Source organism: Gigantopelta aegis, chromosome 3, assembly GCF_016097555.1.
Source record: "Gigantopelta aegis isolate Gae_Host chromosome 3, Gae_host_genome, whole genome shotgun sequence".
NCBI classification, from domain to species: domain Eukaryota; kingdom Metazoa; phylum Mollusca; class Gastropoda; order Neomphalida; family Peltospiridae; genus Gigantopelta; species Gigantopelta aegis.
In genome coordinates, this window is record NC_054701.1 from 76,568,290 (window position 1) to 76,712,468 (window position 144,179).

Sequence of the window (144,179 nt, forward strand, 5' to 3'; positions counted from 1 at the left end):
GTGTCGTTAAACATTCATTCATTCATTTTTATACAGGGCGATCACGTACATAGCCTCGGCTAACGAGGGCTGCCAATCTACACGGTGGTCTTATTTTGAGGGGTGGGGGCAGTACAGTGTAAGGTCTTCACACACGTCACCTAAACTTTACCTTGCGTGGTACAAGTCCACTGCCTGCTTAAGAATTTCAAATGTCAGCCAGTATTCAGAACTGTACCCTCTGGGGAAGAGTAGCAACTGTCAGCCAGTATTCAGAACTGTACCCTCTGGGGAAGAGTAGCAACTGTCAGCCAGTATTCAGAACTGTACCCTCTGGGGAAGAGTAGCAACTGTCAGCCAGTATTCAGAACTGTACCCTCTGGGGAAGAGTAGCAACTGTCCCCATCCCCACCCAGTGTCAAAAACATATTTTTTATTATTATCGTCTTCTTCTTCTTCTTCTTCTTGTCGTTCCTTCTTGTAATGATATCACAGGGAGATGTTTGCTGCCAGGATGAATCTCACAGTGACACGGAGGGATTTCTGGTCTCCATACAGTTTTTCTTCGGTGTTTTTCGGTGTTGGCCAGTGAGCATCTCTGAGCTGGCTGTGTTGTTGGTAGTCTTGTAGGATGTGTTCAACAGTTTCTGCAGCTTGTTCACAGGGACAGATTGGAGAGGGGACAAGCTTAATCCTAGCAAGGTGGGAACCACAGTCTTATTATTAGCCTAGAAAATAGAATGACACACGCTTATGTAATAATCAATATAGGCTATATAACATGTTGTAAGTCCACACGTGACGGCCAAAGTGCCACCGCACTAAAATTATAACCGGAATGTTTAACGATACATTTTTACACCGTTACAGACATTTTGGCCTGGACGCGAACCTTTTAGTATTATAAGAATATTATATATTCTTATACACAGAATGAATAATATCACTAGTTACGTTTCCATAGCAATGTACGCCTTCCCTCTAGTAACCTTGATACTATTCGTGCAGTATTTAGTTCTAATTAGGTCTGATTTATCTGTTCTGTTGTCGACTTCACCCTACTCGGTAGTCGACTCATTAACGTTAAGATGATACTTCATGTTTCACGTATTTAATTTCATTATTACTATTTTAAACTGTGTCTGGGTGTCTGCGAGCGCTGAATGTCGTACGATATTTTGTCTGTTAGAGTTATTAAAAACTAATATTATATCCTTCTAATACACCAGAAACAAATGTTTAGGTATTAAATAAAGTTTGTTTTGTTTAACGACATCACTAGAGCACACCGGTATATTAATCATCGGCTATTGGATGTCAAACATTTGGTAATTTTGACATATAGTCTTAAAGAGGAAACCCGTTACATTTTTCCACTAGTAGCAAGGGATCTTTTATATACACCATCCCACAGATAGGATAGCACATACCACGGCCTTTAATATACCAGTCGTCTGGAACGAGAAATAGCCCAATGAGGCCACCGACGGGGATCGATACTAAACCGACCACACATCAAGCGAGCGCTTTACCACTGGGCTACGTCCCGTCCCAGGTATTAAACAATTCATAGTGATAAAATAATTGAATGTTTAAATATTTATTCATTCACGAACTGTTTGAAACTACAATCATATTATGTCGTCAAATATGACATACACGTATGTATTTGTTTAGTTATTAAATAGAGAAATAATTGAATGTTGAAATAATAAATCATTCACCAAATCTTTTTTAAAAGAAGATTTTCTTCATACATGTTGCCAAATATACCATATACAAATGTTTAGATATTAAATAATTGTATGAAAAATGTATGCCTGTCTATTGTTTCTCTCTCTCTCTCTCTCTCTCTCTCTCTCTCTCTCTCTCTCTCTCTCTCTCTCTCTCTCTCTCTCTCTCTCTCTCTCTCTCTCTCTCTCTCTCTCTCTCTCTCTCGATCTGTGTGTGTGTGTGCATGTGCGAGCCACATCCATCTAATATACTATACAAGAATATTTAGATATTAATAATTCACGAAATCTTTTAAAAGGTTTTGGTTTTCTTCCTCTATACCAAAATGACTTCTTAATGGTCACATTTTGGACATGACGCTGTGTGGAACTGCATTAATACGGAGAAAACGGCTTTGATACATTAACAATCGAGACATTTGCGAATACACTTCCTTGAGTGGCAGTCTGATGCGGTTACTCCGTTTTAAATCTGGCGAAGACGTCGGAATTTTAAAATATGACAGCTAATACGCCGTTTGAGGGTTAGCACGTCACACGAGTGTCAGTCTCCAAATCCATTTAGCTGGACTTGAAAGACTGCAACAATATCCGCTGTAGCTTCTTCTGAAAACATCGAGATATAGAAGGCAATACTTTATGATCTAATGATTTTGTTTTCATTTTTCAATGGTCAAGGTTACTTATTGCTGTGGTTCTGTGAGGGATGTCAGACAGTTCCAACCAGAGGTATGCGATATTATGTATAAAACATGTCGGCTGCTGTTGTTGAAGCCAACATGTCCCATATATATACAGTGGACTCTGTCTAAACCGGACTCACTTCGTACCGTCGAAATAGTCCGGTTTACGTAGAGGACCGGTTTAGACAGTGTTCATCCAGAGTTATGGTTCATGAATGATCGACAACTCGCGATCAATAATGACATTTGAACCCAATGATGGTTGGGAAACACAGTAATACAAGCCAGACTTGCAATCGATTATTTCACAGACATATAAAATATACCTAAAGGGACATTCCTGAGTTTGCTGCAATTTTTAAGATGTTATCCACTAACAGACACTTTTTAACGATTGTAATTACATATCAAATATATTTTTCTGCATTAAATATTAGTGGCTACATATTAAACGTGTTTCTGGTCGTTCTAATATTTGTACTAGGTTAAATTTCATTTTATTTCCTAAAACATCATTTATTCGTACGTACGAAATTATTTGAATACAAAATCCAGATCTAATGGCCTACCGCAATAAGAGTAAACTTCACACGAGTGTGATTACATTTTGTATTTGATCTAGCGACGGCGTCCTGATTACTCGGCAAGTGACGATCATATATATATATATACAGAGAGAGAGAGAGAGAGAGAGAGAGAGAGAGAGAGAGAGAGAGAGAGAGAGAGAGAGAGAGAGAGAGAGAGAGAGAGAGAGAGAGAGAGAGAGAGAGAGAGAGAGAGAGAGAGAGAGAGAGAGAGAACATTAATTTATTGCCAAAACTGGGACATAGCCAAATATTCATGCATGCATTCATCCATCCATCCGCCCATCCATACATCTATCTATCCATCCAACCATCCGTGTCAGGACGTAGCCCAGTGGTAAATAGCTCGACTGATGCGCGGTCGGTCTAGGATCGATCCCCGTCGGTGGACCCATTGGACTATTTATCGTTCCAGCCAGTGCGGTAAAATTATGTAAAAATTACCATATGTTTGGCATCCAATAGCCGCTGATTAATAAATCAATCAATGTGTTCTACTGGTGTCGTTAAACAAAACTAACTTTAAACCATCCACTGATCCATCCATGTCTACCATACCTACGTACCAACCCACCCACCTACCTATCTACATACCTACATCCATCCATGTCTACCATATCTACGTACCAACCAACCTACCTACCTATCTACATACCTACACCCATACATGTCTACCATACCTAAATACCAACCAACCCACCTACCCATCTACATACCTACATCCATCCATATCTACCATACCTACGTACCAACCAACCCACCTACCTATCTACATACCTACACCCATACATGCATACATATATACGTACATATACGCGCAAGCGCACGCACGCACGCACGCACGCACGCACGCACACACACACACATATACATACGAAGTATGTACATATTTACATAGCATATTTCATACTATTTTCTATGATATGCCACTCATGAATCACTGGTTGGAATAGAAAACTCAATAGCTTCACCGAGAGGGTTGACCCTTCATAGTCCATTTCAAACGAACGGATTACAGCCGAGCGAAAAGCCCACTCGTTTGGGCACGCACAGTTTCAAAATATCCATATGCCTTTAAATGGTTTAACTAGAGCCCTACGACTGGTATATCAAAGGCTTTTGTATGTGCCGTCCTTTCTGTGGGAAAGTGCATATAAAAGACCATTTGCTGCTAATGGAAAAATACGACAAGTTTCCTATCAAAACTACGTGTCAGAATCCAATAGCCGAGTATTAATCAATTAATGTGCTCTAGAGGTGTCGTTTAAAAATAATTTTGAACGATTTAAGCAAATGTAACAGAGTAACGTTTAATATATTTATTTTATATGGCATATATGGCATCTATTGGCCCAATATGTCTTAATCGGGGCATCTTTGGACATTTTGGGCAATTGGGACACTTTGGGCTTCAACAGCTACGCTATAATTTCCTCAAGTCAAACTAGTCCGATTTTCAAAGTTAGCCAAAAATTAAAATTTTGGCGGCCATTTTGGATTTGACCCAAAATGGGTGCCTTCGCAGGGTCAAATTTTGGTGCAGCATCCTGATAACAGCAATGATTTGCACGTTATAAAACACCCAGAAATTAAAGGAGCCAAGTGGTGTAGGGTAAAGTTGTTGGGGTTTTTTTTACCTCCTACAGAATTTGGAGCTCAGTCTAAACATAATGGGTTCAGACTATTTCTGCAATTCTAACATTAGCGCTGGTTTTACATTAATAGTAAACATTATGGAGTACCAATGTCAAATGGCGATGTTTCAAAGCATACCTGTTATCAATGATATGGAGGATACTAAGTGAGTGGCCGTTTTATACCATCCATTAATGAATTTTTAAAAACGTATCTAACGAGCAAAGGCGATTTAGATACGTTTTTAAACAACGAGTTGTAAGATAAATGGTGTCAAATGATCACGAATATAGTATTCTGTATGTCATCAACCTGTAATTACCGTGGTATTTCTCGGAATGTAATAAAAATGTATACATTTACGACAGCATTACCTAATTCAACATATCGGAAGTCTACTTCCGCAAAATGAAAAATAACCCAGTATAGGCTAGAAAAGCTCTAACTGTAACAAAAAATAAAATAAAATAAAAATATTTTTGTGTACGAAATCGCGTGTCATAATGTATTTCTAAAATATTCAAAACGTATCAATAGATGTAAAGAAAGTTATAATAGAAACGATGTCAATTAACAAGGAATGTATTCGACAGCAGCATCGTGAGTAGTGTTATAGTAGTGGTTGTGTTTTCGAGCGGTGAAATGTCACTTTGGAATGTTGGCCGAACTATTATCTGTGTTATAAATAGCTATGTTTAGAGTGCTTCCACAATATTATATTGGTGTAATATAGTGGCATAAATAACTTTTGGTCAAGTTTCCACTGCAGAAGTCTCCGACATTCGATAAAATTGAGCAATTGATTTTGACTGTTGTTGTTTTTTCATTGGATGGTATGGTAGTAGAGCCCTGGTCATCACCTAGGAGCAGCCAGTCGTATGTCTTTAAATTGTTAACACACATATATGTGTTAACAGTATGTGTTCTCGCAAACGCGTGTGAAAGAATAATATTTATCTTGCGGGTAAAATTCCGTTATCGTCGTTTAACTAAACTGATATAATTAAACCAGTTTAAAATGTAAGTGTGAACACGATCTTTTCACAAAACCGGTACCGGTATAGCTAAAACGCTTCGGTATGTGGTTTAGTCAAACTGGTATTACTAAAAACAGTTTAAATGCAAGTGTGAACGCAAACTGGTTTAGTTAAGCTGGTATAAGACGGAAGTGACAGTGACGTCACAGTTAGAATAAGCAGTACATTTAAATGCGTTATATTACATAACAAGACTATTTGCAAACGTTAACTACGCTCGTAATTTCTAACTACAAGTGTTAGTTAAAACCGGTATAGTTAAACCAATTTAACTTGTGTTACAGTGAACACAGTTTATACAACAAACATGGATATTATTCTGCACGGCAGGGACTATACACATAATTATTTATTAATATTTAATTATTCCGATTCATAATGGTAATTGACCATATCTGTCACATATACGATCGAACCGCTAAAAGTCATTAGGAAAGTAAAACTAATGTAGACAAATGGCATCCAGCTGATAATGAAATGTCACAAAACTATCTCTGTATGATCCATTCCACTAATAGGTTTTTCATAAAATGGAGACATTCTCGCTTGGTGACTCATAAAATATAAATACCATACTTCAATAAAATCTGGAGAATGTTACGTCCTGACAGCAGGATATCGCGTCACAAGCCAATCACATTTCTAACGGGTATTGTCAATTAGTCCGCAATTAGCATTAAGTATTCATGCTCGTCGGTTATCCGTTTAAGTGATGAAATAATTAATAGTATAATTGCATCTAGGCGGCGGAAGATGACAGCTAATGTGGGAGGTTGGGCAAGTTATTAACTAATTATTCGCCTTTCAAACGAGGCTTGTTTATGTTAAGTACTTGTTGACCGCCTGAGAAGCAGGGGTGGATCCAAGTGGGTGGGGTGGGACTAGTATATGCAATGCCTTGGTATATGTTACCTTGTGTGTATTTTAAAACCGTACACAATATGTACATTATAATCAATACTCATTAATTCAGTAGGCGGTGTGGATTTGTGTAATTTTGTGCATGCTTCCATCAGAGAACTGTTCAAGCAGGCCTGTCGTGGGCACAACTTCTGACTTTGCCAGAAAGTTCTGTCCATGATAGGTGTAGGCGGTAGCGTTCTTCCTCTTACGTCAGTTAGGAATGAGCTAGGCATATTCGGGGGGGGGGGGGGGGGGGGGGGGTCGAGCGAGCGGTTGAAATGAGAGTAGTTCACTATTTGACTTTTATCTCTTGGTTTTAAGAAAAGGAATGCTGTATTTAACGACGCACTCAGTTCATTTTAATTAGTCTACGGCTATATGGCATTGGACATATTATAGCTACGGACCACACAGATAATGAGAGAGGAAACACACTGCTGCCACGCAATAGGCTACTCTTTCCGATTATCAGCAAGTATCTTTATATGTAGCATCTCACAGTCAGAATAGTACATACCACGGTCTTTGTTGCACCAGTTGTGGAGCACTGGCTGGAATGAAACAAAATAGCCAAATGGGCCCACCGACGGCTAAATGGTGAGATGCAGAACTTACAACACTGTAGTCTCTTCTTATTGTCATGCTTTTAAAAAAAACAATGTTACATTAAAACTTATTGGGTTTGGGGGGGGGGGTTGGAGGGGGTCTTTGTTGGGGGGCGGGGGTATTTTTTTTTTTTTTATTGTTTTGCCGTTGGACATGGCCAGTTCTGGTTATCAACACTCGATAATATAATGTTCAAAATAAGTAGGGGATATTCAAATATAACACAATATAACAGATAATAAAAATGAATGGTAAAATACAAGCACTCGTGTAACAAGGGATTGGAATTAACGATTATAGCCAAGATAGTGATGCAGGTCCGAAGGAGACACAGATAGGCAACAGGGGTGGTGCTTGTCAATTTGACGTTATCAATATTTGCACTAGTTACGGGTACAACCTCCGCGGTTCGCCAAGCATGCGTGAATCCGACGTGGAGTGCTCCTGATTGAACGTCCAAAAATATTTTTGGGGATCCTGTCCCATTCCTCTTGGAGAACGACGCCTAATTCATCCAAGTTGGTTGGCTGACGTTGACGTTCTCGGAGACGTCGTCCGATGATGTCCAATATGTGTTCAATGGGTGAAAGGTCTGGGCTTAGGGCTGGGTAGGATAGTGTGGTGATGTTCTGCTGCTGCAGATACGCAGTGACCGTAGACTCCGGTGAGCACGGGCGTTGTCGTCCTGAAAAATAAAATGGCGTCCAGCCGGACGTGCGAAGGGCAAAACGATCGGTGCAAGGATGTCACGGTAGTACTGTCCAGTGACCCTCCCATGAACAATATAGAGCTGTGTTCTGGCAGTTATGGTGATGCCACCCCACACCATAACGGACCCCCTCCAAATCGGTCGCTGTTGTCGATCATGGAAGTCTAGAGTGAATCTGAACTCATCTGAAAACATTACCCGAACATAACGCCCGTCTGCCCAATGTCTACGACGTGTACACCAGTGACATCTGGAAGCAGTGTGTCTCGCAGTCAAATATGGGATAACGTAGGGTCGAAATGCATGGATTCTTACTTCTATGCAGTCCGTTACGAATAATCTGAACACACAATGTAACGTCAGTTATAACACGGAGTTGTCTTGTGATTCGATTGGCTGATTGACCTCGATTCCTCAACTTGTAAGTCCTAATGAAGCGGTCCTGAACCGGAGTTCTGGCCCTTGACCGTCCTGAACGGGGACGATCATCCACATTTCTGGTTTGTCTATATCGAGCCCACAATCGACTAATGACTGACTGTGACACATTAAGTCTACGGGCCACAATTCGCTGGGTGGTGCCAACTTGGAGCATGGTTACAGCCCTGCGACATTCCTGATGTTGGAGACGTCGCATTGTTCAAAAGTTACTCAATGTTGTAAAGAATGTGACAGTAAGGTTATGATTTAGTGTTCCAGTAACAACAAGAAAGAATATTACCACAGTGTGCACACAACGTACACACAAACTAAGTGTTCAATTTCAAATCACATTCTTCGCACGTGCAACATCACGTCACGTGCTCCGAGATCAAAACAATATGTGCGTTTTTTCATGCTCTTTGCGTGGGAACATTAACTCACATTATGCCCTCATTTTAAGTTTTATACTTCATTTCATTCTATAAGTATTAATATTTGAAATGGAATATCCCCGACTCATTTTTAACAGCATATTACATCTCATTGTATCTCATTAATTTAATTAATCCTTATTCTGCCATTGTAGGGAGGTGAGCTGCGTGTGCGGAGCAGCATATAGTTAGCTTCAAACACGTAAACAAGACTCGTTATTAACGTTTGTGGCTTATAACAATAGGTTCTCGTGGTTTAGCGCGTCACTGGGCACAACTAATTGACCGAAACATTGTAAGAAATTAATTTCCTTATTTCGCCACTGTTTCATAAGCAGACGGTAGTAGCTTGTGCACAATTAGTGACGTAGACAGCCACATCGACGTCGTTTCCGGTTAAAACCGACCTTCCAGGAAGTTGGTGCGGATCGATAATTCTGACTCTTACCTCTTTATGACTTTAGTATTAGAAAGAAACACGCTGCGGTCATCACGCGTGAGACTCAAATTATTAAAGGGACAGACCCTACTTTCAACCCGTGGAAATTAACACGAAGTTTAGTTAATCTACAAACCTGTAACACATTTGGATAAAGTTACAATTGAGTGAAACATGAGTCTGTGACTTTGAAATGGTGAAATACCCTCTAAAAATAGACTAAATCTCGACTCCATAAATGTTACTTCTCGGACGTACGTGCGTTTTTAAAAATATGAGAAATGCATTCTGTGATATTAAAAACACCAGGATGACCAAAAACATTTCGAATGTACGGAAATGGATAATCTAAACATTAAAATCTAAATAGTGTCTGATTTCAGTTATCAAAAACGGCTCTAATAGTTTTTTAAAACATGCCTTAGTGTTTAAAAACAAGGGTCTGTCCCTTTAAGGGTATGCATTGACATATTTACGTTATGTACAGGAGCAGGATTGAACCACATTGATGGATCCATTCATCTGATTAGGTTTTTCTCCGTTCCAACCTGTGCACCACAACTGGTCAAAGGCATTGGTATGTGCTTTCCAGTGCATATAATGGATCCCTTGCTGCTAATGGAAAAATGTAGCGGGTTTTATCCTCTGATGACTAAGTGTCAGAATTACCAAATGTTTCACATCCAATAGCCGATAATTAATAAATCAATGTGCTCTAATGGAATGAATGAATGAATGTTTACCGACACCCCAGCACGAAAAATACATCGGCTATTTGGTGTCAAACTATGGTAATGCAAACAAACAAAGTGATGATCAACATCAATATAAAAATTCAAGATTTAAACAAAACCACAGTGTAAAGAACTGTGCAAAAATACAAATATCACAGATATATACTGACTTTTACTCAAAATTTAAATTTTGTGCTGTATTGGCCATTCTCAAAGAGAATGTTACACCCCTGCACCACGGTGAGGTTACAGCACGCGCAGGGGTGTGCTCTAATGGTGTCGTTAAAAAACATTAACTCATTAATGGTATGCATTGATACCTTTACGTTATGTGTAGGAAGCTCAGTGGATTGCCCTGTGGATTAAATGCCCATGACAGCGTTTTTTAACCTTAGGTTGTTGGTTCAATGCCTGAACATGCAAACAAGATATATTGATTATCATCAAACCATAGGCAAAGGACGTTTTCTAACTCTAGAGCATTCTAGTACTGATTAATTAAAGGGTCATACCCTAGTTTTTAAACACTGAGGCATATTTTTGACTATTAGAGCCGTTTTTGACAACTGAAATCAGACATTATTTAGATTTTATTGTTTAGATTATCAATTTCCGTACATTCGAAGTGCTTTTGGTCATCCTGGTATTTTTAATATCACATAATGCATTTCTCATATGTTTTTATCATAGTTTGACACCAAATAGCCGATGTATTTTTCGTGCAGGAGTGTCGTTAAACAACTATTCTATTCCTATTCTCATATTGTTTTTAAAACTGAGAAGTAACAGTTATGGTGTCGAGTATTAGTCTATTTTAGAGGGTATTTCAAAGTCACAGACTCATGTTTCACCCAATTGTAACTTTATCCAAATGTATTTCAACCCGTAAAAATGGACACTAAGTTTGGTTAATTTACAAACCTGAAACAAATTTGGATACAACAGAGTGAAACAAGAGTCTGTGTCGTTGAAATACCCTTAAAAATAGACTAAAACGCGACTCCATAATGATTATTTCTCAGAGGCACATGCGTTTTAAAAAAATATTTTAAAAAAGCATTTTGTGATATAAGAAACACCAGGATGACCAGCAACACTTCGGTTCTACGGAAATGAATAATCTAAAGAATAAAACATAAGTAATGTTTGATTTCAGTGATCATAAACGGCTCTAATAGTGACAAATATGTCTTAGTGTTTAAAAACTAGGGTCTGTCCCTTTAAAACCCCAGGAGAATTAAAATAATAAATTACCAGTTTATAACACCTGCTGATGTTACAAGTGGCAATAACACAGACACCAATGTGCCTGATGGTAACATATTTTCCCTGTTACGTGTGTGCAAGTTTAAATTTGATTCAATAAAATCAAAACAACATTCTTGGTTATACTAACACTAAATACTTACTGTTTTTCCTTCTATATATTTTACTTCATACAAAATTATAAACAAATAAATACACTTCTGCTTTAAATCGGTAATGCAAATTATAAAAGATCACGTTACACTCCCGAAGGTGGCCGAATGCTTGGTTCCAAGTAGTTGATGAGCTGAACAAAAACGGTATTCGACCCAATGAGATTCTACTGTATATTTTTGCTCTCAACAGGAAATAATACTTAAAATAACTCTAGTTGCGGCAGAAGTGGCTTGCATGTGGAAGTAGCTTATTTCTCCTCTTAGATAACGTGTTAAATAATCTTCTGTAAGGTCCAAACACACTGAACCGGCCTCTGTGGCGTCGTGGTTAAGCCATCGGACTTCCTACTACAAGCTGGTAGGTACAGGGTTCGCAGCCCGGAACAGGGTTCGCAGCCCGGTACAGGTTTCGCAGCCAGGTACCGGCTCCAACCCAGAGCGAGTTCTTAAGGGCTCCGTGGGTAGGTGTAAGGCCACTACAGCCTCTTCTCTCTCACTAACAACTAACCAACTAAAAACTAACCCACTGTCCTGGACAGACAGCCCAGATAGCTGAAATGTGTGCCCAGGACAGCATGCTTGAACCTTAATTGGATATAAGCACGAAAATAAGTTGAAATGAAATAAAATGAAACACACCGAAGCTGGGTCTGGTGAGTCTGGAGATGTCAAACTGTAACCATTTTCAGGTCTGTAATTCGCGCCAGCATAGATGCTGTGTGTTTTGTAACATTCGATTCAGTGCACTTTTTTTTTCTCTTTTTTTTTTCTTTTAACAAGTAACCATGTTCGCCAGACCGTAACCCTAACCCCGACCAGGGGCGTAGCGTGATCTGGACCTGAGTGGGGTTCAAATATGAACCAAGTGGACCTTGTTCTATTTTCTTTTTGCACCACCAGAAACTCCATATGTATAACTCTGTATGTTTTAGTTCTGAAAGCAGACCATTTGGTTCAGCGGGGGGGGGGGGGGGATTCGTCCGAACCCACCGAAACCCCTAGCCTACGCCCCTGCCGACTCGTCTCCGTTGTGTTTTGGGCTTTAAACAACTATTAGCTGCAATCTGAAGTTTGCCGTTGGACAAGAAATATTCCAGTCCATTCCATGGTAAATTTAATTAAATAAAACAAAATGAACAATTCAAGTTTGTATCTCAATTAAGAAATGTGTGTCATATTTGGAAACCAGATTAAGTAGTTTGCAAGCTATTCTTGTAAAAACAGATAGATTCCAAACTAAATAAAGACTTAAATCCGTGACTTTGTTCAAATCTGAAACACCGAATCGAGTTGTCTGGTGTATCATTTCCTGTTGACGGATACTGTGGTTTCTGGAAGCGATTTATCAGTTGAATGATGGTTTTATTTCTAAAACCAATACATGGATGATTTAGTTTTTATAATGTATAGTTATGTGAATATCAAGAAATCAGTTTATTTTCTATTATTTATTTCTTTATTGGGCTGCAAGTAGTTGAGTGGGAGAACCTTATGCATATATACAATATCCTGTTTTTTGGTGCTTTTCAATATTATTTTAGGGGTTTTAAAAGGTTGGGTTTTTGGGGTGGTTGGGGGGTGTTGTGTTTGTTTGTTTTTTGTTTTTGTTTTTTTAATACAAGACGTAGAACATCTGTTAAGAAACTACATGATTTTTTCCCTCTCATAAATGGTCGGGTGTTATATGGTTTCCGATAAGGCACATTTTCGGTTAACCTTTTGTATTACGAAATGAAACCTGTCATATATTGCTAATATTAACTACTTGTTAGTCGTGGCGGACGTAGCCCAGTGGTAAAGCGCTTGCTTGATCGGTCTAGGATTGACTTCCATCGGTGGGCCCATTGGGCTATTTTCCACGACTGGTTTATTAAAGTCCGTGGTATGTACCATCCTGTCTGTGGGATGGTGCATATAAAATATCCCTTACTTCTAATGTCAAAATTCCTGTCCTGGATAGAGGAGCCGACCAAGGCCGGCACCTGCGCCCATGACAGGCGTGCGCGACAACAGCATGCTCTGAATGTGCAAGTAAAACCTTATGACCTGACCTGACCGGACCTAAGTAAAACCGTATGACCTGACCTGACCGGACCTAAGTAAAACCTTATGACCTGACCGGACCGGACCTAAGTAAAACCGTATGACCTGACCGGACCGGACCTAAGTAAAACCGTATGACCTGACCGGACCGGACCTAAGTAAAACCGTATGACCTGACCGGACCGGACCTAAGTAAAACCGTATGACCTGACCGGACCGGACCTAAGTAAAACCGTATGACCTGACCGGACCGGACCTAATGAGAAAATGTAGCGGGTTTCCTCTCTAATACTGTATGTCAGAATTGCCAAATGTTTGATATTCAACAGCCGATGATTTAAAAATCAATGTGATCTAGCGGTGTCATGAAACAAAACAAAGTAATTAACAATAAAAATTGCAAGTAGTGTACTGGCCAAACCGGTGATAAAATATAGAGATGTAAACTATTCAAAAATTATATTTCACAAGGTACCTAGCACTGAACTGTTGCCAACAACGTGGTTGTTTGCAAAGTCCCAGCAGTGGCGTAGCTGGGGGGGGGGGGGGGGGGGGGGGGGGTCATGGGGGCCATGACCCCCTTCTCAATCAAATATTTTTTTAATTTTTTTTACTGTTAAATTTTATATAATCATACATACATACATACATACATACGTACGTACGTATGTACGTACGTACGTACGTACGTACATACGTACATACATACATACATGTACATACATACATACATAGTGTGGCTTGATCCCACCCCCCAATATAAAAACCTGGCTACGCCAGTGCTTCTCAAGGCCAGTTCCACGAAGCGATGTTGCTATGTCCTGAAAGGGCGTGGTAAGTGTTTATTATTTGGTTATGACTGCCAAAACCAACAATTGCAGTTTCAGCTGTAATTAGGAGAAAGGAATGTTTAATGACACCCCAGCACGTTTTATTCCACAGGTGTTGTTTGGGGGTTGGGGTGGAGTTTGTTTGTTTTAAAATAAAACTTGCAAAATAGAAAGAAAAGAGAGAAAAAAAAAATGTAGTTAAGAAAACACCAAAGTATGTTGTCTTGTAGCTGTGCGTCTATTTTAATATAAATTGCCATGCCTACATGTATATTCAATTACGGTTCTAGCACCATGTCATGGACACATCTCGGTTAAAGGGACATTCCCGAATTTGCTGCATTGTAAGATGTTTCCGACTAATAAAATATTTCTACGATTAAACTTACATATTAAATATATTTTCTTGTTTAGAATATCAGTGTCTGTATAGTCAATGTGTTTCTGGTCGTCTTAATATTTGTAAGAAGCCCAAACTGGATTTTGTCTTCAAATAATTTCGTACGTACGAAACATTCTTTTTTAGGAAATAAAATGAAATTTAACCTAGTACAAATATTAGAACGAACACAAACACGTTTAATATGCAGCGACTAATAACTCAAAACTGTAATTACAGTCGTCAAAAAGTCTCTGTTAGTCGATAACATCTGAAACATTGCAGGAAACTCAGGAATGTCACTTTAATTAGGTTGTCTATCTATGATTGTGAGTTTATGATTACGTGTCAGTACTGAGTGAGAGAGAATGAATGAATGAACGGACGAATGAACGAACGAACGAACGAACGAACGAACGGCTGAATGACACTCCAGCATGAAACAATGATGTCGGTGTAGTGGCCTTGCCCTTCCCCCAATAAGCCGTTACAGGCAGTAGTGTACCAAATTTAACCGGGTCAAAGTTCTAAGTGCACACAACTTTTAATGTCACAGTTAACGATACCAGTCCTGCTGTAGTTGTTTGTTTTGTTTAACTACATCACAAGAGCAAATTTATTTATTAATCATCGGTTATTGGATATATCAAACATTTCGTAATTTTGAAATATAGTCTTAGAGAGGAAACCAGCTACATGTTTTCATTAGTAGCAAGGGATATTTTATATACACCATCCCACAGACAGGATAGCACATACCACGGTATTTGGTAGACCAGTCGTGGTGCACTGGCTGGAACGTGAAATAGCCCAATCGGCCCACCGACCAGTAAATTCCTGTAATTTGATTTGAACTAGCATCAATGACGCATGTGCGGGTTCCCACTAAAATAGGATGATGGTTTTTAAACGGGACTAGGGTAGTCAAAGATGCTTCCCGATACGTCTGAAACTAACGGCTTAGCGCCTATTTTCATGGCCGTACCCTCAGCCCCCCCCCCCCCCCCCCCCCACCCCCCGCCCCGAGAATCTCACTTTTTTATTTATGTTTTACTCCAGAACATAGCATACACATCTCAGGGTTTAATTTGTATAGTGTTTCATTTGTTTATAAAAAGTAGTGCCCTCCCCCCCCCCCCTAGGATTTTGATGGGGGGTACGGCCCTGATTTCTCTTATTTACTTTAAAGGGTGATGGGTGATATTAATTATATCCATGGTGTACATGTTCATTGAAACGCTGCTTATAGCACTTGTAGACACGTTACTATTGTCGTGTATCGAGTTTTAATTTGGTGGCATACACTCCAACTCGCTCTCTACCCTGGTTTGAGCCGGTACCGAGATGCGAACTCAGCACCTACCAGCCTTAAAGAGTCTACCCCAAGTTTGTTGCCATTGTAGCATATTTTTAGAGAATAGGGCCCTTTTAAACGACTAAAATTGCATATTAAAGGAACAGTCTTGAGTTTGCTTTCATTGTAAAATGTTTCCGAAAATGACATTTTAAATATATTTTCTTGTGTTAGAATGTCAGCGACTGTATAAATAAGGTGTTTGTTGTCGTCCTAATGTTTTCAGCAGCCCAGACCGGATTTTACCTCCAAATAATTTCGTACATACGCAAAACATATATATATATTACCATATACATGTAAAATGAAAAATAACTGCTACAAATATTAACACTCGACCACGTCAGAAATATCTTACAACAAATGCAAATTTAGTACAGTAGGGCCTACTGTATAGTCCCTTTAAGTGAAATAATGTGTTTTTACGACGAATGTGAATTAGTAAGAAAATTCTATGACATTGTGTCTTTAAACAAAACAAGGGGCGGGACGTAGCCCAGTGGTAAAGCGTTCGCTATTTCTCGCTCCAGCCAGTACACGACGACTGGTATATCAAAGGCCGTGGTATGTGTTATCCTGTCTGTGTGATGGTGCATATAAAATATCCCTTGCTGCTAATCGAAAAGAGTAGCCCATGAAGTGGCGACAGCGGGTTTCCTCCCTCAATATCTGTGTGGTCTTTAACCATATTATGTCCGACGTCATATAACCGTAATGAATGAATGAATGTTTAACGACACCCCAGCACGAACCATAAATAAAATGTGTTGAGTGCGTTCTTAAATAAACCAGTTCCTTCCTTTAAAAAACCGATGTAGCAAACAAGAAAGTCTTACATTTACAAAAGGTCGGATAAACATGCTATTGCTCAATGTAATTATAGTTTTAAAATGGCGCCGTCTATTATTAGAAAATAAATGAACGCGTTCGGTAATAGTTCTACTCAGTAATAGTATTTCATTAACTAAAAATATTTAGACACGAAATGTGGGAGTACTCAGTTATAACGGAAATTGATTATTTGAAGAGACCTGTTCCGCTTTCTATTCAGATCTATTTCTAAATTTGGTTTGGAAACCAAGGAAAACTTATCATGTAATACAGTTCACTAAGGTCGTGCATAAATATAGAATACAACACTCGTTTTCGTCAGATAGCACTTACGAATTGACACTTTTATGAGACGAGCCAATTTTCCCGGTATGACCGAACGAATGTGAAGTCAGATACATGAATAATTCGCGAGTTTCGTACAAATTATATCTAATGAAAACGAGTATGTTATTTTATTTATTACCCACGATCAAAAACACGGATTCTGGATTATTTTTTTCAGACGAGTGTTCAAAACTATTTATACATTAGAACAAATATATAAATAAAGAATTATAAATAAAAAATAAAATAAAATTGCGCTTACGTATTTGGACTTTAAAATGTTGGGGGGGGGGGGGGGGGGGGGTAGAGTTTAGGAAGTAGACAGGGGTCAAAACCTCTATAATATTGTCATAATATAGGTAAATTGAACATCTGAGATTAAACTCCATTAACTATGTTGTGAATCTAGACTGATTTTGATTTTTTAGAGAGGGCAGGCTGGGTTTTGCCCGAATTAAACAAAAATGTCCGAATCAGGAATGAATGAATGTTTAACGACACCCCAGCACGAAAAATACATCGGCTATTGGGTGTCAAACTATGGTAAAATGCAACAACAGTGTGGTGATGATCATCATCAATAGAAAAAAAATCAACAATTAAATAAAAACAGTGTAAAGGACTGTGTAAAAATACAAATATCACAGATATATATAATTAAAATTTTGAATAAAATTCAGTATCACGTAAAAATTGTAAAATAAGTTCTGGATGGAATCGAAAGGATTCCATCACAGTGCGTAGTCCAAATATATCTTTTCGAATTGCTTTCAGATGGGTACACTCCACCAAAATATGGCGTACTGTCAGAGTACACTGACAGTGCTCACACTGAGGTGGAGGATCCTTCTTCAAAATAAATGAATGGGTCAAATAGGTATGACCGATGCGGGCACGACACAAGACTACCTCATCCTTCCTGCACTGTCTATAGGAGGACTGCCACTCTCCCAAGACTGGCTTGATAGCATGAAGCTTGTTCGCAACCTCACCGTCCCAATCACGTTGCCAAGTCGAAAAGATAAACCCCTGATGCTAACATGGCTGGGCACCCAACAAAATACATCTTTTTTGGCAATAGATAAAGACACACTTTCGTATCACCATCCCAATTAAGGGATGGTCCAGCTTCATATTGCGCAAAGCTTGGAGACACGAAAGTGAATCAGTAAAAATAATAAACTTGGATGCTATGGAAGCTTTGATTTCTTCTAAGGCTTTAATGACTGCCCAAACTTCAGCACTAAAAATTGATGCCGAGTCAGGCAGTCTCATGGAAATGATAGTGTCTGATGGAAAACCGTAGCACAAGCCACAGAATACCCATCCCGTGATCCATCTGTATACACAGGAATGTAATCACGGTACTTGTCCTGAATTTCCATGAAAAACTGTTTATACACAACAGCATCTGTACGATCTTTCTTCAGATGCGAAAGATCAAACACAATTTTAAGTGGTGTAATACACCAGGGTGGTAAAACAAAATATGAAGGAGTTTCCAAAGTGTCTGATAAATCAATGTTGGAAAGCGACAAAAAGCGCTTAATGCGAAGACCAAATGTACGAATAGCATTTGGCCTTGCATCAAACAACCTCATATATTTGTTGTCAAACACCGCACCATGTGTAGGATGTGTTGGTAATGAGTTAATCTTGGTGGCATACTGCAGAGAAAGCTTTGCACGTCTAGCACCCAAACAAGGTTTGTGTGCATCAACGTACAAGCTCTCTACAGGTGATGTTCTAAACGCACCAAGACAAAGCCTAAGTCCCTGATTGTGTATAGGATCTAACATCTGCAAGTAAGACTTGCGTGTCGACCCATACACAATGCATCCATAATCAAGTTTAGACCTCACAAGAGATCTATATAGACGGAGCATAACCTTTCGGTCTGCTCCCCATTCTGCATTACCAATAACTTTTAAAATATTGAGAGTTTTCAAGCCCTTCTTTTTAACATATTTAAGATGGGGCACAAAAGATAGCTTCCTGTCAAATATAACCCCCAGAAATTTAGTCTCCTCCACAACTGGAATTGGATTTTTGTCCAAAAACAACTGTGGATCTAAATGAAGACCTCTTTTCTGGCAGATATGCATACAAACCGTTTTTGCCTTTGAGAATCGAAAGCCATTGTCAGTTGCCCATTGATGAAGTTTATTCAAACAAAGCTGCAACTTACGTTCAATGATACTCATATTGGACGATCTGTAACAAATCTGAAAATCATCGACATATAAAGAGCAATCCACACCAGGTGTTAAACACTGGGTGATGCTGTTAATTTTCACAGAAAATAGAGTTGCAGACAGGATACTACCTTGAGGCACATCCATCTCCTGTGGGTGAATGTCGGACAAAGTCGACCCCACCCGGACTTTAAAAGATCTATCTCTTAAATATTGAGATATAAAAACAGGAAGGCGACCTCTAAGGCCATGGAGGTCGTTTGAAATCCCATACTTCCACGTGGTATCATAAGCTTTCTCCAAATCAAAAATCACTGAAACCAAGTGCTGATTATGGATGAAAGCCTCCCTACAAAACGTTTCAAATCTAACAAGATGACCAACCGTGCTACGTCTAGATCTGAACCCACATCGCACGTTAGTAAGCAATTTGTGGGATTCAAGATACCAGACAAGTCTACGATTGATCAGTCATGTCAAAGCGATAGGGCAATAGCTAGTAGGTTTGGTTGGATCCTTACCAGGCTTGGGAATAGGAATGATAATAGCTTTCCTCCAATCAGAAGGAAAGTCTCCAGAAATCCAGATGTTATTAAAAATATTCAAAAGAACCATGAAAGATGATTCAGATAAATGCTTTAATAACTGATAATGAATTTCATCTGGCCCTACTGAAGTATCATGGGCTCTACGAAGAGCATCCTGCAATTCCTCCATAGAGAAACGCCTGTTGTACACTTCCAACATTTTCAGATGAAAAATTAATGGACTGCTTTTCAGCTTTAGTTCTGACAGATGTAAAAGCATCTGTACTGAAAGCAGAAGATGAATTATGAGAAAAGTTGTCTGCCAATGCATTGGCAATGTCACGATGAGACGTGACATCCGTATCATTGACAGACAAATGATGAACTGTATTACTGGATTCTTTACCTTTGATTTTACGGATCCTATTCCAGACACATTTTACGGATGTTTGTGAATTCAACTTGGAGACAAAAGTTCTCCAAGATGAGTTCTTACTCTGTCTAATCTCTCTTCGAGCCTTAGCCCTAGCAATACGAAATGCATCCAGGTTGTCTGCTGTAGGTTCACGTTTGAACCGCTCAAGCAACCTGTTTCGCTCTTTGAATGCATCTATGCACTTATCATTAAACCATGGTTTATTGAAACGCTTTGGTATTGCCGAAGTCTTAGGAATAGTTTCATCTGCAATGTCCTTCAAGATGGAAGTGAACAAAAACATGGGATCAGCAGCATCCGTAATGGCAAATTGTTGCAGTCGAGTGCTGCTTAGATGCTGAAACCCAATTTGCCTTCGCCAACTTCCATCTCTGAACCCTTTCAAGTGATGGTGGTCCATCATTCTCCAAAATAATGGGAAAGTGGTCACTACCACAAGGGTCTGAACCAACTTTCCAGGAGAAATCAAGAAAAAGTGAAGGACTACAAAGGGTTAAATCTATATAAGTGAAAGAACCACTTGCAGAATGAAAATATGTATGACTTTTATCACTGAATAAAAGTAAGTCAATTTTGTGCAACGTTTGATTGCTTCCATGCGTCGTCGTTGTCAAGCTGTCACCAGGGTTCGTAGTGATCATAACCGATACTGACATTTTGCCACTCCTATGTCACACATACGCCCGTGTACATGTTTCAGGTGTATTCCCAGAGATACTGTTTCGGACATGTACAGAGTAATCCAATTCCCATGGCGTCTTGGTCTTTGGTTGCTTGTATCATGTCTACCAGGGGTTTTTAATTTTAATTTTGAAAATCAATGTCAAGTTCCTTTTTTTTTTGGAAGAGTATATTTTATATTTTATTTGATTTATTTGTATCACAGTGACCTAGTAATTGTGACACACCACCATCCCAAGTTGTTCCTACATGTGAGGTTTGATGGTCCTGTATGCAAGGTATGGTCTGGACAAGGATTTACTGTTATGTGCAGTAGATCGTGAAAAGTAAGTCACAGTGACCTAGTAATAGTATGCAACACACCGTCATCCCAAGTAGTTCCTACATGCAAGGTTTGATGGTCCTGTGTGTATCTGTATACAAGATATGGTCCAGAGAAGAAAAAGTTAACAGACTGATGTACATAAGTACGTACGGACAACGCCATACCATAATATGACCCATCATAGAGGGACCTATAAAAAGCGATTCCATGATTATCAATAGCAGTGTTTCCATATGAGCAGCTTGGTTTTTGGCAACCAATCTCCAAACACCCCTCCCCCATTCACACAAGAATGGTACCCCCTAGTAAAAAAGAAAGAAAAACAGAAGAAAGAAAGAAGAAGAAAAAGAAGAAAAAAAGATAATTAATTGCCTTTTGACCGGCTCAAATATAAACCCTACATTATCGTGTTCCAATCTTTCTCATGTTTTATCACCCACCCCACCCCTCCTTTATTTTAAGCTAGATATGGTCCTGGAATGACAACTCGGGAATGAACCAGTCGACAAAGATAACAAACTAAAGCGCTCTTCAATCAAGGCCCTGCTTTTGTACATTTCAATAAAAACACAAACCACTCCAAACATTCGGACATTGTATTTTGATAGCATATTCTGCACAAACACAATTTTTTAACAAAGTTGATGCATTTTCAGAACAGTATACAAAACAAATATTATACTCAGATATATGAGGGGGGTGGGGGGGGAATGATGGAGTTACTCGACAAAAACTGCAATGAGCACATCCATGATATATACCAGTATATTCATAAAAACAATTTCCCTGTGCACCATATAAAATTATCTCAAACCAACTGCAAATTATGTAAATGGTTGAAATTTGACAAAGAGGATGACATCAACATTATTGTGCAAATCATCTGTTTAAAGCTGATGGATGACATAATATTATAACATTTTGATTTAACAAACTCCACACCAAACAATATCTGTTGAACATCCATCTAGTATTTATGTATATGATGATATATTCTGTACATAAAATATTCAGAGTAGCAGAAATACCATGTCTCAAATATTTGTTCAATTTGAATATTTCAATATAGGGTTATGGTTACAGTGTTAGTTTTAGGCTTAGAATAAATATTCTGGAGTGTCTTTAAGATTTACATTTTTTAATATAACGTGTGGTGGAATATATTATGTCCAGGTGGACCCAAATAACAGAACATGCCATGCCATACCATACGACTTCCTCATACAATAATAACTGATTGCGACAAGACAACATAATAAATAAAAAAGTTACATTATGATTTCATTGGTTGCTATGCTATTGGCTATTTTCGTACAGGGCACTCCAAACGTGTGACATCGCTGTTACTCTTTCCTTGATACATTTTGGTTTATAGTTAATTCAGGTTTTTCTTTTTATTATAATCCAGTACAATAATATATACAAATCAATTAAATTAATTAAGGACCAGTAGATATGGTCGTCATTTTTGTTTAAATATGGTAAACAGTTTCTTCTGTGGTAAGGTGTCAACATTGTGACATGTTCTCAAACGTAATGATCTAAATGGAAAATAACTAGTTAATGACGTACAACATCAGCTTTATCCTGTGAAGGTAAGTATGGGAAATTCTGCGAGGATAAAGCCGATATCCTAAGTCATTAACCAGTTATTATTTTTATCCTGAAGTCCATAAAAATTATGGGGAAAAGCTTTTATTTCTGTTATTTCAGCTACATTGCACGATGACCAAGAGGTTAAATGAGAAATTTCGTAATGTATGTATGCATGTGCCTTAATCGGTCGTCATAATCTGTCAATAAAAACAGTGATTGCAGAATAAAAAATAATTCAGAGGAAGCAAAATTACAAATATCATTATGAACCAATGTGTAAGAAATCCAAGCCAAAGATATATTTCGGTAGTTTTTATAAATGCATTAAAAAAAATAAAAAAATAAAAAAATTTGCAAACTTTGTAGTGTATGTGTAACATATGTCAGATTTTACTGAAACAATGTTTACAAGTGATCTGTAATAATATGACTATCAAAGGTTTACTAAAAAGACTACTGGTCCTTAATTAATTTTGCTGAGTATATACATACATGTAGAAACCTGATGTGAATTCACAATCCGTTTGTCATTCTTCATGTCCTTCAGTGCAAGTTATACAACCACTGCCGCTAATTTGCGGAATAAAATAGGACATATTATTTACTGAGAAGAATAGAAATGTTTAATAAGTTAAAGTTATATAATACAAGTAATTTACTGCCTCTAACTAGGAACACCTTTTTGTTGACAGAAATGTATTTTAGTAAATAAGGCAGCACTTTTCTATCAAGTCTTTGTTAAAAACTGACACTTAATACATAATTCAACACAACTACAGTTGTCGTAAACAGAAAACTAATGACATTTGGAAGAGTGTGGGAGTGTTACTTCATTTGGTAACAGCATTGTTAAGCTGTGGAATGTTTTTATTTCTTAAGGTTAGCATTTCAGGAAGATTTTTCTTTGCTTTTATTTCAATGCTTATATTAATAAAATACTAAAATTCATACATTTTGTACCCAATTATCAATTTACTACATACAGCCTTTTGCTTTAGCATTGCAGTATTACAACAAAGTATTATTTTTGTTAAAAGATGGGATAAATAAACAAATGTTCAAAATATTTGTTTTAAATATGGAACTTAAATTCCTAAATCTGGAAGACATAATTACTAATTTCATAACGTACTCACAAAAAGAAAAGTATATAAACAATGACAATAATAAACTGATTATGTTCGCAACATGCTGCGGGTAAAATAAATATTATAAATTTTAAAACCATTCTTCTATACACACACAATGACACATGATGTTTTTTATACTTTAAAAATAAATAGGAGACAAAATATAGTATCACTAGAAAATATTTTGACCTGCATATGTATAACCATTAAAATTTATAAAAGGTAATGTGACAATCGTCAAAACAGTAACAACAACAAAAGACAAGCATACAGAACATTTTTCAAATTGCTAGGATTTGTTCAATATTTAAGCATTTTAAGTGGATAATTTATCTGCTTTTGATTCTTCTGGACGGGGGCGAGACGTAGCCCAGCTGTAAAGCGCTCGCTTGATGCACGGTCAGCCTGGGATTGATCCCCGTCAGTGGGCCCATTGGGCTATTTCTCGCTCCAGCCTGTGCACCACAACTGGTATATCAAAAGCTGTGGCATGTGCCATCCTGTCTATGGGATGGTGCATATAAAAGATCCTTTGCTGCTAATCGAAAAGAGTAGCCCATGAAGTGGCGACAGCAGGTTTCCTCCCTCAATATCTGTGGTGCTCAACCATATGTCTGACGCCATATAAACGTAAATAAAATGTGTTGAGTGTGTCGTTAAATAAAACATTTCCTTCCTTCTTCTGGAAAGTGATGTGCTGTTCTATGGTTTCTGCTACCTATAATCTCTAAGCAAGGCTATGTAGGAAAGCCGTATTTACCAAAACGATGGGATACTTCTTAAAAACCAAGTACAGTGAAACCTCTTAAAACCAGACCCTTTGTAAACCGGAATTCCCTCAAAACAGGACATTTTTCAGAGTCCCCTTTTAAAAAACAATACCTACATGTAACTTAACCTCTCAGAATCGGATACCTCTTATAACCAGACATTTTACTTAGTGCCTAGGGTGTCCACTTTACAGGAGTTTCACTGTATTAAAAATTGAGACATGTTGAGCCAAATTTAGAAAGCCTGTTTTAGTCCTATGTGCGTATCACTACGTATATCATGCAAAACACTCAACTGGCAGAGTTACATTTTGTGTAAATCCAACCCTAGTCTATGATGAAGAGATGGGATGCAGTTCAGGGCCCAATTTCACGAAACATCAAAGCCTAGTTTTGCACATAAACGCAGGGCTTCTAGAATTTTTATAAAATCAACTAGACATGGGATCAGTGATTTAAAACATTTACCAGCCAGAATTAAAAATTCACTAGTCCTACTTTACTTTAAGTTAATACAATTTTACTAAATTATAGTAATGATCAGATATGTCACCTAAAGAGGGAGATAGAGCTTAAAAACACTAACTTTGGGGGTTGGGGTGGGGCCAGAATATGCATAATTACAAAATAGACTTAACTGCAACATTTGAAAATTTTATTTTCATTAACCATTTGGCATGGCAATTGTAGTTATTTACTAGCCATGAGACTAGGGCTACCATAATCTAGAAGCCCTGGTAAACATAAATCTATGACTAAAACACAATTCTTATTACTATCATAGTACAACAAATATAGTTTTAAGTACACATATTTCTTCTTTTTTTTGGTCATTAAAATGCTCCATCTTCCGTAATGATGTAATTTTCCATATGCGCGATATAACTGCAGACGTAAACTTACGATGATTAGTGAAATTGACCCCAGAATTCCAAACAAGACACAAGAGACACACAATAGTTTTATATAAAACTGAGCCTTGAGACAATGTCCAGTATATTCCAATCAGTAATGCTGCACAATTCTTTGCAACGGAATGTATGTTATAACAATAAATACATATATCTATTAAATATAACATGGTAAATGACTATATTTGCTAGCAGTAATATGATGTAATCAACTGATGTATTGACAAAAATAATACTGCTTTTTATGACATGGTGTAATAATATTTCTATACATCACAATGTGATGAATGATTAAATAAATGACATCATTTTGGTAAGCCAAGTTCATTTTTAATGTCGTAATGTTGTGAATTCCTGTTTTGCAAAAGAAAGTGTAACAAAATGCACAAAAACAATTGTATCACATTGTAATAACTAGAATACTATACTCATTGACATCACTGTTTATATCATAACATGTGTGTCTTCCATTGTAGATCACTCGCTATATATAACATGCGTGTCTTCCATTGTAGATCACTCGCTATATATAACATGTGTGTCTTCCATTGTAGATCACTCGCTATATATAACATGCGTGTCTTCCATTGTAGATCACTCGCTATATATGACACAATCATCTTTAGTACTGGGGGCGCGATGTAGCCCAGTGGTAAAGAGTTCGCTTCATGCGCGGTCGGTCTAGGGTCGATCCTCATTGGTGGACCCATTGGGCTGTTTCTCGTTCCAGCCAGTGCTCCACAAATGGTGTAACAAAGGTCGTGATATGTACTATCCTATCTGTGGGATGGTGCATGTAAAAGATACCTTGCTGCTAATCGAAAAAGAGTAGCCCATGAATTGGTGGCAGCTTTCTCAGTATCTGTGTGATCCGTAACCATATGTCTGATGCCATATAACTGTAACTACAGGTAAAATGTGTTGAGTGCATCGTTAAATAAAACATTTCTTTCCTTCCTTCTTTAGTACTGCTCCATACTGACACAAATATAATTAAATATATATTAGTGTACAATTGTAATTTTGTAAAAACTTTCAAGCCCAGGGCTCACCCCGTCCATTATCAAATTAGCCAATTGCTAATTTTTATACAACATGGCTGTACAACATTTATTTAGTCTTTGGCTAATAAAATATTTCTTAAATTAACTACATTTTAATGATATTCAAAAAGATATTCTATATATATGAAAACTGGCTAAACTAGAAGTTGTTCTCGTGAGAGCCCTGCATGTCTTTTCACTAGACTCACTAGGTGTAATATATAGAGAATAACTTACGAGTTACGAGGAATTACGGATTATCTGTCCCGAGTGAAATTAATGTTGTCAATTACAAGCTTTAGCGAGTAACTGACATTAATTTCATGAGGGATAGATAATCCGTAATTCCGAGTATCAAGTGGGATATTGTATTTATTACCCATAGTGTAAATAATTTAGAAACTTAAACTATAAACTTCTTACATGATACAAACTATATAATATACAAGACGTGAAAGTCTGAGGAAACTGATGACATCACGAAAGAAAAGCAAAGTTTGTAAAATCTCATCAACGAGAGACTTGACAGTCAAGGAAACCGATGATATCACCAAACTAACGTCATGACATCAGCGGGGAAAGATAGCTTCTACCTTTCCCTAGAGAAAGATAGAAAATATATTCACCTGCATCTCACTGCCCATATGTGTAATAAGATATAATGATCCAGTGTAGTGACACAAGTCACAAATACTGCTCTATACTAATAAATATAAATATAACTGCAGTATCACACGGCTGTAAATTATTAACTTTAATAAAATCATCACAAGAGACTAGATTGGAGAGATGTGATTCTTCTTCAGGCCAGTCACCAGAGACGGTTTGTGTTGGTAATACTCGGTGGCTGATCCAGTGTAGTGACACAAGTCACAAATACTGCTCTATACTAATAAATATAAATATAACTGCAGTATCACACGGCTGTAAATTATTAACTTTAATAAAATCATCACAAGAGACTAGATTGGAGAGATGTGATTCTTCTTCAGGCCAGTCACCAGAGACGGTTTGTGTTGGTAATACTCGGTGGCTGATCCAGTGTAGTGACACAAGTCACAAATACTGCTCTATACTAATAAATATAAATATAACTGCAGTACCACACGGCTGTAAATTATTAACTTTAATAAAATCATCACAAGAGACTAGATTGGAGAGATGAGATTCTTCTTCAGGCCAGTCACCAGAGACGGTTTGTGTTGGTAATACTCGGTGGCTGAGCCCACCAGAAACACATTGAGGCCATGATAGAAAAACCTGCAAAACAAATGAATGAGTTTTAATTTAATTGCTAGAGGGAAATTGCAGAGGGTGTTCTGGTAGAAACCATTTTGATACCCTAAATTTTATTTAAGACATATTATGCGTAACAGGTGCCCGTTGAGAGTATTTGAAAGTGTGAGGAGAGGCACAGTCAGTTTGATGTTTTTGAGGATGAAAATACATGTATTTGAGTGCCTGAACATGTGATGGAGGATTCAGAGGCATGTTTCCCCTTGAAAATGTTAATTTCAGGTGATATTTTAATTTAATGGCATCTCTAGCCTTCTGAACACAGTATCAGGAAAAAGTGGGAGGGCATGACACCGCTGACACCCACCCACTATTCTGCAGCCCCTGTTAGACAAAAACATAACCACAGTCATAAAATAATAAATATGGTGCCACCTATGTGGACAATCTTGGAACAGTTCTGAGGTTCACTTTATATACATGTATATATAAGCTGAGATATTTCTATCTGATTTGATCACACAAACAATGTACCTTAGTAATCCGTTGTGAAGATTCTTTGGTTTGTGGTTTTTAACAGAGAACAAGCCAAAACAATGACAGAGTTTCCTCAGTAATTCGTAGTCTTCTGGGTTCTCCTGTTCGTAGTACACGACAAACACATGCCTGTCAAAACACAAAACATAACTTTATAACATGCATATTTTACATTGGAAAAACTGCAACTACATATTATATAAAACCAGAAAGTCAATAACTTACTCTTAAAGGGACATACCCTAGTTTTTAAACACTAAGGCATATTTTTCACCTAGACCCTAGTTTCAACCCATAAAAATGGACACTTACTTTGGTTAATTTACAAACCTGTAACAAATTTGTATACAACAGACTGAAATAAGAGTCTGTGACGTTGAAATACCCTTAAAAATAGACTAAAATGCGACTACATAACCGTTACTTATCAGACGCACATGCGTTTTTAAAAATATGAAAAATGCATTTTGTGGTATTAGAAACATCAGGATGACCAGAAACAATTCGGATGTAGAGAAATGGATAATCTAAACAATGAAATATAAGTAATCTTGATTTCAGTGATCATAAACTGCTCTAATAGTGAAAAATATGCCTTCGTGTTTAAAAACTAGGGTATGACCAGGATTAAGCTGATATTTTATTCGATTATTTTTAGCCTGCAATTTACCTAAAATCAAGAGAGAAAACCTATAGTATCATTCGTGTTCATTTTAGCTACATTGTACAATTAGCTAGGTCAAGTAAACAGTTTTGTGACAAATCTGTGGATGAGACATCCATGTGTACCTTACTTCACGAGTTCTATCTTGCTAGTAGTAGGGTATGACTTAGAGACTACTCGGCAATACTGTTTATCTTGTACTAGTGGACTGATGTTGGTGAGGGAAGGACAAAAATACACGGTATTGCCAAGTAGTGAGATGGATATTCTATTTATTACCCATTATCAATCTTTATCATTTTATAAAGATTTTCAAACCATACTGTTGAAAATATGTTTGCAAGTTGAAAACAAGAGACAGCATAGCATCATAGCTGTGACGTATGTATCTCTGATAACGTAAGTTAGTTGTTGACATGACTGCCACCATGGAAACGTTTCTTGCACTTTATTAACCGCCTATAGTGAAGTACTTATTATGACGTCAAACCATTTCCAGGAAAAGAAATGTTTTTCTTTCCCCACTTCTGTCTGCCAATATGGGTAATAATTTGCTTTACTCAGTTATTATAATCTGTTAAACAAACAGTGGTTGAAGTATAAATATAGTCACAGGCGTACGGGCTCCCATTATTGTAAGGGGGCAGGCTGGCTTTTACCCAAATTAAATGAAAATGCCCTAAATCTGGATAACAACACTTATTCATATTAACATTACCACCAAACAGCTACATACATTGTAGGGTTGCAAAAACCAAATCACTACGCATTTTTACACAGATTACAACTCATTTTGAGGGTAGAATGATGAAAATAATTGGTAAAAAGGTCTCAGGTTAGCACATTTTGCTTGAAGATTTCTATATTTTTTGACCGAATTTTAGGTTTTCCTCCAGCACTGGGGGGGGGGCGGGGGGGGGGGGCAGTTGCCTCCCTTCCCTCCTACCAGTGTATCATACAATTATGACTATAGTTAATGGTGGTGTGGTGTGTTGCTATATTATTACCTGGATTCGTTGGGAAGCTCTGGTTTGAAGGCTTTGTTGTATTGCAAGCACTGCCTCAGGTCACTGGTGGGGAAGCTGACACTGTTAGCCAGAGCCAGGTTTAAGTATTCCTCGTAAAGTTCTGCTGTCAGGTTGTTCAGGCCTTCTAGCTTTACTGACGGCTCACTGTTAGATTCAGAAAAATATTCATACATGAGTACACAAACAGGGCTCGAACTTAGCGGCGGCAAGGTGACATATAAACTTCCGTCGGTCGGGGGCATCGCCAATGGCACTTTTGTGCCGCTGGATAAAAATTACTGCTGTCAGTAAAGCTCAATCACCGACGGCAAAATGTATAAACGCGTATGAACCTTATCTGCCAGTATTTAACACGGACGTTTGGGTCATTGTTGGAGTTAATGGACGTTTAGTTAGTACCACGCGATGGAACTATATTTAGTCATGCGTGTGTCCTGTGTTGTATAATATATGTTCTCACTGCATTTTGTCTCCTCGCTTTTGCATTATGCCGCCCCTTTTCACGTTTGGCAGTCCATTTGGTTTTCTACGCCCCTCTTTATTTTTCAGCATCCTGTTATAATTTACAGCACTCAGCTCCGCTATTTCAAAATGCACTTTTTTTTTCACACTGAAAAACATCGACCAGTCTGCACACTGGACATCAAAGGAAACAAGCCACATCATGTACAAAAGCACAATTGACAACAAAAATTTCAGTAGCTTACGGCAGTTATGGTAACGTAACTTAACACTATTTTTTAACAGCCTCTAGCTGTTGTATCCCATACTAGTATCCATTTGTATGTTTGATACACACAATAATAGTTATATTTTATATTAGCAATGAAAACATTTTTATTTTTATCGTTTTGGCAATCTCCGACTGAAAAAAATCGACTTATTTGGCGCCAAATTAATTATTTGTCACATGATCAGAACGGTAATTCTGTCTTTTGTGTCCACTAACTCGTGTCTGATATGTTACCCTCAATTGCTGATTTAATTGGTCATAACTGATGATTTTTACTTACTGTCATTTGTTTATTCAGCAATTCCTGATAAAATTGTAGAAATGTTTAAAAAAAATTAATTGGGTTTTTCTTTGGGGGGGGGGGGGGGGTTGGATATCACCACTTATAAAAAACATAAGTGGTCGTGTGCATTATTAAAATCATTTATCTTGGGTGCTAAATAGTATATACACCGCCTTTTGTCAGCTGGCAATATCAATGCAATCGATTCACTCGATGAAGATGGGAAAGAAAAAGAACAGAAAAATTTTCTTTATTATTTTTCAGGTATCTTAAAATCTTTATTAAAATAATAATATTAAAACTTTTATCAGTTTAGCGAAACGAATACCTGTGAATGTCAGATGGACACTCCATTTTAACTGAACTACGTTTTAAAGAAAAAAAAATAAGGCAGATTGTACATCGTACCAACTTTTCAGTACTAGATACTGAGGGGCAAAATAAGGGATAGGTATTTGCACAAAGTCGACCAACATACAACGATATATGGTAACCAAACGTGCCTTTTTTTGCTTTTCATTTTTTTTTTTTTTTTTTTTTAAATGGTGGGGTGGGGTGATCATCCTCCTTTAATTTTCACCCAGCGAAAACACTGTATACAATTTAATGTCATCCATAGAACAATTTTTATGTCGTATTCACCGAAAACTTGGGCAACTTGTCTCAGAAACACCAGGTTAAGTGTTAGCTTATGCTAGTAGTCCATGATTCCATTTATAATAAATTCTTATTTATTGAAGTTTATTGACATAAACTGAAGAAATCTGACTACATGTATATACAGAAAAATAACCTTTCAGTTAAGTTTAATTGCTGCAAAAGTCAGTTTAAAAACATTGCCATCGGCATACTCAAAATTGCCATCGGTTACTTGCGCATTCAATATTTCACCGATGGCAATTTGGTTTTTTAATTGCCGTGGGTGATAAATTCTTAAGTTCGAGCTCTATTTTTATAGAACAGATGAAACGTTTTTATTTCCACACATGAATTTTTTTTTTTTTTTTTTTTTTTGTAATGAAAAAGATAAACATACAGTGTTTCACTGTCATACATTTTCATACATCATTTACGAATCCTGTTTTTTTAAAACACAAGTGTTAGTACAAAAACTTTACCTATACTGACGTCCAAAAGAAAGTATACCCAAAAAAAGGTATTTCAATTCCTTTATAATTTGGATTATGGAAATGTCGCCCAAGTACAACCAAATGTATCCAATTACCTAAAGCCGGTGAAAGTGTCAATTTTCATAAAAAACGTGCATATTGCTATAACGACATCTGCACCCATATAACAAAATACACGTGCTAAACTGGTATAAAAATCTCTTGAAACTGCATGTTAGTAACACAGTACCCGAAAGCACACAAGAAATACCTCGTTTGTCAGCAGCAAAAAGAGAGAGAGAGCCATTGGTATGGCCCAGCTGGGAGCCACGTATGACCACATTGCAAGAACATTCGCTTGTACCCGTGCTACCATAACCAGGTTGATGGAACATTTTTGGCAGACAGGGCAGACAATGGACAGGGCTAGGAGTGAAAGACCGCATGACCACGCCCATTCAAGACCGTTACTTGCGCATTCTTCATTTCCGAAATCGCTTCCTCCCCGTGACTACATCGGCATCAACAGCATTAGGACATTGTGTTAGTCGACAGACAGTGTCAAGACGATTACGGGAACATGGTATTCGAGCACGTCGACCCTACTGTGGAGTTACATTAACGCAACAACACCGACATTACAGATTGATATGGGTCAGGAGGCATCAAGTGCGAGACTGGCGACAAGTTGTATTCAGTGATGAGAGCAGGTTTTGCCTGTTTAGAGCTGATGGTCGACAGCGTGTATACAGACATCATGGAGAACGTGTAGTGCAGAACTGTGTCCAGGAAGTTCAAGCGTTTGAGGAATCTGTGGGGACTTGAAAATGAGGCTTGTTATTATTCAAGGTAACCTTAATGCATAGAGGTATCGAGATGAAGTTTTTTCGACCCGTTCTGTTGCCATTTATTCAACAGCAGCCACGCGGTATACTCTTCCAGCATGACAACGCTAGACCCCATACTGCAAGGATAACACAGGACTTACTCAACAACATGAACATTCATCTTTTGCCATGGCCTGCATGTTCTCCTGATATGAACCCCATCGAACATTTGTGGAATCATCTTGACAGACAAATCAGAAGAAGACCAGTACCACCAGCCAACCGTCAGGACATAGAAAGAGCTTTAATTGACGAATGGCAACGGATTCCCGCTAACGTCATCCAGTGCTTGACGTCATCAATGCAGCGACGTGTTGTGGCATGCATTGATGCACAAGGTGGACATACTCGCTATTAATCCAATGTTTAGTGACTTTGCAGACACTTAACATACTGTTGTTGAAAAGCTGTTGTGTTTGTGAATCATCTCAGTTTGACCCCATGTGTCTTTGTAGCACAGTTTCTTGAACATTTTAAGCTTTTATTGAATGAAATTTTGTTCACAACATGCCAAAACACCACTCTCATGAATATATATCTTGAACATGCAACATGTTTTGATTTTTCTTCAGTAGTCTCTCAGAGTCTTGGTATAGTTTCTTTTGGACGTCAGTATATATTTATAGAACAGACGAAACATTTTTATTTCCACAAATTAATTATTTTTTCTCTTTTTTTTTTAATGAAAAAGAGAAACGTACAGTATCTCACTGTCATACATGCTCATACATCATTTACGAAGTCTGTTTTTTTAAAAACAAGTGTTTAAGCATTGTAAATTTTTCCAACACACCACAGATATGTTTGATACACATAACATATTCAAGTGGATATATTTTTAAAAAGGCAGATGGTACATCAAGTGCATGTGTAGATTAAGCAAAACTGTAATGCAATTTTTTTTATATGCTGGTAGCTATCTAATATAAGTTGACAAATGATTTTAATTGCATTATTTTCAATAATTTAATTGCCATATTTAAATAAGGAAATTTTTATTAAAAACAATTATTAGATCTTGTACAACTTCCTGCTGTCAAACTGCAATGTTTGTTGATGTCATTTCTTTATTGTGCGTGTGACAAATTGTGTATAAAATTGATGTTTGAAAGCATATGTTTTTGTGTGTAAAGTTCTACATACAATGCTATTTATACAGCTGTCCAAGTATTCGAAAACATGATATTTTAAAGCAAATTAAAGAACACGAAGAACAAATTAAGTTAACATTTTTACTGTTATGTAATTATTTTAACTTTAAATTAAGCTTACTCTTACTGTAAACAGTATGTAGCCAATAGTTTGTAAAAAAACTCTCGTAACATTATTACATTATCACTAATTTAACTTCTAATTAACCTTATATCTACTATAAATAGTATCGTACACACTGATAATTTGTAAGAAAACAAACACTAACATACATGTAACTCTGTTATTGTTGCTTTATTACATCAAATTCAGCTTGTTCTGTAGTAAACAGTATCTTACATATTGGTGCCCAGTGAGATTTATGAAACTAATAAAATTCAGCTAGTTCTATAGTAAAGAGGATCTTACAGATTGGTGGTCCATAGTTTGTGAATTTAATCAAATTCAGCTATTTCTATAGTAAACAGTATCTTACAGATTGGTGGCCTTTGGTTAGTGAAATTAGTCAAATTCAGCTAGTTCTATAGAAAACAGTATCTTACAGATTGGTGGCCTTTGGTTAGTGAAATTACTAAAATGCTGCTAGTTCTATAGCAAACAAAATCTTACAGATTGGTGGCATTTGGTTAGTGAAATTACTAAAATGCTGCTAGTTCCATAGCAAACAAAATGTTACAGATTGATGGCCCGTGGTTTGTGAAATTAATCAAATTCAGCTAGTTCTACAGTAAACAGTATCTTACAGAATGGTGGTCTTTGGTTAGTGAAATGACTCAAATTCAGCTAGTTCTATAGAAAACAGTATCTTACAGATTGGTGGCCTTTGGTTAGTTAAATCAGTCAAATTCAGCTAGTTCTATAGAAAACAGTATCTTACAGATTGGTGGCCTTTGGTTAGTTAAATCAGTCAAATTCAGCTAGTTCTATAGCAAACAGTATCTTACAGATTGGTGGCATTTGGTTAGTGAAATTACTCAAATTCAGCTAGTTCTATAGAAAACAGTATCTTACAGATTGGTGGCCTTTGGTTAGTGAAATTACTCAAATTCAGTTAGTTCTATAGAAAACAGTATCTTACAGATTGGTGGCCTTTGGTTTGTAAAATTACTCAAATTCAGCTAGTTCTATAGAAAATAGTATCTTACAGATTGGTGGCCTTTGGTTAGTGAAATTAGTCAAATTCAGCTAGTTTTATAGAAAACAGTATCTTACAGATTGGTGGCCCGTGGTTTGTGAAAGAGCTGCTGAATTAAGTCCTCATCACCGTCAGTTCCCTGGTAGCGCTGTCGGAACACTCTAGAGATATCAGGAATAAGGATCTCAGCCTTCATCTGGTCACCTAGGTCCCAGCCATGCCACGATCTGCAGGATATCAATAACACTGTATGATCATCAACAACTCTTTATGTACAGTCTGTCATTTCATGGTATCAAAAACTCTCAATGTTCTTTTGCAAAAACTCTATATATTATTATAAAAACTCAAGCATCAAAAACTCTAAATTTTCCTTTGAAAAACCTCTTTACAGTATATTCTTATAAAAACTCAAGTATCAAAAACACTCAAGTTTCCTTTGAAAAACCTGTAAATGGTGTAACAACAAGTCTGACATCTATCAGACAGATTATGCCATTAAGATATTGAATTCCTTGCCACATTAATTAAAGTACACCTAAAACCATTATACTTCAGGCAAACAATACAAACTCCAGCAAAAAATACACACTGTTAAAGTCCTATAGTGACAATGCACATCAGAAGTATAGGAAATGAATACAGGACATTACAGTTCTTTTCTTCTCTCTTATTGTTTGGTTTTATTAGTCATTTATCTGCCTTGGCAAAAAATCCATTATTTCACAATACATGGAAGTGAAACTTTAAACAGCCCATGCAAAAGCAAACGTGAGAGAAATTAATTTGTATTTTAAGTTACTTAGTACGCTGTTGTATTGTTATATCTCTAATGAAAATAATCAGTGTAAAACAACTGTCAGGTGATATTTCAAGAATTCACTTGATTCTTTCACCTGATATGCAGACAAAAAAATATTAAGTCACACAAAAATTGTTAATCACTTAGATAAAAAGCTAATAATATACATAAAAAGAACAGTCTAGAAAGCACACAAAAACAACTTGATGAAAAAATAATATCATGAAGATTATGATTAACTGATTTTATTTCTTTTTTAAAGTTATTTTTTTTTATTGTTTCTCAAATTCAATGTCAAAGCTAATGTTACAGATAATCAACATTAAACTTTTTGTATACCTAAAATATAATAAATATCACATCAGCAAAAAAACCGGATACTGTAAATCATTAAATAAATGCTAACAAGTTATTAATGCGAAAAAAATGTGACCGAGTTATCAATGCAATAATTATGTAACTTGATGCAACCAATAAAACCACTAAGAATAAAACATTAAAAAAAAAGTACAAATAACATTGAAACAAATGCCAACACACACAGTAAAACATCTGTCAGAATGAAAGTACTATTTTAAAATATACTTTTGTTTTGTTTAACGACACCACTAGAGCACATTGATTTATTAATCATCGGCTATTGGATGTCAAACATTTGGTAATTTTGACATATAGGCTTAGAGAGGAAACCTGCTATATTTTTTAAATTAATAACAAGGGATCTTTTATATGCACCATCCCACAGACAGGATAGCACATACACATGTACCATGGTCTTTGTTATACCAGTTATGGTGCACTGGCTGCAACGAGAAATAGCCCAATGGTCTCACATACTATTATATGTCTATAGAAAATAATTATGTCATGAACAAGAAATAACAAAGTTAAAGAGACTGTCCGGAGTTTGTTGCCATTGTAAGATGTTTATGACTCATAAAATATTCTAATGACTAAAATTGCATACTGAATATGAATGACAAAACTGCTGTCCGTGATCAAGAACATACCTATGAACATTGCAGAGTCGAATGGGCATTATTTTATTTTATTTATTTATTTATTTATTTTACTTATTTATGTAATTAATTAATTAATTAATTAAATTAATTTATTATTAATTAATTTAATTTATTAATTTATTAGGCCGAAACATCTACCCTGTCAATATATGTTGGCCGAAATGTCAGCGGCCGATACATCCGGGCCAAAAAGTCCACGGTCGAATTGTCCGTCCATCTTTGGGAACATAGTATTTGATGCCATGAATCTCTATCTAGTGCCCTGTCTATAGTAACTGTAGGAGGACAGCCAATCCCAAAGAGCTTCTTTACTGGACAATACACCTTTCCCGCACTGCTCAAGAGGACTGCCACTACCAGACTAATTGACTAAATCAGAATTTGGTTTCTTGTTTAGGACATCAGTATCTGTATATTCATTGTGTTTCTGGTCAACCTAATATTTGTAAGTAGTCCAATATGATTTCATCTCCCAATAATTTTATACATACAAAAATATAATTATTATATATTAGATAATAAATTGAAGTTTAACCTAGTACAGGGTTTCTAGATTATGGTAGCCCCACTCCCATGGCTAGTGATATTCAATGTTGGGCTAGTAAATAACTACTATTGCCATGCCCGACGGCTAGTGAAATTTTTTGGTCAAATGTTGCAGTTAAGTCTATTTCAGGCCGTCAAGTGAGGCGGTGGGTCAAAAAAATAGGAAAACAGGAATTTTTATTGCCTGAAAATAGGGTTAAAATAGGAATTTTGCCCACAAAATAGGAAGAAAATAGGAACCTATACATGTTTAAAACAAGAAATGATTAGTATGTAGCTCAATACATAGTTAACCATCATACAAGGTAACACAACTATCCACCTGAGCATTTATCAGGCTTCACTGGAGCAACTGCATGCAAGCTAACTCGAAAGCACCATTACCTGCAGATAATGAACTAAAGAAATAATTAGTATGTAGCTCAAAGTGACTATGTCACAGATATCACAATATGCCTCATAGCAAGTCATCTGGAGCAAATGGTGTGAAGAGAAAAAATATGGTGTCGCTAAAGAAAAAGAAAAAGGAAAAAAAGAAAAAGATATGAAACTGGTCAAAAGTGCCAAAAAAAAGGGAAAAAATAGGAATTTTCATCAAAAAGAGGGGTAAATAGGAACTCATCAAAAAAATAGGAATAAATAGGAAAAAGTAGGAGACTTGACGGCCTGCTATTTTGTAAATATGAATATCCTGCCCCCACCCCAAATCCCCAATGTTAGTGTTTTTAAGGTCTATCTCCCTCTTTAGGTGACATATCTGATTATTACTATTATTTAGTAAAATTGTATAAACTTAAAGTAAAGTAGGGCTAGTGAATTTCTAATCGTGGCTAGTATATTTGTAAAATCACTGACCCCATGGCTAGTGGATTTTATAACCATTCTAGAAGCCCTACTAGGACAAACACTAGGATAATTAGAAACACACTTAATATTACGAAATAAGCAGTCACTGATATTTTTATGCAGGAAAATGTATTTATTAAAAACTTTTAGTCATTAAAATGTTTTTGTTAGTTGGCAATATCTTAACAATGGCAACACACTCAGGACTGTATCTTTAAAACAAAATATGAAGCATTCTTAACAACTGAAACCAACATTGTAAACTGACTGGAGTGCGTTCTGTATTGTGATTGGTTAATTACATTCTTTTTCCAGGATCAAATGAAAGTAACACCTGGAAAGCTAATGACATCATTAGAAAGTGACGTCATTAGCAACTGGAACAGGCGAAGTTGATGATTCAAGGGTCTACAGTTAGATTGTAGCCAGATATTTTGTTCAAGAAATGCCAAATATACAGTTAGATTTGTAGAAAAACGATTCAGTTTACAATGGACATAACCATATGGAGTTTTTAGATTTGTGAGCGTTACTGTCTATTTGATGCCCACAAATGTTTTATTTTTTACCTCAGGCTAACGCCTTCAGTCACAAATGACATTTCCAGGATCAAATAGACAGTAACACCCGCAAATCTAAAAACTCCATATGGTTATCTCCTAAGTGTTTGAGTTGTTTCTGTTCACACATGCTAGGAATACAGTGTTAGCACCTTGTTCTGTAGTGCCTTGCACAAATGTGGGGGACATTAGCACATTTAACTAAGCATTGATAGCTTTCACTGGGGTATGACAGTCAAAATAAATAAAAACTTCTTTTGTTTAATCAGTGCATGAGAAAAACTAATTTAAAAATAAATCAGCATTTTTGTATGCAGTGTGATCTTTTAAATTTGTGTTTATCAAATGTATTACTAAAATATGCCTTTTAGTGAACCAAGTTTTGCTGAAACACAGAAATAATGTTAAAATCTGCATTCAGGAGTGAATTTTTATCATTTGTGACTTGTTCTCATGAAATGAGTTTTAACTTGAATTTTGGCACTTTTGTGATATTTTACATTTCTAAAATCTGCAGATTTTGTTCTTTATTTTGACACTTAAATGATTTTCTACTCTTAAAAAAGTGGAAGTTATGAGCTTTTGAAGGCTGGATGTGGGATGGCAGCCATCTTGAGAAAATAACATTTGATTTTCATTAAGCATAAAGTAGGTTTTCTTTATAATGGGTAGTTTAAATGTACCAATCTTTAACAAATCTGGTAAACATGTACATGTAGGAAAATATCAAACACTGGGGCACCGGGAGAGACTTTGCATTTCAATACTACTAAACTTTTACCACTCGATTATGCCTTAGCTCAGCCCAGGAATCGAGAAGCATTCACACAGTGATATCTGGACTGACTGCATCAATATTTTTGGTAGGACCAAACTCATCATCATCATCATCATCATTTCCTGTCATGCCTAGTGGCATTTAGGCCAGCGACGAAGTTCCTCCATGCCGGTCTATCCCTTGCCAATCTCTCGATGGTGCCCCAACTGTGTCCTGTCTCCTTCATCTCTATTTCCAGTTTGGCGCCATGTTGTTTTCAGACGTCCTCTTTTTCTTTTCCCTTCAGGGGTCCAGCGCACTGCAGTTCTGGTGATAAATGTGTCTTCTTTTCGGAGCACGTGGCCAATCCACTTCCACCATCTTCTGGTGATGATGGTTCTCATGCTTTCCTGATTGGTCTCTTCCAGTACTTGCTCACAGGAGATTTTTCTGGGCCAGAATATCCTTAGGATTCTCCAGAGACTGGTTGTGTGGAAGGAAGATAGCCTAGACATGTCTTTCTCTGTCATACACCAGCACTCTGATCCATAGATCTGGTAGACTGTTAGCTTCATACATGTACTATATTGTGCTGATTTCCATACTGCTTTCAAGCTCATGAAAACATCTCTGGCCTTATTCAATCTGCTCTGAATGTTTATGCTTGCACCTTCATCCTGGCTAATGACGCTACTGCTAATGGACTTGGGATGCTCACAGTCATCACTTTTGTTTTGTTTTGGCTAATTTTTAGTCCAACTTGTTGGCTGAAAGTGTTGAGCCTTGTTATCTTTTCTTGTATATGACAATGAGAGTGCGACAAGAGAGCAAGGTCATCTGCAAAATCAAGGTCCTCTAGAGTGGAGAAGAGCATCCATCTGCTACCTCTTGGTTTGTCTTCTGTTGTACGTCGTAGTACCCAGTCAATGATAATGTTGAAGAGGATGGCCGACATTACACACCCCTGTCTGACTCCGGTTTTCACACAAAAAAACTTGTCACTAAGGTCAAAGCTGTATGTGAAATTTGAATAGAAGTTTCAAATGATATTAACAATCTCAATTGGAATCCCGTATGCTCTCAATATTTGCCATAGACTTTCCCTGTGTATGCTATCAAATTCCTTTTCAAAGTCAATAAACTGGTCTGGGCTAAATGGGCCCATGCTAGTTTAGACCATGAAAATTGTCAGTGTGAATGCTTGAAGAGAGCGAAATTTTGTCCTGGAATACATTTAGCCCCAGTTAAAAATGCTTGTGTGAATGCAGCTTTTGTTCTACAAAAAAAGCAGCTGACAATTCCCATTGATAGCAAATAACACACACATTTATAAAAGCAGTAGTTCTGTTTTAATTTTGTTTTAGTAATATGTAATAATGTTAAAATATGGTGATTCAAGACTGCAGTCTTAAAGTTATTCACGAAGAGCCGTACCTTGTATTGCAGCATTTGTCAAGCGAGGAAGCCAGGACAGATTTCAAGTATTTCAGACTGAGCAGAAACCCAAGACCAGGAAACTCTTCAACTCTGTAGACTGCATGCCTGTTGCCAGCTAGCACCTCGTAACCTAGTCAACACAGAAACATTGTTAGCATACAACTGTGAAAAAAACATGTAAAGTCAGATAGAACTGTATGAATGTAAGAAGAATTTGAATTATCAGAACCATGCACCTATTGTCAAACTTATTGGGATAGATCCTTAAAAATTAATAAGTTTACTTTTAGTACCCACTGAATATCTGGGGTTTTATTAGTCCAAAAAAGCACAAACCCCAGCATATTTACAGTATATCAATTCCACCAATGAAACATTTTCAATACAATCAATTATGGATTTATATAATCGCTCATCACATTAGTAGAACTCAACCAATCAATTTTTGATTATAATTTATCTTAAGAATATTATTACTCTGGGCTAGCTCTGGCCAATAGCGATTTTTTTTTAATTTGGCTAAATAATTCCATGTAATAGTTGACATTTTATTAAAAAATAACTGAGTTTCTGCAATTTTTTGAAGTTCAATACATAATTTGGCAAAATGTTCTGCTCACCCAGAGAGCTAGCCCTATTACTTCTCACAACAAACACTTTCAAATCATTAATTGGTTTTACTTTGAACAGCTTCTACATTAGCTTTGTTGAACTCTGATGTCAACTGCAATGGCTGGCATAATCATATCTCTGCACAAGGCAGAGTCTAAATGATGTTTTAACAAAGACTGCCACATGCATATTAGATCTTTAAAATGATAAGATATGCACACACTATTGTAGTTCCATGCCGACACGCCCAGTAGTGATGAATCGGAGTTTAGGACGTCGAGGAACTGAGCCATGAAGTGCAGGAAATCTGGTGCCAGAAGCAGTTCTTCCTCCAACACAATCACATACTCCTGCAATCAATATCAATTTTAGTCTTTAAGCACATCTTGGACAAAAAATCATAGGATTCTGAATCAAAGTAAATATTATTAAAGGCAAATTTAAAAGAAATGTTTAACAACAGTTCAGCACATTAATTAATCAATGGCAATTACATGTAGGAAAAGAAAGGAACATTTGTTTAACAGGCCTTCAGATTTCACGGAAACGATCGTTTTCGGTAACGTGTTGGTAAAATAACGGAACAGAAATTTAATTTCCAATGATTATTATATCGAGCACAACTATTCAACTAAAATAATATTTATAAAATTATTTTTTTTAAACTGGGGGCGAGACGTAGCTCAGTGGTACAGCGCTCACTTGATGCACAGTCGGTTTGGGATCAATCCCCATCAGTGGTCCCATTGGGCTATTTCTTATTCCAGCCAGTGCACCATGACCAGTATAACAAAGACTGTGGTATGTGCTATCCTGTCTTTGGGATGGTGCATACAAAAGATCCCTTGCTACTAATAGAAAAGAGTAGCCCATAAAGTGGTGACAGCTAGTTTCCTCTCAATATCTGTGTGATCCTTAACATATGTCCGACACCATATAACCGTAAATAAAATGTGTTGAGTGCATTATTAAATAAAACATTTCCTTTAAAAGACAGTTTGCAATGGGTTCCCATGATCACAAGGCATGGAACTGATAAAGTGTTTCCCATGAAATTTGAAATCCTATAGCCCGTTTAATAATTCTTCAACACATTTTCAAACTATTTATCTGTTAAATACTCGATTTTGGTGACACTTTGTTGAGGGGTGAACAATCCACCACCCTCCTCATGTATCCTATTTGCACCTTATGCTAAATGGACTGTCCTGAATATGCTGTTATTGTAACATGTTTCAGGCTGATACATATACCGGGTAGTCTTTTTAATGACCAGTATTACACATTAAATTTTTTTTTTTTTTTTTTTTTTTAAATATAAATTAAGTGTTTGCATGTAAAAATACTTATACAAACTGTTCTGGTTGGCCTAAATTGAATTTTACCTCCCAGTAAATTCATACATATCAAGAAAACAAAATGTACTAGTATATTAGCATGGCTCGAATTTAAGAATTTGTTTCCCACAGCAATTTTTTAAGAATTGCCATAGGTAGAACGGCCCAACATTAGCTTTTTCTTTTTAAAGTGACATTTGCAGCAAATAAACATGACTGAAAGGTTATTTTACTGTATGTAGACATATTTTAAATGTGAAAATGTTAAGTACTGGTAGATAATGGACACTTGGTGTATACATTTTGCCACAGTTGAGGAGATTTACCGACAGCACTTCTGTGCCGTCAGATGTTCTCTACCTATGGCAATTTATATCTCAACACCATCGGTGCTGTCTTTAAGTTTGAGCACTGTATTAGAAAGTAAAATGACTAAGTAGAATGTGACTGATTTTAAAAAGAAAAATTATAATAAAGGAAAGGAAATGTTTTATTTAATGACGCACTCAACACATTTTATTTACGGTTATATGGTGTCGGACATATGGTTAAGGACCACACAGATATTAAGACAGGAAACCCGCTGTCGCCACTTCATGGCCTACTCTTTCGATTAGCAGCAAGGGATCGTTTATATGCACCATCCCACAGACAGGATAACACATACCACGGCCTTTGATATATACCAGTTGTGGTGCACTGGCTGGAAAATTATAATAAATGCATTTAATACATGTGTCTGTATGTAATATTAATGGTTAAAAAGTCTCTGTTAGTCAAAAACATCTTACTATGGCTGCAAATTCAGGGCAGTCCATTTAATACATGTGTCTGTATGTAATATTAATGGTTAAAAAGTCTCTGTTAGTCAAAAACATCTTACTATGGCTGCAAATTCAGGGCAGTCCATTTAATACATGTGTCTGTATGTAATATTAATGGTTAAAAAGTCTCTGTTAGTCAAAAACATCTTACTATGGCTGCAAATTCAGGGCAGTCCATTTAATAGATGTCCATTAAAGATTACAGAAGGAGACTTACTTATAGTCCGTCTCATGGGGAATGCCTTTTTCATGCTATGGAATTTACTACAAGTTATTTATTTCTGAGCCAATTGTTTTCTAAATTGGACACAAAATTTTAATTTAATTTTTTTAATTTCCAAAATACTTTTTTTTCTTCTTACGTCAAACAAAACTGAAATTATTTACAAAAAACTTTTTTGTAGGAGGCTGGGACAGACTATGGGTTGATGGATTTTGTGGGGGTTTTCGGTTTTGTGTAGGGTTTTCCCCCACTGTTTTTAGAGCTGGTGTTTGGTGGGGTTTTTTTTTTTTACTGTTTTTATGGTACAGTCAGTTTAATGACTAGCATATTGCTCTGCTGCTCAGATGACACAAACTAATCACCTACGATAGTGTGCAGCAAACCACCTGTACTCTGTAAATTTCGCAAACCACGACAAAAAAACAACAATGTAGAATCTTGTAGATGGAAAAATAATTAAATAATCAAATGTCTTGCCTAACACACATTGATTTCATTGCACTTATAGATGTTCTCTGCCAGTGTATTGTCCAAAAAAAACCCAACAAATTAAATTAAGTTTTTGAAATTAATTTATTAAAAGAAATTTGTGTCATACTATTTTTTATTTATACAGTTCTATATAAAAAGTGTACCCAAAAAAAAAAAAAAAAAATTAAATTGAATTTTTGAACTTAATTTGTGATGTACTATTTTTTATTTATACAGTTCTATCGAAAAAGTGTAAAACGAAAAAAACAAAGAGATTTTATTCGATCTAGGACTTAGTTTGTGAGAAATAGAGAAATATAACACTGAGCTAAACATCCATTAAAAAAGTAACACTACATCTCATAATTCAACTCCCTAAAGATGAGACAAAAATTTACTACTCGATGTATACTGATGGAAAAATATAAGGGAACACATGGTATTTGCGACAAATTTTAATACACCCATCTGTGATGGGTTGTATTATGGTATATGTTGTCTGTCCATCCGTAGGCCTGTCAGATCCGTACGTCCGTCTGTTAACTTTTTCTTGTCCGGACTATATCTTGCATACAGATGCATACAGGACCATCAAACCTCAAACATAGGAACAACTTGGGATGGTGGTGTGTCACATACTATTTATTACTAGTCACTGTGACCTACTTTTCATGGCCTATTGTACATAGCAGTAAATCCTTGTCCGGACCATATCTTGCATACAGATGCATATAGGACCATCAAATCTCACATGTAGGAACAACTTGAGATGGTGGTTGGTCCAAAACAAACTGTTCATCCATTACATTGCAAAAATTTCACATAAATAGACTTGAATCATATCCGTAACATATTCATTAATATAGATATGGTTTTCCATAAAACTCCTGATGAGCTTATCATGTACCTCACCGGTACTCTTGTTATTCATTATCAGTCTAAGAGTAGTTATGTATGCATAACAATACAGGAAGGAAGGAAATGTTTTATTTACCGATGCACTCAACATATTTTATTTACGGTAATATGGCGTCGGACATACATGTATGGTTAAGGACCACACAAATATTGAGAGAGGAAACCTGCTGTTGCCATTTCATGGGCTACTCTTTTCGATTAGCAGCAAGGGATCTTTTATATGCACCATCCCATAGACAGGATAGCACATACCATGGCCTTTGATATACCAGTCATGGTGCACTGGCTGGAGTGAGAAATAGCCCAATGGGCCCCACTGATGGGGACTGATCCCAAACCGACTGAACGTCAGTACCGAGGTGTCGACAGACAGCAAGGCTTTAGATCTCATTAATTTGAACACAACAGACACTTTTGTCTTTTCTGAGCACCTCATTCCAGCCAGTGCACAACAACTGGCATATCAAAGGCTGTGGTACGTGCTATCCTGTCTGTGGGATGGTGCATATAAAAAATCCCTTGCTACCAATGGAAAAATGTAGCGGGTTTCCTCTCTAAGACTATATATCAAAATTACCAAAGGTTTGACATCCAATAGCCGATGATTAACAAATCAATGTGCTCTAGTGGTGTCATTAAACAAAACAAACTTTCACTTTCTGAGCACAGGAAGGTCGTTTTAGTTCAGTACAGTCATTAAAACCTGCTGGAGAGCAGCCAATATTTACAAATGCATTTCAAGTTATTATAATATAATTAAACTTAACATTTCAGTGCTTTTGAGGTGAAATATTTTGAGGTCAGCATATTCGTAGTTAATTTGGGCGTGACTATTTTGGACACCTGTATTTTGGCTACGATCTTTATCGCCTCAATTTTGATGCAATCGAAAGCCCTGGGCCCAACTTCACAAAACACCGTAAACCGAGTTTTGCACGTAAACATAAATCTACGACTAAACCACAATTCTTATTACTATTATAGTTCAACAAATATATTTAGAAGAAGACATATTTCATTTTCTTTTGTCTTTAAAATACTCCAGCTTCCGTAATGATGTAATTTTCTGCGTGAAATTAATGCCAAACATGTGTAAATGCACAATGGGTATAACTGCTAGTAGCAGACATAAACTTACGATGTTTAGTGAAATGGGCCCATAGCCAGTAACACAGTTAACTTCCTGATACTGTGAATGAGAGGTTTTTGGTTACGGTCAATATTTATTGTGGCTATTTATGTCTTCCCTTATTTTTTTCAATCAGTATACTATTTCTCCAATAAAGTTCATATAATTTTAAAATGCCAGATTTAAAAAAACAAATAATTAAAAATTAAGGAAGTAATAAAAGAAAAAAATACACACTGAATTATTCATGTGTTTGAGATGTCAACAACTGATCCCATGGTAATTTAAAACAGGTGAAAATAATATGTGCTGAAACTTGGTAAAAGGCAAACCCACTCATGTGGTAGCCTCTTATTAAGCAGTCACCTAAAGTAAGACATCTTTTTATGGTCCTGGGGCCTAATTCACAAAGCTCTCTTAGGTTCTGCTAGACAACAAAGCATCCTCTTTGCGAGTCTTTTAGCATTGCACTGCGAGATCGCAAAGTTGTGAGAGTTTAGTGAATTAGGCCCCTGAATCATATTATTAAATTATTGACCCACATGAAGCAGCCACCTGTCTAAATAGACCACTATTTTATGATCCCAAATCACCTTATAAACAAACCTGCATTAAGCAGCTACATGTCTTAAAGAGTTCCTCTTATAATTATTATCCCAAATCATCTACAGTGGGGTCAACAGAATCACACGATGGCTAAAAGGATATTACAGCTAATTGAATAGTTTACTGAACCGTGGAACAAATCCTATTTTTATGTCAAAATTATTTTTAAAACTAAGAGGCCGGGATAAAGAAATATTCTGATTCAAGAAGTAACATGCAGTGACTAATACATGACATATTATCCTGTTAAGATAAGAATGGGAAATTTTCTCCATTCATCCTGAAAAGGATAAAGCCAATATCCTACAGCATCAACTTATTTTACCATGCAATTCATCAACATGAATGAAGAAACAATATTTTTTCTCAATCATTAGATGATTAGTGGCTTACAGAATCTGGATGCAAATCTTCAATTTTTCTTAATGCTTTGACCATTTGCTCTAAAAAAAAAAGAAAAAGAAAGAACATCTTACAAAATACCTAGACTAAATATTCCAAACTTTATTTGAAACAAGGATGACATCATGATTCATTAAGTGACATCACTTGTGATAATTGTCAGTACGTCATTACACAGTTGCAATCTGGATAAATCTTCAACAAATATATCACTGCCATTATTCTGGAGTTGTTTTTCCTTTTATATTAGCCCAAAAAAACAATTTTAATGTAGGATTTTCAATAATTTTTACAACACAGAAATAGCCTTTATTGGAAACGAAAGCATACATGATGCCATCTCCTGATATTTGACTACAACTTGGCAAAACAGGTTTTTGTCTGGTTTTGACTTTACTTTGTTATAAAGTTAACCTTTAACATTACACACCATCCTTACTTCCTCAATGCAGTTTAATACAATTTCTATGTCAGAATATATTCTGTGAAAAATACAACACTACTGTGAGGGTCATGTGACTACTAATTTTAGGGAGTGCTCTCAACTAACAAGTACCATGTAAAACATCAATATAGGTCCATTACAAAATTGTTCAGTTAACAGCCCTCATGCCTGAGCACTGCCTCGTGTTGCTATTATACAAGTGGTACTTTACCTCTTGCACAGTTGTTATCAGTTAGTACTACTCATGCCTGAGCACCGCCTCGTGTTGCTATTATACAAGTGGTACTTTACCTCTTGCACAGTTGTTATCAGTTAGTACTACTCATGCCTGAGCACCGCCTCGTGTTGCTGTTATACAAGTGGTACTTTACCTCTTGCACAGTTGTTATCAGTTAGTACTACTCATGCCTGAGCACCGCCTCGTGTTGCTATTATACAAGTGGTACTTTACCTCTTGCACAGTTGTTATCAGTTAGTACTACTCATGCCTGAGCACCACCTCGTGTTGCTATTATACAAGTGGTACTTTACCTCTTGTACAGTTGTTATCAGTTAGTACTACTCATGCCTGAGCACCGCCTCGTGTTGCTATTATACAAGTGGTACTTTACCTCTTGTACAGTTGTTATCAGTTAGTACTACTCATGCCTGAGCACCGCCTCGTGTTGCTGTTATACAAGTGGTACTTTACCTCTTGTACAGTTGTTATCAGTTAGTACTACTCATGCCTGAGCACCGCCTCGTGTTGCTGTTATACAAGTGGTACTTTACCTCTTGTACAGTTGTTATCAGTTAGTACTACTCATGCCTGAGCACCGCCTCGTGTTGCTATTATACGTGTTGCTATTATAAGTGGTACTTTACCTCTTGTACAGTTGTTATCAGTTAGTACTACTCATGCCTGAGCACCGCCTCGTGTTGCTATTATACAAGTGGTACTTTACCTCTTGTACAGTTGTTATCAGTTAGTACTACTCATGCCTGAGCACCGCCTCGTGTTGCTATTATACAAGTGGTACTTTACCTCTTGTACAGTTGTTATCAGTTAGTACTACTCATGCCTGAGCACCGCCTCGTGTTGCTATTATACAAGTGGTACTTTACCTCTTGCACAGTTGTTATCAGTTAGTACTACTCATGCCTGAGCACCGCCTCGTGTTGCTGTTATACAAGTGGTACTTTACCTCTTGTACAGTTGTTATCAGTTAGTACTACTCATGCCTGAGCACCGCCTCGTGTTGCTGTTATACAAGTGGTACTTTACCTCTTGTATAGTTGTTATCAGTTAGTACTACTCATGCCTGAGCACCGCCTCGTGTTGCTGTTATACAAGTGGTACTTTACCTCTTGTATAGTTGTTATCAGTTAGTACTACTCATGCCTGAGCACCGCCTCGTGTTGCTGTTATACAAGTGGTACTTTACCTCTTGTACAGTTGTTATCAGTTAGTACTACTCATGCCTGAGCACCGCCTCGTGTTGCTATTATACAAGTGGTACTTTACCTCTTGTACAGTTGTTATCAGTTAGTACTACTCATGCCTGAGCACCGCCTCGTGTTGCTATTATACAAGTGGTACTTTACCTCTTGTACAGTTGTTATCAGTTAGTACTACTCATGCCTGAGCACCGCCTCGTGTTGCTATTATACAAGTGGTACTTTACCTCTTGTACAGTTGTTATCAGTTAGTACTACTCATGCCTGAGCACCGCCTCGTGTTGCTATTATACAAGTGGTACTTTACCTCTTGCACAGTTGTTATCAGTTAGTACTACTCATGCCTGAGCACCGCCTCGTGTTGCTATTATACAAGTGGTACTTTACCTCTTGTACAGTTGTTATCAGTTAGTACTACTCATGCCTGAGCACCGCCTCGTGTTGCTATTATACAAGTGGTACTTTACCTCTTGCACAGTTGTTATCAGTTAGTACTACTCATGCCTGAGCACCGCCTCGTGTTGCTATTATACAAGTGGTACTTTACCTCTTGTACAGTTGTTATCAGTTAGTACTACTCATGCCTGAGCACCGCCTCGTGTTGCTATTATACAAGTGGTACTTTACCTCTTGTACAGTTGTTATCAGTTAGTACTACTCATGCCTGAGCACCGTCTCGTGTTGCTATTATACAAGTGGTACTTTACATCTTGTACAGTTGTTATCAGTTAGTACTACTCATGCCTGAGCACCGCCTCGTGTTGCTATTATACAAGTGGTACTTTACCTCTTGCACAGTTGTTATCAGTTAGTACTATACATATAACAAGTAGCTTCAAACCAATGGGTTATTCAAATACTACAGAGGTCAACCTACATGTATGTGTAATCATCCAAAAAAGATTTCAAAAAGTACATCAGAATTTTGGAGGTTTTTTTTTATGAGGTACTATTTCCTAAAACGGATTATATTAAGCTGCTACAGCAACTAACGACACAACAAATGGTGGCGTGTTGCATTAAGACTCAAACATTTCAATGACAGTTATCAGCAACATACATTTAGTTGAAGAATATTCAAATAAAAAAAGTCATCATCAATCAGAATCTTCCCCCCGAAGGTGCCGTTTACCTGAGTATTTGGTACTGCTTGGAAGACTAAAGTTGCTGAAGCCATATAAGAAAGCTAATTCACCATGTTCTGGAAACTTTTCATCCCACAACACCTTAAAGTAAGAAACATTGGAACATTTGTTCTATCACTGTTCTGAAGTCTTAGTTATATGGAATGAAACTGAATGGTGGTACCAGGACCAAGGTGAACATATATATTTTTACAGCAACAAAAGCATAATGGTATTTGCTAATTGGCTCTTTATTAATGTTAAATATTATGTATACTGATGGAAAGAAATAAAAGATCACACAGATAGCAACAAGAAATAATGACTGCATCAAAAATCAATTTGTATTATCAGAAGTTGACTGGGAACATATAGGCAGCACATTCAACACTACAGACATTCAATCCCAAATTACAACTTGGTTAGAAATACAGATATTACTACGCTAGTAGTGAATTAAATTTGGACTACAAATTGATGTATTCCCTTATTTCTTTTCATCAGTATATATATATACAAAAAATTTCAGTTTAAAGAATATGAAGAATATTGGGCACCTTGGTTAATATTCCTGGAAACAAGACATAGCAATATATTGTTCTAGAGGTATTTATTACAAGACAAAATTTAATATTTTCTATTTCAAAATCTTATCTTAACATTCATTCTTTCTTTCCTTCCTTCCTTTCTTCTTTCTTTTTTCACTCAAAACCTTTTCTTCCTTTACTTCTAACTTCACTGTTAATCCCATATATTACTTAACTTTTTTTATTAATCCATGTTTAATTATTTCTGGTGCTAATAAACTATTCGAAAAAAATAAAATAAAATAAAAAAATAAAATAAAATAAAACATTCCAATTAAAGTTTGTTTTTAAAACAAAGACACACACTGAAAAACAAAATATACAATATATGAACATGGGCTGTCACATAGGAAAACTTACAAACTGACAAAATAATAGGAAAAACTTCTTCTTTCAGTTAAAATGAAGCCATCTTAACCTGATCAATGACAATGCAAAAAAACCCACAACTATTTCTTCTGTGTTTACATGATCTGCATTCGTTCAATTTTTAACATCAATGTCATGTTGTAGGGTTTTGATCAAGCTAAGATGACAATGGTGTTTTTCAAATGTCTTCTTTTCTTTTTTAACAGGCCACAATGTCAAAACATTTCAGAAACAAAACTGAACTCTTGTTGTCAGATTTTCATTAAAAAAAATTCCACATTTCATTTATATACAGGGCTATATGTAAAACAAAGGAATATTGGTCAATTCAATCAGACTAATAAAAGTCAAATTTCTTTTCGTTACCTTGGCTTTTTTTCTTTCAATTATAGACAAGTGATACACTACAAAAACAGAGACTGTGGCCTTTGATGATGTATTGTAAACTGGATAAATATAGCGACCTGATTTTTTTCACAAATAGACACCTTAGCTCATGTTCATACATCTAAATTTTGTGAATAACCAACATCCAATCTGGAAAATAATGCAACATCAGGTTGTGCATGATTGACAATAAATTTTAAAGTGTATTTTTTTTTAATCAATCACTTGAATGGATCCCCCGAGGTGGCTCGATCCTGCAATGCAAATACCTCAAGCGAGCACGCAATCAACTGAGCTAAATAGCCACACATATTTCACCCCTGGTTTACTGTATCAGATCATTATTAAGGATTGTCTGTTATTTCGTTTACATTCATCAGGGTACAAAAAAAATCATCTGCAAACTGTGTGATTCGGCAAAGCCGTTCTCACATAAGTTTGTGGATTTTTTTTTTTGTTCACACCCAGATGAACATCAAAGAAATAACAGACAATACTTATAATATTAAATTTGAAACATATTTACTAATAATAACATTAAAATTACATATTTTATTTTGAATAATTTTTTTGGTTAAAACAATAATGCTCAGTAAGACAAATTACCGATATAAAATGACGTTATCAGGTATGACATTCCTTGACAACGTAATTTTTATATTCATCGAGAAATTAACAAACTCCCGTTGCTAGGTCTGGACCAATGGGATATGTTATATTGTAATGAATGTAAGGGAAATTTAATTATTGAAAATTGGTTGCTCTCAACATTTACTGGTTCGGTCTGCAGTGGGATACTTCTGTGTTTCCCTGGTTATACTTACAAGCATTTAGTAAACAAATATAATCATCAAGGAAGGAACGAATGAATGAACAAATGAACAAATGAACAAATTAATGAATGAATGAACGAATGAATGAATAAATGAATGAATGAATGTTTAATGACACCCCAGCACAAAAATACACATCGGCTACTGGGTTTCACAAAAGGTAAGTACATGAAAATTATTAAGGAAGACTGACTTGTATTCTGAATATAAGTTAGAAACAGTAAATTAGAAACATATTAACTTACGCAAACCAAGTTAGGTTGAATGCCTGGTTGCATCAGTGTTGTTTCCAGCGAACGAACAAGTGCATTGTGGTTGAGGCCTGCAAGTAGACACAATCACAATCCAACAGAAACTACAAAGGATCTGAAGATCTGTACCTATAAATATTTTTTTAATCTAAACTCTTTGAAGTTTATAATCAGAGAAATTAAGAGTTGAGCATCAAAGATCAGACTGTGGTGTGATATGTGGATTTAAAATGCTTTCAGCTCAAACCTCTATCTCTGTAAGTTTTTTTCTTTTTTCCTTTTTTTTTTTCATATTTGGTTAAATGTAAAATCTAAACTGAAAATGTATATGTGGAAAAACATTTGAAATAATGACACAGAAAAGGTCATCATTGGATTTACATATAACTATGATTTATAAATATACGAGAATGGCACAGTAAATATTACACAATTAAGTAAAAAACAACAAGAAAAAAACCAAGAAAGAAAAAAGAAAATGAAAAAAAAACAACCCTGCATTTGTTTTCAAATTGAGATCAATTTCTTATATGAGTATAAATAACATTTATTCTGCATTCACTGACACAAATGTAAGAAACAATTAGAGAAATCAGAGAAATATTAATTTAAAAACAAAGTACCTGGAACCACCACAATGGGAACAGAGAAGATGGGATGTTCACTAAAAGCCTGGTCAATCACTCGCACCGTCTTGGGGAATTCATCAACATGTGAGGCTGAATAATACAACATATACACAATTAAAGGTACTTATAACGTTATACAGAATTAAAGGTACCTGTACTTAATAGTTATGAGGAAATACAAAATTAAAGGTACTTAATAGTTATGAGGAAATACAAAATTAAAGGTACTTAATAGTTATGAGGAAATACAAAATTAAAGGTATTTAATAGCTGAGGAAATACAAAATTAAAGGTACTTATAACAGTATAGAGAATTAAAGATACCTATAACAGTATACAGAATTAACAGTGCATATAACAGTATACAAAATTAAAGGTACGTATTTCTCTAAAACATATGTCCTGTATTTATGGTTGAAATTTAGTTTTCTACTTAGAGTATTCATATTTATATACCTGGTGTTCTTGCTCATCCTAATAAAAATGTCAGTTGTATAAGAAAGCATGCTCATTTGACTGTTATTGCCAATGTATTTAAACAGGATTTAAAAACAATTCATCATATCAATGATATTCAAACAGCTTGATTGGCCACACATTTCCAGAAATCTTATACACATGAAATTCAAACAAACAATTCAAATAATATAAAAATATGCTTAAAGACATTATGACAAAAGTAGGTTATATCCAAAAGTCAAAAGCAACACTTTAGTACTTACGATCACAGTATTCAAAATATCCATCGTATTTCTTACAGAAATTACGTCGGGCGTCATTTCGTATTACATCCGGGTCAGGAACTATTGCTTGGCCAATAACTGAAAAAAAGAAATTAAATTAATGTTTAAAATGTTATATCTGTTAATTTTATGCCAATATATATTATGAATAGAGATTATTATATTTGCTTGCGTGTCAATCTGATTTTACGAAACGAGTGTCAGGATTATTGCATTGCCTGAGCGAGAGTGAAGTTAATACATAAATTCTGACATACACGCGAGCGTAATAATTTCTTTATTATCCATATTATCATTGGTATTTTTTCATGAATAACAAGGGCCGTCTCAAAATATTTCAACGACAACTAGGAGATGATGAAATGATGTCATATTTCACATGCAATGTCCGAGCTAGGACTGGGGAAGCAACATCATGTTATGACATCGCTTCCTAAAATTACTTCATTACACTTGTTATTACATGTGTGCTTCATATGATTTTTATTAACTCGGTTATGTTGAACCATGTGGATAATAATACAGGCTTGTGTCCAGGGTGTACCTGTAGGTGTTAGAGATGCACACTTCACCCCCATATTCTGAAGGGCCCAGAAAATTCAGTGTTATATAATCAATTAGGGCATGTGATACTAGTCAGGTGCATGTGCAGAGGGGAGGGTTTGGGGGTCGAAACTCCTCCTGCTCCAAGAATTGTTTTTAAACCATATTTTAGGGGGATCATAATGCGACCCCAGCCCCACTACAAACTTCAAACAACACCCTCTTGCATGTTTTCTGGTTAGTAACTTGGTCAGCTCAGTATTTCCGAGGATGTTTGTCATAATATAAAACATGTTAGTGTACTTTTGAAACACAGTAGGTAATTGTAACCATTACCAAAAAAATAATCCTACAAAATACTGATAAAAATATAGACTTTTATTCAATTCAAGAGCACTCAGTCTGTGGTGTAATTTGCTTTATCTAATATTTGTTAAACACATAAAGTTACTGCAGTTCAAAGTTAAAAAGTTTGTTTTTGTTAAACACCACCACTAGAGCACAATGATTTATTAATCACTGGCTGTTGGATGTCAAATATTTGGTAATTTTGACATAGTCTTAGCAAGGAAACCAGCTACATTTTTCCATTAGTAGTAATATATGCACTACCCCATAGACAAGAGAGCACATTCCATGTCCTTTGATATACCAGTCATGGTGCACTGACTGGAATGAGATATAGCCCAGTGTGCCCAACAAATGGAATTGATTCCAGGCCAACTGTACACCATGTGATTGCTTTATCACTGGGCTACATCCCTCCCCTTACTGCAATTCAAACAGAAAAGATCACTAGCTGCTAATTTGGATTAACCTATGTTATAGCGGTTTCTAGAAAAGATCACTAGCTGCTAATTTGGATTAACCTATGTTATAGCGGTTTCTAGAAAAGATCACTAGCTGCTAATTTGGATTAACCTATGTTATAGCGGTTTCTAGAAAAGATCACTTGCTGCTAATTTGGATTAACCTATGTTATAGCGGTTTCTTACTTTTCGTTGGTACACAAAATGCAGCTTTCAGTGCTTTAGGCCATTCTCCTTCAAAGCCAGCATAACTGATCTGTAATATAAAAACAGACTAGGTCAGGTCAGGTCAGGTCAGGTCAGGTCAGGTCAGGTCAGGTCAGGTCATAGGGTTTAACATGCACATTCAGAGCAAGCTGTTGTAGCACAGGCCTGTCAGAGGCGCAGGCGACTAGGTCATAAATTCATAATTATAGAAGAATTTTATCTTCATCTCTGGGAGGTACGATAGTGAGATGTAATCAAGACAGGTTATCTGCCCATGCTGGATGCTGACTGTCAAAACTTGTTCTGTTAACCTGTATAGTAAGAATCTGTTATCCATCAAATATTACAATAAAGTCAAATAAATCATTTAACTTTTTGTTTGAGAAGGATATAGCTGATTACATGTCTGTCTCCTTCAACTAACTCATGTCTAACATTGTTAGCAAAATATTTTCAATAACGTATTATTATTACAAAATATGTACGCAAATGACTAAAATATGTCATAGAGATTATTGGCAAAGGTAAAGAACTCATGCATTCTGCAATTTTTGAAGATAGTGAAACCCAAAATGACAAGCCCAGAACATTAGATTTGGATTATATTAAATATTAATTTTAAAGGTAATCCAACTTTGATTATTACAATATAAAATACACACATCCAACTTCCTAGCTTCTGTAGCTTCTGAAAAACCTTGGACTGGTACTGAAATCATTATCAGGGTGTGACATAGACCAGTGGTAAAGAGCTTGTCTGAGACTAGTACATGTTTTATAAAAAGTTTGTTTAACGACACCACCAGGGCACACTGATTTATACCATCATCGGCTATTGGATGTCAAACACATGGTCATTTTGACAGTCATAGAGAGGAAACCTGCTACATTTTTTTTCATTAGTAGCAAGGGATCTTTTATATGCACAATCCCACAGACAGGAGAGCACATACCACAGCCTTTGATATACCAGTCATGGTGCACTGGCTGGAGCGAGAAATAACCTAATGGGCCCATCGACGAGGATCGATCCTAGACTGACCGAGCATCAAACAAGTGAGTTACAACTGGACTATGTCACACCCTGGTACATGTATTATTACTCCATACTCATTGTTAAACACTGGTATGACACACACGTATGCAATGGCTCTATGTATTACCATTTCCATCTTTGTGAAGCCCTGTATGCCTTTCTGCCCCACGAAGTACCAGACGTCTCTGAAGCGGAGGTTCTGAATGAGACCGCTACCCAGCTTGTTCAGCAGTTCCTGTGCCATGTAGCTCAGTCTGAAACAAAGATACAAACATTCAGACAATTTATAATGAGATCATTTGTTTTGTAGTTGTTTGCATCCTCATTGGTATAGCCAGGTTTTTATATTGGATGAATCAATGTTTAAATTTGTTTTGGCCATTTATTTTTTTCTCTTCAATATTGTAAAAACAATTTAAATACAACTGTAAACTGATGGCGAGTGTGTTCTGTATTGTGATTGGTTAATTACATTCTTTTTCTGGGATCAAATGAAAATAACACCCGGAAACCTAATGACGTCATTAGAAAGTGACGTCATTAGCAATTGGAACAGGCGAAGTTGACGATTCAAGGGTCTACAGTTAGATTGTAGCCAGGTATTTTTTCAGGAAATACAAAATATACAGTTAGCTCCGCAGAAAAACGATTCAGTTTACAATGGACATAACCATATTGAGTTTTTACATTTGTGGGTGCTATTGTCTATTTGTTGCCCGCAAATGTTTCATGTTTTTTACCTCAGGCTAACACCTTCAGTCAAAAATTACATTTGCGGGATCAAATAACACCCGCAAATCCAAAACCTCCATATGATTATTTCCTAAATACCAGTCAAAAACAATATGATCAACTGTTATTTTTACCATATTCTAGCATACACAGAATCAAGCCACACAACTCCAGGACATACATGCCAGTCACAACCCAACTATAGTTGAGAACGAATGGGATACAACTAATTGTACAACTCTGAAATGTGTAACATTAACTATTTTTGAAAGAAACAAATGGGTTAAATGGATTAAAAAAAGTACATGTAATAGGTTAACAACCAGGGTTTCTGCCAGCGGGTAAAATGGGTATGGCGCCATACCTAAACTGTTTTGCAGATTATATTTTTTTAAGTTAACTTTTTGAAAAAATGTATTACTGTATGATTTTCTTAACCCTAACCCTAAACATAACCCATTTTCTTTCTGGGGGAGCCCCCCCCCCCCCCCCTACCTGCTTGACTGTGGTTGTATTCAATTCCATATCACCATTTCCAAATATTTCTTTCTGGCAGAAACACTGGTTGTCAACATAATTAACAGGCATCAGTTTCATTACAAATAGATCCAATTTGTACAAGATTTCAGTTATTAGACGACAATAAGATTTGGACATTTAGTTTACACTAATGGTTCACTAAGTGACAGTCTGTCAATGAACTATGAAAATAGAAATAAAACAAATATTTACTTCTTGGCCCCATCATCAGCAACAACAGCAATAACAATATTTCCATCAGCCAGTGATTCCAGAAATATTTCCAGATCGGTACTGTCTGAAACATACAAACAGATGGACGGATATCTGAGTAATATTGCATAGGAGTTTCATATTTATCGTAAAAATAAATAAACATGTGCATAAAAATACTGATATTATTGTTGATAATTATGAAAGTGTTAGTTTTACCATTACGCTTGTGAGGAATCCCAGAATTTCTGATACGTTAATGCTGGTTTTAATCCCGCAAATGGATTTGATTAGCCAATACATTTTGTGTTTTGTGCAGTTTGGAAGTATAAAAGTTAATTCAGTTACTTTGAGAAGACATATAAATGCTCTTTTGGTTTTTTCTGGGTTTTTACAGAATAGAAGTATGGCAGTTAAATTTATGTATAAATTCATACACATCTAGTACTTTATTTTGAAAAATCATTTTTAGTTAATTTGTGTGGGATTTTCTGGTGAAATAGATGGGGAGACAATTGCTAGATGATCTTAAAAAAAATATGTAAAAAGTTCCAGTCATCCAGTTACATTTTACATATTCTAACTACTTTTTCACTTTGTGATGAAAATAACTCAATTTGCATTAGTAAAATGAGGATTAATGTCTGTAAATGGTGAAATACAACATAGCTATCCCCAACCCCTATGTGCCAACAGTCTTAACAGTATTGTCTATCAACATACCATATGTATATGTGTCCACTCTAGTGAGCATTGTGGCTCTCCCAGTCTTGTGATCAACCACAACCACGTTAAACCCTCGTCCTGCATCATTTACTGTTTCAGACATCACGCTGTAACAGATTTAAATTAAAGTTTGATAATTTATCAAGTAAATTTCAGTTATTTAAAAATTATTTACATTCCTGATCATAATGATAAATATTGTTTGAAATTGGTACCGTAATCAAATACAGGGCCGAATTTATGATGCTTGATTCTTAAATGAAGGTTTCAAGCATTACAAATATAAAAATTATGTAGTTAAATGTATTTTGTAAATCAGCCCATTATGTTAATTACCGTACTTAACAGTTTAAAGTGATTTTTTTCAAACGATTTTTATTTATTTGAATTACCGCTCTGAAAAAGGTCCTTGTACCTGAAACAATTTTTTCTTTTTTAAGTATCTACACATATATATTTTTTACTGTTAATTAAACCTACTGCTCAAGTAACCAAATTATTGTCAAAAATTTTCTCTAAATGTTTTTTGGCTCATAAATTTAGTCAATTTAAAATGTAATAATAATTTTTTAATAAAATAGTAAAATTACAACAATAGAAGTTGTATTCAATAAACAAGAATAAAAAAAGAGAGAGAGAAAAGATTGTGAAAGGCTACTGGAATGTTCAGAATAATCTATTAAAAAGTGTGTGTGTGTGTGTGTGAATGTCACAGGTTATAAGTCAAGTTAATTTATTAAAAGAAATGGAATCTTAACAAGACACACTCTGCTGCTATCTTTAAATAAATACTTACATTTTCCCACTGACACAGATTTCCGGCTGTTTCTCGTTGCCGTGTCCAGTGAACACACTGACGGGAAACATGCGAGGACCACATGACTCCTGGACTCCACAGTTCGGGACTACCTGTCCCATCATGAGATTGGACCCTCGGATTATCTTGGGCAACATCACCTGTAGACTTCTTTTCGATCCCACTGTAATACAGCAGTTATAAGAGGATTCATCACAAGTGTTTTTCAATATGGAAAGTATCAACCAAATCTACGTTAATTGGTATTTGTCAATGTTGATATTTTACATATTAAAGACACAAGTAGTGAATTCTATTTATCCTATAACACTTTTAAAATAATATTTTAATTTAATATTTAGTCAATCACAGTTCTAAAGTTGCTTCCATCAGTAATATGAAAAAAAGAAAGAAATGTTTTATTTAACGACACACTCAACACATTTTTATTTACGGTTATATGGCATCAGATATATGGTTAAGGACCACACAGATATTGAGAGAGGAAACCCGCTGTCATCACTCATGGGCTACTCTTTCCAATTAGCAGCAAGGGATCTTTTATATGCACCTCCCCAGACAGGGTAGTACATACCACGGCCTTTGATAAACAAGTCGTGGTGCACTGGCTGGAATGAGAAATAGCCCAATGGGCCCACCGATGAGGATCAATCCCACACCGACCACACATCGAGCGAGCGCTGTACCACTGGGCTACGTTCCGCCCCCCCCATCAGTAATATGACATCATCACGATAATCTGTCATTAACTACATGTTATCAAAACATTATGCTCATGTATACAGGTCTCGTTGGCTTGTAAACAACTCACTGACAGCAAAAAAAAACCTAATTGGGTCAATAACGGTAAATATCAAATGGGTTTATGAATATGCTTAATGAAAAAAACTATTGCGAGGATACAAGCAAATCATTTAGCACCAACATCAGTTCCAATACTGATACTGTTTTAACAAGGAATAAACACTTTTCATATTTTAACTTACTTGGCACAGAAAAGCAACCAGCCTTTTCAACAACATTTGCAAAATCCTGTCCATTCTCCCTCTTGCTTAACTGAAACAAAAACAAAGGATTATAAAATACATTTTATATCTTGTTATTATACATTATAAGAAAACAAACACATCACTAGCTATCACAGGACACACTGATCATATCTACCCTACTAAATACTTCAGTCAAATGGGGATGGGGCTGGGGATGGGGATGGGGATGGGATGGGATGGATGGACAGACGGACGGTGTGATGGTTGGTTGGTGCGATGGATGGATGCATGCATGCATTGGATGGATGGATGGATGGATGGATGGATGGATGGATGGATGGATGGATGGATGGATGGATGGATGGATGGATGGATGGATGGATGGATGGATGGACGGACGGACGGTGTGATTGTTGGTTGGTGCGATGGTTGGTTGGTGCGATGGATGGATGGCTGCATTGGATGGCATTCCCAGTCTGGAGCTCGCCGTGGTAAGACATGTTTGTGCACACTGCACGTGCTTTCGTGGCTCGACTTGGGGATCCTTCACTTTTGTTGTTTTTGTCAGTGAAGTTTTCTACTGGGATGTATGCGGCCATTGGAACTGATTGAACGCTGGAACGCTTCTCATTTCGACAGTCTGCACCACCACCAGGTTGGATTCTTTTTAGCGAGATTCCTTGCGTCCACGTCATTTCTCCGTCTGACTATGTTGACTTGTTTTTTTCGTGATTCGAATGACGACCATTCTGCAGAACACCACAGAACACCACGGTTGTTCGCGTTTAGTCTCTACATGTCTGAGCCTGTCCTAGCAGCACTGGAAGATTGACCGCCCCACTCTAAGAAGAAATAGGAAGCAGGGTCGGCCCCTACTACTCTTTTCTTTGTTTTATTGTGATACCATTTCGTATCCTCCGGAGTCGGGCCCGTCCACACCATTATACCAACCCATGACGACTGGACTATACCCTAGTCTGATTCTCTCTCTCGTTCAGATGGATCTGGCTTCTCAAGATCTGTATTTCAGCACAGCACTACACCTTCAACGTTTATTGACTGTCAATCTAGGGTTTTCTTGACGGGATGCAACCCATCTCGTCCCTACAAGCTGTGCACCCTAATGGCCTTAATGAGGCCACTCACGTGGACATATATATCGGACTTTAAACTTTTAGACCTTCGTTCAAAAGTTTATGTAGAAATTACTTCTTTTTTTTTAATATTATTAAATAGTCCGATCCTCTCTTCTTTCTCTTATTTATTTTTGGACTGTCCTAAAATGCTCCAAATTATATAAATATTTGACCGAGCAGTCAATTCTTTTTATTCTTGGCTAGTAACTTCTTCTTTTTTCTTTTTTTTCTATTAACTTTTTTACTAATTGCTATTTTCAAAATTCTGCCCATTTTCAACTCTACCCCACCCCCCCTCCATCCCGAGTCAGGCCACCGATCTTATCTAATTTCTTTTTGACCACCCGATTTAATCTTGCGACCAAATTTAAGGAGTAGAATTTTCTTTATTAATTATACATGTATTAGAGATGCGCATCAAATTTTTAAAGGCCCACTATTTAATTTTTGGATGTAAATTTCAAAATTGTCCGCTTAATTTTCTTCTGTCCTGGGACAAGCCCCTGGCTATCCAGAGACAGGCCCCGGGACGGACATGCTCGAAACTCTAGTGGTATATGAGCATGTAAAAATTATTTGCACTCGCATTGGATGGATGGATGGATGGATGGATGGATGGATGGACGGACGGATGTATTGAATGGATGGATGTATTGAATGGATGGATGGATGGACTGACAGACAGACAGGCAGAAGAATGGATAGATGGATAAATGGAGGATGTATGACTAGATATATGATTAAAATCATTCTAACACTTCAACGCCTCTAATAGAACATCCCTTATTACTGCCATTTTGTTACTTATCACATATACTTAATGGCACAATGTATAATAGTTGAGGAATATCTTACAAATTCCACGGCATTTCCTTCATGGAGACCTTTCTGACCAATCATAAGTAAGCCATCTCTGAACTGCACGTTATCAGCCAATCCACTGCCATAGAGCTTCAGCCATTGTTTGCCATCTTCCTTCAAACTAGAAATTATTTACAGTTAATGAAATTTAGAACTATATAATTATCTGTTTCTGAAACTAGCACCCAAGCTATTCAGAAAGTGCATACAAATATACATTCTAATTCACTCTGCATTTAACGTGAAATTTGATTGGCTAATGCCTGTAAAAAGTTAGTTTGTTTTAACAACACCACTAGAGCATATTGATTAATTAATCATCGGCTATTGGATGTAAAACATTTGATAATTTTAACATATAATCTTAGAGAGGAAACCTGCTACATTTGTCTATTAGTAGCAAGGGATAATCCCATAGACAGGTTAGCACATACCACGGCTTTTGATAAACCAGTAGTGTTGTACAAGTAATGTTATTTCAAACTTTCAATGATCAGTGATATATTAAGCTTCACTGTCTACAATGTTAACCTATTTTCTTCAACACACTATATATTTTTAAATTTTAAACCATATATGGTGCATACTTATAAATCAAATCACATAGTTAACCATGATGACATATTTGACTGCATGCAACCTTTCATTTTGAATATAACAGTTAGTATCCTCAGCTACCATAGTTTTGTACCAAAAATTTGTTATGTGTATTCTGTACACTGATCTTAAATTAAAATGAATTGCATACATGTACCATTCCAACCTTGACTAGCAATGAGATCAGACATGGTGTCCTGTGCTCTAGATTTACACCCCCCCCCTCACCTGGGGGGGGGGGACTTATGGAGTCTTATGCAGGCTTTCAAGCAAGATTTTGTGAAAAATAAGGGCTTTTTTTAGGGCAAAATTCTTAAAAAATAAGGGCTATTTTTAGGAATTTTTAGGATTTTTTTGACAAAAATAAGGACTGAAATTCAATAATCAATATAAAAGAAAAACATTAACACTATACACTTTGGAATCTATATTACTACTACGCAGACAAATGTACTGCCGCAGTAGTTAATTAACAACAACAAATAATAACAACCCAGAACTGATCACTTAATTAGTTAATCTCTAGGTGTCTAGTTTACACAATATTGTAATCACTTCACCGTGACACAACACCCACACGTGTGATAATTGAGAAACGCTTCCAGGGGAACTTAATTAATAAAGGAATTACAACTCTATTCCTAACTGGGTAATTTTTAATTAACCCTTAACTACTCATTCAATAACCTTGTAACACAGAATTAATACTGGTACCTATCACAATAAAGACAATAACCTACAGTTTACCTAGGTCCTCTAAGATGACTGGCTAAGCTTTAATAATTATTTAGACAGTGAGCCTACAGTTTACTGCGTCAGATGACCGGCAGCACCGTCTAAATAATATTGGTATAATACAGTATTAAAATATTTAAAGTCACATCAATCACATCAAGGTTATACACAGAGCAGAAAATATATAATTACCCGTCCGGACGGACAACGATCCCTGGAAGCCTTCCAATATGTTTCTCCCTGATATCTCTAAAACCCTAGCTATTTATTATAAAAACCGAATATCGCCTGGGGGTACATCGCGGCCCTCCCCCTATCAAGTGATATTTCCACAGCGACCAAGCCGGCATATTTTTCTTAGATCGCCAGACTTGCTGACGCCTAGTCGCCAAAATCACCGTCGTCAAAAACGCACTCGCAGAGGTATTACGTAACTACTGCCCACCTGGGCTTAAGTGCATATTGGAACTGCACACGGCCCTCTAAAACAATTAATATCGCCACAGGCGAAAACAAAATTAAGAGCATGTTCCGTCACAGTCATCAACAGCGATATTCAGCATATCAATACAACCAGATTAAAGTAATCTGATATGGTGCAAATCCATGCTGAATATGATGCTGATAATCACCAAGATGTCTTTTGAGAAATACATTAATTCAACATATTCATTATCTGAAAGTATACTAAGGCTAGATTTAATTAATTCCAACACTTATTTTATGTTGCATTTAGCAAAAAATGTAAAAATTTGAAAATTTAGGATTTTCACCAAAAAATTAGGGCTTTTTAGGATTTTGAAGCTTTAATAAGGAATATTAGGGCTGCTGTCAAAAAATAAGGAAAATTAGGAAAATAAGGGCCCGCTTGCAAGCCTGTCCTATGGAATGCTGTTAGAGTATCGCGTCGCACACACCGGGTCATGGGCAACCGTGACTTTGGTGTACAGGAATGCGGTCTCACAGAAGAGGAGAGGCAGAGGACAAAGGAAGTGGAAACGTGCGCCGGGGGAGGCAACACAGTAAACATTTTATTACACTTACTTCCCCGAGCTCTCGTCAAAACTGGCTATCAGTACGATATGATCCTGTGGAACTGTTTTTTTCAGAAAGCGAATCAGGCCAGTATCTAAATTTAAAAAAAAGAAAGAAATGGTTTATTTAACGACACACTCAACACATTTTATTTACGATTATATGGTGTCAGACATATAGTTAAGGACCACACAGATTGTGAGAGGAAACCCACTGTCGCCACTACATGGGCTACTCTTTCCGATTACCAGCAAGGGATCTTTTATTTGCGCTTCCCACAGGCAGGATAGCACAAACCATGGCCTTTGTTGAACCAGGTATGGATCACTGGTCGGTGCAAGTGGTTTACACCTACCCACTGAGCCTTGCGGAGCACTCACTCAGGGTTTGGAGTCGGTATCTGGATTAAAAATCCCATGCCTTGACTGGGATCCAAACCCAGTACCTACCAGCCTGTAGACCAACAATGGCCTAACCACGATGCCACCAATGGCCAGTATATCTAAATTTAAAGACAAGATGTAACTTTTAAATATAACAGGGAATGTAAAATGTCATAGTTTCTATAAAATATTGTATTTAGCAAGTCACAAAGATGATATTTAAGACATAGTACTGAAGTTTGTTTAAAAAAAAAAAAGAAGAAGAAGAAAGAAATCTGATTACTAAGTCCGATACTTCGCAAAGGCAAAATACAAATTTATGTGAACAAGTTGTGCTTGCATAATTATAAAGAAACAGATCTAAACAATGTTAACTAAAAACAATTCTGCATATATGTATTGTATTATTATGTAATTAGTTACAAAAAAGCACCATTTAAAAATGTTGATGTTTTAACTGCTTTGGCTTGTTAATACATTTATTTACCTTCAAGATATGTGTCAAATGTTTTGATGTTTGTCACTTCCAAAGTTTTATCTGCAAGAAAAGAAATAAAACAAAATCATAATGAACATTATTTCAAAATATATTTATTACTTTTACTCTTGTGTTTTTGTAAATTCAATATTAGTCTAACATTTTCTACTTTTATTTCAAAATGCTGATTAATGATTACAAAATGGAATATTAATGTGCAAGAGAAATATTAATTAAAGGAGCTCAATCACGGATTTAGTGGGCCTTGTTTCTCTAAATATGCATTAGAAATGAAACTTACATTCATTTGGAATACCAAACCTAGTTATTGTATGATCCAAAATAGTTTAATTGAACTACGATCAAGGGAATTCCATGATACGCTTCTTTTTTTAAATTTGGAACTCTTCTTCTGATGAGACATGAAAAATACAGAAAAACAGACTCGTAGTGATGAGGCTATATACATGTATATGACAACCATATAATGTATTTTTGGATTTTACATAAACGATCGCCGTGTATAGAGACTTGGCAAATGAGGGCCGGCTATATACATGGCAAATGAATATATTATTTCATGATGAAAATAACCGCAAATACGCTGAAATAAAATAATAAACAGTCAGAACATGAACCATTTATTATTATTATTATTATTATTATTAGGCGCGTGTGCAAATTATTTTGATTGGTTCGCAAAGTGGTATTTCGGTTTTAATGTATCTATAGCGTATAAAATCCCAGTGTACTGTTGCACGTTTTGTCTTCCAAAGGTTGGCTAATTATTACTTAACCCAGTTGAATCCAGTTCTACGTGCAGGGACAAGTTCAGCCTGCTGTTTGTGCATGTGTGCACACACATTAATCTTGCATTTTTATAGCCAAAACTCCTCCAGATAAAACAACGCCCCTCCACCCCAAAAAAGTAGTAGTAGGCTAATAATAATAATAATAATAATAATAATAATAATAATAATAATAATAATAATAGTAATAGTAGTAGTAGTAGTAGTAGTAGTAGCAATAATAATAGAAATAGGAATAATAATTGTGTATTAGTAGTAGTAGTAGTAGTAGTAGTAGTAGTAGTAAAAGTAGTATTACTTAATAGTAACAATATTAATAATACTATTATATAATAATAGACATAATAGTAATGTCATAACAGTGTGATGTCATAACAGTGTGACATCATAACAGTGTGACGTCCTAACAGTGTGACTTCCTAACAGTGTGATGTCCTAATACAGTGACGTCCTAACACTGTGATGTCCTAACAGTGTGATGTCCTAACTGTGTGACGTCATAACAGTGTGACGTCATAACATAGTGTGATGTCATAACAGTGTGACATCATAAAGTTAAGTTTGTTTTATTTAACGACACCACTAGAGCACATTGATTTTTTAATCTTAGCATCGGATATTGGACGTCAAACATATGGTCATTCTGACACTGGTTTTTTTAGAGGAAACCCACTGTCGCCACATAGGCTACTCTTTTACGACAGGCAGCAAGGGATTTTTGATTTGCGTTACCCCCATACAGGATAGCACAAACCATGGCCTTTGTTGAACCAGGTATGGATCACTGGTCGGTGCAATTGGTTTACACCTACCCATTGAGCCTTGCGGAGCACTCTCAGGGTTTCGAGTCGGTATTTTGATGAAAAATCCCATGCCTCAACTGGGATCCGAACCCAGTACCTACCAGCCTGTAGACCGATGGCCTAACCACCACACCACTGAGGCCGGTTAAATGAGTGTGATGTCATAACAGACTGTGATGTCATAAGAGTGTGATGTCATAACAGAAAGTGATGTCATAACTGAGTGTAATGTCATAACAGAGTGTCATATCACAAGAGAGTGTCATAAACAAAGTGTGATGTCATAAAAGAGTGACATCATAACTGAGTGTGATGTCATATCAGTGTGATGTCATAACAGTACGACATCCTAACAGTGTGATGTCCTAATACAGTGACGTCCTAACACTGTGATGTCCTAACAGTGTGATGTCATAACAGTGTGACATCATAACAGTGTGACGTCCTAACAGTGTGACTTCCTAACAGTGTGATGTCCTAATACAGTGACGTCCTAACACTGTGATGTCCTAACAGTGTGATGTCCTAACTGTGTGACGTCATAACAGTGTGACGTCATAACATAGTGTGATGTCATAACAGTGTGACATCATAAAGTTAAGTTTGTTTTATTTAACGACACCACTAGAGCACATTGATTTTTTAATCTTAGCATCGGATATTGGACGTCAAACATATGGTCATTCTGACACTGGTTTTTTTAGAGGAAACCCACTGTCGCCACATAGGCTACTCTTTTACGACAGGCAGCAAGGGATTTTTGATTTGCGTTACCCCCATACAGGATAGCACAAACCATGGCCTTTGTTGAACCAGGTATGGATCACTGGTCGGTGCAATTGGTTTACACCTACCCATTGAGCCTTGCGGAGCACTCTCAGGGTTTCGAGTCGGTATTTTGATGAAAAATCCCATGCCTCAACTGGGATCCGAACCCAGTACCTACCAGCCTGTAGACCGATGGCCTAACCACCACACCACTGAGGCCGGTTAAATGAGTGTGATGTCATAACAGACTGTGATGTCATAAGAGTGTGATGTCATAACAGAAAGTGATGTCATAACTGAGTGTAATGTCATAACAGAGTGTCATATCACAAGAGAGTGTCATAAACAAAGTGTGATGTCATAAAAGAGTGACATCATAACTGAGTGTGATGTCATATCAGTGTGATGTCATAACAGTACGACATCCTAACAGTGACATCCTAACACCGCGTCATCCTAACACTGATGTCCTAATGGTGTGACGTCCTAACAGTGGGACATCCTAAAACTGTGACATCCTAACACTGTGATGTCATAACACTGTGACGTCATAACAGTGTGACATCATAAGTGTGATGTCATAACAGTGTGATTTTTTTTTTATGTTATCATCGGCTATTGGACATCAAACAGAAGGTCATTCTGACACTGTTTTTTAGAGAAAACCTGCTGTTGCCACATAGGCTACTCTTTTACGACAGGCAGCAAGGGATTTTTTATTTGCGCTTCCCACAGGCAGGATAGCACAAACCATGGCCTTTGTTGAACCAGTTATGGATCACTGGTTGGTGCAAGTAGTTTACACCTACCCATTGAGCCTTGCGGAGCACTCACTCAGGGTTTGGAGTCGGTATCTGGATGAAAAATCCCATGCCTCGACTGGGATTCGAACCCAGTACCTACCAGCCTGTAGACCGATGGCCTAACCACAACGCCACCGAGGCCTGGTTCAATGAGTGTGATGTCACAACAGAGTGACATCATAACCGAGTGTGATGTCATATCAGAGTGTGATGTCATACCAGTGTGATATCCTAACAATGTCACATCCTAACACAGTAACGTCCTAACACTGTGACTTCCTAACACTGTGACTCCTAACAGTGTGACATCCTAACACAGTGACATCCTAACACTGTGACATCCTAGCGGTGTGATGTCCTAACACTGTGACATCATAACAGTGTGACATCATAACTGTGACATCATTAAGTGTGATGTCGTAACAGTGTGACGTCATAAAGTTAAGTTTGTTTTATTTAACGTCACTAGAGTACATTGATTTTTTGTTTATGTTATCGGCTATTGGGACGTCAAACAGATGGTCATTCTGACAGTTTTTTTAGAGGAAACCCGCTGTTGCCACATAGGCTACTCTTTTATGACAGGCAGCAATGGATTTTTTATTTGCGCTTCCCACAGGCAGGATACCACAAACCATGGCCTTTGTTGAACCAGGTATGGATCACTGGCCGGTGCAAGTGGTTTACACCTACCCATTGAGCCTTGCGGAGCACTCACTCAGGGTTTGAAGTCGGTATCTGGATGAAAAATCCCATGCCTCTACTCAGATTCAAACCCAGTACCTACCAGCCTGTAGACCGATGGCCTAACCACAACGCCACCGAGGCCGGTTAAATGAGTGTGATGTCACAACAGTGTCATAAACAAAGTGTGATGTCATAACTGAGTGTGATGTCATATCAGAGTGTGATGTCATACCAGTATGATATCCTAACAGTGACATCCTAACACTGTGACATCCTAACACTGTGACATCCTAACGGTGTGACGTCCTAACAGTGTGACTCCTAACAGTGTGACATCCTAACACTGTGATGTCCTAACGGTGTGATGTCCTAACCCTGTGATGTCATAACAGTGTGACATCATAACTGTGACATCATAACTGTGACATCATAAGTGTGATGTCGTAACAGTGTGACGTAATAAAGTTAAGTTTGTTTTATTTAATGTCACTAGAGCACATTGATTTTTTTTTTATGTTATCGACGTCAAACAGATGGTCATTCTGACAGTTTTTTAGAGGAAACCCGCTGTTGCCACGTAGGCTACTCTTTTACGACAGGCAGCAAGGGATTTTTTATTTGCGCTTCCCACAGGCAGGATAGCACAAACCATGGCCTTTGTTGAACCAGGTATGGATCACTGGTCGGTGCAAGTGGTTTACACCTACCCACTGAGCCTTGCGGAGCACTCACTCAGGGTTTGGAGTCGGTATCTGGATGAAAAATCCCATGCCTCGACTGGGATTCGAACCCAGTACCTACCAGCCTGTAGACCGATGGCCTAACCACAACGCCACCGAGGCCGGTTAAATGAGTGTGATGTCACAACAGTGTCATAAACAAAGTGTGATGTCATAACTGAGTGTGATGTCATATCAGTGTGATGTCATACCAGTGTGATGTCATACCAGTGTGATATCCTAACAATGTGACATCCTAACACTGTGACATCCTAATGGTGTGACGTCCTAACACTGTGACGTCCTAACAGTGTGACTCCTAACAGTGTGACATCCTAACACTGTGACATCATAACAGTGTGACATCATAACTGTGACATCATAAGTGTGATGTCGTAACAGTGTGACGTCATAAAGTTAAGTTTGTTTTATTTAATGTCACTAGAGCACATTGATTTTTTTTTTTTATGTTATGCTATTGACGTCAAACAGATGGTCATTCTGACAGTTTTTTTAGAGGAAACCCGCTGTTGCCACGTAGGCTACTCTTTTACGACAGGCAGCAAGGGATTTTTTATTTGCGCTTCGGCAGGATAGCACAAACCATGGCCTTTGTTGACAGGTATGGATCCTAACAAGTGTTTACACCTACCCCTAGCCTTGCGGAGCACTCACTGTTTGAGTCGGTATCCTAAAAACATGCCTGACTGGGATTCGAACCCAGTACCTCCTAACATGGTGTGCCACGAGGCCGGTTAAATGAGTGTGATGTCACAACAGTGTCATAAACAAAGTGTGATGTCATAACTGAGTGTGATGTCATATCAGTGTGATGTCATACCAGTGTGATGTCATACCAGTGTGATATCCTAACAATGTGACATCCTAACACTGTGACATCCTAATGGTGTGACGTCCTAACACTGTGACGTCCTAACAGTGTGACTCCTAACAGTGTGACATCCTAACACAGTGACATCCTAACACTGTGATGTCCTAACGGTGTGACATCCTAACACTGTGACATCATAACAGTGTGACATCATAACTGTGACATCATAAGTGTGACATCATAAGTGTGATGTCGTAACAGTGTGACGTCATAAAGTTAAGTTTGTTTTATTTAATGTCACTAGAGCACATTGATTTTTTTTTTATGTTATCGGCTATTGGGACGTCAAACTGATGGTCATTCTGACAGTTTTTTAGAGGAAACCCGCTGTTGCCACGTAGGCTACTCTTTTACGACAGGCAGCAAGGGATTTTTTATTTGCGCTTCCCACAGGCAGGATAGCACAAACCATAGCCTTTGTTGAACCAGGTATGGATCACTGGTCGGTGCAAGTGGTTTACACCTACCCACTGAGCCTTGCGGAGCACTCACTCAGGGTTTGGAGTCGGTATCTGGATGAAAAATCCAATGCCTCGATTGGGATCCGAACCCAGTACCTACCAGCCTGTAGACTGGTGGCTTAACCACGATGCCACCAAGGTCAGTTAAATGAGTGTGATGTCATAACAAAGTGTGACGTCACAACAGTGTCATAGACAAAGTGTGATGTCATAACAGAGTGATGCCATAACAGAGTTTGATGTGATAACAGTGTGATATCATAATAGTGCGACATCATAAGTGTGACATCATAACACAGTGACGTCCTAACACAGTAACATCGTAACACTGTGACGTCCTAACATTTTGATGTCATAACACTGTGACGTCCTAACACTGACACCCTAATAGTGTGAGGTCCTAACAGTGTCATAACGTCACTAGAGCACATTGATTTTTTTATTTTATCATCAGATATTGGACGTCAAACAGATGGTCATTCTGACATTTTTTTTAGAGGAAACCAGCTGTCGCCACATAGGCTACTCTTTTATGACAGGCAGCAAGGGATTTTTTATTTGCGCTTCCCACAGGCAGGATAGCATAAACCACGGCCTTTGTTGAACCAGGTATGGATCACTGGTCGGTGCAAGTGGTTTACACCTACCCATTGAGCCTTGCGGAGCACTCACTCAGGGTTTGGAATGAATGAATGAATGTTTAACGACACCCCAGCACGAAAAATACATTGGCTATTGGGTGTCAAACTATGGTAAAATGCAAGAAAAGTGTGATGATCATCATCAATATAAAAATTCAACAATTAAATAAAAACACAGTGTAAAGGACTGTGTAAAAGTACAAATAACACAGATAGATATAATTAAAATTTAGAATAAAATTCAGTATCTCCTAAAAACTGCAATAAAAGTTCTGGATGGAATCGAAATGATTCCATCACATTTCTTTGTCCAAATATATCTTTTCGAGTTGCTGACAACTGCTTACACTCCACCAAAATGTGTCGCACAGTCAGAAGACACTGGCAGTGCTCACACTGTCACTCAGGGTTTGGAGTCGGTATCTGGATGAAAAATCCAATGCCTCGATTGGGATCCAAACCCAGTACCTACCCCAGAGTGTGATGTCATAACTGAGTGTGATGTCATATAAGAGTGTGATGTCATAACAGTGACATCCTAACACAGTGACATCTTAACACTGTGACATCATAACGGCGTGACGTCCTAACACTGTGACATCTTAACATTGTGACATCCTAACACTGTGACATCCTAACACTGTGACGTCCTAACAGTGTGATGTCATAACATAGTGTGACATCATAACAGTGTGACATCATAAGTGTGATGCAGTGTGATGTCATAAAGTCAAGCTTGTTTTATTTAACGACATCACTAGAGCAAATTGATTTTATCTTAGTTCTTTGTGAAAGTTTCTCTGTTTGTATAGAGGAGATCTCTGAGCTGATCTTGTTGTTCTTGTAATAAGCTCCTATTTACAGCCTCCAGCACCATGTCAACTGAGTTGATGGCTACTGAGGATGGCAAGCGTATGCTTGCAGCTGGGGAAAGCAACGTCACCTGACTACCCGTGTCAACAAGCAGGGTGAAATAAGTATTAGCAATCTTAATATTCACCAGTTGGCCTTTATCTCCAACTTTAAAGCAAGCTTGGAAATTAGCCTTAACTGGATCAGCTGGATTGAGGGAGGAGTCAGGGATTATCTTCCCTTGACCACAAACCGAACAAATCTCTCCCTCCATCTGACTGCTTGTTTTATTAGCTCTCACTTCCTTAGGATTTGTGGATGGTTTATCACAAGTCTCCACCAAATCCCGACCTAAGTCTGAGTCGGTGGGATCCAGTTTCCCTGACAACCATTAGTCTGGGAATTTAGAGGGCACTCGGAAGCCCAATGGCCAGTCTCATTGCATTTGAAACATGCACCGTTGCCTCTCCTAGAAGTACTAGGGGATCGTGAACAAATTCAGTCCTCTGAATGATTCCTCTTGTATTGAGAGTATTGATCTCTCTCTTTATTCTTGAAAAATGTACTATTCTTCTGATTGCTCTTTGTAGGTCTTCCTCTATTTGGGCGACTGCGTGGAGGAGATGAACAAATTAGCATAGATGCCAACTGCTCCACAGACTTTTGAAGACTGGACAGCCGATTGGTCAAAGTATTGAGTCTCAGATCAACTGAACTCTCCTCTGTCTCTGAATCAAAATGTACTCTCTTTCCTTGAAAAGAATGAGGGCTCAAAGCACGCACATATCTCTGCTGAGCAGGTTTGCCGACAACTGACTCATAAAGTTCAACCACATCAAGTCTTTGTCTACGGCCCTCTTCAGTGCATCCAGAGCCAGCCTCTCCTGAAGTTCATAGGGAAGATCAGGATAAGCACCTTGAGCAAGATGCCATATATCATCTCGCAAGTCGGCAATGCTCTCACCAGACTTACGGTTTCGCCCCATCAACTCCTCCCGTATAACATCTGGACGACTGGTTCCATATCGCCTGCGTAGGCTGTGTGAAAGCCTCTGGTAGTCCAATCGCTCATGCTCAGGTAGTCCTGCGTAAAAACGCTGAGCTACACCCTCCAGTGCACACCCAACATTTGGGCTGCCTGGGTATCTTCCCAACGCGATTGTGTGGCCAAATTCCTAAACTGGGCTTCAAAAGCACGGTAATCACCTTTTCCATTAAATTTGGGCAACTGGAGTGAGATTCTCCCAAATGAATTGTCTCTCCTTGGAGGGCATCTATCAAAGGAGTCAATCCTTCGTGCGAGACCAAGCATGCTGCTGAACAATTGTGACACTAGACCAATTAGATTTTGGTCCGAACTCACCATTGGAGGTGGTGCTGGTTGCTTGTACCTGGTCTGTCCAGTATATGGGTAATTGTAATCACTATGCGAGGGCGTGGGCTGATTCTCAGGATACAGGTCAGTATCTCTGGGCAAGTAACCCTCACTGTGTGACCTGGAAGGTAAGTAGTCACCGACCATAGAGTCAGGATTTTCTAGCCGTGTTGGTTTCTGGGCAACATTCGCTATACTACTACCTATACTACTGAACTAGCAGCAGGTGAATGGGCCGGAAGCTGTAGTTGGCTTCCATTATTGTTCATTAGCTCAGACAATGTCTGGATGGTTGACAGTAAACATCTGGACAAAAAGCACTAGTGTACTGGTACTCACTAGGAGCAGACTCCAACATGTGGGAAGCTTGGCGAGAACGTAAATTTCCAGCCGGACCATCAAAATTATCCACTCTCCTAGATAGGGAATTACTAACTAAATAATTTTCCATTTTATTTCAATTTAATTCTAAAGTTAAGATTTATGAGTTATTAAAATAAATCCCACCGCTGCCACCATTAAGCTGTGACGTGTTAGGGGGGTAGGGTTATGAGGAGGTTCTAAATATCTTCAAGTAGCGTTTTGGGTTTCTCTTCCCGTCAAACCACCCAACAGCACAGTTTACCAATAATTCTGAGTGAATGGAATAACACACTCGCTGTTTAATAATGAAATTACATTTATTGGTCATCACAATTAATATATTTCTATAGTAGAATTATAAAGTAACTCGTAGACTAGTATAAAAACGTAGTCTACGGAAAAATAAAAATAAACCACTGAAGGCCTAAATTGAAAATACTGATTTCCTCAGGTCTCGCCTGGATAAGGTATAGTTTTCTTAATAAAAACAATGCTCACATTGCAATAAAGAGATTTACGGCCCTGCCGGTAAGAACATCTGTTTTCTATTTACTTTCCAAACTGTCAACACTCAAGTTAGTGACCTTATTCCCGGTTGACGTTATACGTCTTTCTGAAGCTGACGTCATAATATTCCCCGCCGTAAATACCCCTACCCTCCTAACACGTCACACAGAGTGACATCATAACAGAGTGTGATGTCATAACAGTGTGATGTCATAACAGTGTGACATCATAATTGGTGTCATAACAGTGTGATGTCATAACAGTGACATAACAGTGTGACGTCGTAACAGTGTGACATCATAACTGTGACGTCCTAACAGTGTGACATCATAACAGTGACGTCATAACAGTGTGATGTCATAACAGTGTGACATCATAACAGTGTGACGTCATAAAGTATTTTTTTTATTATTTAAAGGAGCTCAATCACGGATTTAGTGGGCCTTGTTTTTCTAAATATGCATTATAAATGAAACTTACATTCATTTGGAATACCAAATCTAATTATTGTATGATCCAAAATATTTTAATTGAACTACGATCAAGGGAATTCCATGATACGCTTCTTTTCTAAAATTTGGAACTCTTCTTGTGATGACATGAAAAATACAGAAAAACCAACTCGTAGTGATGAGGCTATATATACGACAACCGTATAATGTATTTTTGGATTTTATATAAACGATCGCCGTGTATAGAGACTTGGCAAATGAGGGCCGGCTATATACATGGCAAATAATGACGAATTTTGTGACGAAAATAACTGCGAATACGCTGAAATAAAATAATAAACAGTCGGAACATGAACTCACCATTTATTATTATTATTATTATTATTAGGCGTGTGTGCAAATTATTTTGACTGGTTCGCAAAGTGGTATTTCGGTTTTAATGTATCTATAGCGTAAAAAAACCCAGTGTACTGTTGCACATTTTGTCGTTCAAAGGTTGGCTAATTATTACTTAACCCAGTTGAATCCAGTTCTACGTGCAGGGACAAGTTCAACCTGCCGTTTGTGCGTGTGTGCACACACATTAATCTTGCATTTTTATAGCCAAAACTCCTCCAGATAAAACACCGCCCCTCCACCCCAAAAAAGTAGTAGTAGGCTAATAATAATAATAATAATAATAATAATAGTAGTCGTAGTAATAATAATAATAGTAATAGGAATAATAATTGTGTATTAGTAGTAGTAGTAGTAGTAGTAGTAGTAGTAGTAGTAATAATAATAGAAATAGGAATAATAATTGTGTATTAGTAGTAGTAGTAGTAGTAGTAAAAGTAGTATTACATGTATTATAATGTTGGTAAAATCATGTCGCGGTGGGGTGGTGGGTGGGGGTGGTTGTTACAAAAAATTACATAAATTTAGAGGGGGACCCGCGAGTGGTCTCAGCTTTAGTAGTAGCCTTTAAAAAAAATGTATTTTGAGTTTTATTGCCCCTTGCAATTTTGAGCATTTGAAATGTGACTAAATACAGCAAAATAACCTTTTAGTCGTATTTATTTACGGTAAAATTAAAGTTTTTAAAAAATTTACGTAAGCAGCGTCAAAACTGCAATCAGTGTACTGTCCATAGTTAGTTTCTCTTTCAGTTAATCTACCTCAGCTGCTGATAATTTGTAATTGTTATTTATTTATTTATTTATTTATTCACCATCATCGTCATTATTTATTTATTTATTTATTATAATAAATTTTTTGTTAGTACTGTAGAGACAATATGATGCTATTCATATATCTATGGAAAACGTACACAAAAGGGTCTGCTAAATTCATATACTCCACTACCCCCTCCCCTGTTCAGAAAATGCACTGTTCGTACAGTACTTAATATGTATTCCTCCTGCTCCAGATGGTTCGGTAATATGGATCAATCAAATACATGTACTTATTTACTGCCTATATACATTTTTGCTGTGAATATAGCCAGCCCTCGTTAGTGGAGGCTATAGACACGGCCTTCGTATATATAGTCACATCGTATGTAAACACGGTCTAGTTCAGAGTATTCTTTAAAAATGTAACAATTCCTATCCCAAGTCAGCTGTTATGGCATATTTTGTATAATAATGAATTTGACACGGTGGAAAATGACGGTGTTTGTGATCCAGATGTTTAGAGTTTTTCGCGTACGACTAACAATAAATTTACCTATAGATGCAAAGGCCTAACTAGTCGGGATTGTCGACATTTAACATGCTTCTGTTACTAAAATAAATTAATGTATAAGCTTATTATCATTCAGTAGATGTTTTTATTATTTTTTAATAACTTATTTTCATTGTTGTTTCTTTTGTGGGGGGGTTTTCTATTTACCAGAGGACGGTCAAACATTCTCGTTACACGAGCTTGGTAAATCGTTTTGGCACTGCGGTTATTCGGGGAATGCCCGTCACGTGACTCAAAATAATACGTCAGACCTCTGCTCTCCAAATAGCCGTTATTTTGCTCAGAATTATGGACCGTACCCATAATTCAATTATTTTTATAAAATATCAATAATAAGTGTAATATGGTGGTTATGTAGATGTTTCAATAAAGTACTTTTAGGTACAAATCAAATGTATATATTGTCATATAATACCTTGTTGGGTCAATAATTAGGTCAACCATCTGTGAGAGAGCGCGTTTAATTCAGATTCTTTTCAATAAATAATAGAATTAAATGTACAGTGAAACCTCTCAAAACCGGACCCTCTGTAAACTGGAATTCCTTCAAAACTGGACATTTTTCATGGTCCTTTTTAAAAAATCAGTAAACAACGTAACCTCTCTAAACTGAATACCTCTTAAAACTGGACATTTTATGTGGTCCCAAGGGTGTCCGGTTTAGGGGGGTTTCATTGTATATAAAACACTTATGTAATTCCCTAAGCATGACTAAACAACTTGACTGAATGGGAAAAAAATTACTAGTATACAAAACATTCTTCAACCAAATAAAATAAGACAGATACAGCAAATATTTCTGTGAACTGATATCTTGTAAGATCTTTAGATCAATAAACAAGAAACAAAATGAAGTTACTCACCATTCACGCTAACAATATTCAAGCCACGTCCATAGTTTTTCAACTCAGGACTAATTAACCTAAAAATGAAGAATGCAGTAATGAAAAAATTGATTTCGACACAAAAACAAGTGCACCTGAAACACAGCTTATTCTTAAAATGTTGATACCTGTCTGACAATACACATGACAAATATCAAACAAAATATTTGAGGAAATATATGCACCTACGTGTATTTGCCAGCACAAGTTTTTTTTTTTTATTCCAAAAGGGAAATAACTCTGCCACATATGGTAAAACATTACAGGGAAGTAAAGTACCGGTATGATGTGTAAACCCGCCTTTCTTGCTTTTCACGGACCTCCCTTCACATGTGACATGTACTATTCTCTAGACATCTGTTTTTCCATTGTTACAGATGTTACATGTAGCTGATCCATTAGAAAATATCTGTTACAAGTTGAACTATTTAATAAGAACATAAATTTGCTAATTCACAATCCTAACATCTGGATACTGTAGAACTTTAAAATGAATGAAATGCCAAGAAATTAGCATAGGAAACAATGTTTCCATAACATTAACCTGCATTAATCAGGAAGCCATTTCCCCCACATTTAATTACAAAACCCACTTATTTCCCACATGTTCCACAATTTTCCTACTCACACTTCTCCCTCTAAGCATATCGTTGGTCCAAGCTTGTTTCCCTCGCCAGTTCGAATGTAAAATGCCACTTGATTTGGTTCACACTTGACCCCACATCGAGAATCTGTAGTAACAATTCACACATAAAAATGAAACAGTGAATTCAATAAGCACAACTGCACATATTTGCAATGTTAAAGCTCTGTATGAATTACAATTTTGATGCAAAACAAAATTTCAAACGGTGTGTAAAAATGGCCCAACTCCAATTTGTAAATGAGTTTTTAAACACAAGCATTCTGAGAGTACTGCTGAAGTAATACATGTCCCCTACAGGGTCCAACACATTTTCTTATCTCCTAAGTTCTAGGGCCACAACTGTGAAAAATGGGTATATTGCCATGAAACCTCATCTGTAACAGTTCGTGATAAAGCTATATTACAAAATTTCATCGTAATATCTTCAGGAATTGTAAAAAGTCCAGAAAACTAATTTTCATATCTCCTAAGTTCAAGGGCCATAACTTTATAACAAATGGGTAAATATTAAATTGTCATGAAAGTCAAACTCAACCTGTAGCAATACATGATAAAGCTACGTAATACTTCGAGGTATTGTGAAAAACCATCAAAAAAACTATATATGGGACAGAAGGACAGAGACAAAACCTATAGAAAGAAAAAGAAAGAAATGTTTTTTTAACGACGCACTCAACACACTGTATTTACAGTTATATGGCCAAGGACCACACAGATATTGAGAGAGGAATCCCGCTGTTGCCACTTCATGGGCTACTCTCTTCGATCAGCAGCAAGGGATCTTTTATATGCAGCATCCCACAGACAGGGTAGTACATACCACGGCCTTTGATATACCAGTCGTGGTGCACTTGCTGGAACGAGAAATGGCCCAATGGGTCCACCGACAGGGATGGATCCCACACCGACCACGCATCGATTGAGCACTGTATCACTGGGCTACGTCTCGCCCCAAAACCTACAGTCCCCTCCAATTGGACCAGTAAGGGACTAATAAAAATTTAGTTTTTTGTCTATAAAATTTGGTACTGTGGAGATGGGCCCAAGTATATTTATTTTATCAGCCATTTGTTACATACATGCATCATACACAACACAATATTATTTTGTATTTTTATATATAATGTACATGTATGAAAGCTTGTATACAAAACAAGAATAAGTAGCCATTCTACTTACATGTATAAATACATGTGAGGTTTTCCTGAAATGGTGTTCGGTGAGCAATCAGACGAAATTTGAAATTTGACTTTTTTTTTGCAAGGTGATCAATCTGCCACGCTCTTAAAACTTTTCAGGTGAGTGTGGAAGGAAGTGACCGTGATCACTCACCTTTCCTAGTGAAGACTATATGAACTTGTCACTTTCATCTTGAACTATCAAGTCATCCATAAAACGTGATAGTTTGATTTGAAAGTAATTATCTTGCTATCACATTCTTCTGTTGGCCAACATTAAATCAGATGGCAACTATTGAAAGACAGCCTAGATAAAGCAAGTGCAGGGTGCTTGCTAAAGCTCCAGTATACCCTGTACATGTAGTTTTAATATTTAAAAATGTAAACAGATCATTGGGTGTATGCTTGATCCTTTGAAAGGCTTTTACATGTGTTACATGTAGCTCCAGTTTCAGCAACACAGAAGCATACTGTTAGCCACTGCAAAGCACCGAAAAGGCCACATTATTTAGCTCTTTAGTTACAGATTTTTTAGTAGTGAAGAGACAGTAACAAGACTATATGCATGTCGCATCAAGGCAGTTGTGTTTTACTTTAAAAGTTTACAGGATGAAAAGTTAAGATTGTAGCTTTAACTAATGATATTTGCATTTTCCAGTTATACATTGCTGTAAATCAGTGCTTATTGCTACACTGATATCACATTCGAAATCGCAGAATTCACATCAAACGGAATTTGCTTCATCCATTTTTGTGTAATACTGACATAAATTAGTATTTAGTAGTAATCTATAAGTGTTCTTGACATTACTAATAATAAACCTACCTGTATAAATTATAATGTCGTAATGGTTTGCACTATTTTCAATTATTTAATTACTTTTAATGTTTGTCTTTTTTCAGTTGCTACTGAATAAAGACATCTTAAATACCTGATAAATTCAAGTCACCACGAACATCCCATATTTGACGATCTAAAATGAAAACAGAAATTTTGTACATTACAAATAATATTTATCAATATATCAATGTATATATACATAAAATTATTGAAATTATGAAATTGAATGAAGAAAAAGGTGATTATCTGAAGAACTGTATTCCCCCAAACACTTCCTTATGAATATTATGTGTTCGAAACCCTAGTGGTATATGAGCATGTTAAACTAGTTATCTATCTATCTATTAGAATAATGCAAAAACAAAATAATGTCAACTTTTTGCATTAATTTCTTGTTAGCAAATAATTCATGCTTTAAAACAATTTATTTCCACAATGTTAGATACATTTAGTGATAAGAAAACATAATCAAGGTTAATAATTACATGACAATTTTGGTGTTTTTGTAGTACTTGATATGTAACTACAAACATTTATCTGCATTTCATAACCCAATAGGAATTTATGTTTCAAATGTTGTCTTCCATATTCTAAACGCCATGTGTAAATTAGCTTTTTTATACCTTACGTACATGTATTCATTTCACTAAGAGAGGCAAACATGTATATATTACATTTTGTTCATTCAATTCAATGGCTGATTCTTTCTTTTTTTTTAGGGGGTGGGGAGGGGGATAAAGGTTTTCTAACTAGTTACTATTTGACTACTGATGTGCTGCACCTAAAGTGTCAAAAAATCTGTCTAGAACAGTAGAGAATACATGCATTTTTGGAATACATCAAGAGTGGGAATTGGTGAACTGTAAAATAGAGGTAATCTAGAGGGGTCCCGGAAATTCTTGAAAACCTAGGTTAAAATCTGTGCCATCTGACACATTTTGGAGGAAAGGACAATTAAAATGCGAGAAAATGCAATGTTCCATGAGAAGAAAACAGTCGATCCGAGGGGAATTCCCACCCCGGATACATTAATAAAGTTTTGGTGATCTGTAACTTTGCAACTTTTAATTTTACAATGAAACATTTGCAATCCATGAAATTAAGAAAAACAACACATGGGGAAAAAAATAGAATATAGTTCTATAGACCACAGCAAAAAAGTGCTGTGGGAAATTAAAAACTTCACAGCATTACCAATTATCTTGGGCAATTTGGGTTGCATTTGACCATGTAACAGATTGGCAGTTCACTTAAATTTGAAGTTGCTTACCTGACATGTGAATAGAACTACATAGTTCATGTTAAATATTATGCCCTGATATCTGCTATATCACATAAAATGATCCTTTAATATTGCAGTTAACTAAAGTGAGACAAATTTTAGGCACAAGAAATTACAACTAATATGTACAATGATTAATCTCTGCTGATCATGGAGACCTGTACATGTAACAGCTAGTTTTAGAAAAGACTCACTTGATTCAGACAGGATAAGATGTATACAGTAGATGATAACGCACACACAGAAAACGATGGCTAGAAACTGCTTGACACCTGAAAATACATTAACATGATAGTGAAATCTTAGGAATTGTAATAATATTAAAAGTTATCTCACTTTTCAAAAATATGCACATACAAATAGCTCTCAAAATGCATTTAGATAAGCCAAGGATTCTAGAATTGTTTTTAAATCTACTAGCCATATGCAACCAGTGATTTAAAAAATGTACTAGCCACGATTAAAAATTCACCAGCCCTACTTTAAGTTGATACAATTTTACTAAATAACAGTAAATAGAGGATACCCCCCCCCCCCCCCCCCCCCGCGTGTCTTGTGATATAATGTTTTAGCACGAGTTGATAAAAGTATGAAATTGGAGGCTTGCCAAGGATTTTTATACTTTTATCAATGAGTGCTGATAATAATTGGATGTGTCACCTAAAAATGGAGATAGAGGTTAAAAACACTAGCATTGGGCAGTAGGGTGGGGGCAGGATACTAGTATTCATATTTAAAAAATAGACTTAACTGCAACATTTGACCTCCCAAAAAAATCACTAGCTGTCAGGCATGGCAATAGTAGTTACATATATTTACTAGCCCAACATTGAATATCACTATAGCCATGGGAGTGGGGATACCATAATCTAGACACCCTGGATAAGCAAATAACCCATTTTAATCGGCATGATTAAAACAATGAATTGCATACATGTGTAGTGTATGAAGATTTACATACATTGTACTGTAAACCTGGCAAAGACATTTCATTGCAAATAAACATTGCAGATACATACATGTATCAATGGTTGTTCGCAAAATTTATACGTTGCTAAACCACAAATGTCACAATATTAATCTGGTTTACAGTATAAACATGTGCTCTGTACCATGTCTACCAATAACCTTAAACAATGGGGGTGAGGGGTCACTTTTATAATTAAAATAAACTTGCAGTTTTTTGTATTTTCTGGTTGGGGTAGGCTGAGGCAAACTATCCCATTTGTCCCACCATCCTTGTCAACCACATGTATATGTTGATACAGCCCTGGTAGTTAGGGCTTGTACTATTCTGAACAGCCAACATGTCTCATTATACACGTACTTCCAAATTACCAAAATCATGCCACATGCTTTTAAATTAAAAAAAAATAATTTTAAAGTGTACATGTACGTACGTACATACTGTACATGTATACGTAGAAGATACTAACTTCCAAATTTCCTGTTTATGAACCTTCGTGCCGAACGGATAATCTTGGGACCCGACCTTCCACTTCGGTGAGCCATTTTATCAACTGACTGTGATGCGTGATGTGAACGTAATCACATGTAGCTGTCTTCAAGAGACTTGGGTGTCTTCATATTCATTATGTTTCAGCATATCCAGAGATGAGGTTCAGCAAGACTTGTATATAAAACACCTCTCATCCATCTCAATCAAGGGATTTTAAGTATATATATGCAGTCATTTAAGCTTACAGCTTCATCTTTCCCGTAAGAAAATTCTAAAAAGTACAAATAATAATTAATAGAATTGTTTTTACTGATATTAGTATAATGTTACCAGGTCACCGGAATCATTTTTCTCTCTAGGTTGTTTTACCGTAAAAGGTGAGCTGTTTTGTCCTAGGTATATTTTTAACATAGAAACCATTTCAGCCCCCGACGTTTCGGCCCCATATAAAACATTTGTGTATATTTAAAGTATTATATTGTTTGTAATTGCTAAATAATGTATACAATTATGTAGTTGGCATATCCAATTACATTTTAAAAACATGTTTACTCTTAACATGCTAAATGGCCTCTTAGTTCATTATCAAACAATGGCAGTGTTCGAGATTAACTGTATCCCGATATCCCGGGGATACCAGAATTTAATTTTGGATACCAGACTTCAAGAACCCAGTATCCCACCGGGATGCCATATAATACTAAATTCTCAGGTGGGATACCAGATTTTGAAATGTTAGTATCCAACTGAGATACTGGCCAAAAAATTTAATCTCGGACACTGAATGGCCATATTAATTGTGTGTTATGTTATGTTTAATGTCAGTAATGTTAAGATAAATATAATGTTATGGAAAATAAAATAATAATTGGGATATAAGCATATATAATATTAATACATAGTAACATACCAAAGAAACATTTTTTTTTAATTTCTAATGTAGTAAAATGGCCCACTAAAATGAATTGTTTGTTTACATCTGTACATCTGTAGTCTTTTTACACTTTTAAAGGCATGCACGCAAGTGCGCTCACACACACACACCTTTGTGAAGTTTGTCGGAAATCAATTGATAATTCATAGCACAAAGCATTGCACACAAAGTAACAATATCTAAAATAAACAACAAAACACACATTGATTAAACAGTTCCATTTAATCAAACACAAATCGAGACTTGACCGGGGCCGAAACGACTAGTCATGGGGCCGAAACTGACAGGGGCTAAAACGTCTTCACGGTCTTGCCAACATGTTTTAGGGTGAAAGGACCCGGATTCAAATATGGCAATTGTACATTAACTATGACATTGCACATTTTAAGTAAAATCTTGAATTATTTTCTCTTTTTTTTAACCTTTTGCATTCAAGTTTGGCTACAAAATGTATATAGCTGATCACGTTTTTGATTAGCCCGAGTACTCTGACTGTAAGAGAGCTAGACGGACATTTGGACATAAACACGCTCTCATTACAGTCAGAGACCAACCTATGTCTTTTTTTGGCAATTCCTGACTACCAAACGGTAGGCAACGAGACCCGCTCTAATACCACAACAATCCTATGTTTGACGTCAAATACCTTTACATCAATCATTTTCGAGTTAAGTGATACAAAAAAATCCACATATTAATCACTAATACACTTACTACAGAAAGAAACCCGACAGCACCCACATTCAGCTACGCTTCGTGACACTCCGTCGCAACAATTGCAAAGCTCGGCGATCTATTTCGAGACGTAGACCACGTGATCGCGCACTGGGCGATTCCGCCTTGTGCAGCAGTTACAGGGGCCGTCTCATATCAAGCGAAGTTACAACATGGAAGAGTTGGCTAATGCCGTTTTGGATGAATTTGGATTTCATTACGTCATTAAACCAAAACAATTACACATTATTGATTCCATTTTGAATTTGAAGGATACATTTGGGGTGTTATCGACAGGATACGGCAAAAGTATGTGCTACGTACTGCCTCCTCTTATGAGACGACCCCTGTAACTGCTGCACAAGGCGGAATCGCCCAGTCTCGAAATAGATCGCCGAGCTTTGTAATTGTTGCGACGGAGTGTCACGAAGCGTAGCTGAATGTGGGTGCTGTCGGGTTTCTTTCTGTAGTATGTGTATTAGTGATTAATATGTGGATTTTTTTGTATCACTTAACTCGAAAATGATTGATGTAAAGGTATTTGACGTCAAACATAGGATTGTTGTGGTATTAGAGCGGGATTCGTTTGCGTACCGTTTGGTAGTCAGGAATTGCCAAAAAAAAGACATAGGTTGGTCCCTGACTGTAATGAGAGCGTGTTTATGTCCAAATGTCCGTCTAGCTCTCTTACAGTCAGAGTACTCGGGCTAGTTTTTGATTTGAACTTAAAATCCGGTTTAGCGATTGCGTTGGGAACAGCACACACGACGATAATAGTGAAAATTGTTTGGAAAACAATATTAAGCAACTAATCCAAGTGCACAGATTATTAGTGAGGGTGAGGGTAAACATTTCAGAGCTAACAGTGCTGCATTTAACTTTGATTAACTTACATATATTTAGAAAACATTAAAATTACCACATTATTCGCCTTGTTAATTTCACTTCCGGTTTTAAGCGTGCACCTAACTCTACCTTTTGGAATACTAAACTGTTTATTAAATATCGTTGTTTTTAGTACCTGAGCTGAATTTTACTACAAAGATACCAAAAAAGAAAGAAAAAAAAGCTCTACATATTCCTTCATTTATCATTCACAAGACCCTATCATTAAAATATCAATTGAAGTTTATATGTTATTTTTTACATTCATATAACATATTTATATGTATAGCCTAAGAGACAAGTACTGAAAAGCAAACCATCAAATGTGCATTGTGAATTTTCCACTTAGCATAAACATTGTATGGCTTCCTCAAATCCTTGGCAAAGTATAAAATAAATCGAAAATATTCATCGTGTATCCATTAAAATAGCAGTTAGTTCTATGTTCAAACGAAGATGCTGTTCAGTTCAAAGTAAGACTTCACATAATAAATTATGTTAACCTATCCGTCATATTTTATTGGAATTTGCAATAATATAGGTCTACATTTATAAATAATTAGTAAACAAAATAATTTGTACGTAAATATTTAGTTAATTAATGGTTAATTTTAGATGGATTAGACCAGAAATAAAGAATTTTATAATAACTTGATCAGCGCAATTGTCATGCAGTAGTCCAAAGATCCTGCAATAGTTCAATAATATATCTTCCAGAAACTGGGAAGACATCTTGGCTTGGGTGAATAGAGAAAAGAGACAGCATATAAATCGTTTGAACTAATTAATATTATTGTCGTATTATGTATGCAACATTACCTCAAATGTTAAAATTAAATTTACATGATACAAATAAAAAGAAAGCATTTTATTTTTAAGCATAAATTAACTGACTATGTTAAAGTTATTGTTCATTAATCACAATGATGAATGAAATCTAGCTAAAACAAAAGGGGAAAAATACTGTCAGGAAGGCTTCTAGATTATGGTAGTCCCACTCCCATGGCTAGTGATATTCAACTTTGGGCTAGTAAATAACTACTATTTCTATGCCCGACCGCTATAAAAAAAAAAGTTGTCCTACTTTGTATATGACTATCCTTCCCACCCACACCCCAAATCCAAGGGGTTTAAGCTCTATATCCCTCTTTAGGTGACATATCCTATTTACTATTAGCAAAATTGTATTTACTTGAAGAAGGGCTAGTGAATTTGTAATTGTGGATAGTAAATAATTACCATTTTTGGCTATAACGGCACCTTAATATATTGGCAAAAACATTAGTATTTTTTTTCCTTTTTTATAACAGTTCAAAATCAACGCCACCCACTACTAAAAATAATACAAAAAGAAAAATATGAACAAAACAACAATAAAGACCAGCAAGGTTTTTCCCTTTAAAACGTCTTGTCTTTATAAATATAACTGTACGTTGTTTTATTGAAGATTATCATTGTTCACAACTCAATTGTAAACATACTATATACAAAACTACACCAACTAAACCCAACATTTATTCAATTAACAGACACTGATTTCTAATTCTCTTCCCAGCACATATTGCTCCAATCATAGGGCAGTATAATGTAGGCCCTATTGCTATAAAATGTTCGAACAAAGGCGTCTTCTACTTTCAGTTGCTAGACCTCCTACCTAATGACATTGTCACTTGTTAAATATTGTTACTAGTATATAAATTATAATTGTGCTATGATATTGTAATCATTATAACATGTATTGTTTTTCTTTTTTCTTGATGTTGATATTATTATTCATGTCTGTATAATTCATATACGGAAATAAATGAACTGAATTGAATTGTAATGATTCTGGTACAGTTTTAGCTATAGGCTACACTTAATTTTTGGTTCCGTGTTAGCCATATAGCCACAAACACAAATTTTTACAATTCTTTCAATGCAAACGCATGAAATAGTTTTGCTCTGCAGCGCAGTATTACGATTAGACTGATATCGGTACGTGTAATCACATATATGTGCTCAGCGGATTCATAAGGAGAAAATCAGTGGAGAGATTGGGAGAAGTTGGGATTTTGTTTCCCGTTTTTTTAGTTTGTTTTGTCGCTTATACTTTTAAAGTATGACATGAACAAGTCAAACTGACAGTCATGGCGGTCAGTCTGCCGAGTGAACTTCGTAAATTTAGCGGACATGTGGAACGACTGCGACAAATTTTGGAAGAAACAAAAAAATGTTTTAATGATATCAACTCGTCAGCGCATTTTGATGGCAGTAAGATTATTTTATGATTTTTGTACTCTACAGACTTATAATGTCATCCACATTTTAATAGGAAATGTGTTTTTAAATATATACATATAGTGTTTATTTTAATAGCTGGCAAATCTTAAAACTAAAATAAACAACAGCTTCATGATCTTGTCACATGTGTCAGCTGTCATTGTGTGATTGTCAGATCTTTAATTTTTTACCCACTGTAACTTAGTGTAAAAGTAAAGTAAAGTTTGTTTTATTTAACGACGCCGCTAGAGCACATTGATTTTGAACATAGAGCACATTGAACAGTGTGACGTCCTAACACTGTGACATCCTAACAGTGTGACATCCTTACCATGACATCCTAACACTGTGACGTCCTAACGGTGTGACGTCCTAACACTGTGACTCCTAACAGTGTGACGTCATAACAGTGTGACATAACTGTGACATCATAAGTGTGATGTCATAAAGTTAAGTTTGTTTTATTTAACGTCACTAGAGCACATTGATTTTTTTTTTATGTTATCATCGGCTATTGGACGTCAAACAGGTCATTCTGACACTGTTTTTTAGAGGAAACCTGCTGTTGCCACATAGGCTACTCTTTTACGACAGGCAGCAAGGGATTTTTTATTTGCGCTTCTCACAGGCAGGATAGCACAAACCATGGCCTTTGTTGAACCAGGTATGGATCACTGGTCGGTGCAAGTGGTTTACACCTACCCATTGAGCCTTGCGGAGCACTCACTCAGGGTTTGGAGTCGGTATCTCGATTAAAAATCCCATGCCTCGACTGGGATCCGAACCCAGTACCTACCAGCCTGTAGACCGATGGCCTGCCACGACGCCACCGAGGCCAGTGTAACTTAGTGTAAGACCAAACAAAATAAATTTCTGATCTCTGGTGAACACCCGCATTTATTTTGACCCTTGCATGTCAACATTTTGTGTTTTAACTTCCTGCGGTATGACGTAACTCATTGCCAGGCTTTTCTTGCTATAAGTAGTATAACATGAAACTGCATTTGGAGCCAAAATGCCATCGCATATGAACTAGTACATGCATTCTGATTCAATTTAAATATGCCCCTTATTTTGGTGTCAAATATACCCACCTTTTCTGTGCAATCCATGCTTTAAAAAAGAAAGAAAAAAGGTTGCATCACTGTATCAATTCTGGAACTTTGGTCTGACCAGAGATAGAGTTTTTTGAAACTTTTGGTTTTTTTTGCATAACCCAGTACTCAGTACTGGCAGTAGTCCAGGGAACATTTTGTACACATTAATTAGTTTGAATAATGAAATGTTGACAGATACTGTTTCATAATGAAAACTAGTGTACTTGAACTTAATTTAGGAATCTTTGAGTTAATGGTTAATGAGACTGACATATACATATCTGTAACAGTAAATTGAGTAATTAATGGTATTTATATAATACAATGTTCTTTAAAAAAAAAACCAAATTATCCCATAGTACATATTATGGTACATACAAGTGTATAGATATATAGTCATATATACTATAGTATCTAGTACAGGGCTTCTAGATTATGGTAGCCCCACTCCCGTGGCTAGTGATATTCAGTGTTGGGCTAGTAAATAACTACAATTGCCATGCCCGACGGCTAGTGTTGCAGTTAAGTCTATTTTGTAAATATGAACATACTGACCCCACTCCAACCCCTAATGTCAGTGTTTTTAAGCCTCTTTAGTATAGTCCCTCTGACATATCTGATTATTACTATTATTTAGTAAAATTTTATTAACTTAAAGTAGGGCTAGTGAATGTGTGATTGTGGCTAGTACATTTTTTAAATTACTGATCCCATGGCTAGTGGATTTTAAAAAAATTCTAGAAGCTCTGTAGTAAATACTGTAACAGTTAACAAAAATTCTTGTGATTGATTTTTAGCTCAGATAGTCACAGCAGAACTGCTGAAAGAGGAGGAACTGGAAATTGCCTCGATTGTCGAGAAACCTCCAACGATCATCATATTCGGCCAGACGCCGTACGCCAAGTCTCGGGTTGTCAACGAACTCTTTAGCAAACACGGCAAAGAAATCTTCCCCTTTCTGGATGAGAATGACGACGAATCGCGATTCCGGATGGTTCGCTTTAAACACGGTGAGATGCTCTCGGTCAGTCTGTCGCTTTCTGACGACTATGACCTCGTCGATCATTTAGAGTCGTACAACGGACCGTGGCACACGGTTCCGAAGAAAGACATTGAGCTGGATGTTGATGTAGACAGTGGTGGGGATCAGGCCAACGATGTGGCCGACCTGAACGTCACCATCAATCACCCGTTGCTGCGATACGGGACGCACATCGTGGTGGCCCCCAGTAAATATGGAGACACGTTGGAGGTGGTGCTCAACAAGTGTTTTAAAAACACCACGCCCATCCTGCTGTACGGATTTGTGAAGGACCATCTGTCTGACAAGGTAAGATATACATTATATATTTTGTGCTTCTGCAGGGCTCATACTGAACCAACTCTAGGCTCATGCCAGCCGATTGCCAATTCGCCATGGGCTAATGGAAATATCATCTGGCGAACAAAATATTTCCCATATCGCCAAACTGGCGAAAACGAAATCTAAAATCTGGGGATACGGAAACTCAAGTAAATTTTTCTGTAAACCTGACCGACGTGACTTGTTTGTCAAAATGAACCACTTTTTTTCCGTTTTTATTTTGCACACACGCGGTCATGTTTACAATGAGTTCAGGTCCGACTTGAACCACGTGTTCTTGTTGTTCGCTGTCACTGAATTTAGTCCTAACATCTTATTATTTGAAGACCTTTTTTCTGGGCTTTTACACATTTTTCTGAAACATTTTCTCGAGAACAGGTGTGCTATGATAATCAGTTTTCAATTTCATAAAATCGATGTACATTCAATTTATCGCCCACGATGTAATCATTACGTTTAACCTGACCACTTTCGCTGTTTGTATAATCATGCAGTCAAATATCAAACCAAATTATTTATTTTTATTTATTTCTTATAAAAAGAAGAATGAACAACTAATATTTAATTAATAAAAGATGACTACTAATGGCTAGGTAAGTCCGAATGAAAATAACAAATGTTAGTGGTCACAAAAATAGTAGACACCGTTTCTGATCTTCAGGTTACTAAATTTTGGAATGGCTGTAGTCAAAGATTGCAAATACGATAAAAGTGTATGTTTTCATTGAGCAAATTAAAATTGAATATTATTATTTATGGATGCATGGCAGCTAAATATTACACTGACATGGTATCAGTATGTTGATCTGCAGTATAGTGCTTCAATGATAAACTGGTTCCACGATGATATATCAGCTCGATAAGAACTGCGGTACAGTTTTGCTTATTGCGATGTTTATAACATTATTGTTTCCTTGTATCTTATTTGACGAGAAATATGAACACACACACACACACCCAGCATTTTATTAATTAGCGATGACACGAAATTGCAGCTGGCGAACAATTACATGTTTTTTGTTCTAAGAGATCTAATCAAAGTCGATATACATGTAGGTGACCATCTTTTATGTGTAATCTTTGTCACTGGAAATGTTTTTTCACGATTTCTGTCTGGACAAAATGTGGGGAAAGTCTACCGGTAATTAAAGGTAGCAGAGTAATTTATTGTAGTTAAAAATGGTTCAGTCAAATTCATTCAATCGGTGACAATGTTATTAACAGTTTACTCTAACCTCGCAGGTTAACTCAAGCTGTCAGATTTATGCACCAACAGTGTTATTTGTTATTAATTTTCTGAACACAGTAGTGAATACTTGTACTTTATATATATAAATATACAGGAGTTAAAATGTGTTCTTTTTTATGTATTCCATTATATTAAATATACATGATTTGTTTTTTTAATTTAAATTCGCTGATGTGATTATTGTTAATTTTTTTACACTACATGTATTTGACAAATATCACCTATTAAATGTTAGTTTATACATGTATATTATTATTTTTAATTTGTTTTATTATTCCTTTCTTCCCCCCCCCCCCCCCCTTTTACAGGGTGTGGTGATGACATGTGCGACTGACTGACAATTTTATTTCCCCTAGCTGGTACCATCAGAAAATATATTAATACAACTGGCAACATTGTAAGAGCACAGAGGGTGTCGCTGAATCCTGAAGTAGTCAAATGATTTAGCATGACAACTGAAACTAATATTTAGTTCAGTAAAAAGTGTATCCCTTCTGCTTTCATAATTAAAAAAGCAACATAAACATAACTTTAAATAATATCAACTGAGTTCACATTTGAAATTTGGCTAAATGTTTTTGGAACTTTTAGCCAAATTGGCTAATTAAAAAAAAGAAAAGCTAGAGTGAGCCCAGCAACTTTGGTTTAGCCAATGCTGTTAATTTAAGGAATATTTGTATTAGCTGTGTTGTAGCCACTTTTTATAAAAATTAGCATTTGGCTAATGTGGCAATGGACAGGGTAAGCCCTGCTTCTGATTATACCACAGTTCTAATCCTGTCAGAGGCTTGATATATCATTAATAACACTTTAAGGAGACATTTTGTTTTTAAAACACTGACAGTTATTCATCAATTTAAAATTGATCAGAAACTACTGTCTAATGTTTTGTAATTGTGTAGCAATCTCTGAAACTTGCTTAGTGAATCACAATTTGCTACTGAATAAAATGTTCTCTTGACATTCACTTGTTTTTCTCCCATTCACTGATTCAGCGTCAAAAGTGTAATTTTACATGTATAAACGGTAGGGATGTGCTGTGTTTGTTATCAATATTTTGTTACAAACCTTTCTTAAAATCAGTTAACCAACCTCGGTGGTGTCGTGGTTAAGCCATTGGATATAAGGCTGGTAGATACTGGGTTCGCAGCCCGGTACTGGCTCCCACCCAGTGAGGTTTAATGACTCAATGAGTTGGTGTAAGACCACCTCACACTAACAGCTAACCCACTGTCCTGGACAGACAGCCCAGATAGCTGAGGTGTGTGTGCCCAGGACAGCATGCTTGAACATTAATTCAATATAAACACGAAAATAAATTGAAATAAATGAAATGAAATAAAATCAGTTGATCATGATGCCACTGTAAGTAATATATTATGATACCTATCATAATACAGTGAAGCCATGCCATATGATATACTGTGATGCAAAAATTCTCATAATACCTATCATAATAAAATGTATGCTGATTTTCACAGCAATGCGAGATATTATGGCTCTAACATAATCTGTCTATTAATTAGTGTTACAGTTAGTAAAATTCTATTAGTATTCTTTACTGGTTTCTTTCACAACTTTATCCAATTCTCTGCTTTCAGGATCTTGCCGAGCTGAATGAACTTGGAACAATGACCAACTTCAAACCCGTGTTCTTCATCCGAGTTCCTCCCCCTGGCTCTAAAACCGTCGACACAGATCCCCCAGACGGTGCTCCAGGCTCGCCGACTAAATCGGCCACGTTGCCGAGAGACCGCGGTAACTCTGGCTCCCAGTCATGGCCTGGGAGCAGAGAGAGTTCCATCAACCGTGTCAATGGCATATCCAAGTCCATGCCCACATGCTGCATAGCGTTCCAGCAGCTGTGTCGCCTCGGCTATCTGTCTGAAGTGTCGGGAGTCACCTACCGGAAATCTCTCACCCGGGACTACTTCGACGTCGAGAGCAAGTTCGTTGACCGGTTTCAGGACTTTCACCAGCGTTTCGCCCTGTTTACAAGGAAGACGCTGCAGGGTTATCTGATAAACTCATCGGTGGTTCTCAACAACACTCACACACGCTGCCTGAACATGTTCATCATGTCGGCGTTCGACATGGCCCGCGATATGCTCATCACGCCGAAGAAGCTCGAGTTCGTCAAAGAGAAGGAAGACGATCTGTACAAGTCGCTGCTGAGACTCGCGGTGTCCAAACAGGACGAGATTAAGTCACTCATATCGGGCACAATATCGGACATGAGGTTCGATCTCGTGGAACAAGCGGCAGAGTACGACTTTATAGGTAAGTTCAAGACACAGCTTCTGCTTGAGGTTACAAAAGATCAAATTATGTACCCTAAAATCTTTGAAAATTCAAGACAGGGTTTCAGTCAGATGGTACGGAGGGTCAAATTATGTACCGTAAAATTTTGGAAAGTTCAGGACAGGATTTCTACCAGAGGGTACTGAGGGTCAAATTATGTACTCTAAAATCTTGGAAAGTTCAAGATAGGGTTTCTGCCACAGGGTGTGGAGGGTCAAATTACGTACTATAAAATCTTAGAAAGCTCAAAACAAGGTTTCTACTAGAGGGTACAGAAGGTCAAATTTCGTACCCTAAAATCTTGGAAAGATCAAGACCGGGCTTCTACCAGAGGGTACAGAGAGTAAAATTATGTACCCTAAAATTTTGGAAATTAATGGACATTTTTAGGGGTTTTTTGTTAGATAGACAATCTAGTAAGATAACTGCTGTTTAAAATTTGTCAAAGCACATAAAATATAGTGTCCGATTTCAGAACATTCAACCCATAATCACCTAGTAGGGGCACCTGTAGTCTGCACCTGCATTTTTCCATTAATAGCAAAGGATCTTTTGTAAATGTGCCATCCCATAGACAGGATAGCACATACCACAGCCTTTGATATACCAGTTGTGGTGCACTGGCTGGAACGAGAAATAGCCCAATGGGCTGACCGGCGGGTATCAATCCCAGACCAACCACACACCAGGCGAGCGCTTTACCACTGGGCTACGTCCTGCCCCGATTAGTGATTGACAAGCAGGTGTAGCTGCTATACAGACTCGTTATTTTATTTGTTTATTTATTTGTTTGGCCAAATAAAAAAAAATATGTGTGGTTTTGCATGGTTACATGTGAAAAACAATTAGGGAAGATACACATGTTGGTAGGCTATGCTTTTTTAAAAATAAATTTTATTCCTAACATCTGTCAAACTGGTCTTGGCATAGAGCAATAAAGTAACCTGTTGAACAAATGCTGTGTCCTCTCACTGTTTTAAAGATCAGTAGGTGAAAAAAAACATTTTAATGTTGGCGAAAATGGCGAAAAAAATTAGGGTCGGAACAACACATATTTTTGTATTTGGCCATATATGATGATTATGTACATGTCACATTTCATTGTTTGAACTCCAGATTTTCTTTATCTTTACTAAAAAGGGGTAGAAATTGACGACAATGGTCAGATCCTGACAGCTAAGGGGTTGAAGATTTGTGCAGGTCAGATTCAGGACTTGGTTCTAGGACAGCTGAACCACGCGGTGGCTGGAAAACTGATGGGATCTGTCGACATACTCAGAGACTCATACACTGGTAAGTAGAGGTGGGGTGGGGTGGGATTTTGTTTTGGGGTGGGGGTGAGGTGGGGAAACACTGTCATTGCCCATCAACCATTGTTTTATTAATTATCCAACTGAGAGAGAGACAGACAGACAGACCAGAGAGACAGACACAGTTATCGAAATAAGCATTATGTCTGGTTTATAGGTTACCACAAAATATAGCCTGGTAACCAGGTTACCATAACTGTATGAAAGTTAGAATTGAATTCCTGTTACTACTACTTTTAACGCTGTTACATGTGTGCCAGATGATTATTGTAGTATGTATGTATTTATGATTCCTTCCTTATCTTATCACACTGTTCTTAATGTATTGCATGTAATTCTTTACAAGTATGTGACTCATATTTAACAACTGAACAATTGAAAAAATAAATTGATGAAAATAAAAGTGTTCATACAGCAATGAAAGATAGTATTTTTGAAATGTGAAATTTTGAGTGCAATTGATCACATTGGTGTGCGCGAACATTGACCAGTACAAGAAACAAAATCTGGAAGTAAATTTATCTAGTGGGCGCTGCTTAAACGTGGATTGTGCATGGACATCTGTGCAGTTTCATACCAGAAAACGAAATGCAGAAGTAATGCTGCTAAAACGCAAAATGACTATAATTGCTTGCAATTGCACAAGTGCGCACGAACATCGATGCAATTCCTTATGAGAAAATGAAACACAAAGTCCGGAATGCATTGTCTGGTTTACGTTCGGACATGAAACTACCGTCGTTGAAATTTTTATCAAGAACGAAACACCTTTCTCAACGTTTCTTACTTGTGGTAACCTCCAGGTAACCTGAACGACTGTTCTCGACTTATTTCGATGCCTGCAGACGGACAGAGTAAGAGAGATATACATGTAGGGACACAAAGAGAGAGAGAGAGATAGATAGGGACACAGGGAAAGTGATAGGGATAGATAGAGAGGGACACAGAGAACATGGGAGAAATGGGAACAGATAGAAAGGGAGAGAAAGAAAGAGACACAGAGAGAGATACATGTAGGGATAGATACATAGAGAAAGGGATAGAGGAAGAGAGAGAGAGACAGAGAATGTGAGAGAGAGATAGGAACAGATAGAGAGACTTAAAGAAAGAGGGTCAGAGAGAGATAGGGACAGATACATAGAGAGAGAGAGAGAGAGAGAGAGAGAGAGTATTCTGGGGTGTCATTAAACATATATTCCTTTTCTTTCGTTTTCTATCTATACAATTTTGATTTAACAATTCATATACCATAAGACGTGATAAATGAAGCAGCAGTTTTTATATGCCCATCTTTTATGGGTCGTATTATGGTATGGCCTTGTCTGTATGTGCGTACAGATTTTGTTTCCATGACACATCTTTCTTATCAATTCATATAGGATCATCAAACCTTGTATGCAAGTGCAACTTGGGATGACGGTGTGTTACGTACCATAATAAGGTCACTGTGACCTACGTTTCACACACACCATGCGAGATGTAGATCAGTGGTAAAGCACTCTCCTGATGCGCGGTCGATTGGGATCGATCCCCATCGGTGGCCCATTGGGCTATTTCTCATTCACCATGACTTGTATATCAAAGGCTGTGGTATGTGCTATCCTGTCTGTTGGATGGTGCCTATAAAGGATCCCTTGCTATTAACGGAAAAATGTAGCAGGTCTCCTTTCTGACTATATGTCAAAAATTACCAAATGTTTGACATCCAATAGCTGATGATTAATACATCAATGTGCTCTAGTGGTGTAAATAAATATAAACCATATAGCTCATACATGTAGTTCATAAATCCATTGTAAAGTTAACCTTTAATGAGTTCAGTCTTTGTTTCCTCAGGTGGTTGTCTAACTCAGGTTTCACTGTATTGCATTCATGAGCTTCTTATTTGTTACAAAATTAAACTACAGTGAAACCTCTCAAAACCGGACCCTCTGTAAACCGGAATTCCCTCAAAACCAAACATTTTTTATGGTCCCCTTTTAAATATCTGAACATAAAAGAACCTCTGTAAACCAGATACCTCTTATACCGGACATTTTACTTGGTCCCAAGGGTTTCCAGTTTAGACAGGTTTCACTGTAATACATTTGTTGCCCACCAATGTTGATAACACAAAGAGCTCAATTTTGAGTTGTAAATGTATGCTTCCTGTCTTCTACCAGTACAGGTGTGTATGTTGAGAAGGTAATTTATGATAATCCCACAGTACATAAACATCTGCTACATACAATGTACAATGTACATGTAAGCTTCCAGGCTCACACAAAGTTTGCACATATATTAGCTCAGCACACAATGTCAAAGGTCAAAAGTTGTGTTTGTACTTTACTTTTGTTTTACTAAGATATGTATGGAAAAATTTTCTTGCAAGATTAGGATGGAGTTAATTTGGAACTCAGACTACATGTACTCGCACAGTCAAATTTTTTTCAAGCAGCAATCTAGTTTAATGCAGTCACCTACATTAAAGGAGACCGGACACCAAAAGACATGTAGTGTGTAATGGATTAAGTTAGCGTCAAAGACCGCATTACTCCCGGCTCGCTGCGCGTCTTAGGTTTGGGGTAAAAACAGAAGTGGGCAGGATTATGCATAGATCTGAACAAAAGCGAGGCAATACGTCATCGGTGAGAGTTACCAAGCAATACCGGTACACGTGTTGATTCTTTAGTTGTGCCTTTTAGTCTTTTTTTTTTTTTTTGTCTTCAGGTTTATCGAAAATTTAATTTACAAGATAATTAGTGTTATTATATACTGTCGACGTAATTATATGATGGTTAACTGTGCAGTGTTTAACTGTAACAGTAACAGCAATGCATCCCAAGAAACGGCCAACATCATGGTTTCGATTTTAAAACAAAAACGAAAGTTGTTTTAAAACATGGACGCATTATTGTCGTCGAACGGGCTTTATACCAACTAAATACAGCAGGTTATGGTCACTTACAATGTGAAAATTAAAACAAGTATGTACTTAAGATATACATTAAATAAAGGTATTGCAATTTGTACACATACGAATATTTAAACTTCACATTTATTTACCTATATTTACCAAATTAATTTTCACCGACAGCCCATAACGACTCCATACTAACGTCTCTTGATCTAGTTGGTTTGTTAACCGTATAACAAAACACCTTCAAAACGTGAATTATTACGTTAGTTAACAATGTTTATAGTCAGTTCAGTATATTGTCATTAAAATTAAAATGCTAACACTTTGGCAGGAACAACATATATGTACTCTGGCCAGAAGGAATGATGGTTAATTAGTTTTAAAGCTAATGTCAATTATTAAAGCATAATAAAATTGTACTTTTCAATGCTTTCTGTATGTCATATTAAAAATACTCTACACCAAATAATTATTTTAATACCTACCCTGGGTTTCTGCCAGAGGGTGCGGACGGTAAACTGACATGTACACATGTATACATGTACTAAAAAATCTCAGAAATTAATGTGTGTATATATATATATATATAAATATATATAATGTTTTATTTTTTCGATAGATTATAGTAACATAATTGCTGTTTAAAATTTATAAAAGTGCATGAAATAAAATGTTCAATAAAAAAAACCCATTTCAAACCTATAACCACCCAATATACTCCTTTGAATATATTTAGTTTTTACAGGCCCGTAGGAATGATTGGGGGGGGGGGGGGGGGGCACTGACAGACCGGATTTCGGTTACAATGGCAAAAATTAATGTGATAAAGAAAAGCTCACAAGTGGGAGGCACCCCCCCCCCAGTTCCTACGTGCCTGTTTTATTACGTACCCTCAAATTATTTTCTGGCAGAAAACCTGGTACCTTTGGCAGAGGTTGAAACAATTGGTTGTCTAATTTTCGACTGTATAAAATAATATAATTAATCACTTTTGGCATCGAGCAATTTAAAGCAAAATTAACAATAGTTACCACATGGAATAAACATCATATATTATTTTGTTTTACCTGTAATATATTTTCATCAGGACTTCCTTCTTCCTCCATGAATGATTAAAGAAAATAACACTGGATATATTGTAATTATTTTTATTTTATTCCAATATATAACAAATGTGTTTTATGTCATTATGTGGAGTAAACTACATTTGTACCTGAAACAGTTGGTTTGAAATCATGATTACAAAATCCTAAAGATAAAAGGAACTGGTTCCTAACCTCACCCTCTACATATTATCTACATTTGTATAGGCCTGTAGGAACGATATCTGAAGTGTGTGTGTGTGTGTGTGGGGGGGGGGGGGGGGTGTGTGATACAGTCTCTAGTGAGGGATACAAACTAGATTTTTATCTTTATATCATCTTTATTTATGCAAAGTAGTGAAAATTTTAAACATACATTTTCATCATAGAGTGTGTGATGGAGAACAAGCCCCTAGGCCCGCCCTTCCCCAGTTCCTACGGACCTGTTGTATTTTATATTAATAAATGCAAAGACTACATAATAATATTGTCGATAAGACATATTAGTTGTAAAGTGATTGTCAGTATGTGGCAACAGTATAATATTTTCCAACATTTCTGTGTTTCTGTACCTGGCTGTGGACAGTTTCGGCAGACTGGTAACACATTTTCTTAATAATTAAAAATACATGGTTTAACCAAACAAATTAAAACTTGGAGTGTAACTAGTTACGAAAACAAAGTGTTTTGTTAAATTATTATTTCTTGCTTTGGTGAGGAGGGGATGCTTTTTGCAAATTTGCGAAATCGGCCTATGGAATATCCACTGACGTGTCGAATTTACATCTATGCTGAACAAGATTTATGATGAAATATTATTACATTTTGTGTGGTTTTCTTCTAATTAGGTCCATTTGCTTCAGTTTACATTAAAAATGTCATACAAAAATATTGTTTTAAAAAATGCTTGTATGCTAGTCTATGACCGTGTGGCTTCCTCGTCTTCCTTGGCAGTTGATTCATCCGAATTTTCATCTAAGACAACATTTCCAGGATTAGGGACAAAGTCTCTGATAAGTGGTTCAAACTGATACGGTTTGATGCCATTAGCACAAGCTGGACACAATTCTTCGTCACTCGAATCGCTAAGTTCATCCATGCTGCTTGGTAGTTTCTTCAGTTGTCCTCTCATCGATGACGTCACGGGTCTAGCTCATCAATTGTCGACAGTTTCCGGCAAACATCGGAGATCGGCGAAAAAAAACCCAACCAAGACTGGCACGCTTAACTTAGTCAATAAGGGGAGCGCGGTAGTTGCGTGTTGTGGTTTATGACGGCAAACAATTCATTATGCCATATATATTGTTTGGTGTCCGGTCTCCTTTAACAGACAGTTACTATTTTCTTCTCTTTTTTTTCATTCATTTAATACAGAACATAATTATTAGTTTTATTGTTTTGATTTTGAATTTATTGATTTAAAAAAGTCAAAAGGATTGCACAACAGGCAGAGCCTATATATGTGCCCTCCTAAGTTTTATGCACTCCCCCAGGCCTAACTAAAGGTGACACTTTGTAAAAGTTAAAACTTGTTGGGCCGAATTTACAAAGCCTGTTTTTTTTAAACGCAGGTTTTTAAGCATTGCGTGTAAGTCATAAACAGGTGTTTAAGCATTGCGTGTAAGTCATAAACAGGTGTTTAAGCATTGCGTGTAAGTCATAAACAGGTGTTGTAAATTTGGCCCATTTTGTTTAACGATATCACTAGAACGCATTGATTTATTAATCTCATCGGCCGTTGGATGTCAGACATTTGATTATTTTGATATAGTCTTAGAAAAAACCCACTTCCTTTTTCCATTGGCAGCAAGAGGTCTTTTATATGCATTTTCCCCACAGACAAGACTGCACACACCACATGAAACTGTAATTATTTTCCCTTAACAGTCTAATTGATAGATGTGTTTAACTACTTTTTTCACTTACACAGTTACAGTCAAACTTTGTTGAAAGTCCTTGACCAAACCAGGGGCGGGACATAGCCCAGTGGTAAGGCACTTGCTTGATGTGCGGTCGCTTTGGGATCGATCCCTGTCAGTGGGCTCATTAGGCTATTTCTCACTGCAGTCAGTGCACCGCAACTGGTATATAAAAGGCTGTGGTATGTGCTATCCTGTCTATGGGATGGTGCATATAAAAGATCCCATGCTGCTAATCGAAAAGAGTAGCCTATGAAGTGGAGATAGCGGGTTTCCTCCCGCAATATCTGTGTAGTCCGTAACCATATGTTTGACAATATATAACCGTTAGTAAAATGTGTTGAGTGTGTCGTTAAATATAACATTTTCTTCCTTCCTTGACCAAACCAGTGTGTGTGTATAGATATAGATATAGATATAGATATAGATATATATATATATATATATATAGATATATATATATATACACACACACACATAATATTATGCTTATTTTATTTCAAACCAATGGTACATCTGTATTTTAGCTTACACTGGTTTGGTCAAGGACGGAAGAAAATGTTATATTTAACGACACATTTTATTTACGGTTATATGGCGTCAGACATATGGTTAAGGACCACACAGATATTGAGAGAGGAAAGCCACTGTCGCCACTTCATGGGCTACTCTTTTTGATTAGCAGCAAGGGATCTTTTATATGCACCATCCTACAGACAGGGTGGTACATACCACAGCCTTTGATATACCAGTCGTGGTGCACTGGCTGGAACGGGAAATATTGACAGGTTGAGGTGTCATAGATAATGTATTACACTCTGTGTATTTTTGTGGTTATATTACAAATCAGCTGATGTTTGTTGCAGACTGACACTTTATGTAACTGTGTATATATATGGGTGTAATAATACCTCTATACACACAGGCCACCTTGATATATAAAGAAGCTAAACTTCATGTGTTTGTGTCTACGGCGGTTGTTATATAAAATACCTCTTGTTAGAGTTCAGTTCAGTTACCTTTGTATGGAAACAAAACAACAGAATGACAAATTGGTCTTTGTTAATCAGTGTTGGATTATAGTAGGCTCCTATCAGTTTACATGTTGCTATAGTTTATACAAAACATTGACCTTTGTTATCAGTACTTTTATATTAAGATCAGGAAGTTGTCAGACAAAATTGATCACTCAACAGTACTCAACAGTCTGTAATAACATTTCTGTGCAGAACAATACATAATTCGTAAATGTCTCGATCCCTGTCATTGTGCCCATTGGGCTATTTCTCGCTCCAGCCAGTGCACCACAACTGGTATATCAAAGGTCATGGTATATGTTGTCCTGTCTATGGGATGGTGCATATATAAGATCCGTTGCTGCTAATCGAAAAGAGTAGTCCACGAAATGGCGACAGCAGGTTTCCTCTCTCAATATCTGTGTGGTCCTTAACCATCTGAAAGAAACTAGAAAAGATATATTTGGTGAAAGAAGTGTGATGGAATCACTTCGATTCCATCCAGAACTTTTATTACCGTACAATTTTTACGTGATACTGACTTTTATTCTAAATTTTAATATTACCTATCTGTGATATTTCTATTTTTCGCACAGTTCTTTACACTTGTGTTTTTATTTAACTGTGGAATTTTTATATTGATGTTGGTCATCACTTAAAGGTTTTGGATTTACCTTAGTTTGACACCCAATAGCCGATGTATCTTTCGTGCTGGGATGTCATTAAATATCTATTCTAGTCTATGTTAATGTCTGCTACAGGTTAATCTCATTCAATGTGTACTGATTATTCTGAAAGTCATAAAATGGGCCAATGTCAGTTTCCAGACCTCAAAAGTCATGGAATTTTGAGTTTGGATCAAAGAAAGAAATTGATTGATAATTAATTTTTAATAATTTAAAATGCACATAACGCTGGAAAGGATAGCTATTCATGTCAAACTATTGTAAAAGTACTGTTTAATCACATTGGTTGCAAAAAAATTCCTTGAATTTCCTTTTTAAATATGTCGTAGAAATGCCTATAAAAAGTCATAGAATTCAGTTGCAAATGTCTGTGAACCGTGAAACTCTGTACATGTGGGCAGAACTTACATGTAGCCCAGTGCTCATCTGATGTGCGGTTGGTGTAGGATCAAATTCCAGCCAGTGCACCACAACAGATATATCAAAGGCAGTGGTATGTGCTATACTGTCTGTGGAATATGGTGCATACATGTATATTATATATATATATATGTAAATGTATATGTATATGTATATGTATATGTATCTCTTAGGTATATGCCTATCCGTATCCTGTCTATCCAGACTCCGGATCAAAAATCAAGAATGAAGAACCGTTCATGCATGAATTACCTCTGTCTACACCAGATTGGATTCTGAACGACGGGCTGCTTAATCTGGATCTCTGCGTAAACCGGTCCATTTCTAAAGTCCCATCCAGCTACCGTTTATCTCTTAGGTATAATTCTCTGCCTAATCCGTACTCTGTCTACTCCAGACTCCGGATCAAAAATCAAGAATGAAAGAACCGTTCACGCATGAATTACCTCTGTCTGCACCGGATTGGGATTTTGACTGAACGACGGATTTTGACGGTAATTAGTGAATCCGGTTTTGACAGATTGCCTGTACGATTATACTCTTAAAAATCATCGTCAATTGCCAAGTAATCAGGACGCCAAATACAAAATGTAATCGCACACGTGTGAAGTTTACTCTTATTGTGGTAGGCCGTTAGATCAATCGGATTAATATTAGTGTGTGTGTTGATACCTTCAGGTATACTAGTACCCATTCAGTCCCGACAGCTCTACTGTGTATCAGTTAAGAAAGTATGGCTATGGAGTGCATCTAATTGCCTCTGGGCAGGCTATATGCTTGGCATTTGTAAGTTCACTTACTATGACAATACACTGCATGAAGTAGAAATTAAATAATTAAATGGAAAGAAAACAAACTTGTTGAGAACAGTTAATTTAATACATTCCAGTTGCAGTTTTTCCAGGAGGAGGCGACATGTCAAAAGTTTATTTATAGTAAACTGTGAAGCACGCATCCGCTACAAGATCCTCCGGCCACACACTCATTCCAGTTTATAGCAGTGTACAGACGCTCCTCAAAACAAGAAACAACAACAAATGTTTTGAACCCAAAGACGATATGCCGCAACCTGTAATCAGCAGCCACCTGTCTTAAGCGGCCACTTTTATTTACTCCCCCTTGTGTGACAGCTTAAGACAGGTTGACTGTATATATATTTGGTATTATACTATTATATATATCTATATGTTATACAATATGGTTTTTGCGTTTCTTCTTAGATATATATATATATATATATATATATATATAAATATATATATATATATATATATAATATGTATTAAGTATATGTATATATATATGTATATATATACGATACACACACACGATTTTCCATTAGTAACATGGGATCTTATGTGTGTGTATGGATATATATATATATATATATATATATACTTATATATATATATATATATATATATTGTCTGAAGAGGAATACCTGTTTACATTTTTTCCAGGAGGAGGCGACCAGTTTTTAGTAGCCACGCTCCGTTAAATCTGCTTGATTTAGCAGCCTTACATCTTTAAACCCTTGTGTGACCGCTTTGTGCATATATATATATACTATACAACAAATGTAGCAGGTTTTCTCTCTCAGACCAGTAATATCTGCAGATTTAGCCAGTCTTACGTCTTTAAACATTTATTTTTGACATGGAAAAAGTAGTTCTCCTCATGATTAATAAATCAAATATTTGCTCTAGTGGTGTCGTTAAACAAAACATGTTGTAGGTCATTGACACTAATCGGCTGATCTACTGATGGACAGACTCATCGATCTGTTTGTTTGTGTACTTACAGACCTAAGGTACATCAGGTCATTCACACCAATAAGCTGGTACGGTACAGATGAAACATCTGCTTGTAAATGATATCACTTTATCAGGTCTGAATCATTTTAGGTTAAATAAAACTTGGGAAAGTAATCTTGTGAACACTGAATGACAATTTCCCCATAATGTCGGTTTTTAAAAAAGTATTGTTTATTTTAAGCTAATGTAACCTGAGTAATTTTGAGTACAGGTATATGTACAATTAAGTAGACACAGTGAAAATAATACAATGCTGTCTGACTAATAAGGCTTGTCTTAATTTTCATATAATTATGTAGATACAAGTGGCAGCTGTTCTGGAAAATTATACTACGTTGATCATGATGGGTTTTTGTTTTAATCAGTTTGTTTCAACCACAAACATTTAACACAGACACAAAGTCTTTTTTTTTTTCTTCTTTTTTTTTTGACATTACAAACATGGATGATAATGAGATGAATGGTGAAGCTGCAGTATTTCCATTTCTGTGTGGGACTACTTGACAGGACCGTGCTCCACGCTTGCTGTAAGTTGAGCTATCTCAGTATCACCCGAACTAGGGATACACAGAATCTGCAGTGCATGCAGGGTAATCATCCTCCATGTGAGGGTCATACACTTGAGAGAGACACACCCATCATCGCATCCATGAAGTGGGTGAAACTCGGTGCATGTGACCGTACACCTACCCATTGAGCCTAGCGGTGCACTCACCCTGGGTTGGAGCCAGTACTGGCATGAAAAATCTCCCATTGCCTCAGGTGGGATACGAACCCTGTACCTACTAGCATCAAGTTTGATGGCATAAATACATTTCAACTTTATACAAAATATATTTTGATCTATCGGTGTATTACCCACCATTTGTAAAGTAAAAGGGTTTAATCTGTATTTGACTACCGTACTAACAGTTCTGAAAACATGTTAATTACAGCAAATGACATGTCGACAACATAAATATGCTGTTGACTTACATGTACTTACATTTTTATTTACTTACTTCAACTTATTTTAATAAACTTATTTACCTTACTTACCTATTGGCTGACTGATGTCCTTATTTACTACCTTTCTTATTTACTACCTTGTTTGTTTACTTATTACTTATTTGGGTACTTATGTACTAACGTAATTATTTCCTTTACTTGCTTACTTAATTAGGTACTTACTTACTACCTGTTGGTTATCACTCAACTGATAGTTTTTTCTCGTTCCAACCAGTGCACCACAACTGGTGAAAGCACATACATGTAGTATGTGCTTTCCTGTTTATAGGAAAGTGCATATAAAAGATCCCAATGTGCTCTAGTGGTGTCGTGAAACAAAACAAACAAACTACATGTACTTAGTACCTTGCTTGCTTGCTTCCTTGTTTACATATTAGCTACTTGTGTACTTAATTACTTACTTGCTTACTCACTCACTTAATTACAGGCACATTGACACGATGTCTGGAGAGTTTGGAATCACTGGACAAAGAAAACCCAGAGGGTTCCAAAGCTACAGATGCCCTCCGGCAGGTAAGACCATAAAAAAAAAAAGCTTCAGTCATACAGATAGGATAAACCTCAGTGGATGTTTATAATTATTATTTTCTCAATCATACAAACTTTAACCCCTTGTGGTACTACCCTCTCCACCATTGAAAGCATATGGTACATAAACAGTGAACATTTTTTCAAAATTTTAAGGGACATTCCTGATTTTGCTGAATTGTAAGATATTTCCGACTAATAAAATATTTCTACGATTAAACTTCCATATTAAATATATTTTCTTGTTTAGAATATCAGTGTCTGTATATTCAATGTGTTTCTGGTCGTCTCAGTATTTGTAAGAAGCCCAAACTGGATTTTGTCTTCAAATAATTTCGTACATACATTTAGCCTAGTACAAATATTAGAACTATCAGAAACACATTTAATATACAGCCACTAATATTTTATGCAGAAAAATATATTTGATATATAATTACAATCATTAAAACATCTCTGTTAGTCGATAACATCTTAAAAAATTGCAGCAAACTCAGGAATGTCCCTTTAAATAACCCAAAGTTGGTTAATCTGATTTTTAGTTAGGTAACTGATTATTCAGTTAGGTGAAGTATACTGGTATAGTCTAATGAATTTCCTTAAACTTGCATTCAACTTTAAAATTTAATGACAGTATTTGTAGCTAATACTTTAAGCAAAATAAAATTTAATTTTTTTTATAGTAGTTAAAGAACCACTTTTTTATATTTGGTAATGTGACTTTTTGATTGTGTAATGGTTTAAAATGTAACCGATTGACAATTCACGAGAATTTGAAGTGCATAGCCGATACACAATTAAAACGACAGTTTGCATGAAATATTGTGTCCTGCATTTTAATAAATAATTAAGGTTTTAGAAGGAATATTATTAAATAAATATTTTTCTTCTTTTTCAGTTTTCTTTTAAAAACATACGTTCACATTAACACCCTTCGTGGATTCCTTTAGTGTTTAGAGGTTTTTCGTTTTTTTCTTCTATAACTTTTTTAATTTACTTCTTTTGTTTTCTTCTTTTTTTTGTGCGTGTGTGCATTTTTAGACTTTGAATGCTGCCTACCAAGTGGAAATAACTGTGAGATCTAGTTCATCTCTGATCAAAGTACTGCTCGAGAGAATGAAACAGGTAATATATACACACTTTTTTGGACATCTCACGATCCCCTCCCCACTTCCATTCCCAACATAAACATGCTGAAAGGACAATAATGGCCTATTTTTATATACGGAGTGAGACATGTCCAGTGGTAAAGCACTTGCCTGATGTGCAGTCGGTCTGGGATCGATCCCCATCGATGGGCCCATTGGGCTATTTCTCATTCCAGTCAGGGCAAACACTGTTGTGGATTTTTTAACTACAGCTATGGTTATTTTCAACAATAATTGGTGTAAATAGTGAGAAAAAGTAGCCTGTTGTAGGTGAGACATTTAATGACATGGAATATTTCTTGTCCAGTGAAACTCCTCTAAAGCGGACACCCTTGGGACCAACTAAAATGTCTGGTTTTAAGAGGTTTTCAGTTTAGAGAGGTTCTCTTGTGTACAAATATTTAAAAAGGGTCCATGAAAAACGTCCAGGTTTGAGGGTATTCCAGATTACAGAGGGTCCAGTTTTGAGAGGTTTGACTGTATAAAAGGTGCCAGTATTGTCTTGTTTTCTATGACAGCTGGTGCAGGCAATGCCGTGGAACACACAACCAGTGATTGATGCCGAATGGAAGAAGAAAGTCGCTTCCGACATGTTGAACAGTCTCAGTGAAGCAAGGTGAAGTTAAGAGAATACATTTTTTGTTGTTCTGACTAAAATGACATATTCAACATATGTATTATTATCCACATGGTTCAACAACCGAGTTAATAATAATAATACGAAGCACACGTGTAATAACAATAATAATTTACGTGACCAACCACAGACGTAATTTTAGGAAGCAACGTCACCACATGATGTTTCCCCAGTCTTAGCTCTGTGTATGTGAAATTGGTAATTACATTTTATGTTTCATTAATAAAGTAATGTTCATTTTAACTTTATTTAGGTTTTTTTTATCATTGGTTGGTCATTAGATATAATTTTCTATAAAAGGAAGATCTATAAAAGAAAGATGAAGTCACTTAACAAAAAGACATGAGTTCTGAAAATTACATCATTTCGTCGTCTCCTTCTAGTTACTTATAAAACATTTTGAGACAGTTCTTGTTATTTATATAAAAAACAATGATAGGGATAATAAAGAAATTATTACACTCACGTGTGAGTCATACTGAATTTACGAAACTCGTGTCAGAATTCTTGTATTGCCCAAGCGATACAAGAATCCTGACACTGTTTTGAAATAATCTCTGTATATCTCTTGACTGATTGTCCATCCCATTAATTACCGGTACTCTATTTTTAGAGACTAGTCTTGAAAATAAAGTTTTGTAAACTTTTGATGATAATCATGAAAAATAGATCCCAAAAACCTTGTTTTAGACACAAAGTCTCAAATACTAAAGTTTTAGTTGTATCATAGGCTTTATGATCTTTCTTTTTTGACCGACCAATCAAAATTGCACAAATTTCCTTAATCAAAATTGCGCACCTATTCTCTTTGGCATTTTTTGGCTCCTTCAAAATTCCATTGCACCACTACCCACTGCCCCACCTGTTACCGACCACGGTCGGGCAGTGTTCAAGATTAACAGAATCCCGATATCCCGGGGATACCAGACTTCAAGAACCCAGTATCCCACCGGGATACCATATAATACTAAATTCTCAGGTGGGATACCAGTTTTTGAAATGTTAATATCCAACTGGGATACTGCCCAAAAAATTTAATCTCGAACACTGTCAGGCTGCTGGTGCTCCCTTGCACCTTCCAGTGCAGGCGGTCCCTCTTCCTTCCCACCCCCACCTTTCCTATCCTGGACGGAGGAGTCGGCCAACGCCTGTTCTTGTGCCCAGGACAGGCGTGCTCTACAACAGCTTGCTCTGAATGTGCACGTAAAGCTCTGACCTGACCTAATAGGCTATATGGTGTCTGCTTAACACAGGACAGACTGTACATGTATGCTTTGTTTTGTGCAGACTGGCCAAGAGTATATCGTCCCAGATCAAGGAGCGGCTGACGAAGTCTCACGATGGGTTTCTGTCGTCGCTGCGTCAGTTGGAGATAAGACACTGTGGCCGACTGGACAAGATTGAAGACCAGAGGTTGAAACTGCGGAAAGTTCACGCTCCGAAGGTGGCCAAGCTAGCACTGGAGAGCACTTCACTCAAAGATGCAGTGCAGTTCGGTAAAGTTACATAGACAATAACTTACGAGTTAAGAGCAATTACGGATTATCTGTCTCGGGTGAAATTAATGTTGTCAGTCACAAGCTTTAGCGAGTGACTGACAACATTAATTTCATGAGGGACACATAATCTGTAATTCTGAGTATTAAGTGGGTTATTGTATTTATCACCCATTTTGTAAATAGTTTAGAAGCTTAAACTTTAAACTTCTTACATGACACAAACTGTATAATATTCAAGACATGAAAGTCTGAGGAAACCGATGACGTCACCAAACTAATGTCATGACTTTTTTTACTAATTACTATTTTCAAAATTCTGCCCATTTTCAACTCTATTTTCTCCCCCCCCCCCCCCCCCCCCCCCCCCCATCCCAAGTCAGGCCATTGATTTTATCGAAACCCTAGTGGTATATGGGCACGTTAAACTATCTATCTATATCTATAATGTCAGCAGGGAAAGATAGCTTCTATTTTTCTATATTCACCCGCATCTCACTACCCATATGGGTAATAAAATAAAATCTCTCCCCCTAACAGTTGAAAAATCATAGTAGATTTGGTAAAGTCATAAATGAATGAATAGTCAAACTGATAGGAAGGATATTTGAAGTGGGGTGGTGATGGATGAGTAGCCACAAATCAATTCCTTAGCACCAGGGCCTTGTTTTACGAAGCGATCTTAGCACTGAGATCTTGATAAGTGCACAACTTCCTTATGCACTTAAGTTAATCTTAGTGCTAAGAATATAAAATCCGTTCTCTCAGATATAAGACTCCCGTATAAAGAATTGTTGTTTACTACATCTGTGAAGCTAATTAAAATCATGGGGCGGAACGTAGCCCAGTGGTAAAGTACTCACTTGATGTGCATTTGGTCTTGGATCGATTCTCCGTCAATGGGTCCACTGGGCTATTTCTCGTTCCAGCCAGTGCACCACGACTGGTATATCAAAGGCCGTGGTATGTGCTAATCTGTCTGTGGGATGGTGCATATTGCTACTAATAGAAAATTGTAGCGGGTTTCCTCTCTAAGACTATATGTCTGAATTACCAAATGTTTGCCGTCCAATAGACGATGATTAATAAATCAATGTGCTCTAGTGGTGTCGTTGAATAAAAAAACCCTAAAAAACCAACTAATTAAAGTCACAGACCCTAGTTTTAACCTGTGAAAACGACACTAAATTTGATTAGTCTTTAGACCTGTAAAACATCTGAATAAAGTTAAAATAAAGTAAAATAAGAATGTGATGTTGAAATGGGAAAATACCCTCTAAAATAGACCAGGGCCCGTGCTTGTAAAACTTTTAAAGAGTCCAGATTTAAACTCTAATGACATCACACGCATACAATTTGGATGGCCTTGTCATGACATTAGTATGTCAGACTATTAAAGTCTCGAGTCTCGACTCTAAAAGTTTTATAAGCAACAGGCCAGAGCTCGTATCTATAACAGTTACTTCTCAGAGGTATTTTTTTTTTTAGAATTAAAATGCATTTTGTGGCATTACAAATGCCAGAATGATCAGAAACACTTCAGATGTATGGAAATTGATAATCTAAACAACAAAATACAAGTAATGTCTGATTTCAGTTATCAGAAACGACTTTAACAGAGAAAAATATGCCGTAGTGTTTAAAAACTAGAATCTGTCACTTTAACAGATTTGATATTTCCCATCCTGCTTGTTTTCAGGTATGCCGCAGATGAGTCGTGAGGTTGGCCGAGGTCAGTATGGTGTGGTGTATGCATGTGACACCTGGGCCGAACATTCACCTCTGGCCATCAAGTCGGTCGTACCGCCCGATGATAAACACTGGAACGATCTGGCCTTGGAATTCTTCTATACAAAGTGAGATTATTTTAATATACAACAGAGGTTTTAGTTTGAATATTATATATTAATATAAATAACAGTCTGTAGATGGCTAAAATGTTGTTCTTAGTTTTATTTTCCATTTCATCTTCAGGGTACAGTATTTCAAAATATTATATAATAAAAAGTTAGTGCATGTGATTTTTATCTAGGTAACTGATTGATTAGTTACCTGCAGTGTATTTGCATAATTGCTGAACACTTAAACAGTTTTACAGTATGTTGCTTATTAACTCCCATGGCTAGTGATATTCAATGTTGGGCTAGTAAATAACTACTATTTACATGCCCGACAGCTAGTGAAAAAAAATTGTCAATTGCTGCAGTTAAATCTATTTTGTAAATATGTATATACTTCCCCCACCACCACCATCATCAAGTGTTAATGTTTTTAAGCTCTGTTTCCCTCTTTAGGTGACATATCTGATTATTACTATTAATTAGTAAAATTGTATTAACTTAAAGTAAGTAGGGCTTGTGAATTTTTAATCGTGGCTAGTAATTTTTAAATCAATGATTCCATGGCTAGTGGTTTTTATCAAAGTGCTAGAAGCCCTGCTTACCACATAACCAGTTTGTAAATGTGAATAACTGACGCTAGACATGTGAATAGAACAATGGTTCTGGTGAAATATTGGGCAATGATCTTTTATTTGTCAATGGCTGACCCAGGTATAAAGGTAGCACTAAACCAAATACCTTCTGGCAGGGTCAAAGTTCAAGGTGCACCTAACTTTTGATAGAGAAGTTAACCCCAAAAGTCCTGTGATTGGTTATAATGTGTGTGTGTTGGTAATAATAAAAAAAAAATTCATCTGGACTGAAAATGTATGCAATTTTATTTCATCTAGTACCACTGTGTCAAGTAGCCTTGTGCTTGAAACATGTATGGGGTACCTGTAAAAAAAAGTACTCAAATTTTGTGCGAAACTAAGGTGTTGTAAAAACATCTGGTTATACCAAAAATGAGCCATGAAAGGTACCATTTTCTTCACTTAATACTTTGAGGTAGGAGTTGTAGTACTGATATTTATGGGCCATAGTTTGGTTGATATATTGCATATAGTGTTTTTAAACACAAATATTAACATGTTTGCCTAAGGCATTTTATTTGGTATAGTCATACCTAAAGACAAATGGCTGACCCAGGCATAAATATAAAAAATCCCTTATTGCTTTTCAACAGCCTGTGTGGCAGTAGCTGGTTTCATGTCGTAAGAATTCTGTTTTACTTAAATTTATATGAAATTCCAGATTTTTAATCGTCTTTTTGGTTTTTCAGTATTTTCTGCGGTTTGTCCAAATTGTTCTATATTCTTTGACCAAAACTTTTTTTTCTTCTTTTTTAAAATAAATATAATCTTTATTGTCCCAGAAGAATAGGTAGTGTTAGGGTTGGGGCCCTAAATCACTACAATACATAGCATATATATTAGTAGCAACATAATACAGATAATTACATAGACATATCTAGTACAAAAAACTTAATACAATGTGGTTTAGACTGATCCTTGGAATACATTCTGAATGGGGCCACCGTTTTAGACCTAGCGCCAATCTCACTACCCAACCACCAATAATCCTCTTTCATCTTTGTTTAAAATATGCTGTTGTGTCATTAAACATTTCTTGACATCCAATAGCCATGATTAATATTTCAATGTGCTCTAGTAGTGTTGTTAAACAAAATAAAACTAAAGTCTCTGTTTAAAATCACAAGTTTAAAATCTCAACGTTTCGTCAACTAAATGTTGACATCGTCAGGAGAAAACTAAATAGGAGTCCAGCCTTTAAAAGCAGTAGGATAAAAACAGTTCAAGTGAAACACCAATTAAAAATATTAACAGAGATAGGGACATATCTGTTATTTCATATCTTAATAAGTTTGCTAATGACTTTGGGATAGTCGGCCTTCCATTGGTTAGTTTGGGCATTAACCCGACTTTCCCGTGGCAGGCGGGCTGCCCCAGGGTTCATTACCACGTCAGGGAAAATATTATTAAAACAGAAAATCTTAATTTCAAGAAAATAATTTTTCAGGCAGTGGTTGGGGAACTCTACCCGGATGTGGTTCAGATTTACACAGACGGGTCGAAGAACCCAATCACTGGTGAAACAGGGATGGCCTTTATTGTTAAAAATAGTAATAAAAATCCGATAGCTATTAGGGCTAGGCTGTCGGATAATATATCAGTTTATGCCACCGAACTCATGGCCATACTGTATTCCCTGAAGTGGGTTGAAAGATATCATAATTATAATGGCCCTAGCAGCTATGTTCTTTTCTCTGACAGTCTCAGTTCCTTGCAGGCAATCAATGGCGCCCATAGTGTCAGACCCGAAATTATTTCTAAAATTGTCAAAAGTTATAATAAATTGTTGGATAAAGGAATTGAGCTAGCCATGGAATGGGTCCCAGCTCATATTGGAATAACTGGTAATGAGTTGGCTGATGCGACGGCTAAAAGGTGTTTGCTGGACCCAGTAGTCAGTGTACCAGTGGAACATAACTTTAATGAAATAAACTCAATAGCTGACCCACACTTTGGTAACCTGTGGCAGACTGAATGGAACCACAGAGCCAGAGTGTGGCATTCTTATATTGAACCAAGGGCGACCACCCCTGGACCAGTTTCATTTAATGTCAAGGCAACTAAAATTATTGCAAGATTACGTATGGGTGTCTCTTCGGGATTAAACGATATCAGATTTAAAATTAAGAAAATTAATTCACCCAACTGTGTTAATTGTAAAGTTGTTGATAGTGTTAACCACTATCTTCTTGAATGTACTAAATTCAGAAGTAAATTGGTAAATTTCTTTAATGTAAACAATATAAAATTTAATGCATTTAATGTATTAAACCCATCTAAAGAACATAAAATGACAATCGACAGGTTAGTGGTTGCCTTTGTTTATCAAACTAAAATATATATATAAATGTTCAATATAGATTGGGCAGCGCCTATCGCTGGTAGGGGTGGGGGGGCGGCCACCGCTAAGGCATTGTTAGATTGGTGCGAAGACGGCCGCCTGCCGCCATGCTGGACATGTATGGTGCTGCTCTTTGCTCTTGGGCGTGTCAGTACTGCTCTTTAAACTGTAGTTGCCTCTTCTCCCTTAGGGATTTGGAAGGACACTGACTGCCCCTTGGCTCCACTTCTCGGAATCCTCCGTGTCTTTGCCGCACCTGGCAGGCTTTGGAGTAGGCGTTTCATTTTATTTTAAACATGTACCGAATTTTAAACTGTATATACTTTTATATATAACTATTTTTATAATGTCTACATTATTATGTATGGTTGGTGATGGATGAATGTTTTATTACTCCGAGCTGATAGTTGGGGATGCGTTATCTGGTAGTAACAACCCCCCTTCTCGCCGGTCAAATATATTGTCTAAATCGTTTCAATTTTTAGTTTGGTGTGTATTTTTTAAATTAAATAGGTTACCAGCGTGCTCTTTTAAATATGTGTTTTTTATGATAAGTTATTTATGTTTTTAACCTCTTTTTATAATAGGAAATAGGAATTTAATAGGGCGGTGCGCTGCTCCTATCCTAGGGTATGCAACATGATTCTATACCATACTTGTATGCGCTAGTTTCTAAATTAAAGTGGTGCCAGCGTCTGATGAATGGCATAACGTTCTGTTTCTCCAGGATTATAGAGAGGACTTGGAATCGCCAGGATACATTTTTACATTGCCAGACTCACCAGACGCTTAACTTTCCCTGTTTAAATACTTCTTTTTTTTCTGGTAATTTTTGATGGGGGCACCGAGACTAGAGGGCACGACGGTTGGGTTGGCTGGGTGGGTGGGGGATACTCCACCGGAAGATGGTTAGGGCGGTAGGCATAGGCGGTTTTGGCCGTAAGGGCTGTTAGGTTTGTCCGGGGGACTGCCCCTCTCTTCTCCCCCCCCCCCCCCCCCCCCCGGAGCCTTCCCCGGTTTTGGCCACACCGAAGTCCCCAATACGATGGGTACCCCCAAGTAAAACATATCCCCCTATTAACAAAACCTGTGGCTGAAGCCTAACCTCCTAGTCACCTGCCACCCCTATTTTGAGGGCTAATTAATATATTTAAAAAAAAAAAATTAAATATATTTATATTTAGGACTGCCCGATCTAAATTTGCGTTACAAATTGTTAGTTGTTTGCTGTATATTAAATATTGTTTGGGAAAATAACGCACAAAATTATTTATTGTAAAGTCCTTTTTCCCTGTTTGTTTAAATATCAAAATTACCCCAGTAATTGTTCTGTCCCAGGTTGGACTACTGGCATCCGGTGGCCGAACCTGGGATAGACATGCTCGAAACCTTCGTGGTATAGGAGCATGCAAATATTTTATTGATTGATTGAAGTGAAACACCAGAGTTAAAATATTAATCACATCTAAAGATAAGCTGACTGGGAGGAGTGACAAAATAAAGATCTAAAAACAGTTGAGATAAAACAAACAAAACAAACATTCCTTTCCTCTCCTTGCCAACAGATTTGAAGATGTGATTTATAATTTTTGTTTCAGAAACATTCCCGAACATGACAGAATAGTGGCCCTGCGAGGCTCGGTGATTGACTACATGTACGGAGGGGGGACCTCCCCCGCGGTCCTACTCATCATGGACAGGCTCCAAAAAGATCTGTACGCTGCCATCAAACAGGGCCTCGACTGGATCAGCAGGTACACAAATACACTACACAGACTGAGCTGTTAATCTATCTCATCGGCACAAAAAAAAGAAGTTTTTTGAAAATGAAATTTTTTTTCAATAGATTACTATATTTTTCTTTTAAAAATTTATTCTGCTACTATATACAGTTGAATCATGTTGACTCGAACTCCGTCGGTGCTCGAGAAAGTGTTCGACCCATCGGGTAGTTCCACCTAACCATTCGGTCAACATCGTGTAACTGTAACTTTGGATTTTGATTTTGGTTCCAGCATTGCGGTGTATTCGACCCTTCCAAGTTCGACACAACGATATTCTACTGGATATATAATTTTTTTAAATGAAAATCTCTCACCATTTTCAGGGTATTGTTTAGCTATCTATATCTGCTCAGTGCAAAGAAGTGTATAATTTTATGAAAAGTAGACAGTATTGTTGGATGGTAGCCAATGAAAGTTTTACCTGCTAATGAACATTATTTGGTTGTTCCCAACAAGATAAATGAAGGTCTCAACATGTTCTCCACAAAAAGGAAGGAAGGAAATGTTTTATTTAACGACGCACTCAACACATTTTATTTACGGTTATATGGTTAAGGACCACATAGATATTGAGAGAGGAAACTCGCTGTCACCACTTCATGGGCTACTCTTTTTGATTAGCAGTAAGGGATCTTTTATATGCATCATCCCACAGATAGGATAACACATACCACAGCCTTTGATATACCTCTCGTGGTGCACTGGTTGGAACGAGAAATAGCCCAATGGGCCCACCAATGGTATCGATCCCAGACCGACAGTGCTCCACAAAAAGGAAAAACAAAATAAAGTGAGATATGGTTCTAAGATGCCACACTAAGTGTCATTTGTTCAGTTTAATGTTGATAATTTTAGATTTTACTGACATGAACTTTAACATTTACAGATATTGAAAACTGTTTGTGAGAAGCTGAAATACTTTTAAGTAGCAGTTGCTAGTTTAAATCCATGAAAATGGATGCCAAGTTTGGTTAAATCTACAAATCCGTAACACATCTGGACACAGTAACAACAGAGTAAAACAATAGTCTCTGACGTTGAAACAGGGAAATACCCTTTTAAAAATAGACTAAAGCTTGCCTTTATAACTGTTACTTCATATTTTAGAATAGTGAAAAATTTATTTGGGGTATTGCAAATACCAGGATGACCAGAAATGCTTCAGATGTATAAAAATCGATATTCCGACCAATAAAATATTAGTAACTTCTAATTTAAATAATTAAAAATTGACTCTAATAGTGAAAAATATATCATAGTGTTTAAAACCTAGAGTCTGTCACTTTAACAAACTTGTTTCAGTGTGACTTATTTTTATGAAATTGCAGGCTCCAGGTGGCCATTGATGTTGTGGAGGGAATCCGATTCTTACACGGTCAGGGTCTTGTGCACAGAGATATTAAACTGAAAAATGTCTTGGTATGTTTGTCTTATAAAATATTTCAATAGTTATACATTAAACTAAAAAATGTCTTCGTATGTTTGTCTTATAAAGCATTTCAGTAGTTATAAACATTAAAGGAAACATGTCATGAGACCATATTATAGCTCATTTTAAAAGCAAAATGATATAAAAATAATATACAAATAAGTTTCTAACAATAAAATACACGTAGTTAACTTAAAATGAAGAAATTACGCCAATCAGTATCAAAGTACGATTTATGCATATTTATTCATGAGCATTCGGAAAAAAAGCGAAGTGACGTCAGAGCCGCTGTACTCTTCCATTGTTGTTAACTGTTTATATATGGAGTAAGGGCCTTACGATCTTTTCAGTCCAGCAGTGCCGTACTGCGCGGCCTTTGGGTGTAAAAATAAACAGTTTAAACGATCGGGATTGTCTTTTTACGGTTTTCCAAAGGATTGTATCCGAAGAAAGGCGCATGTATTTTATCGCAAAACAAAATATTGGACACCAACACCGCATAGTACTTTGGTGTCGGCCTATTTTAGTATTTACAGCCCAGAGCCCAAACGTTACCCAGAGACAAAAACAGTACTCGGCTGTGAATGCCGAGGTGTACATTGTTCATATTTGGCATAAAGATACACCTCAGCATGATGTATTTATATATGTTTAAAACAAAAATGTTTTTTTTTTTTTTTTTTTTTTTTTTTTTTTTTTTTTTTAAAGAAGACATTTTTCATGTTAGGCCTACATTAAAAAATCTGTATTCACCATCCGAAGGAGACGTCAATAATTAATTAAATATGGCATATACAAACATAGGATTTGGCATGAGGATACATCTCAGTACGATGTATTTAAATATGTTTAAATTTTTTAATTTGTTTTAAAAATAATGATTTTAATCTTCGGGCGGAGTACGTCACAAATGAAGCCCTAAAGTAACACGAAGTTCAATACAAAATAAACCACTACTGTCGGTGTTGAAACAACTATTATGTTTCATCCACGGGCTGACTTGAGAATCGGAGTTTAGTTTTAGTTAATTGGTCCTTTCTTTCCGTGGCCTGCACATGTGATTCCTGATTGGCAGGTGTATGTTGCAGGGTATCGACCAGGTAAGTGATTACCACTGTCTAGACATACGTACAAAATACTTGCCAGTTTTTTAAGATCACAGGGTATTGTGGCATAACCTGTCGCAACTATAGTACAATGTTAATGGATATTATCAGCCGCCCTGCTTCATTACTGTAAATAATGCTGTAAAACTGTAAAATTACAAAACTGACCAATTACGTACCGTGGTAGTACCAAAGAAAAGAAAATTATCACATGGGTATCGTGAGTGGTCGTTTTTACTCTTAACGCACCCTACCAATAGGCCTAATAATATGCTACTTTTTTTTTAAAGAGAGAAAAATACTATAATCCCATTTTGTTCTATTGATGCAAATTGAAATATATTTAGTTAAAAAGTTGATTATACTCTCAAGTCATTTATGTTGTTTTACAAGTCAGGTTAATGAAAGTGAAGCGCCTTGTAAATTAGAGTGTTTGTTTACACTGTGCATACAGATTTCATTATGTACAGCCCGAACATGAAAAATGCGATATTTTCTATAAAAAATAAATAATAATGTTTGTCCTACATTTATATTTTTTACATATTTCAATACATCATATCGAGGTGTATCTTTATGCTAAATATGAACAGTATACACCTCGGCATTAGCATCCGAGTTTTGGTTTTGTCTCCGGGTTACTTTCGGGCTCCGGGCTGTAAATTGGTCGACCGGTCTGGTCTGGCACCATCGGTTTCTCCACCCTCCAACTCGCTATCTGTTTTTTCTTCAGTATCACTGTTGTAAGTAAATGTGTGTCTTTCTTCATTTACTAACGGCTCAAATTGATACGGCAAAACGTTTTGCGAACGAACACTCATTGTTTTGGTAAGCTGTGCAAGTCTTAGATTCTTTAAGAGTGGTACAGACTAATGCTTTTTGTGTAAGGCTTCAGATCAAGCGACGCATCTCTGACGTCACGGACCTCGTGATTGCCCTGCTCATTAAAGATCGGCAATTTCCGCTAAGAGCTCGTATCTGGGGGTTTTTTATGGAGATATTTTAAGTAATTAATTTGTTTTAATTTTTTTTTTAGGTGATTCAATTTATAATTAATTGTACATGGTTGGTGTCAAATATAGGTCACATGACATGTTTCCTTTAAACTGAAAAATGTTTTGGTATGTTTATATCTTATAAAATATTTCAGTAGTTATACATTAAACTGAAAACTGTCTTGGTATGTTTGTCTTATAAACTATTTCATTGGTTATAAACATTAAACTGAAAAATGTTTTGGTATGTTTATGTCTCATAAAATATTTCAGTAGTTATACATTAAACTGAAAATGTCTTGCTATCTCATAAATATTTTTTCATAAAAAGAAATAGTGATCCAATATTTTGTGGAACACTCTTTGGGAAGATGTTCTTTCAGATAATTTGATATACTAGTGAAAACGAATTTGAAAATCTGTTAGGATGATGAGTTAAATGCATAATGTTAGTTAAAAAGAAAACTGGAGGTCACTCTGCCTTGGAAACCACCATAACTGGAATTCATGGGGAAAAAAAATAATTTAGTTATTTGTTATTGTCTCACATTTACGAAGTAAAAAGGTGTGCTATAGGTGATGGCGTCAACTTTTGCATTAAAGTTTAACTTTAAAGTTTCACGTTTAGATGGATGTTCATCACAGTGCATCGAAAAAGTTAATGGTATGGTGAGACATTTAATTCCACAGAATTCCTGTCAGCCAAAGATTCTTGAAGAAAACATGGTTTATGCCTAGTAGCCACTCATTACTCTTGTGATATTCTGGAGTCAGTTATGCTAAGATATGGTGTGGAATTGATTAACTTTTGTTCAGAAATAAATGTTGAAAAAGTACTAAAATATAGCATTGCAATTATGCTGATTAACCTTTAATCCATCTGTGTTTGCAGCTCGACCGGGACAACCGCGGTAAAATAACTGATTTGGGTTTCTGCAAGCCTGAGGCCATGATGAGTGGAAGTATTGTGGGCACTCCAATACACATGGCTCCAGAGCTGTTTACTGGTCACTATGACAACAGTGTGGATGTTTATGCTTTCGGCATCCTCTTCTGGTATGTCTGTGCTGGACACATCCGACTCCCGACCGCGTTTGAACAGTGTGCTAACAAAGACCATCTGTGGCAGTCGGTGAAAAAAGGTAGTGTGTAATTGATATTATTACTCCAGCGGTCACTCATATCAGGGAAAACATTTTCCATATTTTCTCACTGAGAAATATTCTGCATTGGTCTAACGAACAATATACTATTGGACAATTTGACGTTTACAAACCAATGACCTTGTCGATACTAAATAATAATGACGTCATCACAATTTGGCAAACACACAAAATGACACCATGTAGTATAAAGAGTTTGCGTTTATGGCTCTCTGTTTTTGGTGTTAAATTTATAACAAAATGTCATTTTAATGCAATTCATTATAGATTTTGTATCAGAATAAAAAGAACTTTTGTTTTTGAAAATTATCTATGAACATGATTAAATTACAAAGTTATAGCAATTCTCAGAACAATGCGTAAAGTGGTTTACATCGTTTCTATACAGCTTGGCCTTCGTGCATGTGCATAAAAAATAAAGGCTTTTAGAGAAAAAATAGCTGAGGTAATAAATAGAATAACAAACTCGATACCAGTTATTATCATATTTATGTCCCTCGTGAAATAATTTTCATTTGCCACACGCTAAAGCTAGTGACAACTGAAAATTATTTCACTCGGGACATAAATTTTATAATAACTGGTAAATCGTTTATTATCCTCTATTTGTCAGTGTGACGTAGTAATGGGTCTCAGGAAGATCACCCTCCATGGACTCCCCAAGTGTTTTTTCTCCCATCTCAACTAGTACTGTCCTAACTATGGGAAAGTGCATTTAAAAGATAGATCCTTTGCTACTTGTACTTGGTAGCAGAAGGTTCTTTTTCCCTCTCTGTCTCTGTGTGTGTGTGTGTCGGTCTCTCTTTCTATCTCTTTCTCCCACTCTCTCTCTTTGTCTCTCTCCCCTTTGCCCCTCTCTCCTTCCCTCCCTCTCTTTGTGTCTCTGTTTCTCTCCATCCCTCTCTCTTTCCTTCTTTCTCTCTTTCTTTCTTCCTGGTGTCAAGGTGACTGGTTGTTAGATAGGAGATTAACATAGTTTAAACTATGCGGAAATGATGTTAAACTAATCTTGTGTAATCTAATCTACATGTAACTATGGTGCAAAGTCTTCAGATTCTAAAGATCATTTCAGCTTTGTGTTTTTAAATAGGTATCATATTCCTGTGTGTAGCTCAGTGCTTGCAAATTGGTATGTAAGTCCTAGGTGTAGGAAAAACATTTATTAGATTTCATGATGCTTATTGATAAAAACAACTTGACTAATGGCAGCATAGGTTACCAGGCCCAATGGCAGCATCAGTAGATTTGTTTTGTGGTGCCAGAATTTTAGCTCAGTGGTAGAACACTTGCTTAAGATCTGATGGGCCACAGAATGGAAGGAAGGAAATGTTTTATTTAATATTGCACTCAACACATTTTATTTATGGTTATATGGCATCAGACATATGGTTAAGGACCACACAGATATTGAGAGAGGAAACCCGCTGTTGCCACTTCATGGGCTACTCTAGCAGCAAGGTATCTTTTATATGCACCAACCCACAGGCAGGATAGTACATATCACGGCCTTTGTTACACCAGTTGTGGAGCACTGGTTGGAACAAGAAATAGCCCAATGGGTCCACTGACGGGGATCGATACTAGACTGACCGCGTATCAAGCGAATGCTTTACCACTGGGCTACATCCCATCCCCAGGCCGCAGAATGGATCACCCTTGGTATATGGGAAGGGAGTGTCCCAACCAATGTACCACAACTGCCCTGTCTTTGGGAAAATGCATATAATAATAATAATAATAATAATAATAATACTGTCCTTGATGTAACAGTATTGGGATACTGGTTGTCACTACTTAATCAGGGTTTCTGTCAGAGGATAAAACAAGTATGGCACCATACCCAAATTTGTTTGCAGATTTTTTTTTTTAAAGTTAACCTTTTGACAAAATTAATTACTCTTATCATTAATGTATGATGTTCCTAACCCTAACCCTGAACATAACACATTTTCTTTCTTGATTGTGGTTGCATTCATTTCCATAGCGCCATACCCAAAAAGTTCTTTCTGGCAGAAACACCGACTTTTAAAGACCCAGCAATACATTTTCAGGATTTGTTTTCCCATGGTCATTTTCATATATTTTATAACATTCATTGTAAACTGATGGTGAATATGTTCCGTAATGTGATTGACAGGTTAATTACATTGTTTTGCTGGCATCAAATAGACTATAAATCTAGTAACTAGTAACATTATCAGAAAGTGACGTTATTAGTAAGTGGGGGCAGGAAAGTTAACTGTTCATGGTTAATTATATGGCCAATTCAGTTTTTAACCTCAGACTAACACCTTCAGTCTAAAATGACATTTGCGAGAATCAAATAGACATTTACATCTGAAAATGTAAAAAATCCACATTTGGTTGTCTACTAATTACCTCATATCTTGTGTACTTGTATGTCTCTTGTTTAAATATATTTACAGTCTGATGGTGTCAAATAAATCATGAATTTTTATTTACATGTATTTAATTCTATTTTAGGGTTACGGCCGGAGAAACATCCTCTGTTTGATGAAGACTGCTGGGTGCTCATGCAGTCATGCTGGGATAAATATCCAAATCTTCGTCCCCATCTTGGTGACGTGCAGACCACATTAGCATCCATCTTCGAGAGATTCAGAAAGACCACTCCATTGCCTAGCAAGCCTAGAGATAATAAACATTCTTCATGCAATATTTCTAAACATCCACATCATTATCATCATCATGCCAAATAAGATAAGATGTCTCATCGACAGATCCTGAAAGACCTTCGATTGCCTAGCCAAACAAGGAGAGACTAGACATTGTGCATTGCAATATTTCAAAACACCCTTATCATCATGCTGAATAAGATATCTCTTCGACAGATGCTGAAAGACCTTTCATTGCCTAGCCAAACAAGGAGAGACTAGACATTGTGCATGCAATATTTCAAAACACCCTTATCATCATGCTGAATAAGATATCTCTTCGACAGATGCTGAAAGACCTTCATTGCCTAGCCAAACAAGGAAAGACTAAGGTCGATGATAGTCACTTTTCGCACCCTTGTTTTGGCTTCATACACAGTAAATAAAACATATCCAATGGTAATTTTTTGATCTGATATATTTGTCAAAAGGTACTTTTTATTTCTTTCATCTTTTGAAACTTAAAATTAATATTTTGTCCAGAATTATGAAAAATAACAAAATACCAACCTGTAAACAACAACGTCCGCTTGTTATAGAAATTTGACAGGGGTCAAAGGTTAGTAGACCAGTTTTTATTTTAATGTGGCAAAGCATTGTAATAATATAGCTAATTTTGAATTTGAATGATGTCAGTATTCCAATGACATCACTTTGAATCGCCTTTCAATATCCATACACGGAGTACATGACGTTTCGGTTTTAAGAATGCTGAAAAAATTCCAATGCAAACTTGCTATTGAAATTTTTTTGTTTGAACATTACTAATGCATCTGAATGTGTTTGAAGAAAATCTTGTGATTAAAAAAATTGTACCTTTTACGAAATATGGATTTCAAGTGAAATTACGGTAAGATATGCTATATTTATTGTGTACGAACCCAAAACAATGATGCGAAAAGTGACTGTCGTCAACCTTAGACATTGTGCATGCAATATTTCAAAATATCACTGTCATCATGCTGAATGGATGTCTGACTGCTGTAGATTAGAAAAACTTGGTTTTGAGTAGCTTTTGTGCTCTAATTTATTATACATGTAGGCTGAAATGATCAAATATGCAATATATGTTGTATCATTTATTCACTTACAATGTAGCTCTTTGCTTACTGCTAAAAATCTGGGGGAAACAAAGAAAAAAAGACCACAACCCTAATCCTTGCCACTGTCAAAATTATTATAAATGTTTGGATGGGCTTCAGTGATTTTATTTATTAATATGATAGTTGGGTGAGAGTAATTTAAATCTGGATTGAAATTTCCACTGGGCAGCAAATCATGATGATAGTTGCTCAGGAAGATGTAGCACTGGGCAGCAAATCATGATGATAGTTGCTCAGGAAGATGTAGCACTGGGCAGCAAATCATGATGATAGTTGCTCAGGAAGATTTAGCACTGGGCAGCAAATCATGATGATAGTTGCTCAGGAAGATGTAGCACTTGGCAGCAAATCATGATGATAGTTGCTCAGGAAGATGTAGCACTGGGCAGCAAATCATGATGATAGTTGCTCAGGAAGATGTAGCACTGGGCAGCAAATCATGATGATAGTTGCTCAGGAAGATGTAGCACTGGGCAGTAAATCATGATGATAGTTGCTCAGGAAGATGTAGCACTGGGCAGCAAATCATGATGATAGTTGCTCAGGAAGATGTAGCACTGGGCAGCAATTGCTGCCAGCAGTATCCAAAGAGTTGGGGGTGGGGGGGGGGGGGGGGGGAAAAGAAGAAGAAGAAGAAACTCCACAAGTAAATAGTGCAGGGACCATATGTTATCATAGTTTGTTTGCAAACATATTTTGTTATACAGAGAACAAAAGAATTGGGCACAAGTATGACAACTTACGAGGCCCTATTCTATATTCATACAATATACTTGGCGACTTGTAAATATAAACTACATATACATGTTCATGTATACATTCAAGGATAACCATGGTATCATGTTTGTCCATACATCTGTCAATCTGTTGTATTGTATGGATGAGGTGTGTGTCCCATGGATACAGTCTATTTTCGGTATGTCATTTTCCTCTGAACAAATTTTCAGTATTTGTTTTGAACACATTACAGGCACTGACCCTAGTTACCAGGCAATATAAAACTTGTCCAGCTATTTCAAATTCACCCTAAAGTTACACATTACTCTGGCATTGAAATGAGCTTAGTGTACAGTTAATCCATTTACAGGTTACCACAAATTTACAGGCCAGAGCACTGTTTTACAAAGCGATCTTAGCACTAAGTGCATTAGGTACATATACATGTAGCTGTGCACTTAAGATGATTTTAGCACTACGATTGCTTCGTAAAAATAAGGCCTAGGCTAGTAGCCTATAAATTATGACAGTTTATGAAGTTTACAATTACAATCATCATTTCTTCACAGACATTCTGGTACTTTTATTTGTTCTTAATTTGGATCTCTATTCTCATTGTATTAATATTTGTGTGTGTAAATTTATATTTAAGCAGCACACAACTGATCGAAATAGTGGTGCTTTTGTTCAAATTTTTTTGTAGAGAACGAAGTACTGTTTTCGACTTTCTTGACGTGGTGACTTATTTCGATGCGTGGTTACATAGAATATCTTGCTAATGTTATCAGTTTGTTACGTCCAAAGTGTTTCTGGTTATCCTGGTGTTTGTACTAGCTCAAAACTTATTTTATATAAAATTGAAAAGATACATAGCTTGGAAACTAGGGTAAGTGCCTTAATTAAAGCAAAATGGATATACATGTACAGTATTGATATGGATTAATCACCAACTTGTTGTAATGTAAATGTTTACAGATATGCCTGTGTAAAAAAAAAAAAAAGTAGAAAAAAACCACCTGAATATAATACTGAATTAGTGAACCTATGTGATATATCTTTACTATAACCTTTTTGTATTTGATGCATTTTGTCTACTTTTGTGTTCATTAGATATCATGTTTATTACATAAGTCTTTCAACAAAAAGTGTGAGTTCATTTTCTTTTTATATGTCACCTGATCTCTAACCTATGACACTTCCCCCCCCCCCCCCCCCGCCCCTTCATGTCAGTGGACTGGTCCAAACATTAAAAAAACATATGGGTTACAATCTTCCAGAACAGACATAGTAATTTTTTCATTCTTTCATCTTTTCTTGTCTATTCGGAACTTTTGAGGGCGGCACATAGCCCAGTGGTAAAGTGCTCACCTGATGTGCGGTCAGTCTGGGATCGATCCCTGTCGGTGGCCCATTGGGCTATTTCTCGTTCTTACCAGTGCACCACAACTGGTACATCCAAGGCCATGGTTTGTGCTATCCTGTATGTGAGATAGTGCATATAAAAGATCCCTTGTTACTAATGAAAAAAATATTGTCCTGCGATATATATGGAAGGACAAAAAAATTACCAAATGTTTGACATCCCATTGTCGATGATTAATAAATCAATGTGCTCTAGTAGTGTTATTAAACAAAACAAACTTTAACTTTTTGTATTGATTTGCCATAGGTCAGAGGTCAGGTTACATATTCATGAGAAAGAGAAAATGTTTTAAGTTTACGTCATTGATTTGTAAAAACTGTGCTTCCTTTAGTGAGTCTTGCAATAAATATGTTTCAAGCAAGACCATTTAAAATTAGTGCTTTAATGTGCGGGGCGCTGGTGGGGTGTGTTCTTTGTGTTTACAATAGGAATTAAAATTAGTGCTTTAATGTGCTGGGTAGTGGTGGGGTGTGTTCTTTGTGTTTACAATATCAATTAAAAAAGTTGTATGTACTTTAAAAATGTATAATGAAAATGGCTTTGACTTTAATCGGCTTAACATATTTTTATTGACAAAAACATGACATGTAGAAATGTTCTTAAAATCGAGCCAGCAACTTAAAGACTATTACTCTTACAGTCGTGACTATTATACTGACCTATATCTTTAAAGTTATTCAATTTCATGATTGCACAGTAGGTCGCTGTGACCTATTTGTTATTTCTATAGCATATCATTTCTATAATGTTTATTTACATGACATGTAGAAATGTTCCCATAATCAAGCAAATGACTTATTACTGTTAAAGTAGTGACCAACCTTGACCTATATTTTAAAAGTTATTCAGTTACATGTACATGATCACACTAGGTAGCTGTGACCTACTTGTACTTATTATATCTACGACACTTATTTTTCACAAATATTTTTTTAAAATCTTCTAGTCATGAATTGTGTGTAAATATTCATCATGCTAAATATCGGTAACAAGGTCTTTCAAGCAAGCTTTGCTTACCTTAGCTTTGTTACTTTTGTGCCATTAGTCATTTTGGAATTAATCATTTGTACGTCTTGTTTTACAGCATCTTGCCAAGAATCCACATCGGACATTGGGTACATGTATATAAATGTTATAGTATATTATTATAAAACCAGTCTGTAAAACTGATTGTGAAGATTCTGTAGTTTATAAAATACCTAGACATTTAGATGAGCCTTGTAAACACTGTAAATATAGCTCTATGTATTTTTGTCATTTCATTTCATTTGAACTTATTTTCGTGCTTATATCCAATTAAGGTTCAAGCACAATGTCCTGGGCACACACCTCAGATATCTGTCCAGGACAGTAGATTAGTTGTAAGTGGTTAGTGAGAGAGAAGAGGGTGTAGTGGTCTTACACCTACTCATTGAGTCATTAAAACTCGCTCTGGGTGGAAGCCGGTACTGAGCTGCGAACCCAGTACCTACCAGCCTTATGTCCGATGGCTTAACCACGACACCACCGAGGCTGGTATTTTTGTCAGAAAACTTGCAACCAATGAATTTCATCAAGGGATGTAACTTGGATGTTGGTTACATTTTATGAATTAATTATACTGTGAAACCTGTCTAAACCAGACCCTGAACAAACCAGAATCCTGTCAAAACTGGCCAAGTTTCATAGTCAAAAAATTTCTAAATTCTAAAACGCGATTCTCTAAACATCGGATCCTGTCTAAATTCTAAAACGCGATTCTCTAAACACCGGATCCTGTCTAAATTCTAAAACGCGATTCTCTAAACACCGGATCCTGTCTAAATTCTAAAACGCGATTCTCTAAACACCGGATCCTGTCTAAATTCTAAAACGCGATTCTCTAAACACTGGATCCTGTCTAAATTCTAAAACGCGATTCTCTAAACACTGGATCCTGTCTAAATTCTAAAATGCGATTCTCTAAACACCGGATTCTGTCTAAATTGGATAAATATTAGGTCCCTGGCATGGTCCGGTTGAGGGTGAGGCATAGCCCAGTGGTACAGCGCTCGCTTGATGCGCGGTCAGTTTGGGATCGATCCCCGTCGGTGGGCCTATTGTGCTATTTTTCGCTCCATTCGGTGCACCACGACTGGTATATCAAAGACCTTGGTATGTACTACCCTGTCTATGGGATGGTGCATATAAAAGATCCCTTGCTGCTAATTAAAAAGAGTAGCCCATGAAGTGGCGATAGCGGGTTTCCTCTCTCAATATCTGTGTGGTCTTTAACCATTTGTCTGACGCCATGTAACCGTAAATAAAATGTGTTGAGTGTGTCGTTAAATAAACCATTTCTTTTGATCTGGTTGAGACAGCTTTCACTGTATCAGGATCAATGACATTGTTTATTTAAGCTGTTAACATAGACAGTAACTTTGAATACACAGCATCCTATTTTAAAAGATAAACAACACTATGGTGGTACAGTTTCTGTTCTTCAGAAATGTCCTCTTTAATTCACATTTATATTTATTTTTCAATAATTAAATTTCCATTTTATTCATGACAGTCCAGCCATAGCAACGCAAGTTCGTTCATTTCTCAATCAACTTTAAAAAATAACATTGTTAGAGAACGTCATGACATCACTTTACAGGCTGTTAGTATTTTGTATTATTGAGTATTATTGTCCAAGAAGAAAAAAAAATGAATTCAACATAAAATATGTTTTTGTTTGTGTTATTATTAATAAGTATGTTTCAATTTTAATAATGAGGCTTGTCTGTTGTTTCTTTTAGATTCATCCGGATATGAACGGCTTCACTAATTCTCAGTTTCTACATGCAGTTTTTTTTTTGGCGGGGGTGGGTTTCATACCCTGATTACTCTAAAAGAAATAATCCATAATTATACATGTAATCTTGACAAAAGCTCTGCTGCAATATCATTTATTATTTATGTACTTAAAAAAAATATATATATATATACATTTGTGTCTGTGTGTCTGTGTGTGTGTGTGTGTGTGTGTGTGTATATATATATATATATATATATATATATATATATATATATATACTCAACAAAATTAATTAAGGGCCAGTAGATATGTGGGGCCAATTCTTTATGGTACGAAATACGTTTGTTTTTGGTTTTACAATGCATACAAAGTTAACATGCTTCACTGGGCAAAATTTACTCAATGTTTAGAAATCAACAGTGATCAGAACATGCTCACACAATATGTTATATAGCCAGTAACACAAGCAAAAAAAGACCCAAAAAGTCTAATGGCCCTGGATTAATTTTGTCGATTTGGTTTGTCACTGACGTTATTATTGATAATAATGTCCTGAATATTTATTAATCATTTCAAAGCCTTTCTAGAAGTATGAAGTACAGTCAAACCTGCTCTAGTGGCCACCTGTGTTAACTGGCCACATGTTTCTCCCAAATTGCAGCAACCTGTTTCGAAGGCCACGTTTTGATACTCTTAAATCATTTAATAGTATAAACTGAACTGTATTAAGCAGCCACCTGACTTAAAAGACAACCATTTATTCTCTAAACTCATATAATACAGTATAAACTGACCTGTATTAAGCAGCCACTTGTGTTAAAAGGCCACATTTTTATTATCCCAAATCATGCATGTATTAGGGGTGGGAATTCTCCTCAGATCAGTTGTTTTCCTCTCATGGAACATTGCGTTTCCTGACATTTTAATCGTCTTTTCCTCCAAAATGTGTCAGATGGCACAGATTTTAACCTAGGATTTCAAGAATTTCCGGGACCCCTCTAGATTTCCACTTTTTTACAGTTCACCAATTCCCACCCCTGATGTATATAATACAGTATAAAACCACTTGTGTTAAAAGGCCACAGGCCAAATTTACAAAGCCTGTGTTTCGTAAACGCAGGTGTTTAAGCATTGTAAGTACATGTAGTTACACACGAGACATAAACAGGTGTTTAAGCATTGTAAGTACATGTAGTTACACACATAAGACTTAAACAGGTGTTGTAAATTCAGCCCCACATTTTTGTTGCCATCTAATATAGTATAAGCTGACCTGTATTAAGCAGCCACCTGTCGTAAAAGGCCACATTTTGATACTCACTTTAGTGGCTGCTTTGCTTAAGCTCAACAGGTTTGACTAGTTGCAAGATTTAAATTTCCATGCTTGTATTGAACCTAGATTAAAGCACACACTCTGTGGACACACATCTCAGTTTTTCCTGTTGAGAACAAAGAATAATATCCTCAACACCAAAAGAAATGCAAATCTCAGTTATAGTCGGTTCGTAATTAGAATAGATGCACGCAGTTACAAACACTCAATTCAGTGGAATTATAAACGGTATACAGTGAAACCTCTCTAAACTGGACACCCTCGGTACCAAGTAAAAAGTCAAATTTTTATGAGGTATCCAATTTAGAGAGGTTCTCTACTGCATAGATATTTAAAAAGGTTCCATGAAAAACATCTGGTTTTGAGGGAATTCCAGTTTACAGTGTCCGGTTTTGAGAGGTTTCACTCTATCGACCTGTATTTCTCCTGAACCTCAATATGTGTTAATTCCTTCTTTTAAAAAAAAAAAAAAAAAAATTAATGCTACAGCTAAAAATTAGGTTCATATTTCTTTTGGTGTCGATTATAGGTTAGTGTAATGTTGGTGAATGAGTAGTCTGTGTAGTGGCATGCATACACCTCTCTGTGGAGTTGGGCATTCACTTTGGTTTCAAGTCTGTACTGATATATACCGAACAACAAAAGAAACGCAAGTATTTTAATTTTTAAACATTTTATGATAAAATTAATTTGTTAAACAGGGGCCCTATTTTCGAAGCCATCTTAGCGCTACGAAATCGTAAAACCGTCATAGGTTGTGATGTCACTACAGTGCACGCCATAGTGACGTCATAGCTTACGATGATTTCACGATTTCGTAGGCTAAGATAGCTTCAAAAATATGGGCCCTGATTCTCAAAATGGGCCTAAAATGTTTACAAGACATTGATAATTTTAATAGATACGAAAACTAATGGGATTCAAACTGAACAATTTTAAATAAAATTAAAGGAAAACAAAAAACTAATATTTGCGTTTATTGTGTTGGTCGGTATATAATCCCAGTACATATCGGGTCTTAAACCAGATAACTGGTGCTCTGTGGTTGATAGGTTTCAGTTGTTTTCTTAATAAAAGGATCTGATTTAGTCCAAAGAATTACATGAGAGCATTATCGACTTGTCAATTGTAAATATATCCAGGATAAAAGACAAGAATATTTGTTTAGGTTCATGTCTGTTCACCGCTATCTGAATTAATTTAGGGACGTGTTAATTTCATGATCTACAGTATTTATTTTTCATGAAAAAAAAACCCAGAACATTTTAATCAATAACTATACTTTTAGTATTTATAATGTATTGATATTTCAACACTTGGTCTACAGTGTAAGAGAAACCCCAACTCCCACCACATACATAGGCTTTTCCTACCAAATAGCCGCAATCTTGAGTACATTAATTATTTGGGGGTTTTAAGCATTTATAATAGACTATTTAGTTCTATACAATATAAATTGATAATAAAAACACAAGTTTAATTTTATAACAACTGTTACAGTAGTGGATTGTGAATGTTCTTTGATAGGTGGGCAGAACTGAAGGTTTAAATAGAAAGTTGAAAACTAACGTTTGTTTTGTTTAACGATGCCACTAGAGCACATTGATTAATTAATTACCGACTATCCCATGTCAAACATTTGGTAATTCTAAAAAATAGTCTTCAGAGGAAACTATCTACATTTTTCCATTAGCAGCAAGGGATCTTTTATATGCATTTTCTCATAGACAGGACAGCACATACCATGGCCTTTATTACTAGTATACCAGGCACTTGTTGGGACAGAAAACCCAAATGGGTCCACTGAGGAAGTTTGATCCTACAACCCGAGCACTTAAGGCCAATACTTTTATTGACAGAGTTAAATCACACTTCCTTTAAATAAAAAATAAAAAAGTTTTATTTAACGACGCACTCAACACATTTTAATTATGGTTATATGGCATCGGACATATGGTTAAAGACCACAAAGATATTGAGAGGAAACCCACTGTCGCCACTTCATGAGCTACTCTTTTTCGATTAGCAGCAAGGGATCTTTTATATGCACCATCCCACAGACAGGGTAGTACATACCACGGCCTTTGATATGCCAGTCGTGGTGCAAGCGGTAGTGTGTCCGCCTGTGAAGTGGTCGGTCATCGGATCGATCATTCTCAGTAGACCCATTCGCAGTTTGAACTATTTTCCGTTCCAACCAGTGGTCCACAACTGGTTCATCAAAGGCTGTGGTATGTGCTGTCCTGTCTGGGAAAGTGCATGTAAAAGACCCCTTGCTGCTTATTGGAAAGAGTAGCCTATGTGGCGGCAGCAGGTTTCGTCTAAAGAAATATGTTTGACGTCCAATAGCCAATGATAAGATAAAAATGAATGTGCTCTAGTGGCGTCGTTAAATAAAACAAACTTTCCTTTCCTTTAAATAGAACACCTTGTACTTAGTGTTTTGATTTATAATGACTTTAAAACTAGTGTGTTTATGTTACTTAATACCTAATCAACACTGTGTGTTTGTCTTGTTTTCATGGCATTTAAAAATGTTTGTTTATTGTTGTTAAAAACATGATTGTATACTTAGAAACTATGGATGCAGTAGAACAATATATTTATGGAATACTAGTATACGTTAATTTCAAGTCTTCCACACTCCCATCGCACTTGTATATTTGTGAAATCTACACTTGTATATTTGTGAAATCTACAACCTGTAATGTGTTAAGGCTTGTTTTAGTGTTTTCCACATGAACAGTCTTATTGTCTTTTTTTCTTCTTTTTTTTAAAAGTCTTATTGTCTTAGTGTCATACAGTAACATTGTGTTTTGTTGATTAATGTATGTGTGTTAACCATGAAGACTTAACGATGAGATTTAGAAATGAAGATTGTTCATATTGTTGTGAAACACCTATAGAGCCGAATTTACATAAAAGTAACTATCAGGCATTTATTTTAGATGTGTTAGAGCCATTCACAATTATTTATATATTCAACAGTATATAAGACTATAATCTCTTCTTCTTTTTTTGTATTCCATCACTGGTACAAGAATATGTACAAATATTTTTATTTTATAAGGAATATGTTTATCAATTTAGGGTTTTTTTTGCATTAACCGCCATCCCCTTGCATACAGTGTGTATGCAGGGCATGGTCATGAAAATGTTAATGATTTTCAACATCCACTAAATCATAAACCTGGACAAAATAAAAAAATTGAGACTAGAAATCTGTATTTATTGTAAATCATAAATTATAGCATGGCTGTATAGGAAAGATACACATTATTAAGGGATAACTATGTTTTTATAAAATCGGCCTTTAGACATTTGTTTATGTTCACTTTACAGTGAGAATTGAACCACTCTGTGATAGCATGTTGTTCTGATTATGGGTGATGGTTACACACAGATATCACTATATCTGTTGTGTTTGAGATACTCTTTGAGAAAATAAAATCTTCCACAATTGTTCAAAAATAAAATTGTTGAACTACATAAAGACATGTGTGATGAATTACTGATTCTCGTTGGTGAATTAGGTCGTTGTTGTTGGGCTTTTTTCACCTGCAAGACTGCAAGTTTTGTGTACATTGTCCATAGGCATGTCTCCAGATGTACACACTTTACTAGTAGTATATTAATATTTGGGTGACATTTAGTTTGCCAAAAGGTTGTGCTACCTCTGCTTGTGTCAGTCACTTCTGGTCATTTGAATCTGCTAACAGTTGTGTGTGTGTGTGTGAGAGAGAGAGAGAGAGAGAGAGAGAGAGAGAGAGAGAGAGAGAGAGAGAGAGAGAGAGAGAGGTATTATGTGAGTGTGTACATGTATGTGTGCATTGTGTATACATTTGTGTGTGTGTGTACACGGCCGTGTGTGTGTGTCAGTGTGTTACTGTATATTCTTGTATACTACACAACCTTCTATTATGTAACAGCTGTTTCAGAGGTAATCATAATTTATGAAAGTACTTACGTATTATTTACATTACAAACATTTCTGGCATGTCCATCACCAATAATAAGATTTCGGCACCTCCCACCTAATTGACATTTGATCATTTCTACAGCAGCCCTCACTTTAACTTTTTACAAAGCTGTTCTGGGTATTTTCAGCTTAATTTCCAATACACAATACAAACTTTCTTTATTTTCAACTTGGTATACAACATACCTTGTGTATATTCAACATTGTATTTAATACAAAATTTGTCTTGTATATTTTCAACTTTGTATGCAACAAAAATCTTCTTTTTTCTTCTTGGTTTAATTATTTTCATCTTTGTCTACCACACATATTGTTTTGTGTATTTTCAGCATATATTATCTAACTTATCCAAAGTCCTTTATGCATTTTTATTGTACTAATGATAATCAAGCTTCCTTAAAGCCACTAGCACTACTTTTAGCAGTATAAAGTGTGTTTGGCTGTGACAACATTTTTACCATCAACTTACTTATTACTTCAAATGTTTTGGCTTCAATTATCAATTTTGACAAAGCCAACATGCTTTTGGTCATCCTGGTGTTTGTGGTTGCTCAAAATTAATTTGAATGTAACACAAGAAATGTAGAAACCTCAAAATGTAGGGTCAGTGGCTTTAAGTGCATTTTTTTGGTGCAATAACAATATATAAATAAAGGTTTTCATCAATTACATTTAAATTCCTTTGTTGTTTTTGATATCATTTTGCTGAAGCCATTCTATAGTTGTGTTTAATATGCTTATCATATTGGTATTCGATGGTAATAAATAAAACTTGCTATTCATGTGTTTTGTAATTTGTAATAGTGAATTATATAATATTAATGTTGCTTTGGTACTGGTTGTGACGGGCGGAAGTAACCAATTGGTCCACTGAGGTGTTTAAGAATGTATAAAGACGGTATATATGATTGTCGTCTGTGGAACCCACTTGTTACAGTTTTTATAAAACAGATCATTGTAAATCGAAACAAAAGACCACAAACAAATTCAAAATGGTAATTCTGTATACGGAATTTGTTTTTAAAAAACGTAATTCTGCGTAAGGCAAACACATTCAAAATCGTAATTCTGCATAAGGCTAACAATCGAAATCGTAATTCTGCGTAAGGCAAACACATTCAAAATCATAATTCTGCATATGGCTAACATTCGAAATCGTTATTTTGCACAAGGCAGATACATTCAAAATCGTAATTTTGCATAAGATAAAGACCAAAGGTAATTTTGACACGGTCGTGACTGGTACAATAAATCACTGTCCTCTTCAGGAGGGTTCATACTTTTTAGTACGTCTTTAAAAGGACTTCTACTTTTGAAATATTTTAATTGCAAAATTCGTTACAAAAAAACAACAACAAAGAAACTACAATGACTCAAAAAAGAAGAAACAAAAAATAAACAATATAACAAACCTCCAAAGATACTGCTTGAAAATTTTACATTTGAGTTCGTTAATCTATAGTTCCAAAAATACGTACCTTTTCTGTTGCTATAAAATCATTTTGAGCTATTTAAAAAAAAAAAAAACCCAGCACGACCAAACACACGTTGGATTTTCGAAAACTGATATCAAGAAGTAATGTAATGTGTAATTCATGTGTAATTCATCAGTACAAAAGCTGTGATACAAAATATTTTACACCAGTAATTAAAGGAAGTAACAGCAGTGCACTGCACACATTAACGAATTATAATAATGAATTGCTGTTACATATATACTGAACAAAATAAGAAACTTCCGCTAACTTTGCTTGAACATAACTTGATGAAAACAAACCGGGGGAATAATTGTTATATATGCGTTTAAAGAGTGTTCCATGATGCATCGTTTGATGCAAAAATAATTGCCATAGGTTAACAGAAACTGGGAGAAATTTTGACCAAGTGTGGTAGGGGTTAAAAAACAATCCACCCACTTAATAACGGGTATGACCACCTCTTGAATTGACCACTGCAGTGCATCGCAGGCGCATAGAATTGACTAAAGTGTTGATTTCTGCCTGTGGAATATTGTTCCATTCCTGAATGAGCGCTTGACGAAGTTCGTTGACGTTAGCGGGTGGGTTGGGACGACGCCTCGATCGTCTGTCCAGACTATCCCAGACATGCTCGATGGGGTTGAGATCAGGGCTTTTAGCGGGCCAGTCATCAATGAAATCAATGTTATTTGTCCTAAGAAAATTTACAGTGTCTAGCTGTATGAGAGGTGGCATTATCATGCTGAAAAATCGAGATGTTGGCGTTGTTATGGAACAGAGGAATGACGTGATGAGCGAGAATGTCATCGCGGTAACGTTGAACATTTAAATTGCCATCAATGACGACTAGTGGTGAACGATAACCATGGGCAATGGCTGCCCAAACCATGACACAACCCCCACCCCCGAAACGATCTCGTTCAAGAACACAACAGTCAGCATAGCGTTCATTTCTCCTACGGTAGACGCGCACCCTGCCATCACCACGTTGTAAAGAAAATCTGGATTCATCCGAAAAAAGAACGGTATTCCAGCGTCGCCGTATCCATCGAGTGTGTACACGTGCCCAAGTAAGACGATGACGTTGCGTTAAAATGCAGCCGACGTAAGGACGTCGTGCATGTAAACCGTTCTCCCGCAGACGATTACGAACAGTTTGCCCACTGATTCGGTTATTATGAAGCCCAGGTGTGTTAGCAGAGCAGTGCCAGTTTGGAATCGATTGCGCAAATGCGTGTTCATGATATAGCGGTCTTGACCACGCGTTGTAACACGCGGACGTCCACGACGTGGCAAGTCGTTGGTGCTTCCTGTCGTTCGAAATCTTACGCGAAGATTTCGTATCGCTCGACTAGAACTCCCAACATGCCTTGCAACGTCTTCTGTCGACATGCCAGCATCAAGCATGCCAATCGCCCGTTCGCGTAAATTATTGGGTATTCTTGGCATACTAAAAATGCTACACTGTAAAAAACGTTAATTTTGTTTACAAATTTTGAAGCGTTTTCGTTCACTTGACAACAATGTCAGTAAGACAAGTAAAACAAATTGACCGAATACTACACGGGACATGTCCAACCATGCATGCACGTGCAAATTGAATTTCACGTTGTCGACGATTAACAGTGCAAAAATAATTGATAAAATTCATAAATCCTGATAATACAGCTCAAGGCTAATACTACCTATATAATTGCATTACACAATGAATTCTTTAACACAACAAATACTATATGTACAAATCGGAAGTTTCTTTTTTTGTTCAGTATATGATTATATAAGCTACACGAGTTTAATGAGATCACAGTTTGACATCATATATACTCTGTCAAAAAAGAAACGCATAGGTGATAGGGAAAAAGAAAAGTGTTTGATTTTACAAAATATTGGGGGGTTTGTACAATGTTGCTGAATGACCATGTTTTTTTAATGTTCCTGGAATGAAACGGCATGCCCATATGCACCCTAAAACAAATTTAACGCACGTTGTGCGACAATTGCAGGAAATCGGCGTGAAATGGTCAGATTTTGGCGAATGCACGTGAAACTTGGGGAAAAGATTGGGTAGTGATGGGTATTTAAAGCTGCAATGCTCGCAATGATGCCTCATTTCAATTTCGACGTAGGCGGGTTACAAGATGCCAAAACTAAGCCTGCCGAATCGAAACATTGCAATAGGCCGCCTCCAGTTAGGTGAATCGCAGTCAGCAGTCGCACACCACATGAACGTCCATCAGAGCACCATTTCACATCTCTGGGACAGGTACCAGCAGTTTGAATCAGCTGAAGACCGGCCCAGAAGTGGAAGACCTCGCATAACAACTGCAGCACAAGATCGCTACATCTGGGTTCTGCACTTGCGTCACCGAAATGCCACAGCAACGAACACTGCTGGACGCATACCTGGTTTGAGAAGGGTGTCTGCACAAACCATTCGGAACCGACTTCGAAAAGCTGGTTTACGGGCTAGGAGTTGGCCCCGTCCTGCGACGTCAACATCGACATTTACGTGTTCGCTGGTGCACGAATGTACAGGGGTGGAACTTGGGAAACTGGCGGCGAGTATGGTTCAGCGACGAGTCACGTTTCCTTCTACAGCGACGTGATGGACGACAACGTGTTTACAGACGCAGCAATGAACGTTTTGCCAACAACTGCGTCGCACAAGTTGACAGATTCGGTGGAGGGAGTATCGTGATGTGGGGAGCCATCTCATACACCGGCAGAAGTGAACTTGTGTTCCTACAAAGCAACCTGACAACTGTACGCTATCGCGATGAAATTCTTCGCTGTCACGTGCTTCCCATTTTGGATCGACAGAGAGAACTCTTTCAGCAGGGCAATACCAGGCCGCATACGGCACGTATAACAATGGATTTCCTACAGAATGAAAACATTAATGTGCTGCCATGGCCATCAAGATCGCCAAATCTCAACCCCATTGAACATCTATGGGACGAACTGGACAGACGTGTACGACAGCGTGACCCGGAGCCTCAGACGCTTCTGCAACTGTCACATGCACTACAGGAAGAATGGGCTAGGATTCCACGTGCCCGGATTCAGAGACTCAACCTATGCCAAGGAGATGTCGCGCAGTGCCGTCAGTCCATAGCAAGAACATTATCAAATACTCATGTCAAATTTGACTGTGACACGATCATAAATAACGAAATTATGCCACTTTGTATTAAAGAGATAATTCCATGAATATTTCGCCTATGCGTTTCTTTTTTGACAGTGTATACAATGAAAATATGTCGTTGAGATTAGTATTCGTCACAGCATCTAAACTTAAGTATACTAAGGATTTAAGGCGTTTCATCGCCAGTAACTAAACCATGTATAACCCCAGCATGCGTGCTTACGTAAACCGCCGACTCCATGGCGTTAACCCCCTATGGTTTGGGCAACTCTCCTTCCTTGCCGTATGTATATATATATACCGTATGGTTTGGAGAATTATGTATAATAATATTTACTGCTATTCAACAACATACACCAACAATGAAGTTGCTGATACTTTTCGCCCTGGTTCTTTTGGGTAAGAGCTCTTTGTTAATTGCATAATTCGTAGCTTAATAGGCCTGTTATTGTGCATGCAAATTTAGGAGTAACAAAAATAACTTAACAAAAACAAATTTATGTTTAAGGATTATATGTTATTCTGACCTAATATGAAGTATAATTTATAATTTTAAACGATTTTTTAGTTATTTTGTTTATACATTTATCCATTTATTATTTTAATCCAGTGATAAATTGAAACATCTAGACTAAATTTTAATGTTGAAATCTATCACATTGTGCACCTTTGTTTCGGCTCCCAAATATCTTGTACGCATTCTAGGCACTGAGATATGATGGCCGAAAGAAAAAATAATATGCTAGCATAACGAAAATCAGACCAGGGTCATACCTAGCTCAAAATTAATGGGTGGATAACATGGGATCAATATGATTTTTTTTTTTTAAATAATTATTGTTTAATAGTTGTTTAAATAATTATTTAAAAAACAAAACAAAAAACAACAACCAAACAATCGGTGCACAATATACTTCTCCAGGTAGTTACAAATAGCACTTTAAAATTAATATAAAAGAGGTATTTTTCGGGATAAAAAAGTTAAGAATTTATTTTGTTTAGCGACACAACTAGAGCACATTGATTTATTAATCATTGGCTATTGGATGTCAAGCATTTGATAATTTCGACGTGTTGTCTTCAGAGGAAACCCGCTACATTTTTGCAATAGCAACAAGGGATCTTTTAAATGCACTTTCCCGCAGCCATGACAGTAAATACCATGGCATTCTGAGGTAATTCGATCTTACGACGCAAGCACTTCAGGCGAGCTCTCGAACTGAGCTAAACTCCGCGCCATTTTTTTTTTTTTTTTTTTTTTTTTTTTTTTTTTTTTTTTTTACAAAAGTGATAATGAAAATGTAGGCCTATTCGTTTACATAATAGACGAAGTATTGGTAGTACGATACAAGTTGCATATACTCCTTATAAATTCCTTCTCGTTGAAGACCAATTTAATTTTAACTCTAGGTATCACGATTTACAAAATAGTCGCTCTTTCGTTAACAAATTGTCATGATTTTGTTACATCGGTCACCAATAAACCAGCCTCGGTGGCGTCGTGGCAGGCCATCGGTCTACAGGCTGGTAGGTACTGGGTTCGGATCCCAGTCGAGGCATGGGATTTTTAATCCAGATACCGACTCCAAACCCTGAGTGAGTGCTCCGCAAGGCTCAATGGGTAGGTGTAAACCACTTGCACCGACCAGTGATCCATAACTGGTTCAACAAAGGCCATGGTTTGTGCTATCCTGCCTGTGGGAAGCGCAAATAAAAGATCCCTTGCTGCCTGTCGTAAAGAAGAGTAGCCTATGTGGCGACAGCGGGTTTCCTCTAAAAACAGTGTCAGAATGATCATATGTTTGACGTCCAATAGCCGATGATAAGATTAAAAATCAATGTGCTCTAGTGGCGTCGTTAAATAAAACAAACTTTCGGTCACCAATAGAAGCTGAATAATAATTTTTTTAAAAACCTATCTTATCCAAAAATGAATGAATGAATGAATGATGTGAATAACATTTTATTATCTCAAGATAAATCAATTACCAAAAACCATAAGCATTATCATATATTTCATACGTGGTTACAAAAAGATCATATTTAATATTTAACCAACAAAAAAGTGTTCATTATTATTATTTATTTAAAAGTGCCGCTTTTATGTATCTCCTAAAACAGCATCTTTTTTTTTTTGGGGGGGGGGGGGGGGGGGGGGTCTACCACGTATTTTGTTCCTCCAAAGTAAACACTTTTATCAAGTTATGAATTATTTAAAGTTCAGAATTTCAGCTATATAATTGAGCATGTATGTATTTATAGGATATTAAACTAGCTTCCATTTCGTATCATAACATTATGTTTATATTTCTGTAACTTTTATTTTATTTATAGGCGCCATCCTTCTGATGCACATGACTCCTGTAAATGGTCATGGTGGTCATGGAGGACATGGCGGTCACGGACACGGCGGACACGGACATGGCGGACACGGCGGTCACGGACACGGACACGGCGGACACGGACATGGCGGACACGGCGGTCACGGACACGGCGGTCACGGACACGGCGGACATGGTCATGGTGGACACGGACACGGTCATGGCGGACATGGCGGACACGGTCATGGTGGACACGGACATGGCGGACACGGACACGGCGGACACGGACACGGCCATGGTGGACACGGTCATGGTGGACACGGACACGGCGGACACGGACATGGCGGACACGGACATGGTGGACACGGCGGACACGGACACGGCCATGGCGGACACGGACATGGACATGGTGGACACGGCGGACACGGACACGGCGGACACGGTCACCATGGTTGAATTGGTACTA

General features: G+C 36.7%; 3 protein-coding genes across 4 annotated transcripts in view; 2 read left to right on the forward strand and 1 right to left on the reverse strand.

The window, feature by feature from the left end:
• Nucleotides 1–27,806: 27,806 nt before the first annotated feature.
• Nucleotides 27,807–87,330, reverse strand: LOC121369095 (protein O-linked-mannose beta-1,2-N-acetylglucosaminyltransferase 1-like). 2 transcript variants are annotated; one of them, XM_041493945.1, is made up of 26 exons: nt 87,287–87,330; nt 84,697–84,990; nt 83,455–83,532; nt 82,070–82,111; nt 79,942–80,044; nt 79,293–79,351; nt 66,582–66,632; nt 65,721–65,805; nt 63,339–63,465; nt 61,345–61,414; nt 60,338–60,521; nt 59,539–59,648; nt 58,816–58,900; nt 57,479–57,605; nt 56,295–56,364; nt 54,736–54,834; nt 54,008–54,103; nt 53,379–53,455; nt 50,966–51,059; nt 47,943–47,992; nt 42,265–42,391; nt 41,427–41,559; nt 35,537–35,686; nt 30,140–30,304; nt 28,466–28,597; nt 27,807–27,955 (listed from the first exon to the last, which is right to left on the reverse strand). In XM_041493945.1, exons 2-26 carry the CDS (start codon nt 84,770–84,772, stop codon nt 27,844–27,846), a joined length of 2,502 nt encoding a protein of 833 aa, XP_041349879.1. In that variant the 5' UTR covers nt 84,773–84,990; nt 87,287–87,330; the 3' UTR covers nt 27,807–27,843. The 2 variants fall into 2 exon arrangements, with proteins under 2 accessions (XP_041349879.1, XP_041349880.1); XM_041493946.1 differs by having other exon boundaries at nt 87,261–87,308.
• A 1,958-nt stretch (nt 87,331–89,288) lies between these two features.
• On the forward strand, nt 89,289–125,909 carry LOC121392693 (dual serine/threonine and tyrosine protein kinase-like). Its single transcript, XM_041523801.1, has 13 exons — nt 89,289–89,505; nt 91,409–91,941; nt 94,825–95,503; nt 96,665–96,817; nt 108,106–108,191; nt 109,248–109,331; nt 109,873–109,970; nt 111,279–111,487; nt 113,187–113,343; nt 117,900–118,055; nt 119,414–119,504; nt 122,508–122,757; nt 125,263–125,909. Exons 1-13 carry the CDS (start codon nt 89,382–89,384, stop codon nt 125,496–125,498), a joined length of 2,856 nt encoding a protein of 951 aa, XP_041379735.1. The 5' UTR covers nt 89,289–89,381; the 3' UTR covers nt 125,499–125,909.
• A 17,850-nt stretch (nt 125,910–143,759) lies between these two features.
• The window catches only part of LOC121368840 (protein kintoun-like), a 429-nt gene continuing 9 nt past the window's right edge, over nt 143,760–144,179 (forward strand). Inside the window, exon 1 of the mRNA XM_041493588.1 lies at nt 143,760–144,179. This exon is cut by the window's right edge and continues 9 nt beyond it. Coding sequence (XP_041349522.1) covers nt 143,760–144,179 — 420 coding nt within the window.

Coding starts and splice junctions, on each gene's coding strand:
- LOC121392693 (XM_041523801.1), top strand. CDS start 89,382: ATGGCGGTCAGTCTGCCGAGTGAACTTCGTAAATTTAGCGGACATGTG. Junction 95,504..96,664: donor GGCAGAGTACGACTTTATAG/GTAAGTTCAAGA, acceptor TTTACTAAAAAG/GGGTAGAAATTGACGACAAT. Junction 96,818..108,105: donor ACTCAGAGACTCATACACTG/GTAAGTAGAGGT, acceptor ACTTAATTACAG/GCACATTGACACGATGTCTG.
- LOC121369095 (XM_041493945.1), bottom strand. CDS start 84,772: ATGGCTCACCGAAGTGGAAGGTCGGGTCCCAAGATTATCCGTTCGGCA. Junction 60,522..61,344: donor TGGTTGCTTTTCTGTGCCAA/GTAAGTTAAAAT, acceptor GCTGTATTACAG/TGGGATCGAAAAGAAGTCTA. Junction 54,835..56,294: donor ATTTTGTGTACCAACGAAAA/GTAAGAAACCGC, acceptor TCTTTTTTTCAG/TTATTGGCCAAGCAATAGTT.